Source organism: Schistocerca cancellata, chromosome 3, assembly GCF_023864275.1.
Source record: "Schistocerca cancellata isolate TAMUIC-IGC-003103 chromosome 3, iqSchCanc2.1, whole genome shotgun sequence".
Lineage (NCBI taxonomy): Eukaryota > Metazoa > Arthropoda > Insecta > Orthoptera > Acrididae > Schistocerca > Schistocerca cancellata.
Window position 1 is genome coordinate 707,874,798 of NC_064628.1, and position 137,742 is coordinate 708,012,539.

The following is a 137,742-nucleotide window of genomic DNA, read 5'->3' on the forward strand; positions in this document are numbered from 1 at the left end:
TCCGGTTTCAAATTCGTTAAGAGGTCCCTACAATATACCAGAGCTTATTTAATGTCTCCCATTCTCATTTGACAATATCAGAAATCTTCTGACAAACCTGTTGTATTGTTACTTGTCCTGCACTCTGACGAAATCTGGAAATTAGGAGTGCTCCCTTAGGTTTCTTTTAGTAGCTGAGATAATTGTCACTGACAGCCCACTGAAAACTTAAATCTTTCCTAACAATTCTTCACTTAGCACTACACATGGGACCATAGTCAGCTTACTGATACACCGCCAGCCGCGGTGGTCTCGCGGTTCTAGGCGCGCAGTCCGGAACCGCGCGACTGCTACGGTCGCAGGTTCGAATCCTGCCTTGGGCATGGATGTGTGTGATGTCCTTAGGTTAGTTAGGTTTAAGTAGTTCTAAGTTCTAGGGGACTGATGACCACAGCTGTTAAGTCCCATAGTGCTCAGAGCCATTTGAACCATTTTGAACTGATACACCACCTATGACAACATTATTCTTCAAAATAAGAAGGAAGATTGCAATATTATTATGATTTTGCTATGTTGCATGAAACTGATGATCGCTTTCCCCACTATTTAGGAATAAGTAATTAATAATGCAACTGCACAAAATTATAGGCCGTACTTCTGAACCTATGAATACCTTAATAAAGACAGGCAGGTCAAGCATGAGATCTCTTTTGAGCCTTTAACAGGATTTATGCAGTGATGGACATCTGTGACTGTCAATACTGTGAGCGGATCCACCACACAATTTCAGCTTGTCTTAAAAATTCAGCTCAACTGCTCTAACAATGTGCCTGCAGTTATCATGATTGATGGGTAGAAGATTTTACATTCAAAGTCTTTCTTCAATTGCAATTTCTGACAGTCATCTTCATAGGGAAGGATAGAAAGAGATTAAATTTCATATAAAATAGAGGGTAATTACAAAGTTGATGAAATTTGTCAAAATAAATGGCCAAGAACAACACAGCAAATGGGCATACATCTATTCAGTAGCCAAATTCTTCCCATACCCTACCTGGTGTATCAGGAGTGACATTAACACCAGCTGCCTTGGTGACTTCTTATAAGTCTTCATAGTTCTATGATAGAGGTGAAACACTACTCCTGATGTACCTCACAAGGAAAAAATCACAAGGTATCAAGTCCAGTGATCACTACCCAGTTTGCTGAAAGATGAAATCACTGCTACCAGTTTCAAATTGTGACACAAGTCACAGTTGCGGCATGTTGAGATAGGTTCTCTCAGGGAGGGAGGAGGAGCCAAGACTTTCTTGTTGGATACAGCACAGAATATGTTCTCTTTCTTAGAATGCCAAATGTGTGTCGTCAGTTGAACGTGGATTCTCTTCCCAAATATGTGTGTGTTGTGTCATTTGAAGTTTTCTGAAAGGTGAAAAGTGGCTTTGTCATTGAAGATTGATGTGCTTACAAAATTGTAATTTTCAAGATGGTCCTGCAGACTGATGCAGAAATGCAGATACCATAATTTAACATTGTTTTTTACAGCTTGCAGGAACTGCAATTTGTACAGCTTCATTTCAATTTTTACAGCTTCACTATTAATTACTTGTGAAGCATTTTCCGCACTGTTGGCTGAGGGATGTTAAATTCTGCAATAGCTGCATGTCCCTCACACGGTCCACTATGTGTTCTGACACACTCGGTCAGCCCGAACATTCTGCACCATACAAACACTCCTCAACTTGTGAGACTTGTTACGGAAAGCATTTTCCACACACACTACTGATTGGAAATGAGTAAATTACCGCACACATTTTGAGAAATACAGGTGGTGGCACCAGGGTCAGTGGTTTTCCAACCTAACCTACCGACAGCATGTTCCATAAACAAACTTTGAGAGTTTGTGTTTCACATGCCGTACCATTTGATACATTATGTTCAGCCATTAACCTAAAATGATTTTTCAAAATATTTCATCAGATTTACAGATGCCCCTGTACCTTTGTAAAGCCTGGTTTACACAAGTGCGAACGAGAATTCTCTCTCATGTAAGCAGTAGACATGTGTGAGAACTGCATTCGGTCGCATTTGGTTTACATATGCTAATGTTTTTCATTTTCTGCTGGTTGTCGGTCTTTCAGCAAACTATCAAAGGAAGTTTGCATCCTCTTCACTTCCATGCTAGCGATACAGAAAGCTTTCATCTGCTGTCTTCTCTACTTTTATTGCTGACATGAGTTGCATGAGCAATGAATAGAATGTAATGTTGCTGACAGAAGAAAATAGGTATCACAGATGTTACTGGAATCCAAGAGATCCACATCACAAATACTGAAGGAATACAAACACAATGGGTAGAAAATTGCTAAGGCACTGGAGTCATACTGTGGACACAAGAAAAATGATAAATTTATTAGATGCTTACAATTAGATACAGACAGAGTGAATAAGCACAAGCATAGTGTTTCTTTTCATTAAAAAGGAAAAGCACAATAAATTTCTTAGAAAGCAAACAAATGTAAATTGTGCCTATTATACTGTTTAAAATATACAAAATACATCATCATTCTCATTGCTTATGTTGATGGTGGCTGTAATTACATTGCTGAAGTGAGTAGCCTATGTGATAGGCCATATTGTAACTTACCGGCCTGGACTGTAAGTGCTGTTCATAACTCTTGTAGAATGTCTACTTTACTCTCCTTCCCATGTTTATTGATGGTGGTGAACTGTTATTAAATGATGTACATAGCACAGTATATTTGTTTTCATTTCTCTACACACTTATTACCATACAGTTAACTTTGATGATCAACTTTGAAAAACTACAGTAGGACATCACTATCTTTGCATGTCAGTAAGTTACACAAACTTCGAGAATATTCTAAATTCTGACAAGGGACAATAATCATTGAAACAAAGTTACAAGTTATAAATTTCACTGTGAACTTACTATTCACTCTGGATGTCCAAACACAAGCTCACTTACATTTATACTTTCTAACTGCAAGGTTCTGAATGACTTAGTGACTATACTATTTAACTAGCAGGTGAGAACTTGGTGAGACAGTGACTATACTGACTGAATACCAACTGCAGACTCACTGAGACAATACGTAAATGCCTATTACAAATCGGTAAAATACTAAGCTGTTCCATTTTTGATATGAATACAAAAGACAGAAAAATTAAAATGGAAAAGATATAATAGACACTGAATGATGTTTAACACTATCGCTGCGGCATCAGTGCAGGTGCGCAACTCTCCAGTGCGGCCCAGCAACGTGTGAGTGCAGGCCGGTAACACTCTGAAACGGCAGGTACCGCTCATAGCCGACGCCCCTAAGCCCACCTAAACTACAGCCTTGTAAGATCTGTAGGATCATGTTCCATACTGACTTAATGATGACACCTTAGGTACATTACTTCAAATAAGCTTCGACTGTATTGTGGTCATGTTTTAAAGTCTGTTTACTGTCCAACACCTATAGGGGTCACAGGCGTCATTCAAATGTTCGTGATTTGTTGATAAGGTAAATAATAATAAAAAAATACAATTCAAAAAAGGAACAAATCCACTGCATTCAGGAAAAATTTGGATTCCAAAACGCAAATTCTTAAGAAGGAAAAAAAGGAAAAAGTAAACTGGATTCGTTTGAAATTATATTTACTTAAATGCACATTTTTAAGATTGACTCTGATAGAGGTCATCAATTTAGTAGCATGTTTGCTCCTGGTATGAGAGAATTAGCCGTCTACATTTATTATAGACGCCCAGGGGACGCCCAGATGTGTAGAAATTAGTAAGCGAAACACACCCTACGTGGAGGCTTCTCTCGTGTCAATTGCGATGCTATTAAAACAAATTTAGCACAACAAATTCTTTCACAAAAAACTGAAGTGAACGTTTTACAACGCAATAAGAAATAAGTCGACTTAACACAAAAGAAAACCTCATTTTCAGAGTACTCGTGAAAAAAGTTCTAACGTTTCACGTCATAAAAAGAAACATTGCAATGTCAAAGGCAATAAAAGAAGTTGTCTTTGATAACTGGAATTTCCCCGATATTATTGCGTTTTTGCCACTTGTGGGAAATTATACAGCAGTTCAAGCAGTATCCAGGTTTGTCTGTGTAGGTTGTACACTCGTATGGTGTATCAGTGCACTTGCCTTGTTCCGCGCACTTCTTACACCGCTTCCTCATAACTTGCTTCTTCCCTGCAGTAGCTTCCCGCTTTTGCACAACGTGTTGTTCTTTGTAATGTTTCTTGCTCACATTCCGTGGAACCTCCATTGGTGGAAGGAAGTCCTTTGAATGTTCATTCCGTAATCGTACATCATCATTTCATTTACTGAGTACAGTATTTGTTGTACAGATATAGAGAATTGAAAACTAGCATGTCTATGACATGAAAGAATAGTTTTTCGGCCAGTGGATAGTCTTTCGTTCACATAAATAATACGATAACATCTGATCTTGTTTATCAGTCCCAGACATACACGCATTGCACCTAGTAATAAGCAAAGGTTTCGTGACTATTTGCTGGCGCGCATTCGTCACTTGCTCCGTAAAATTTACATGTTCTGTGGAAATGTAGGAAACCTCTCATCGACCCTTCCATTTTCCATTCATAACTCCATTAGAATACCGCTCAGTTGTCTCTCCTCTCCAAAGTTTTGCCGATACAACGTCTTCGGGGATATACTTCCAATTTAATCTCAGAGTACCTGTGGAAACTGTTTTTAGGTTCAACAGAGTTGTAGCTATATGAAAACTGTTATAATAATTGTCCAAGTAAATGTGATGACCAAGATGCAAGCCGCATCTTCTGCCATCAAATGCAAAACGACCTTTTCAGTGTGACCTTTTCCCCCATATCTACACTACTTCCCGTGTACACAGCACACTTATATATGAAACCGTCTGGATTGTTGAGCATGTATATCTTAATGCCATATTTATTAAGTTTGCTTTTTATGTATTGTCTAAATGACTATCTTCCCCTCCAAAGAATCATTGATTCATCTATTGATAAATCTCTTCCCGGGTAATACACTTGAGACATTCTCGTGTTAAAATAATCCAATATAGATCGTATCTTATATAAACGATCGTCTGGTTTCGGGTTTCCTGGAAGTGGATTTTTTTGCAAAATGATCAAATACCGGTCTCTGCTTATACCCATCGCTAGTCCTCTACTCTCAAACAGCGGTTCTTTCTTCCAGTAGGCTTGTAATTGCGGATATTTAACGTTACCCATATGTAATGAAACACCCAGGAAAACTAATAATTCACCTATGCTTAGAGATTTCCATTTACAGATCCTAGATCCCTCTTTTGTATTTTTGCTCAGCAATACTTTGACTGCGTTATCGTTCATTTCGTCAACTACAAGTTGCAACAATTAGTCTGTTACCAATAATCTGAAGAAATCCATAGGAGAAATGCCAGCAGGATGGATTTGCAAAACTTCTTCCTTCGTAAATGGGTGATACTGCATATTACGTGGTTCTTTATGCCAGGACTCACCTGGATTATCTCCGTGTGAAGATGTCGGGCTCTTTTTCGTCGTCGACTTCCACACAGTCGTCGTGATCTGTATAGTTAGATTCGGAACTCTCACAAAACAGATTCGAAAGCTGGGCTTCCATGCTATCATCACTCTGCAATTCTTCTGCAGCCTCTAAATGACAATCTCCATGGTATGTCTCGTCCTCACTATACAGAAAATAACTGTCATCTAGTACACTAAGTAACTGTTCCTCTGTCAATTTGACACTTTTCCTGCTTCTTTTCACATTGGAAGATCCAGGTGTCAGTTCATCAGCCACCATTACGAACAATATATGTTCGATAACTGACCACACAAAACAAAAGTTTACACGCTTTGATGCTAGCTGAGACGCTGCAACTAGACTGAGTAATCCAACAGTGAGCGTAGACACTTATAAGCGTCAGCCACACTGGCTCATGGCTTGTTCAGTCGCAGAGAAAGTGTTAACTACTAGCTGTATAATACCAAAATGACAACTGTCAGAACTGTTTTATGGAAGAGCAATGCTAATGTGAATGAGGATAAGCAAAGTTTCCCAAAAAAAAAAAAAGTTCTGAGAAAGTGAAATTTTCTGACTGGACTAATTAACAAACTAACAGGTTGTTTAAGTAAAGTATATACTTTTGGAAATAAAAAAAAAAAAAAAAAAAACTAAGGGCACAAGACTAAGACACTGGATTTTGGAAAGAATAACATTTTGAGATTGGAATATTCTGGAACACAAAAATTTTAAATAGAAGTAATTTTTGAAATTTTTCAGGAATATTAAAACGTTTGTTTGAAAGAGGAGAACAGGGGCTTTCAGATGTTCTAGGTCACTCTTAAAACAAATAACTTTCAGCATCAATGAAATTTGTATTCACATGATTTGCGGGTACAGTAAATCATGAATATTTCTTGAACATTTCCATAAGGCCAAAATATACTATTTTCATTAGCAATCATTAAATTATGCATGGAAATATTGCATGAATAAGGAATTAATAATTTTGTGTAACTACATTATACATACTTTTAATGAAACAAGATCATAAAAGAAAAAAATAAAACTGACATCACGAGTGGATTAACAAATAGAATAAGTTAAAAGCCCAACTTACTCTGTTACAATATGTATATTTCGCATTTCATTAATAGTATTTTATTGGCATTGTCTTCATTTTTATATGTCGTTTTAATCCTTCTGATCGATAGTTTCCATACACATGCCTAGCCTGCTGATGGTACACAAATTGCAGTGTTTCAGTCAAATAACTCCAGTGCGGAAATTATTCGTTCCATAGTAATGAATTTTTCAGGAATTGTTAATATTATATCTTTATTATGAATAAAACATGCGTTATCACCCAAAATGAAGTTTCAGTATTGTATATCTTGAAGCAATCCTCAAAACAAACACTTACACCATAGTCTCTGCACGAGAATGATGTTTCCCTTTGTTTTCATGTCATCCTCCAGCATCTGTGCCTCTCTTTTTGGGCTTGCTCTTCTTCTTTGCAGGTGGGATTTTCTCAATGAAATGCTTTGCTATTAGCTGTTCAGGTACAGGAGTTTCTGAAGACCATCAACATTGAGGCGGAACTACACTCTTTCTGTGAATTTTCAGCAGTTACAGTATAAGAAGAAGCCTGAAATTTGTGTGCATTTCCTCCCGTGTCCTCTCACTGGCTTTACAAAAAATACAAGCTTTGTGCACTGTAATATTCACTAGCCTTCTAAACATTTTTATGTACCATTTAACACTTTTTTTTTCCTTTCCATGAGAAAATGTTGCAGTTTCAGAACCTTCAAATCTACACCACCCATATACAATTTGCACTCTGTAGTGCACTGAGGTAATTTTTTTTTACCCCCTTTGGTTTCTGTAACAACTGCATCATTATTGAGTGCTGAAATGAATACCACTTGTTTTTTTATATATCCATTTTCACACTATAACGTCCTGTTAATGATATGCTATGAGTTCATCTTTCTTGAGTCTTGCTCTTTTCAACACATCTGGTACATTCTTCCTACACTACTGGTCATTAAAGTTGCTACACCACGAAGATGACGTGCTACAGACGCGAAATTTAACTGACAGGAAGAAGATGTCGTGATATGCAAATGATTAGCTTTTTAGAGCATTCACACAAGATTGGCGCCAGTGGTGACACCTACAACGTGCTGACATGATGAAAGTTTCCAACCGATTTCTCACACACAAACAGCAGTTGACCGGCGTTGCCTGGTGAAACGTCGTTGTGATGCCTCATGTAAGGAGGAGAAATGCATACCATCACATTTCCGACTTTGATAAAGGTCCGATTATAGCCTATTGCGATTGCGGTTTATCGTATCGCGACATTGCTGCTCGCGTTGGTCTAGATCCTATGACTGTTAGCAGAATATGGAATCGGTGGGCTCAGGAGGGTAGAACGGAACGCCATGCTGGATCCCAACGGCCTCGTATCACTAGCAGTCGGGATAACAGGTATCTTATCCACATGGCTGTGACAGATCGTACTGCCACGTCTCAATCCCTGAGTCAACAGATGGGAACGTTTGCAAGACAACAACCATCTGCACGAACAGTTCGATTATATTTGCAGCAGCAATGACTATCAGCTCGGAGACCGTGGCTGCGGTTACCCTTGACGCTGCATCACAGACAGGAGTGCCTGCGATGGTGTACTCAACGACGAACCTGGGTGCATGAACGGCAAAACATTATTTTTTCGGATGAATCCAGGTTCTGTTTACAGCATCATGATGGTTGCAGCCATGTTTGGCGACATCGCAATGAACACACATTGGAAACGTGTATTCGTCATCGCCGTACTGGCGTATCACACGTAGTGATTGTATGGGGTGCCATTGGTTACATGTCTCTGTCACCTCTTGTTCGCATTGACGGCACTTTGAACACTGGATGTTACATTTCAGATATGTTACGACCCGTGGCTCTACCCTTCATTCGATCCTTGCGAAATCCTACATTTCAGGAGGATAATGCACGACCGCATGTTGCAGGTCCTGTATGGGCCTTTCTGGATACAGAAAATGTTCGACTGTGCCCAGGCATATCAAGGCCGTTACTACGGCCAAAGGCGGTTGTTCTGGGTACTGATTTCTCAGAATCTATGCACCCAAACTGCGTGAAAATGTAATCAAACGTCAGTTCTAGTATAATATATTTGTCCAATGAATACCCGTTTATCATCTGCATTTCTTCTTGGTGTAGCAATTTTAATGGCCAGTAGTGTATTTGGTCTATGCGTTCCAGCTACATTCGTATCTCTTTCCTTCATGAACTGACACAAATGCACACTGCTGCAGCAATTGTCCACCAAGAACTTATGGACTAAGTTGAGAAGAGGCTCCACAAGGTTTAATACAATCTGTCTTATTTTCAGGGTATCTGCAGAAAGAAATTTCATTTCTGTTTCATTGGAGCTTCCTATGCATACAATGAACTGCCATACATGTCCTGTGGATCATTCAAATTTCATACGACTTTATTCCAAATTGTGCTGCATTTGGAGCAAGGTAGATTTTTATTGCCAGCCTGCCTTTCCATAACGTAAGTGATTTGTCCACAGAAATTTTTAAATGTATCATTCAAGAGTTGAATGACCGAGTCCAAAGTTGGATACACTTTTATTCCCATCACATGCATGATGTTCATCATTATTTAGTCTTAATTTAATAAAATTAATATTTATTACATTTGACAGAGATGTAATTATTATTTTAGTCATTTCCGGGGTTAGTTTATTAAAGTTTTAGTTTTGGGGACCGATGATGGATAGCTCTGCCACCCTTGAATTTTTTAAAAGTGAGACTAGACTTACTTCTGGTTTACTTGACCGGCATTTTTTTCTCCGTTTTTACTTCTTTATTGATTTATTTTGCTAGTGTTTATGTTTTGTATTTTAAATGTAAACATTTATTGATGGTTTTGTTGAGATTAGAGTGTATTGTTCTTTCTTTATTTATACTTATTGTTGTTCTTATTGAATTTGATGATTATTTTTTTTCCTGTTATTTTTTTCTGTTTGTGAGGGAGCTTTAGTCTTTCTACGTTGGTTTCGACGATTCGATCCCATGGTAATGATTTTTTTAAATTCTTTTTTTTTTTCTTTATGTCAAAATATTTATTCATTGTTTTTATAATATGCTGATCTTAATATAGTTAGATATTATTTTGGTGTTGATTGTTTCTCTTTAGTTTAATTTTATTAAGTTTTTTGATTTGTTCCTTAATAATTACTGCCAGAGGTTCAGTTTATTCATACCATTCTAATTTTTTTTTTATTTTTGTGGTTTTGATTTTAATAATTATACTTTATTGTTCATTTGCTAGATTAAGTCTTCTTTCTTTTTATATTTTTTTGAGGCTAGATTGGTCTCTACTTTACTTTTAATTTTGGGTTGGTGTTACCAACCCGAGTGTTTACTGGCTGCAGTTTACTTGATTATTTATACTTTGGTTGCTAGACTGCCTTTATTATTGGTTTTATTTAAGGTTTATGAATTTACTAATACTTTATACTTTCCTTTATTGTTTGATTTTGGTTCTTATTATTTTATGTTTTTATAATTTTGGCTTTGTTTGTTAAGATACCCATGTTTTTGGTTCTTTTATACTTCCTAAGGCTCATGTGGAGGCCCCTATTTCTGGCAGAATAATTCTTGCAGGTGTTTTGTTTAAGTTAGATGGTTACAGTACGAGGTGCATTCAAGTTCTAAGGCCTACGATTTTTTTTCTAATTAACTACTCACCCGAAATCGATGAAACTGGCGTTACTTCTCGACGTAATCGCCCTGCAGATGTACACATTTTTCACAACGCTGACGCCATGATTCCATGGCAGCGGCGAAGGCTTCTTTAGGAGTCTGTTTTGACCACTGGAAAATCGCTGAGGCAATAGCAGCACGGCTGGTGAATGTGCGGCCACGGAGAGTGTCTTTCATTGTTGGAAAAAGCCAAAAGTCACTAGGAGCCAGGTCAGGTGAGTAGGGAGCATGATGAATCACTTCACAGTTGTTATCATGAAGAAACTGTTGCGTAACGTTAGCTCGATGTGCGGGTGCGTTGTCTTGGGGAAACTGCACAGGCGCAGCCCTTCCCGGACGTTTTTGTTGCAGTGCAGGAAGGAATTTGTTCTTCAAGACATTTTCGTAGGATGTACCTGTTACCGTAGTGCCCTTTGGAACGCAATGGGTAAGGATTACGCCCTCGCTGTCCCAGAACAAGGACACCATCATTTTTTCAGCACTGGCGGTTACCCGAAATTTTTTTGGTGGCGGTGAATCTGTGTGCTTCCATTGAGCTGACTGGTGCTTTGTTTCTGGATTGAAAAATGGCATCCACGTCTCATCCATTGTCACAAACGACGAAAAGAAAGTCCCATTCATGCCGTCGTTGCGTGTCAACATTGCTTGGCAACATGCCATGTGGCCGTCCGTCAGCATTCGTGGCACTCACCTGGATGACACTTTTCGCATTTTCAGGTCGTCATGCAAGATTGTGTGCACAGAACCCACAGAAACGCCAACTCTGGAGGCGATCTGTTCAACAGTCATTCGGCGATCCCCCAAAACAATTCTCTCCACTTTCTCGATCATGTCGTCAGACCAGCTTGTGCGAGCCCAAGGTTGTTTCGGTTTGTTGTCACACTATGTTCTGCCTTCATCAATCTGTCGCACCCACGAACGCACTTTCGACACGTCCATAACTCTATCACCACGTCTCCTTCAACTGTCGATGAATTTCAATTGGTTTCACATCACGCAAATTCAGAAAACGAATGATTGCACACTGTTCAAGTAAGGAAAATGTAGCCATTTTAAGTATTTAAAACAGTTCTCATTCTCGCCGCTGGCGGTAAAATTCCATCTGCCATACGGTGCTGCAATCTCTGGGACGTATTGACAATGAACGCGGCCTCATTTTAAAACAATGCGCATGTTTCTATCTCTTTCCAGTCCGGAGAAAAAAAAAAAAATCGGAGGCCTTAGAACGTGAATGCACCTCGTATTTATCAGGTGATAAAGGTCATTTCTTATTTGGTTTTAAAGTTTGATTATTTCTGGAAACTTTAGATTTGTCTGGCGGTGTTACTGTTAGATTTATTTATTTTTGTCTGGTTGGTTTAAAGTCTTTAATTGCTTACTCTTCTGTTGCTCATAGGAGAATGGTTATTGGTTGTTTAATGATTATAAATTCATGAGGTTGTATAGGTTCACTTTCTTTAATGGTTGTCATGGATTATGTTCTTCTGGTTTATATTGTCTAATATTATTTATGAGACTTTAGGTAGAAGATCATTAATTAATAGTGGTATAATTAATTTAATATCTAGAATGGCTTTGTGGTGATTCCTTTTGAGATCATCAAATATGGCTGCTGCCCCTCCATTAAATTTAGTAGATGGGTTGATATTATTAAATAGGATTATATCTTGATCTGCTTTTAGATTTTTGGTTCTTGTTTTTTTTCTTTATCTTTTTTTTTAGAGCTGTTTATACTTTATATTCTTTGTTTAAATTTTAATTAATTTAAAATTTTAATAAATTCCAATTAAAAATATTTTTTGGGAGCAGTGATATGAAGTTTTTTGTTTTACTGTGTATTTATTTTCTATTTGTTGTTTGAGGTATTTTCTCTTTTTTTTTACTTTTTAATATAAATGGTTCTATGGTTGCGATGACTTTAATTTTGGATTGAATATCTCTTATTTTTGTGTATTTTGTTTTATATATATTTATATATTTCTTCTTCAGTAATTTATTATAGAGAGGATTATATATCAAGTGAGAAGAATATAAGACTTTTTATTATTATTGTTTTAATCTTTATTCTTTCAATAGGGTTTTTAATTATTTGCCCTAATTTGATCACAATTTTATTGGGTTGAGATAGTCTGGGGTTGGTTTCTTATTGTTTAGTTATTTATTATCAGAACGTAAAGTTTTACAGTGATGGTATATTAACTGCTTTATCTAATTGGATTGATGTTGCTATTTTAATTTCTATTGCTTGAATATTAAATTTTGTTGGTTAAAATTACATTTATTATTATGACTATTTCGAGTTCTTTGGAAATAAAGGTTATTACTATATTAATTGTTCTAGCTGCTATAACTGTGAGACCTCAGATTCCCTTTTCTTCTTGACTTCCTGCTGCTATGGCTGCTCCTACTCCTGTTTCTGCTTTGGTTCATTCTTCTACTCTTGTTACTGCTGGAGTTTATTTATTAATTTGGTTTAGTCCAATATTAGACTTATAATTGTGGTTGGTTTTTACTTTTGATTGGTTTGTTAACTATATTTATGGCTGGCTTGGGGGCTAATTTTGAGTTTGATTTAAAAAAGATTATTGCTCTTTCTACTTTAAGACAACTTAGTTTAATAGTGAGAATTTTGGTTATAGGCTACCCAAAGCTTTCTTTCTTTCATTTGTAAGCTCACGCTCTGTTTAAGGCTTTATTATTTATATGCGCGGGTTAAATGATTCATAATTTAAAGGATTCTCCGGATATTCATTTTATGGGCTCTATCGTTGATTTTATACATTTCACTTCTGTTTGTTTTAATGTTTCTAGTTTGTCTTTGTGCGGTATGCCTTTTTGGCTGGCTTTTATTCAAAGGATTTAATTCTTGAGATGGTTTGTTTAAGATGAATTAATTGTTTGATTTTTTCCTTATCTTTTTTTCTACACTTTTAACTCCTCCTTATTGTTTTCATTTATTTTATTATTCAATATTTGGGGATGATAATTTTTATTGATTTTATTTAGATGATAGGGGTCATTATGTTTCATTTGGTATAACTGGTTTATTATTTGTTGCTGCTTTTGGAGGCAGCCTTTTGTCTTGATTGATTTTTTCCTATTCCTCATATGATTGGTTTGCTTTATTGTTTGATTTTTCTCATAATTTATTTTCTTTAAATATATTGTCTTCTGTTAGATTTGCTGGTTCTATATGACTTATACCTTTCCTTTCAAGTAAGTTTGTTAGATATACACTTTGAAATTAGGTGGTCAAAGTTTATATAGCTTGCTTATTTATTCAATTAATTATATTCAAGGTTCGTATGATTCAAATTTTAAGATTTATCTTTTATTTTTTGAATATTTATTTTAGTAGAGTTGTTTTTCTTATACCTAAATAGCTTATAATTAGAGCATGACACTGAAGATGGAGATATATTTTTAGGTATTTATAAATATAATTATATTATTTTTACAGTGAAAATGTAATGTTTTATTTAAACTATATAAATGTTAATGGAGTTTAACTGCTAATATAAATGTTTGCAGCTTTTATGTTGGATTTACATTTCCTTAATTGGAACTGTATTATAATACAGTTATATTATTAAGAGTAATGCACCACTTTTTGGCTTCAATCAATGAAGAATAGGGTAATTATTTACCAACCTTTCAGGTCAAAACTGACTGCAATATTTCGCTTCTTATTATCTTTAAGGTTGATTGATTACATAATACTTTTTTAATGCAACCCAAATCCTGCTCATTGTAAAGCCCCTTGATTTCATTCATGGTATAGCCCTCCTAATAGGACTAGGATGAAGAATATGTTGATATTGTTCATAATATAATGTCTGATGTTTTTATAATAATTACAGGTGGTAGAATTAATGCAATTTCTACATCAAAGATTAAAAAAATTACTGCAATTAGAAAGAATCAAAGGGAGAACAGTATTCATGCTGATCTTTTCTGATCAAATCCACATTCAAATTGTGATCTTTTTCCTCGGTCATTAATTAATTTTTTTGTTAGTGTTCTGGAGAGGATTATAACAATTACTGGGATAATAGATCTAATAAAAACTCTTGCAGGGAATCACTAGGATTGTTTTTTTTATTTATATCAATCTTTCTGTTTGGAAGTCAAATATAATATTTACACTGGATAAATATTTACCTGCCTCATCAATAAATTGAGATATATAGAAACAATTGTACTACATCTACGAAGTGTCAATATCATGCTGCTGCTTCAAATCCAAAGTGGTGTCTTGGTGAGAATTGATTTATTGAATGCCAAAGTAAACATGTTGTTAAAAAGATGGTTCCAATAATTACACCAAGTCCATGAAAGCCTGTTGTAACAATGAAAGTTGATCTGTATACCACGTCAGCAAAAGTGAACGGTGCTTCTCAATATTCGTATGCTTGAAGCATTGTGAAATATAACTCTAATAATACTGTAAAGTATAGTCCTCATAGTGCTTGTGTGTGATTAGATTTTGTAAGTCTCTGGTGTGCTCATGTTACAGTTACTCCTGAAGCTAAAAGAATTGTATAAAATTGAAGGGTTGGATTCATATTCCTAATTCAATTGTTGGGGCCAGTCTTCTGCTGAAGAAGGCTCAGAAGAATGATACAAAGAATAAAACTTCAGATGCAGTAAATAAAATTGTTCTTCATTGAAATCTGGTAGATACAAATCCTGTATGTAATCCTTGATACGTTCCTTCAAAAACTATATATAATTAAATTATTGTTAACCCAGTAATTCGAATTCCAATTATGAATAGGTTAATATTAAATAGATGAAGCCATTTTGCTAACCGTGATACTAAAACTATTGCTCCAATTGCTCCTGTTAGTGGTCAAGGTCTAATCTACTAAGTGGAATAGGTGGTTTGGGTGAGTTGTTAACGTAACTTTATTATACTTCTCTAGAATACAAAGTTCTTAAAATTGAGAGAACATAACCTAGATTAGAGCTACGGCTGACTCTAGAATTAATAGAAGTATTTGTCCAATAATTAATAATGAGATTAAATTTATTGCTATATATGGTACTGTGTTCCCTAATAAGGTTAATAAGTGTCCAGCAATTATATTTGCTGCTAGTTGTACTGCTAGTGTACCTGGCCGAATAACATTTCTAATTTTTTCAATTAGTACTATAAACAATATTAGTTCAGGTGGTGTACCTTGAGGGACAAGGTGTGTAAATATATGATTACTGTGACTGATTCATCCAAATAATATAAATCTTAGTCATATAGGTAAGGTTATTGCAAATATTAGTCCTAGATGTCTTGTTCTAGTGAAGATATAAGGGAATAGTCCTATGAAATTATTAAATAATATTAAATGATTTTGGGCCTAATAATGCTTTAAATTCATTATGTAAGGTTAAATTTAATTTATTTCAGATAATGTTACTTTGTGATGCTGTTAAGTCAAAATAATAATGGGATTAAAATAGTCCTAAGAATGTTCTAGTTCAATTTAACAGCGCAATTCGGAGAATGCTCAGGAAGCAAAGGCAGTTGCACTCACAGTGCAAGAGAATGAGGGCAGGCAAAAGTTAGTAGAGACTCGTGCTGCTGTAAAAAGAGCGATGCGTGAAGCATTCAACCACTACCACCGTCATACCTTAGCAAAAGATCTTGCTGAAAACCCAAGGAAATTCTGGTCTTACGTAAAATCGGTAAGTGGGTCGAAGGCTTCCATCCAGTCACTCACTGATCAGTGTGGCCTGGCAACAGAAGACAGCAAAGCGAAAGCTGAAATTTTAAATTTAGCATTTGAGAAATCTTTCACGCAGGACGATCGTACAAACATAGCGCCGTTTGAGTCTCGTACAGATTCCCATATGGAGGACATAGTGATAGACATCCCTGGGGTTGTGAAGCAGCTGAATGGGTTGAAAATAAATAAATCGCCAGGTCCTGATGGGATCCCAATTCGGTTTTACAGAGAGTACTCTACTGCATTGGCTCCTTACTTAGCATGCATTTATCATGAATCTCTTGCCCAACGTAAAGTCTTGAGCGACTGCAAAAAGCGCAGGTGATGCCTGTATATAAGAAGGGTAGAAGGACGGATCCTCAAAATTACAGACCAATATCCTAAACATTGGTTTGTTGCAGGATTTTCAAACATATTCTCAGTTCCAATATAATGAAATTTCCTTGAGACAGAGAAGTTGCTGCCATGCATCAGCACGGCTTTAGAAAGCATCGCTCCTGCGAAACGCAACTCGCCCTTTTTTCACGATATCTTGCGAACCATGGATGAAGGGTATCAGATGGATGCCATATTCTTTGACTTCCGAAAAGCATTTGACTCGGTGCCCCACTGCAGACTCCTAAGGTATGATCATATGGGATTGGTTCCCAAGTATGTGAGTGGCTCGAAGACTTCTTAAGTAATAGAACCCAGTACATTGTTCTCTATGGTGAGTGTTCATCGGAGGTGAGGGTATCATCTGGAGTGCCCCAGGGAAGTGTGGTAGGTCCGCTGTTGTTTTCCATGTACATAAATGATCTTTTGGATAGGGTGGATAGCAATGTGCGACTGTTTGCTGATGATGCTGTGGTGTACGGGAAGGTGTCGTCGTTGAGTGACTGTAGGAGGATACAAGATGACTTGGACAGGATTTGTGACTGGTGTAAAGAATGGCAGCTAACTTTAAATATAGATAAATGTAAATTAATGCAAATGAATAGGAAAAAGAATCCTATAATGTTTGAACACTCCATTAGTAGTGTAGCACTTGACACAGTCAGGTAAAATATTTGGGAGTAACATTGGAGAGCGATATGAAGTGGGACAAGCATGTAATGGCAGTTGTGGGGAAGGCAGATAGTCGTCTTCGGTACATTGGCAGAATTGCTCAAGCGTTTGGGATCCCTATCAGGTCGGATTGAGGGAGGACATAGAAGCAAAATTCAGAGGCAGGCTGCTAGATTTGTTACTGGTAGGTTTGATCATCACGCGAGTGTTACAGAAATGCTTCAGGAACTCGGGTGGGAGTCTCTAGAGGAAAGAACGCGTTATTTTCGTGAATCGCTACTGAGGAAATTTAGAGAACCAGCACTTGAGGCTGACTGCAGTACAATTTTACTGCCGCCAACTTACATTTCATGGAAAGACCACAAAGATAAGGTAAGAGAGATTAGGGCTCATACAGAGGCATATAGGCAGCCATTTTTCCCTCGTTCTGTTTGGGAGTGGAACAGGGAGAGAATATGCTAGTTGTGGTACGAGGTACCCTCCGCCATGCACCATACGGTGGATTGCGGAGTATGTATGTAGATGTAGGTCAAATGTTGAGAATAGATTTGCTTTCATTTTCAGGTTAGATTTTTTATCTCAAGTGTTTTATTTTCTGATTTAAAAAAAAAAAAGATTAGGTTTAAAAGAGGAAAAGTTATTTGATTCAATAAAATTAAAGTGGCTGAAAATACAATGAATGGAGAGAATCACATGAGTGGTGATATTTGAGGGATATGAATTAGAAATTCCTCATCAGTAGTGGGTGTTAATTTTCTATTACGTGGTTTAAGAGACCATTACTTACTTTCAGTCCTCAGATACTTCATGGTGTACTAATTGTTTAGTTATTTTAGATTAACACTCTAATGTTATATATGTTAACTAACTCCTTAAATTATCTTAGATAATCACTTCATAAATAGATTTACTGAAGTTCTTTCAGTTACCATTGTTAAGAATCTGTGGTTTGCTCCACAAATTTCTGAGCATTGACCAAAGAATAGTCCAGGTCAATTTATTGTAAATGTTCCTTGATTTAGTCCACCAGGTATAGCATCAGTTTTAACTCTTAGAGCAGGTACTGCTCATGAGTGAAGAACATCTGAAGCTCTTGTTAATACTCGTACTTCTGTATTTATGGCTAGAATTGTGCGATTGTCTACATCTAATGATCGAAATGCTTCATTTTCTAGGTCTTCTTGTGGTGTTATGTATGTATCAAATTCTACGTCTAAGAAGTCTGAATATTCTTATCTTCAGTATTATTGTTAGCCAATTTTTTTAATTGTAATTATTGCATCTACTGAATCATCAAGTTAATATAATAGTTGTAATGAGGAAAATGCAATAAAGAGTATAGTAACTGCTGGTAATGCTTTTCAAATAAATTCAATTAGGTGTCCATGAAGTATATTTCAGTTTGCGTGGGCAATAAATAGTACATATCTTAGGGTATAACCTGTGATTAGCAATAATACAACTATAGTATGGCCATGGAAAAATGATAATTGCTCCATTCATTGTGAAGCTCCATCTTGAAGTGATAAATTTGATCATTTTGCCATTATGTATTTCTAATAAAAGGTCAAACCTTTATTTGTAAAGCTTAATTCTACAGCAGTACTCTGCCAGATTAGAATCTAGAAATTAATGATAATTCTGAATAACTATGTTCTGCAGGGAGGGGGGGGGGGGGTTTATTTTGTAACCATTCTGTTGATCTCCTTATATTAGCACTAAATATAATTGCTCAATTTGTAACCATTCTTTCTCATATAATTACAATAGATATGATGTTTCCTACCATGGAGATTGTTGGTCCAATTCTTGAGACTACATGTCGTGATGTATGAGTGTCTGGGTAGTCTGACTATCTTCGTGATATTCCTGCTAGACCTAGGAAGTGTTGAGGGGAAAAAGGTTAAATTTACTGCAATAACTATAATTGTAAATTGAATTTTTAATCATGTATTGTTCATGGTTAGTCCTGTAAATAATGGGTATCGTTGGATAACACCACCTATAATTGCAAATACTGCTCCTATGGGTAATACATAGTGGAAGTTTGCTACTACATATATATCATGGAGTACAATACCAAGGGATGAATTTGCTAATATCAAACCTGTTAATCCACCAATTTTGAATAAAAAATGAATCTTAGACCTCATAATAACAGTGGGTTGAACTTTAATTTAGTTCCATAAAATTTAGCTAATCATCTAAATACCTTAATACCAGTTAATACAGCAATAATTATTATGGCTGATGTGAAATATGCTCGTGTATCAACAGCCATTCCTACTGTGAATATATGATGTGTTCATACAATAAGTCCTATTAATCCAATTGATAATATGGCATAAATTATACCTAATGTTCCAAATGATTCAATTGTTACTCTTTCTTGACACACAATATGTGAGATAATTCCAAATCCTGGAAGAATTAAAATGTTTACCTTTGGGTGTACGAAGAATCATAAGCGTTCATATAGAAGTGGGTCTCCCCATCTTGCAGGGTCAAAGAACAATGTATTTAGGTTTTGGTCTGTTAACAGTACAGTAATAGCTCCTGTTAAAACAGGAAGTGGAAGAAGAAGAAGAAGAAGAAGAAGAAGAAGAAAGGCTGTAACTGCAACAGATCAAGCAAATAAGGGTGTTTGTTCTTGAGTTATACTTTCTGATCGTATATTGATTGCTGTTGTAATAAATTTTTCTGCACCAAGAATAGATGAAACACATGCTATGTGTAATGAGAAAAAAGTTAAGTCTACTGATGTGCCCCCGTGTGCAATAGCTCCTGCTAGGGGGAGGGGAGGGGGGTAAACAGTCCAACCTGTACCAGCAACATCATCTACACTACTGGCCATTAAAATTGCTACACCACGAAGATGATGTACTACAGATGCAAAATTTAACCGACATGAAGAAGATGCTGTGATGTGCAAATGATTAGGTTTTCAGAGCATTCATACAAGGTTGGTGCCGGTGGCGACACCTACAAAGTGCTGACATGAGGAAAGTTTCCAACCGATTTTTCACACACAAACAGCAGTTGACCGGCGTTGCCTGTTGAAACGATGTTGTGATGCCTCGTGTAAGGAGGAGAAATGCGTACCATCACATTACCGACTTTGATAAAGGTCGGATTCTAGCATACCGTGACTGCGATTTATCGTATTGCGACATTTCTGCTTGCGTTGGTTGAGATCCAATGACTGTTAGCAGAATATGGAATCGGTTGGTTCAAGAGGGTAATACGGAATGTCGTGCTGGATCCCAATGGCCTCGTATCACTAGCAGTCGAGATGACAAGCAGCTTATCCGCACGGCTGTAATGGATCGTGCAGCCACGCCTCGATCCCCGAGTCAACAGATGGAGACGTTTGCAAGACAACAACCATCTTCATCTTCATGAACAGTTCTACGATGTTTGCAGCAGCATGGACTATCAGCTCGGAGACCATGGCTGCGGTTACCCTTGATGCTGCATCACAGTCAGGAGTGCCTGCGATAGTGTACTCAACGACGAACCTGGGTGCACCAATGGCTAAATGTCATTTTTTCGGATGAATCCAGGTTCTGTTTACCGCATCATGATGGTTGCATCTGTGTTTGGCGACATCGCGGTGAACGCACTTTGGAAGTGGTATTTGTCATCGCCATACTGACATATCACCCGTAGTGATGGTATGGGGTGCCATTGGTTACACGTCTCAGTCACCTCTTGTTCTCACTGACGGCACTTTGAACAGTGGACATTACGTTTCAGATGTGTTACGACCCATGCCTCTACCCTTCATTCGATCCTTGCGAAATCCTACATTTCAGCAGGATAATGCACAACCACATGTTGCAGGTAATGTACGGGCCTATCTGGATACAGAAAATGTTCGACTGCTGTCCTGGCCAGCACATTCTCCAGACCTCTCATCAATTGAAAACGTCTCGTCAATGGTGGCCAAGCAACTGGCACGTCACAATATGCCAGTCACTACTCATGATGAACTGTGGTATCGTGTTGAAGCTGCATGGGCAGCTGTACCTGTACACGCCATCCAAGCTCTGTCTGACTCAATGCTCACGCGTATCAAGGCCGTTATTACGGCCAGAGGTGGTTGTTCTGGGTACTGATTTCTCATGACCTAGGCACCCAAACTGCGTAAAATGTAATCACATCTCAGTTCTAGTATAATATATTTGTCCAATGAATACCCATTTATCATCTGTATTTCTTCTTTGTGTAGCAATTTTAATGGCCAGTAGTGTACTATAGGAAATATCCAGCCACTCCATCGGTAATGCTGGAATTTAATATGGTGTTGGCTCATCCTTAGCCTTGATGACAGGTGCCACTCTCACAGGCATACATTCAATCAGGTGCTGGAAGGTTTCTTAGGGAATGGCAGTCCGTTCTTCATGGACTGCTGCACTGAGGAGAGGTATCAATGTCTGTTGATGTCGTCTGGCACGAAGTCGGCTTTATAAAACATCCCAAAGGTGTTCTACAGGATTCATGTCAGGTCTCTGTGCAGTCCAGTCCATAACAAGCATGTTATTGTGCAACCACTCCGACACAGGCCGTGCATTACAAACAGGTGCTCGATCGTGTTGAAACATTCAATCGCCATCCCCCAATTGCTCTTCAACAGTGGGAAGCAAAAAGGTGCTTAAAACATCAATGTATGCCTGTGCTGTGATAGTGCCAAAAAAACAACAAGGGGTGCAAGACTCCTCCATGAAAAACACAACGAAACCATAACACCACCGCCTCTGAATTTTACTGTTGGCACTACACGCACTGGCAGATGATGTCTCTGAGCATTTGCCATACCCATACCCTGCCATCGGATCGCCACATTGTGTACCATGATTTGTCACTCCGCACAACGTTTTTACACTATTCAATTGTCCAATGTTTACACTCCCTACACCAAGTGAGGTATTGTTTGGCATTTACTGGCGTGATATGTTGCTTACGAGCAGCCACTCGACCATGAAATCCAAGTTTTCTCACCTCCCGACTAACTGTCATAGTACTTGCAGTGGATCCTGATGAAGTTTGGAATTTCTGTGTGACGGTCTGGATAGATGTCTGCCTATTACACATTACGAACCTCTTCAACTGTTGGCATCTGTGTCAGTCAACAGATGAGATCGGCCTGTACACTTTTGTGCAGTATGTGTTCCTTCATGTTTCCACTTCACTATCACATCGGAAACAGTTGACCTAGGGATGTTGAGGAGTGTGGAAATCTCACGTACAGACGTATGACACAAATGACACCCAATCACCTGACAACATTCGATGTCCATGAGTTCCATGGAGCACCCCATTCTGCTCTCTCACGATGTCTAATGACTACTGAAGTCACTGATCTGGAGTCCCTGGCAGTAGGTGGCAGCACAATGCACCTAATATGAAAAACATGTGTTTTCGGGGTGTCCGGATACTTTTGATCACATAGTGTAGCTTAAATCTGTCTCACTGTGTAGTCTTGTAAAAAATGGGTGTGTTCAAAAGCAGGTGCTTGCTGAAATAAGGTTTTATGGATGGCTTCTGAAAAATTTCCAACAACTACAATGGGAAAAAAGCTCATTTGTATCAATATCTACCCAGTTGAGAAGCCTAGATTGTGGTTGTAGAACAGTCTGTTAGTGAATAAAGTCTGCAGCACAGCAGTTAGCTTCACAACCAATTGATTCTACAACTATTTCACCACAATGCAGCTGTCAATTTCTTCCCATTTCCAGCCTTCTCCACATTGTGCATGTTTCACTGATGAAACTCATCTTAGTTCATCCTTTCAACCAGCCATTTCTTCTTCACTTTCTTCAGGCATTTTTTAGAAACAGTCAGTATCATTGTCTTTATCACCACATAGATCACTTCCACTGTCATTTATACTAATTTATTTGTCCATTGGTCCACTGAGCCATACTTAAATGGTGTTATTACACTCAAAACACTTCTAGCAGTATAAAAACAAATCAATATTGTTGTGGCCACATGCACACAATTTTTAAAAGTCTTTCCAAGCATATACACTTCACTGAAGGCCAGTAACTTGTGAACTACTGACAGATACAAATCTTAACTGTCAAATACGGAACACTTTTATTCAGCTCAAGTGCTGGCAGGCAAATTCTCAAATTGATATAAAATGTAAAGATGGGAACGTAACAAGAAATATATAATTCCCAGTTCACATTTTGTGATCTGACACAGGAGACAGGTAAATAATGGAACAAGGATATTCTCTCTCTCTCTCTCTCTCTCTCTCTATCTCTCTCTCTCTCTCATGTGATTAAAACAGTATAAAATTTAAAATCATTTCACAACACAACACTATATTCATGGTTCAATACATGTTTTGAAATTAAATTTACTGTACTTCAACTGAGATGTATGTTGGCCTCATCTTTAACTATATACATTTGTTATTGCATGGTAATGTAATTACCGTAGCTCATCTTGATTATACACCTACTGTGTAGTGTTGTCTTTTGCACATTATTAGCACTTTAAGATCTGTTACTTCTTACATCTCTTCTACCTTGATATGTTTTGTTTTAAAAATACGGACAGTGTTATCTGCACCACCTGACACCACAAGATCAGGTCTTGACCAATCACAGCATAGCACCTTGTCTTCATGTCCACTCATATCATACAAAGGTGCCTTTGGACTGCAACAAAAAGTACATCTACAGCTTCTGCAAAAACTACAACATTATTAGAATTACATGCATTTTCATTAGTACATAAGGTCATAAAAATGGAAAGGAAACTACGACCAGTCAATGACTTTTCACACACAAAGAAATGGATAAAATGAGAAAATAACTGTACACTCACACGCTGTAGAAAAGTACTGTTTCCAAATATAAATGTCAGAGTCTACTGGACAGTGCATAGTGCAAAATACACATTATCACATTTGTTCACTCACTTCCATCTTTCATTCACACACACTGTATGCACAGGATCTCTCTCATTTGGTTGTTACCATAATTTTGTGAGATGCATTACGAAAGTCATGGAATTAAATGTTAAATATTGGTTCTCAAAATTTACTAAATAATATTTAATGGTATAACAGTATCCTTTGCCAACTGTACAGAAACAAATAACTTGAAGCATCACCCAAAAAATTTACGACTGACAAAACCAACTGATTCTTACTTTGTCAGCATGACTTCGAATTATTTCATGTTAACGTCTGGGCAGTATCTCAAAAACTGCAGTAGTAGACATGTTGCAAAAAATTCTGATTACTTGGAATATCTAACCTCGGCATCTACATGGATACTCTGCAAATCACATGTAAGTGTCTGGCAGAGGGTTCATTGAACCACCTTCACAATTCTCTATTTTTCCAAGCTCGTATAGTGTGCGGAAAGAACGAACACCTATATCTTTCTGTATACACTCTGATTTCCCTTATTTTATCGTGGTGATCGTTTCTCCCTATGTATGTCTACAAAATATTTTCACATTCAGAGGAAAAAGTTAGTGATTGGAATTTCGTGAGATGATTCCATCGCAACGAAAAATGCCTATCTTTTAATGATGTCCACCCCCAAATTCTGTACCATTTCTGTGATACTCTCTCCCATACTTCACAATGATACAAAACGTGCTGCCCTTCTTTGAACTTTTTCAATGTACTCCGTCTGTCCTACATGGTAAGGATCCCACACCGCGCAGCAGTATTCTAAACGAGGACGGACAAGCATAGTGTAGGCAGTCTCCTTAGTAGATCTGTTACATGTTCTAAGTGTCCTGCCAATAAAACACAGACTTGTTTTCCCAGGTTCATCTAGACAAACTCTGGTCCTCCATTTAACCTCTACATAACAGATTTTATGAATCTACTTCACTTGATAACACTTCATAAATATACTATTAGATATTTAACAAATGAGATTCTAAAAGTTTCTTGACCAAATAATAGTGAATCCTTTTTCTCCCAAACACCTATAAATAACATGATAGCATTGTTCAATGAACAAGGCAGTCATTAAAGTTGATATACTGCAGTATTCCATAACATGGTATTTTCTTTAATTTATTTGTTGATGCTGATGGGATTTTACACAGGCTCAAATTGAATTACAAATGTTTGCCCCCACTTACAAGGAAAAATGTACCTCTCTGCCACCCACAATTGTAAAAGGGTACCTACCAAATGCATTACATAATGATAGTTTATGTTTTATATTATTTTGCTACCATAACAGAACAGTGAAAGACCCAGGCTTACCTTCTTGTGTCCCAAAGCTTCACATCCTGATCATAGCTTCCAGATACAAAAAGGTGTTCATCAGTTTTAGACCAACGTACACTCTGCACCCATTGTGTGTGTGAGGTAAATGTGTTTTTGATTAAGGAACCCTCTGTAACATGGACAGGAAGCGTAAATCAATATGAATTCACTTTTTCAGCAACATTTCTGTATGCTCAAGAAAAATATATAATGAAGTAATTCCAGTTAAAGCGTCAACATGATTCCTGACAAAAATCAGCCTCAAATATTTTCAGTTTTTCTTTTTTTTCCGGAGGAATCTCAATTGTTAAAGTACACATGCCATTTGCGTAACAAACAAATTGGTATATGATTATCATAAAAATGTCAACTGACAGAATCATGAATGTTAATCTCAAAATCAGAGTATTATTGTCATTTTAACATCTTCCTTACATGAGGGCATTTCTATACAAACTCGTCAACACTAAAAATTATTAGCAATCATTCTTGATAGCCTCAACAAATTGCAACCATAATTTATGCAGACAATATATTATCTACATATGAGGAAAACCCCCATCAATAATTTTTACACATACAATAGGTTACGTTTATACCATACTGTTTTGAGGCATATGACAGACTAAGAAACCCAACTTTTCTCAGGTATTTATTTATTTATTTATTTATCTATAGCTGTGTTTGAGACTTCAAACTTGTGGATTTTATTTCTGACATATAAGGTTTCTTTGTACAAAACATTTGAAGTAGTGTGACTGGGGGACATGAATGAAGAGCTGGTTTGCTTCACTTACACAGGGGAGGGCCCTGTAGAGCTGGCTGTCCAAAAAGCAGCTGACACTAAGGTCCACACCTGCTACATGCAGCACCTGGCCTTGTTTTTGTTTATGGTCATGGGAAATTGTAAACATTTAAAATGAAATGGTAAATTGTTGAGAATAAGTTGCTTGGCTGACTGGGGTTTACGGGACCAAACAGCAAGGTTATCAGTCCCTTGTGTCGGACGGATTTACATCTCAAAAGAGTCATAACAATAAAAGGTAAACGGCTAAAAAAAGGTAAAAGTGCAGTTGTGTTGTCAATGGTAAAAACAAAAGGAGGGAAGTCAGCAAGTGGGCAACCCCAAGGCTATGCTAGAGGCAAGAAATATCCCACCTCTGATGCAGTACAGGCAAGACCACCTGCTATTCAAAAGCGTTCAACCTCTAGAATGTAAAAGTGCGTATTGTAAAAGGAGACTAACCGAATCTAAAAAGCAATAAAAACAGAGTAAAAGGGAGAGAAAAGAGGATCTTGGCCAGGGAGGGGAGTCAGGAATCTCCAAATACAGCTTACAGTGAGAGACACCCAACCTCCACCACCTTGCCCCTACTCCAGAGGGAGATTAAAAGCCTTAGAACTGGAAATAAAAACCACTTTCACAGAGGAAACAGAGAACCTGTTCAACCGTCTGGGAATCGTCTGCCACTATTAAGGGTAAAGTGCGGGGAAGCCCGTAATTAGTGTGCAGAAGCAAAAGAAGGGGGCATTCCACCAAAATGTGGGCTACTGACTGGAAGGCTCCACAACCACAAAGTGGGGGTGGCTCATTATGCAAAAGAAAACCATGGGTCAGCCTGATATGGCTGATGTGGAGACGACACAGGGTGGTAAAGTCCTTTCGAGAGGGGCAGAAGGAAGAACACCACGGGACATGGGTCACCTTAATCGCATGAAGTTTATTAGACAGGGAGGTAGCCTCCCATGAGTTGGCCCATGATTGTGCGAAGTGGGATTTGATATGAAGCTGTATATCCACCGCAGCAGGGATTACAGAAGAAGGTGGATAACTGACTGCTCCCCCAGCCAAACAATCAGCAAGCACATTACCTGGGATACCCACAAGGCCAGGGACCCAAAGGAAGTCAACGGAACAAGCAACATGGTGAAGATCAGCGAGACGGTCATGGATGGTGAAGACCAAGGGATGGTGGGAAAAACAACGGTCAATAGGCTGAAGGCTACTCATTGAGCCCATACATAACAAAAATGCGGTTGAGTTGGGACCAATTAATAAAGGTAAGGGCCAACAGAGCACGTGAAGGCATAATCCACACGATCAGCAGATTTAGAGCCATCAGTGTAAAAAACAATAGCATACCGAAACTCCCATAAAATTTGGCAGAAAAAACAACGCAACACCATCGGGGGAATGGATTCTTTCGGACCTTGGCAAAGATCCATCCAAATCCGCGGCCAAGGAACTAACCAGGAAGGGGGGGGGGTGGGGGGGGGGGCACATAAGAGACAGGAAGGAGAAGGAAGCTGAAAATCACAGTGAAAAGACACAAGGCGGAGCCCAACCGGTAAACCCGCCCGAGGGCAGGAATCAGGTGGGCAATGTTCTTTGTCTGAGAACAGGATAGAATAGCAACGATGAGTGGGAGAGGAACGGACAGCGATTGCATAATAAACCAGAAGCTGGGACCACCGAACAGAAAGGGGGGGAGGGGGGATTCCCAGCTTCAACAAGAGACTATCAACAGGGCTAGCAGGGAAGGCACTGGTGGCCAAACGGATACCACGATGGTGGACCGGATCCAGGAGGCGCAGTGTGGAAGGAGCAGCTGAACCATAAACTTGACAACCAGAGTCCAAGTGAGACAGCACTAAAGCCCGATAAAGGCGGAGGAGAGTGGAACGATCTGCACCGCAAGAGGTGTGGGCAAAGAAGTGAAGGACATTGAGTTTACAAAAACATCCTATCTTCAGAAGACTGATACGAGGCAGCCAAGTGAGTTTGTTGTTGAAAAGAAGACCCAGGAAACGAAACTGTGGGACCACAGGTAATCATGCATTGAGGTAGAGCTCTGGATCGGGGTGTACCATAGTACGGCAACAGAAGTGGACCACCCGCAATTTTAAAGGAGAGAACTGCAACCCGTGTGAGAGGGTCCATGAAGAGGCACACCGTATAGCACCCTGGAACTGCTGCACTGCAGAGGCCATGAAAGAGGAACTAACCCAAATGCAGAAATCATCCACATACAGAGCAGGGGTGACCAAAGGACGGACAGAGGCCACAAGTCCATCTATAGTAATGAGGAAAAGAAGTACACTCAATTTGGAACCTTATGGGATGCCATACTCCTGGGTCATTGGAGAACTAAAAACAGTACCAACCTGAACCGTGAACGACCGATGGAACAGGAACTGGCGGATAATAATCAGGAGTGGGCCCCAAAGACCCCACTCATGAAGTGTAAGATAGGATGGCTCCAAGCCGAGTCATAGGCTTTGTGAAGGTTGAAAAATACTGCAACAAAATGGCGGTGCTGGGAGAAAGCCTGTCAAACTGTGGATTCCAAGGGAAGTAAATGATCGATCAGAGACTGTCCCTCTCGGAAGCCACACTGGTAAGGGGACGAATAGAGCCCGAGATTCAAGGACCCAATTGAGCTGACGGGCTACCATCTGTTCAAGTAACTTGCAAACAACGTTTATCAGACTAATTGGCTGATAGCTTTCAACAAACAGTTGGCTCTTACCAGGCTTAAGGACGGGAACCACGATGCTATCCCTCCATTGAGAAAGGAAGTCACATTGGAGCCAAATATGGTTAAACACCCAGAGATGATGCTGTCATTGTGGAGCACTGAGATGTTGAAGCATTTGGTTATGAATGGAGTCTGGGCCAAGGGCCGTATCATGAGAAGAAGAAAGTGCGGAAAGAAGTTACCATTCAGTAGAAGGTTCGTTGTAATATTCTGACTGACAAGGGGTAAAACATAAGGTGGAAGCTTTGGCCCGCTGTTCCTGGTAAAGAAAAGCAGCCGGATAGAAGGTTGATGCTGATGCTGTTGCAAAATGGGTCGCAAGATGTTCCGCGAGAATCAACGGGTCCGTGCAAAGACCATTTGGGAGGGGAAGGGCCGGGGGGGTAGACGGCCGATGGCAACCTTGGAGAGAGCAAAGTGTAGCCCACACCTGCAACATAGGGACAGTAGAACCGAGGGAAGAAACAAACCGTTCCCAACACAACCATTTGCTCCATTTGATTAAGTAATCGTCTTTGGCGCGGAAGTGTTTAAAGGTAATAATATTGGCAGTTGATGGGTGCCTCTTAAGGTGTTGCAAAGCTCGATGGCGATCATAGATGGCAATGGCAATGGCCGTACTCCACCACGGGACTGGTCGGCAGCGAAATGGTCCAAATGAGCGTGGGATAGCAAGGCTAGCAGCTCAAACAATCGCATCAGACACGTCACGTAGGACGTCATCAATACAACCCAACAAAGAGGGAGAAAAAATGACCTGTGCAGTATAAAGAGGCCAATTGGCGCATTGGAAAGACCAACAAGGTAACCTGTCCATCGGGGAGTGGGAAGGGAGCGAGAGAATCAACAAGAAGTGGTCACTATCGCGAAGGTGGTCGTGCGGCGACCAGTATAATGAAGGGAGGAGGGAGGGGAAAAGAAAGAGAAAGATCAATGGCAGAAAAGGTACCATGACCAGCACTGAAATGGTAGGGGAGCCATAACTAAAAACGCATAAGTAGTGGTCTGCAAGAAACTGGTCTATGAGAAGACCCCGACTAACTAGATGGAAATGCACTGCCCCACAAGGAATGATGAGCATTAAAACCCCCGAGAAGGAGGAAGGGAGGAGGAAGTTGCTGAAGAATGGCAGTTAAGGCAGCAGGTGTAAGAGTCCTGTCAGGAGAGAGAGAGAGAGATTGCTAACTGTGACCCCCAGAGTCCAGGTGGACCCTAACAGCAACCGCTTCCAATGTAGTTTGAAGAGGAATCCATATGCTAGCAATGTATGTATGGACCAAAATACGAACGCCACCAGAGGCCCGCAGGGGGACGACTTGATTGCGACAAAGCACGGAACCCACAGAGGGCCGGTGAGTGATCATCAGTAAAATGAGATTCCTGTAGAACCACAAAAGCTGCAGAGTAAAACGAAATAAGGGATTTCAACTCTGGAAGATGATGGTATCCTTTACAATTCCATTGGAGAACCACAGAACGATGATTCAAATAGAGGGTGAACAGGGTAAAGCCAGTCATGCCGCCTGGTCACCATCTGTCACCGACAAGGAGGGGACGACATCCATGAACAGCAGGTCAGAGTCAGGTTGTGAAGGTGGGGACAGGACCTCTTGCGACACCAGAGGCTCCTTGTCCCAGGACTTATATTTGTTGTTCTTTTCTGTTAAGAGTTCGAGAAGGGCTGTGCTGCATAAGGGAGCCAGCTGCAGCAAGATGTGGAACAGAATGAGAGCGGGTTACCTGAGGGCCCACAGACTGTGGTTCTCGTGGTTGTCATGTGGCAGCAGATCTTTGCTCTGGAAGCTGCCGGGAAGAGGGGGGGGGGGGGGGTCCCAGGAGGGGTGCCCTTGACCAGCAGATGTTGAAGAAGTGGGACACTTCTCCAGCTGGGAAAGAGGAGCGGCACCAGGAGGGGAGGGTGTGGGGAACTGCAGGGGAGGGGGGAAGGCAAGGGGTTCGTGACTGGGGTAAGGAAGGGGGAGGAAGGGGTGAAAATGTAACTAAAGCCTAGCTAGACGTCACTGACACAGGATGAAGACCTGCGTACTTCTTACGATCCTCAGTGTAGGTTAAATGATCAAGGGACTTATACTCCTGTATCTTCTTTTCCTTCTTATAAGCCGGGCAATCTGGTGAACCTGGAGAATAATTGCCATGACAATTAACACACACAGGAGGGGAACACAGGAACTCCCCTCATGGAGTGGACATTTAAAGTCACCACAGAGAGGGGTCTGCGAACAGTGGAAAGACCTTCTCATGGAATGTATCCCCTTCAAAGGCTAGGATAAAGGGACCAATATCAATGTGATTGTCCTTCAGGCCCTTCTGAACACGCCAAACAAAGTGAACACCCCGCTGTCCTAGATTGTCCCTAAGTTCCTCATCAATTTGAAGGATGATGTCCCTGTGAAAAATTACACCTTGTACCATATTCAAAGACTGGTGGGTGGGGGGGGGTAATGGACACAGGAATTGTGCCAAGATGGTCACAGGTACGAAGGGCCACAGACCTGGCAGCTGAAGCAGTTTTGATCAACAACGAACCCAACCACATCTTGCTCAGAGAGTCCACTTCACCAAACTTGTCTTCAATGTGTTCCACAAAAAATAAAGATTTAGTATTGGTGAAACATCCCCATCCGTCCTGGTGCAAACCAGATAGCAGGGGAAAGGATTCGCACTAGCTGACCAGCCTGATCCTCCTCCCAGGGGGTAGCCATGGAAGGGATGGCTGAAGGGGCAGAAGAAGCAGCACTAAAAGAATCAGTTCCATTCAAAGAGACGGCAGTAGAAGAACGGCCCGAGTTCTGAACCCGTATACATTTAATTTGCATAGTGTCCGCCCTGATACCATCCACTCCGATCAGGGGCTCTCCACACTGGCGCCACCCAGCCACAGCAAAGGGCCGCACGGCACAGCGGCCATTGCTGGGAGTTCCGATGCTCCAGGATGACAAGCAACCATTCCTAGGCTTACATGAGAAGGTCATGGCTCAGGTATCAGAAGTGTGATCCCTGTGGTTTCAGGGGGCTCAACCAAAAGGGTACATAGAGACCACACCACATGGGCTGGCTACTGTGCTGGCTATGTACCCTAGTATCAGACAACGACATTAAGGAACTAGGAGGGCACACATTGGAGAAACTAGATAAGGTGCTCTTCCCCAAATGGCTCACACTACGGAATAGAAATTTAGTAATGGAAGTCAAACCCCAGAGGATGCCAAAAGGATGAGGTAGTCACGCAACAAAACCAAATCGTATAGCCAACATAACCAGGAGGCTAGCGGGGCCAACATAAACAAGGACACCAAGAGAGGGAGAGGAGAGGGCGGACGGGAAGGAGCAAGGACAGGAAAGGAGGGGAAGGGAAAGGAAATGCAGCCTGGGAAAGAAGGAAGGCTGCAATAGCTCAGGGCCCCGTGCTCGCCACGCACGTGCTCACGAAAGGACCGTGAACACCCTGGGGGGGTTTGGAATAAGTGTGACTAGGAACATAAAAACTCGTGTGCCTGAGCCACTTCCCATCAAAATTCCTTCTTTTATGATGTTACTTTGGAGGGAAGTAACTTCAAGGCTCTGTGAGTGAAGGGTTCTGAGGAGTGAGATAATGTATGGTCCTCTCAATCAAGCGTTTCCAAAGAGCGAGTTAAAGCCTGATGGTCTCGAGCTGCAACAAGTTTCACTCACAATCTTCATGGGACTCTCCAGACTGCATATCCCTCGATGTTTTAGCCATTCTGGTATATTCAATAAGACTACCATTTTATAGGTTTATTTTATTTGTGAACAGAACAAAATCAAAATGTAATGAGTAGGCACCCAAATCACAAAGCAAATTTACTTAATTTGTTTTTCCTACATAAGAAACAGTGGGTCTTTGGTGTATAACAACAGGATGATTAAAACATCTAAATTACTATGCTGAGCAGAAGGTTTTATATAAATCATGACATCTTCCCCCTCCCCCCACCAATCCAATTTTGATGAAATAAAGCCTGCATGTGCCCTGAGTTATGCTCAAATTATGTGTGAAAACTTCATGAATATCTGTCATGTTGTTTTGGAGAGCAGTTTGTTTAACAGACACAACAGTTAGTGTCCATGTCATAACCTTACAACACTATTAAGAAAAATAAGTTAAAAGCAACTACACATTAAGCCCTATCAGTGGGAAAAAGAGGGCTAAAAACAAGAACTTCCACTAGGATAAAGGTCTAGAAAATATGTCATAGAGACAGCAGAGGTCCCAGGCCAAAGATTAAATGTTCTTTGAAACACTGCTACAAAGGATAAAAAGTAAAACACAGTTGACAGCCCACACATTATTCGCTAAAATGGCCAATAACTCAGACACAAACATACACTAGAGCATAACTGGTTAAGGGGGGGGGGGGAGGGGGGGGGGGGAGCATTCAGTGGGGTATGGCAAACTGTGAAAGGTTGATGACAAATAGCACAAAGTGGTGGGGGATCACCACTTAACAAATGTGATGGCTAAAAAGACAGTATCCAATACACAACCTAGTTAAAATGATCTCCTTGCAACATGAGGGTCAAGAACAGGTCGGCCAAGCTGTTGGGAGAGGTTTGATTTCCTGGAGGTTGTTCCCGTGAGGGGATCATTGGTGATATCAAAGTGACCACCTGCTGACAGACGGCGATATGGAGACCATCCAGAAGGATGGAAGAGTTACCAGGCTGAGGTAGGAGGACTGCAGCCTTGGCAGCAGCGTCAGCAGCCTAATTTTCCATCAGACCTACGTGACCAGGAACCCACATGAACATCATAGGGGCCCTGTAACAGCGAGTAACTGGAAGTTTTCTTGGACCAGTTGCACCAAGGGATGGACTGTGTACAGCACACAGAGGCTCTGAAGGGAGCTGAAAGAATCTGATGGTATGACACAATTAAAAACACTATGTGTTTGTAGGTACTGGGTGGCCTGATAGCGGTGAAGAACTTCGTTGTGAATACTGAGCAGTGTTCTAGAAGTCAATACCCGACACCACAGTCAGTCTTAGAGCCATCAGTATACACAAAGGTGCTAACGCTAAGTTTCATGCAAAGTGAGAAACTTACAGTGATACATCGAATCCAGAGTAGTTTCCTCGGGAAGTAAATGAAGTCCAAGATGAACATGGGTCACTGCATGAAGCCAAGGCGGTGAAGGGTTCACACCCATCGGGAACATGGCAGGTAACGTGAAGTTAAGCTGCTGGAACAGCATCTGAAAGCAAACCCTGGGAGGTAACAGAGAAAAAGGGCATGGTCCATACTTGCAGTCAAGGGAGTCATCGAAAAAGAGGGCACAGGATGGGTGGATGAGCATGGTACACAAATTGCATGTGTTTCCACTGAGGAGGATATCATGCCAGTATCGGAATGGTAGTTTGATGGTTTCTGTGTAGAGACTCTCTACAGGGATAGTGTAAAAGGCACCAGTGGCCAAACATACTCCATGATGGTGGATTATACAAAGACGGCATAAGATGGTCGGATGTGCAGACAAATAAACGAAACACCATAGTCTAGCTTCGAATGGACAAGGGACTGGTACAAACAGAGGAGGGTAGTCTGATCCGCACCCCAGGAAGTACTGCTTACGACATGTAGGACACTGATGGACTGTGTGCAGCGTGCAGCCAGGTAAGACACGTGGCAGGACCAAGAAGTTCTTTAACAAGCATGAGCCCCAGGAACTTTGTACTTTCAGTGAACAAAAGAGCAATAGGCTCAACATGTAAAGACAGTGGAAGAAACCCACTGCTGATGCGCCACAAGTAAAGACAATCAAGACATTTCTGAAGAAGCCACTCAAGGAGACAAGTCTGTGGGGAACTCCAATAGACTGCAAAGTTCTCGGCGAAAAGGGAGCCAGAGACGCCTGGCAGGAGACAACCATAACAGGGTTATTGACTGTATCGAAGAGGATGACACCCTGTTCTGAATGACATCATCTGCTACAGCAGACCAGAAATTGGGGAACGCGCACCCAACTGTTTATAATGGATGCAGTTCACCATCATAGGATGATGATTAAAAAAGCGGAGAACATGTTTGCGCATGCGAATTGTGTTGCTGCACACGTCAGTCCACCAGGAGACCAGGACATGGCACAGTAAAGATGAAGGGTGAGGTATGAAACATTCTGCAGCAGTAAGGATAACATTCATAGGGTATTCCAGCTGGTCATCACAACTGGCAAAATATTGTTTGTCAAAGATTGTCAGAGTAAAGTAAAGCCTCCAGTTGGCCTCAGAAAACTGCCAATTGGGTTTACACAAGGGTAGGGTAGGAGTCAGCAAATGGATGTGCATGGGAAATGGTCACTTTATAGCATGTGACAGAAAACAAATGATTCAAGACAACTGGCAAGATGGTCAATGCAGAACGAGAGGTCCAAATGGGAATGTGTGAATGGAGTCTGAAAGGAATATGGGAGCTCCAGTGTTAAAGAAAGATGAGGTTGAGTTGACTGAGAAGGTCAGCCAAGAGGGCACCTCTCTGACAGCTTCTTACAGAGCCCCAATGGGGATGGTGCATGTTAAAGTCACCAAGCAGCAAAAAGAGGTGAGGTAGTTGACCAATAAACTGAACGAAGTCCAACCATGTGACACAGAATCATGGAGGGACGTAGACATTACAAAGTGAAAAGGTAAAGCGAGGAAAGAAAATGTGGACTGCAACAGCCTGCAGCTGAGTGTTCAGTAAGACTGTTTGGCTATGGACATCATCCTGAATCATCAGCATGACTCGCCCCTGAGATGGAATGCCATCCTAGGGGGGAAGGTCAAAGCGGTCACAAAGATATGATTCTTTTTCTTGGAGGCAGAACATAAGCTGACGCTGTGATTCCATGAGCAGCTGCAATTCCTCCTTGTTGGATCTAATGCTACTACCATTCCATTGGCGAAGAGTCAACTTGAGAAGAGCCATAATGGGAAATGGGGAGAAGGGAACAATATGATAGTCACCAAGGCTGCCAAGTGCCACCTTTAAAGATTCCTTGCTGCAGGGCGCAGAGGCTGGAGGGGATCCATGAGATCTACAGAGACATTGGCATTCTACCTTGGTCGGCCTATGGGTTTCAGGGCAGAAGAACAGTAGACAGTACACAACAGTGAAATGGAGGTCATCCAGATGAGGGTATGTCACAGCGAGCCTGTTGAAGACAATCTCCAAGTCGAGGAAGGAGACTGTTTGCCTTTATAAGATTTCTTAAAGCCTTTACGGTTGGCAGATGAAGACTCAGATGTTTGTTGGCTGAAGGGATGTAAAAAGTCTTCATGGTAGTATACCTTCTGTCCTTTCCGGTCTGTGGATTGCATAACAGGTGATTTTGCCACCAAGAGTGAAAATTTAGTGGCTTCTTGTGCAGCTGTAGGAGGGGAGACAGGGGTGTTACCGCAATACTGGGCAATTTTGCAACTGCAGTGCTGAATTGGAGACCACAAGCATGCATCGCCATGTCCTTCATGGAGCAACGCATAGCAAGAACGGTACTACAGGTGCCATATGGTAAAATGCAGGGCTTTCAACAAGCCAACAATTTCCGAGCAATAGGATGAGGTACTTTTTCCCTTCACCTGGATCTCCTGGATGACCTACTCTTCAAGATACAGGGGACATTCACTGGATGGGGCAGCAAGGTTGCCATTACAACTGATATAGCACGGAAAGGATGTGGGAATTCATCCTCATGAGCATCCCTACCACAAGTAACACATTTGGTCATGTTTTGACAGGACATGCGAGTGTGGTTGCAATGCATTGGGTCCAGCTGTGAGGACTTCATCTGCAATGGAAGTACTACTTGATCAAACAAGAGAGAAATAATGTGCATAGGACTACGGTGGCCTCAACCTTTTTCATTACCTGAGAACTGCAGGGAAACCCCCCCCCCCCTCTCTCTCTCTCTCTCTCTCTCTCTCTCTCTCTCTCTCTCTCTCTCTGTGTGTGTGTGTGTGTGTGTGTGTGTGTGTGTGTGTGTGTGTGTGTGTCAAAAAAATGTGGAATGAACTACAAGTGTTGTACACGCATGGAGCTGCAAGGAACTTACACGCCTGATGTACCATGAGGAGCTTGCACCGGATGGTGAGTGGCAGTTCCCCCACATCAGCACAGATGCTAGGTATGGGAATGGTCCGATAAGCACATGTGGCCAGCCGAATCCCCCCATGATGGACTGTGACAATGACCCGCAAGTAAGTGGGGCCTTGCTGACCTATACACCGTGCAACCGTAGTTCAGCTGCAAATGCACAAAAGACCGATAAAACTGACAGATGGCACGCTGTCCTCTCCACAAGACCTGTGGCTAAGTCACTTGATGATGATCAGTGCCTTCAGGGTTCTGGCTTTCAGGTTTCGCAGCTGTGGTAACCATGACAATTGGGAGTAAAACATGAGGCCCAGAAACCGCATTGTGTCTCGCACCTGTGCCCACATACTTATCTGCAGAAAACTGAAAACCCATCTTTGCAGTCCACTCCTCTAACCTCCGCACTGTAAGTTGCAATTGACGGCTCGCCGTTACAACACTGGAGGAGGAACACAAAACAGCAAAATCATCTACAAATAAGGAGCACTGTACAGGACTCCCTACTATAGATGCGATACTGTTGGTGGCTATGGCAAAGAGGGTAACACTTAAAACACTGCCCTGAGGAACACCATTCTCCTGCACAAATCGATCAGACAGCGTGTTGTGTCACCAACTCGGGTCTTAAAAAACTGCTGGGACAGGAAGGAAAGACCATATGAAGATGGGGAGGTGACCATGAAAGCCCCATTGATGCAGTTGTGTGAGAATACAGTGTCTCCAAGTAGTATCGTATGCCTTACTTATATCGAAGAACATGCCGATACAGTGATGCTTATGGAGGAAAGCCTCTATGAGGGTCAGATTGTCGACAGTGGAGCGAACTCTTCGGAATCCACACAGAGCGGCTAAGGAGTTGCCTGGTCTCTAACAACCAAACCAGAGGACTGTTAACCATTTCTTCCCGGGTCCTTCCTACACAGCTCGTTGAGGCGATACTCTGATAACTACTGGGATATGTGCAGTCCTGAATTGTCTCCCTCCACAAGTTGGTGAACTTCCTGTCTGCCATATCAGATTAAAACATTCGAGGAGGATTTCCTTTGATGTCACTAGCAAATGTCGAAGCATGCAGTACTGGTTTTTGATCATGACTGGGTGCAGTGTCATGAATCTCAGTCAGTGCCGATTCGAACTCCCACATGGAGAAAGGGGAGTTGTAGGTTTCAGAACTGTTGGACCTGAAGTCCAACTTTTCCCTCTCTACAGTTGCACTATAGTGACGAAATGCCGGATCCTGGCTTGCAATGGCAGTAGTTTGTGCAAAACGTTCAGCCAATGGCTGAGCAATGTGTCTGGGTGTGTTTGGAGGCACCCCCCCCCCCCCCCCCCCCCCCCCCCCCCGTTTCAGCACTGCTGCTATCAGTAAATGGCTGCATTTAACAGAAATCGTCTGGATGGCTTCCCATACTTTAATAGAAGAAGTGGAATGATTGATAGAATCCAGGAACGCTTACCATTGTCTTTTCTTACTCTCCCTAATGACGTGTCAAACCTTGGCCCTTGCAACTCTAAAGGCCCTAAGGCTGTATGCTGTCAGTCGGCACTTAAAATGATGAAGACCCGCATGCCTTTCCTGGATCGCGGAACGGCACTCATCTGTCCACCAAAGTACTGGTCACCTCCAAAGGTGATCTGAGGACTGTGGGATGGAGAAGTCAGTGGCATGATGGATCACTCATGTGATGTGGTCCACCCATCCTTGGACCCTGTCACGGTGTTCGAACACAGCAAGCTGGCTCGAACACCTACAGTTAGCCCTGCTGACCACCCATTTTGGGGGCTTAACTTCAGGTGGCGAGCCATTTAGTAGGTGAAGATGGATTGAGAAGTGGTCACTGGAATGAAGGTTGTAAATGACCTCCCACTGAACAGAGCCTGTGAGGGCAGGAGAACAGAAAGAGAGGTCGATGGCTGAGAATGACCCAGTAGCAGTAGAGAAATGTGTGTGAGTACCCATATTGAGGATGCACAGCTCGTGAGATGTCATGAGGCCCTCTAAAACCCGACCCCGAGGGCAAGTATTGGTCGAGCCCCCAGGACATGATGGGCATTGAAGTCTCGCAGGAGGAGGAATAGTTGTGGGAGTTGTGAGAGTCTCAGTCTAGTGCGTCTTGCAGAGAGAAATACAGCAAGCAAACAGTGATCCTTTGACACACATGAATTTGAACTGCAACTGCTTGAAGGTCAGTAACCATGGGGAGAGCAGAGGAGTAGTGACAAACACTGCGAAACCTCCCTTGGCCCTTTCCCCCTGATAGGTCATCCTTGTGGTATAGCATATATTCCTGCAGCACAGGGACATCAGTATCTTTATAATGCGTTTCTTGCACTACAAAAGCACAAGGGACATGTCTGTGCTAGGAGTTTCAGTTCCTCCACGTGAGTCCTAAACATTCATGTTCCATTGCAGTATGGAAGCCATGCCATCGGTGCAGTTTTAATTAACCCCTATCTTTGCATTGGGGAAGTGAAGCAGTGGAAGAGCGAGGGGGAGTGGAGGGGCTGCCTGGATACAATGCATCTAACTCCATGATATCTCCCTTATGAGTCAGATGGGAAAGAATGATGTCCAGCAGCACTTGGGACAGCTTTTGATCCCAATGCCGTGAGCCTTTCGCTGCACCCTGTCCCTTTGAGGATGAGGGGAAAGTGGACGCTAAGAGGCACTCTCCTTTTCTTGTACCTTCTGTATGCTCAGTGCGGAACTGTTGTTGGTATTTCATTGTGAAACTGGCTGGATTGCTCTGTCCTTACTCTTTTTCCCTTGATGTGTACACACGTATGTACAGGTGCTTGTGGTGGATACAGGAATACTAGGCATCGTCTATGTCTAAGTGTTTGCCTTAGGAATAGATTTCTGCACCATGGAAGAACATCAGGTGACAAAGACAGAGGGTTTTGTCACCTTATATTCTTTTATGGTTTTGGCATAGGGGATCTGCTTGGTCATGTATCTCCTGTATTTTGCATTCTTCAGCAAGAAGAGGGCAGTCTCGGCTCCAGACTGGGTGGTTCCCCAGAGCAGTTGATGCAGATCACTCGAGACAGGCAGTCAGTCCCAGCGTCATAAGCGGCTTTTCCACAGTTCGAGATATTGTTGAGGTGTCATCATTACACACTGTTCATCGTAGTATAGATTACAAAACTGCATATACTGACAGAGGTCCTACAAAGAGCACAGGGAGTAGCTATACCACAGGCAAAAACTGGGTGGGGACAGAAACAACTGTGGTCAACAGAACTGGCAAGACTAAGGAAGGATTCACAGGACAAAAGAAAGTACTAATAACAGGCAAAGACAGCTCCTGAAAGACAGATAAGACTTGATCTGTATCGTGATGCTAAACAAAACAACTGAAGACAACAAGGCAAGACTACTGGACCAATTTTGTAAAAACCCAGCTACAAAACGACATCTGGGGGGCAACCATTCAAGATAGAAACAGAACGAGTTACGACAACAACAGTTCTGTTAACACTAAAACAAGCTGATGGCACAATGACCAGACGATGGAGAAGCACAGCAGAATATCTTCTGAACAGGCTCCTCCCAGATGACGACCCCACACAAGACAAGCGACACCATGCTGACCTAAGAGAGAGCATGAGGCAACCATACATCAGTGACAGTGTAACCATGCCATTCATGCAAGAAGTTGCTACGGCAATCAGGAGGCTTAAAAACCGAAAAGCAAACGACCCAGACAAAATACTTTCAGAAACATTAAAACAAACAATAACACAAATCACACTTTTTCTTACTAACATGTTCTATGAGGCACTACTAACAGGCATAATTTCAAACCTCTGGAAAACTGCTAATGTAGTAATAATCAGGAAATCACAAGACAAAGAGCCAACAGAACCCAAGACGTACCAACCGATCTGTCTCTTGAACACTCTCGGCAAGGTACAGGAAAGGCTTCTGTGTGACCATTTACAATCACACAGACACCTCCTTGGCCTAACACCCCATCAATTCGGCTTCAGGGAAGGTAGATCAATAGAAGACGCCGTTGACCAAGCACTGGCAATTACAAATAGCATCAGTGACAAATACGCAGCCACCATTCTAATCAACATAGCTGAGGCTTTTGACAACTTGTGGTGACAGTCCCTTTACGCCAGGTTAAGGGAAATGAGGCTATCAGCTTCCCCTTACAATAGCCTCCTCGACTACTGCAGAGGCAGAGTGGCAGAGTGGAGGGCTGGTACACGGAAGGTTGTCAAGAGAATAACAAAGGGATGTCCACAGGACTCGATCTGCGGAACAATATTCTGGGATATCGCAATCGAGCCCTTGCTGAACACCCTGGACAGTGACGATAGGGTAAGAGGTGTGGTGGCTTACGCAGATGACCTGCTCGTAGTGGTGTCAGCCAACTCGAGAGCAGCACTTGAGACAAAAGGTATGCAACTGCTTCAGAAAATTAACAGTTGGTGCAAAGAAAATAAATTAAAAGCAGCTCCCAACAAAACTGTATATTTACTGCTCAGAGGGACACGACAGAGGAATCCAATTAGACAATACAAGCATACAGAGGAAGCAAGCCACGCGTTATCTCTGACTGCATCTAGATGAAAAACAGACTTTCAACCATCATATAAAATTGAAAACTGACAAAGCCTTCAAAATTATGCACAAACTAGCAAGACTAAACACAACTCAGTACAAATTACCTATTAAAATGATAAGGACCTACCACATAGAATATTTGAATCCATCGCATGCTTCGCCGCACGTGCTTGAGCTCACAGACTGAACATACAGACTAACAAGACAATTGCAAGATGAGGTCAACGTAGTGTACTCCTGAGAATGAGTGGAGCCTTCAACACCACGACATTAGAGGCACATTGCGTTGTGATGGGGACCTGCTCTATAGACATAACAACACATTATAGAGCTGCACTTTACTGGTTTAAGAGGGACAGACTGGGACTAACTAACGATGAAGTATGCGTATGCAGAGAAACTGGGACACCAAAACACGTCACACACAACGACAATGACATTGCCACAATAATACGTAATCCCGATGACTGGAAAACAGTAAATAGCTTAGACGGTATTGTATTCAACACTCTGCATGAAGATTGCCAGAATCTCCAATGGCATGTTTCGTTTCTTCCAACTTCCAACTCACAACTGGGACCTCCACTCTCAGACTGGAGTGGGGGCTCACCCATCTTAGGTGGTCGTTCACAACTCAGGTCATACCTCCAGAACTCCTGACCGAGGGACCAATCAGCAATTGGATAGGTGACTGCTCAGGCAATCAACCCTCCCTGGGCCTGGACTGTACCAGGGGGTTTGTATGAGGCGTACTGGTTCATCTTAGGCTGGGAATTGTGTGTTACCCAGTCACCTATTACATGTCAAACGCATGAACCAGCATTCACGAGCACAAAGGTAGGAAGAAGAAACTTCAAACGCTGAAGCAGAGGTACAGGAGGAGATGGAGATGAAGACAGATAGAAAAACATGAGGGATTGTTCTGATATTGGGCTACTGAAACTGCAACATCCACTTCCAAAAATATACATGTGTTTTGCTCATGAAGGCTATGACTGAAAGCTTTGTGTACGTGTCTTTCATTGTGCCTGTCTGCAATGTAACATATTTTTTATGTTAGCAGCACTCTACCTTTACCTACTTTGTTGATAAAATAAATATATAATGTGACTGGTATCTGTTTAATGTAAGTTTTTCTTTTTTGCCCCTCGCCCACAGATCACTTGATATCTACCTAAAAAACTTGTTAAGAGGCAAAAATCTTTTAAAGTATTAATATCACACTAAGTCGGTACAAACAAAAATAACTTAACATTTTGAGTTGTATCAGCATTCATGAAATAATAGTTTGAGATCGTTTAATGCTCACCTTTTGACCTCGGGTCATATAAACGCACATGCCTGTCAGCTGAGGCTGTTACAAGTGTTCTGTTCAATGGGGACCAATCAGCATCAAAAAATGGCTTGTTCCCAACAAGTTCAGTTTTAATGCCACCAAGTTCAGCATCCCATGTTCTTAATGTGTGATCCCAAGAGGAAGTGCATATTTCACTGGAGTCAATCCACAAGGCAGAAGAAATGCACTCTTTATGGCCTTTTAAAGTAAGTACAGGAGTCTGAAAGTGAATCAACAGTATAATGAAACATTTTTCAAAATAAACTGTCATAGAAAAATACATACTTTCTATATACATACAGTAAAAACTTCTAAGGGAAAGAATATGCGGGTCAGAACATCTTCATATGGTCTTACAATTAGCGGAGGTGGTTACTTCCTATGAAATGATGTACAACACATATCTGGGTAAGATGGATGAATGGTTACAAAATGAAGTTTTTATCTGAGTGGTTGCAGTTAGTATGGACTAAAAATGTGCAACAGTGAAATATAGTGCTAACACAAACCTACTTCAGTAAAAAAATACATAAAATGAACAAAATATTAAGGAACCTATCAATTTTTAGCTTCTGAGTAATTAATATGACACTTGGCTTTTATCTTTCAGTAAAGTTCATTTTAATGGCCTCTACAAATCTTTACTGGGGTGGGAGTGTTTTCAAACTACATTCATTACTAACAATAGTTGAAGTTTGACCAGTTTTAACTGTAGTGGCATGATTACAGAAAAATCATAACACAATAGGGCTGAATTTAGAGATTTGTTGGAACTCGGTTCTTAATTAAAACTGAAGCCTTACAAATGCCCAATAATTACTCTTTAAAATATTATCATTAATGCATGACATGATGCAGTGGATGTTACAGTTAGTGCAACAAACATATGAACAATAATGTTAATATACCCACGCCCCTACACATGTACTTTGTACTGTGTGCTATATAGCTATGACACTAAAAGTGAGGCATGTAACGAATATTAAATATCTCATGAAAATTTCTCCTCCAAATTGTTGGTAATTCCTGCACTGTAACAGAAATTACTCACTTTGAAGCATACGAATGAACTAATTGACAGTACAATGCAACTTTAAGTATATAATGGCTCCACGATACTAAATACAGTATTATTATAATTAATAGTTACTAAGGTTTTCCCAGTGGTTTCACTTGTGTACATGTTCAACATATATAATGCTCCTATTGGACCTAGGAGGATATAATTAGAAATTTCCCTACAATTTTGCCTGCATATATGTATATAACGGCTGAAAGAAAGGGGAAACTACGGCCGTAATTTTTCCCGAGGGCATGCAGGTTTACTGAATGATTAAATGATGATGGCGTCCTCTTGGTTAAATATTCCGGAGGTAAAATAGTCCCCCGTTCGGATATCCGGGCGGGGACTACTCAGGAGGACGTTGTTATCAGGAGAAAGAAAACTGGCGTTCCACGGATCGGAGCGTGGAATGTCAGATCCCTTAATCGGGCAGGTAGGTTAGAAAATTTAAAAAGGGAAATGGATAGGTTAAAGTTAGATATAGTGGAAATTAGTGAAGTTCGGTGGCAGGAGGAACAAGACTTCTGGTCAGGTGAATACAGGGTTATAAATACAAAATCAAATAGGGGTAATGCAGGAGTAGGTTTAATAATGAATAAAAAAATAGGTGTACGGGTAAGCTACTACAAACAGCATAGTGAACGCATTATTGTGGTCAAGATAGACACGAAGCCCACGCCTACTACAGTAGTACAAGTTTATATGCCAACTAGCTCTGCAGATGACGAAGAAGTTGATGAAATGTATGATGAGATAAAAGAAATTATTCAGGTAGTGAAGGGAGACGAAAATTTAATAGTCATGGGTGACTGGAATTCGTCAGTAGGAAAAGGGAGAGAAGGAAACATAGTAGGTGAATATGGATTGGGGATAAGAAATGAAACAGGAAGCCATCTGGTAGAATTTTGCGCAGAGCATAACTTAATCATAGCCAATACTTGGTTTAAGAATCATGAAAGAATGTTGTATACACGGAAGAACCCTGGAGATACTAAAAGGTATCAGATAGATTGTATAATGGTAAGACAGAGATTTAGGAACCAGGTTTTAAATTGTAAGACATTTCCAGGGGCAGATGTGGACTCTCACACAATCTATTGGTTATGAACTATAGATTAAAACTGAAGAAACTGCAAAAAGGTGGGAACTTAAGAAGATGGGACCTGGATAAACTGACTAAACCAGAGGATGTACAGAGTTTCAAAGTGAGCATAAGGGAACAATTGTCACGAATGGGGGAGAGAAATACAGTAGAAGAAGAATGGGTAGCTCTGAGGGATGAAGTAGTGAAGGCAGCAGAGGATCAAGTAGGTAAAAAGATGAGTGCTAGTAGAAACCCTTGGGTAACAGAAGAAATATTGAATTTAACTGATGAAAGGAGAAAATATAAAAATGCAGTAAATGAAGCAGGCACAAAGGAATACAAACGTCCCAAAAATGATATCGACAGGAAGTGCAAAATGGCTAAACAGGGATGGCTAGAGGACAAACGTAAGGATGTAGAGGCTTATCTCACTAGGTGTAAGATAGATACTGCCTACAGGAAAATTAAACAGACCTCTGGAGAAAGGAGAACCACTTGCATGAATATCAAGAGCTTTGATGGAAACTCAGTTCTAAGCAAAGAAGGGAAAGCAGAAAGGTGGAAGGAGTATATAGAGGATCTATACAAGGGTGATGTACTTAAGGACAATATTATGGAAATGGAAGAGGATGTAGATGGTGATGAAATGGGAGACACGATACTGCGTGAAGAGTTTGACAGAGCACTGAAAGACCTAAGTGAAACAAGGCCCCCGGAGTAGACGACATTCCATTAGAACTACTGACAGCCTTGGGAGAGCCAGTCCTGACAAAACTCTACCATCTGGTGAGCAAGATGTATGGGACAGGCGAAATACATTGAGACTTCAAGAAGAATATAATAATTCCAATCCAAAAGAAAGCAGGTGTTGACAGATGTGAAAATTACCGAACTATTAGTTTAATAAGTCACAGCTGCAAAATACTAACGCAAATTCTTTACAGACGAATGGAAAAACTGATAGAAGCCGACCTCGGGGAAGATCAGTTTGGATTCCGTAGAAATATTGGAATACGTGAGGCAATACCGACCCTACGACTTATCTTAGAAGAAAGTTTAAGGAAAGGCAAACCTACGTTTCTAGCATTTGTAGACTTAGACAAAGCTTTTGACAATGTTGATTGGAATACTCTCTTTCAAATTCTGAAGGTGGCAGGGGTAAAATACAGAGAGCGAAAGGCTATTTACAATTTGTACAGAAACCAGGTGGCAGTTACAAGAGTCGAGGGGTATGAAAGGGAAGCAGTGGTTGGGAAGGGAGTCAGACAGGGTTGTAGCCTCTCCCCGATGTTATTCAATCTGTAAATTGAGCAAGCAATAAAGGAAACAAAAGAAAAGTTCGGAGTACGTATTAAAATCCACGGAGAAGAAATAAAAACTTTGAGGTTCGCTGATGACATTTTAATTCTGTCAGAGACAGCAAAGGACTTGGAAGAGCAGTTGAACGGAATGGACAGTGTCTTGAAAGGAGGGTATAAGATGAACATCAACAAAAGCAAAACGAGGATAATGGAACGTAGTGGAATTAAGTCGGGTGATGCTGAGGGAATTAGATTAGGAAATGAGACACTTAAAGAAGTAAAGGAGTTTTGCTATTTGGGGAGCAAAATAACTGATGATGGTCGAAGTAGAGAGGATATAAAATGTAGACTGGCAATGGCAAGGAAAGTGTTTCTGAAGAAGAAAAATTTGTTAACATCGAGTATAGATTTAAGTGTCAGGAAGTCGTTTCTGAAAGTATTTGTATGGAGTGTAGCCATGTATGGAAGTGAAACGTGGACGATAAATAGCTTAGACAAGAAGAGAATAGAAGCTTTTGAAATGTGGTGCTACAGAAGAATGCTGAAGATTAGATGGGTAGATCACATAACTAATGAGGAGGCATTGAACAGGATTGGGGAGAAGAGGAGCTTGTGGCCCAACTTGACTAGAAGAAGGGATCGGTTGGTAGGACATGTTCTGAGACATCGAGGGATCACAAATTTAGCATTGGAGGGCAGTGTGGAGGGTAAAAATCGTAGAGGGAGACCAAGAGATGAATACACTAAGCAGATTCAGAAGGATGTAGGCTGCAGTAGGTACTCGGAGATGAAGAAGCTTGCACAGGATAGAGTAGAATGGAGAGCTGCATCAAACCAGTCTCGGGTCTGAAGACCACAACAACAATGTATATAACATATAATGTGCACATCTCTTCTTGCCCCTCCCCTCTCCCGCTCTGCGGTCATTGCCTCCCCATCTGTCAATCTCATTCTCCCATCTCTACCCATTCCTGCCCTCCCCTCTTTCTGTCCCTCTTGTCTTCCTCTTACTTCGTTCATCTAATCCTCAACCCCCCTCTCTTTCCATCTCCTCCTCCCCCTCCCTCTTCATTTTTACATATCATCCTGCCCTCTCCCTCACTACCCCTACCCTCCTGGTCCTCTCCCCCTAACCAAAGCCTCCTCCCCCCTCTCAACCTGCCCCCAAGGCATGCCCTCCCACAAGTGTAGCCCCAGCAAGAGAGGTTGATAAAGTAGGCTGGCATCACTCTCACAACACGCCTCTTGTTAAGTACAGCTTGCATGCCAAGGGCTTGGAAACACTATCCTACAGCGTGTAGGCTGTGATGCAAAGCAGGCCAATACTACTTCAATACAACACACTGGTCAGCATACCTGCCGTGAAATTGAAAACAGTTTCTTGCCCCTGATGTGTAGGTTGCTCTGCAAGAGCTATTTCATTGAAACAGTCTTTATGTTGATCGTCTCAGGGCATGGAGTTTGTGTGTCAAATTTGGCTTACTTTGGTCAAGCAGGCTGGGAAGAGTTCTTATCCATCCATCCGGAATTTTGGCCCATTAAGGAGTAAGGAATCCAGCAATCAAGTGATTTATAAAGAGTTAGTGTAGTGCATGCATTTTAAATTTGTTGTTTTTAGGAGGGGGGGGGAGGTGCTTGGTGTGTGTGTGTGTGTGTGTGTGTGTGTGTGTGTGTGTGTGTGTGTGTGAAACAAGTAGCACCGAGGACAGAAGTGGTGCAGAGGAAGTACATTTTGTAGCAAGTGTCTACCGTCACTATCAATAGTTTTCTTTTCTCAGAAGGAATTTTAGGTAGCATTCACAATCCACCAGGAACTGCTTTTCTAAAACACACACTCTACTATAACACAGCACATTGGAAAGAAATGTGGCATCCCAGATTTACAGACGTGAATATAGGTTATCGACTACGATAACGATGAAAACGAAAATAAGGAACTAAACGGACTTTAAACACAACTTATGATGTGCCTTGACTGACAACAAATCAAATATAAAAAAAAGGTTGTTAGAAATATAGAGTAAGCAATTGTGCCATTGAATAATTAGTTCTTGGTTTAATTAAACACCAACCCAATCAAACATCATTTACCTTCTGAAAGTTAAAAAAGTTTTAAAAACATTTCTTTTCATATTAAAGTTTAATTAGGAACTAATGTTGGTGATGGTAGAGTGGGGTGGTGGAGTGTTTATAAGCTGGTATCTGATTTCAGTCAGGGGTAAAAAAGGTGGGAATCACTGGTCTAAAGGATGCAAATTACTCATTGTTTTCTTATTTGACTTTCCTTTGCCCATGAATGAAAGAGTTGGCAAAGCAACTGATACATAAGGGTGCACATAACTTTGGTGTGAATTCGAATCAGCATTAATCTGGATCAAATACAGACTATTTTAAGTGTAAAAAATGGCTCTGAGCACTATGGGACTTAACATATGTGGTCATCAGTCCCCTAGAACTTAGAACTACTTAAACCTAACTAACCTAAGGACATCACACACATCCATGCCCGAGGCAGGATTCGAACCTGCGACCGTAGCGGTCACGCGGTTCCAGACTAAAGTGCCTAGAACCGCACGGCCACACCGGCCAGCCCATTCTAAGTGTAATCTTGCATAAGTTTCATAACATCAAGCAATTAAAGGACATGATACTTTTAATCCTTGAAACATTAGAAGCCGATATGAATGTAATACCAACTGTGTTTGCTGTTGTATTTAGAGGTGCAGCAAATTAAAGATTGAAATATGATCTCTGAGATACTTTACACCTGACTGATTGTAGTATGTTTCCAGATTTTTCACGTGATTTGACAAAAGTCAAATGGCGTTATTGATTAGGCTGGAAACTGAATAACACCGCAAGTTAAATTTTGATTAAAGTTTACAACAAAAAAAAAAAAAAAAAAAAAAAAAAAAAAAAAAAAAAAAAAAAAAAAAAAAACCAGAGGGACAACATTTTAAACACACATTTTTTCAGGAAATTATTGGAGTGAAACAAACTTTTGTTTTGGAAAATGAAACCTTTATTTAACAGAAAAGTATACATCTTCTCATCACACATGTTTGGTGTTATATTTGCCTGGTTGTTTGCTTTAATGATTAACTTTAATGATTAAAGGGACCAAATTACGAGGTCACCAGTCCCTCCTACCTGGAACAGGCAAGCAAATGAAACTACACACCAAAGGATGGCCTAGTGTGCTAAACCCAAGGAAAGAAAATCTCAAGCTCTAACGAAGGTCAACAAAACCTAGAGAAAGGAATAAGGAAATAGAAAAAGGGGAAAGGAAGAAAGGCAAGCGAGGTGCCCCGTCCAGACAGCACCTGGAGGCCCCCAAAGGCAGAAAGTGTGATGGCTGACATATCAACCCACCTCCCCTCCACAATTACAAGAAGCACCTAACCCAACAATAACCATAAAAGACTAGCAACAAGGACATGTGAGAGCAGCACACAGAAACAGAGGAAGAACACCAAGTCGTGTGTGTGTGTGTGTGTGTGTGTGTGTGTGTGTGTGGAGATGATGGGTGCCCAACAGCACGGTCATCAGTGCCCTTTTACTTATAAAAACAAACGAATGTGGAGATAAGTGTTGTACAGCAAGCACTTGAAATGACCACACAGTCACTATCACAAGCACTCTCACATGCACTAAAATCAATTAGAAGGGAAGAGAGCTAATCAAGAAATTAAAACACAGAGATAACAAAACACAGAAGAACTAAAAGAAAAGCACAGGGAAATGTGACTGGCTGACCACTTACAAAAAACTAGGGTGAGCTAGCCACCCTTTGACACATTTAGAACATCTCCTTAAAATCTTCTTAAAAATGCTGGACAATTCACAAAACTAAGACCCTAACCACATTCATTTGATCATTACATAAAATAGACGGCAGATCCACTGGCAAATCCACCACAGTCTGCTGGCTGGCAAATAAAATGCAGTCCAATAAAATGGGGCGCACCGTGATCTGCACACCACAAGCACCACACATTGAAGGGTCCTCTCATCAGAGTAAGAATCCATGTGTCATGGGGCTGTGGCCTATGAGAAGACGAGTAAAGAAGGATCTCGTACCACCGATGTGGCTGGAAGGAAGGACTCCATGGCTGAGTTATGGGCTTAATGGCATGGAGCTTGTTATCGGTCACTGCCAGCCACTCATCTTCCGATTGACACATGACTTTGTACCTCAACAATAAGGTGATAACATGCAGTGGGATAGCACACTGAAATACCCGAGGATCATGAAATGCCTCCTTGGCTGCTCGATCCACCCTTTCATTCCCTGCAATTCCAATGTGCCCAGGTACCCAGCAGAAAGACACCTACTACTTCAGTCGTAGTTGTAGTAGGACATTCTGGATTACTCTTATCTGCTGGCTACGAACATTGGAGAGAGTAAAGGGCACTCGGAGAATCGGAGCAGATGAGAAATCTAACACAGGGAAAATGTCTCCTCTTCTCCAGTGCTCGCAAGATTGCATATAATTCTGCATTGAAGACTGTTAATTCTGGAGGCAGTCTGACCTGGAGGACACGATCCGGCAAAATGACAGAGCAACCAATAGTGTTCCCCTGCCTAGACCCATCTGCTAAAACAGTTACATGGTCGTGGTACTCAGATAAAATATCAGAACATTGCATTACAAATGAAAGCAAGAGTGCTATCTCTCCTATATCACACCAAATCTAAAATCACTCTGGGCCTCTCCAGTAACCAGGGCAGCTGGCAGTTAAGCGACTCCAGCACACGCTGCACGCGGATCCCAAATGGCATCATGGCTCATGGATGGTTGGAAGAAAGGCATCCCAGAGGTGGATGAGCAGCTGAAGTTGGAGCTGCAAGGAACTTACATGCCTGACACGCCATGAGGAACTGGTGCCAGATGGTAAGTGGCGGTTCCCCCACCTCAGCACAGATGCTAGGTATGGGACTGGTCCGATAAGCACATGTGACTAGCCGAATCCTCCCATGATGGTCCGCAACAATGAGCCGCATGTAAGAGGGCCTTGCTGACCCATACACCATGCAACTGTAGTCCAGCCGCGAACACACGAAAGACCAATAAAACTGAAGAAGATGTGCCCTGTCCACTCCCCAAGACCTGTGGCTAAGGCACTTGATAATGTTCAGTGCCTTCAGGGTTAAAACTGACAACCCGTCTTTGCAGCCCACTCCTCTAACCCCCACCATGTAAGTCGCAACTAACGGCTCGCCGTTGCAACACTGAAGGAGGAACAGAAAACTGCAAAACCATCTACAAATAAGGAACACTGTACATGACTCCTTACCACAGCTGTGATACTGTTGATGGCTTTGGCAAAAAGTGTAACACTTAAAACACTGCCCTGAGGAACACCATTCTCCTGCTCAAACTGATCATACAGCGTGTCACCAACTCGTATCCTAAAAAACTACTTAGACAGGAAAGACTGTATGAAGATGGGGAGGTGGCCACGAAAGTCCCATTGATGCAGTTGTGCGAGACTACAGTGTCTCCAAGTAGTATCATTTGCCTCCACATGAGTCCTGAACCCATTCATGTTCCATTGTAGTATGGAAGCCATGTCATTGGTGCAGTTTTAATTTACCCCTACCTTTGAACCGGGGAGGTGAAGCACTTTAAGAGCAACGGGGAGTGGAGGGGCTGCCTGGATATGAGGTGTCTAACTCCACAATATCCTCCTCATAAGTCAGACTGGAAAGAATGACATCTGATGGCACTCAGGACAGCTCTTGACCCAAACGTCGTAAGCCTTTCTGTGCATCCTGATCCTTCAAGGGTGAGGGGAAAAGAGGGCATGTATTGGGTCCAGCATCTGCACCATTGAACATTATGCCCAGCTTTATGCGAGACTCCCGTAATCTAGATGGAATTACATAAATGTTGCGTACAGCCGTATCAGAGTAGAGCAGTCCGCACCACAGATGGCATTGTTGAGGCATCAAAGAGTATTGAGGTGCAACCAACATGTCCATTTTAGTTGACTGAGGTGGGGTAGCCACATCAACTGAGCTAGCATCAAAGACCCATTGCAAAAAACGACCAGAGTCCACAATGTTGAGGTACTGGCCATCAATGAATAGATTTGGATGGGAACAGACTGTACAGTGATGACAGATATGCATAATACAGGCATTGGCACCTAAACAATGGAAGCCATGAGTGAGAGCCCAAGACTGCACTCAGTGTATCGCTCTCTGCAGTGTGTCCAGCGATGCCCATCATGGACAAATAAAAATGAATGCTAAAATCATCAGCATACAAAGAGGCAGAAGCTGTAGGCCCCGCAGTCACCACAAGACAATTGATAGCCACTAAAAAGAAAGGGACACTCAAAACAGAACCCTACAGAACACTATTCTCCTGGAGAGAAAATGTGCTAGTGGGGGTGCAAAACCTGTACCTCAAAAGTGCAACCTGAAAGAAAGTTCTGGATAAAAATCGGGAGCAGGTCATCGAGGCCCCACTCATGTAAGAAGGCAAGGATGTTGTGATACTATGTGGTATATACTTTATGCAGATCAAATAAGACTGCAACGAGGTGTCGACTCAGGGCAAAAGTCATTCGGATAATACACTCCAGGTGGACTAAATTATCTACAATAAAGAGGCCTTGGTGAAAACCACCCTAGGTGAAAGTCAAAATGTCCAGAGCTTCGTGGATCCAATACAGCCTTTGACACACCATACATTCAAGTAACTTCCAGAGGACATCGGTTAAATTTATCAAATGATAATGTCAAGCTGAAGTGATGGTTTAGACAATTTCGTAACTGGAGTAATGACACTTTCGTTAAAAAGGAAAAGTATGTGACACTGGTTAGTCACCAGTGAGTGTTGAAGCATTTGGTTGTGCAGCTGGTCCTGTACAGGAGTCATGTTGGTGCAGAGAGCGAGGGCACTGGCAAATTCCCACTTACTAAATAGGCCATCATAAAGCTCCAGGTGGCGGGAAACAAAAGATAAATGGAGACATTTCAGACAGTGAGAAAATGGAATGCGGGCAGATAGTGGATTGACACTGAGGCATGTATGAAATGGCAACCAAATTGTTCAGCAACAGAGTCCAGGCTGGTGAGGGTAACACCATTCAGGAAAATTTTCGGGACCCATGTAAGAGGACAGCGGCCAAAAATGTGCCTCAGCTTTGCCCACAACTGCGAATAAAAAAATCCGTTTTTCAAATTTAATACAATAACAGCCCGGACATGAAGCTGTTTAAAGGCCAAGAAGTGGTCAAGAGATGGATGCCATTTGTAGAGTTGGAAGGCACAATGGGGGGGGGGGGGGGTCTTTAATAACCACAGCAATTGTGGGGTCCGCCAGGGACAGTCTTCGGTTGGGGAGAACCTGAGGAAGAAGCACTCACAGAAGCAGCTGCTGAAAGGGTCATGTCAGTCAAACTCCATACAGACTCATCAGTGCCATCATATGGTAGAGTGGTGAGAATGGCAACCAAGGAAAAGGCATCCAAATCTACATTAGTAAAGGCTCCTGATGTCAGGAGACGATTGGAAAATGAGTGCTGTCACACAAATTGCCATGAACCCCCCACTGAAGAGAGATGAGGAATCCAAGGCTACAGAGGGAAAGACAAATGGCCGAGAATGTGATGTGTGCCCCACTTAAATGTGTGGGGGCTTCAGCACTGAGGAGGCAGAGGTTGAGCCCTTCCAGCAAGTCTTCAACAATCCTGCCCCAGTCGGTTGCAGCAATATCACCCCATGAGGGTTATGGAAATTAAAACCCTGAAAGAGAAGGTGGGAGGGAGGCGCTGAGGAGAGAGGGGGCAAGAAGAGCAGCAAGCATAGGAGGCTGGTCTGGGGGGAGATAAAGATTGCATATTGTTACCGCAGAGTCTAAATGGTTCTAAACGGCCAGCACTTCCAGTGCAGTACGGAGAGGAACCCAGGAACTATCAGTGTCCATGTGGACCGATGAGCGGACACCACCGAATGCTCGCAAAGGGCTTACCCGAATCCACCAGAAGGTTTGGACACACACCACAAAGTGTCAACGAATGAGAACCAACAAAATGAGATACCTGCAATACAATACACGCTACAAAGTAGAGAGAAAGAAGAGGCTGCACTTCCAGAAGGTGAAAATCAGTACAATTCTACTGGAGGAGAGTAGTACAATAGACTGGATGAACATCGAACGGGCCTGAAGTGGTCATAGTGCTGAGTCAAGTATGTGGCCAGTAAGAATGGAGTGGCATCTATGAATATATGATTGGAACCAGATTGAGTGAGAGTGGGGACAGTTCTGGGATGATGGGGGGGGGGGGGGGGGAGGGGGAGGACACCTCTTCCTATTTTACATACCCTCCTCTTCTCTTTCGAAGGGCGAGAAGGAGATGTGGTCAGGAAGAGAAAAAGTCGCAGCTGTATCAGGCTACAAAAGAGAATGAGCGGCCTTGAGGCTCAAAGTGTGTGGGTCCCACATTCAACTCTAAGTAACAGGCTTCTTGTACTGGAGATGCCAGGGAGCGAAGTTCCTAGAGAGAATCTCAGCCTACCTCCGGTGGGTGTTAGAGAAGGTTTCTTCTTTGGCCAAGAAGAAGAAGCGGTTCCATGAGGGGGGAAGAATGGGAACCACCAGGGAGGAGGAAAGGGATGGAGGACAGGACAGAGGTAAGGAGGAAGGAGGAGGAGGAGGAAAGCACTCAACAGAAGCTACGGTAGATGTTAAAAGCTATCAGCTGGAGACTGTCGAATTTGTCAGGTAGGGTAGACAGTTGTGTTTTGAATTCTTTAATCTTCCTTTCCTTTTTATACATCAAACAAACAGTCCACACACTTGGGCGGTGAGCTGTAAGGAGACCCCACATGGAGAGGGTGGCTGTAGTCGTCACAAATAGGGTCTGCCTAGCATAATAAAGACATATGACCAAAACGGAGACACTGGAAACAGTGCAAGGAAAGTGGGATATAGGATTACTGTGACTTTTTCCAGTAGGGTATATCCTTGAAATGGCAGGATTGAAGCTCCAAAATCAATTGCTTTTAGGACCTCAGGACGATATGATCCCCATGCTATGCTAGATTAGTCCTGAGTTCCTCATCAGATTGAAGGAGTCCCTATGAAAGATAATCCCTGGGTCATAATTAAGGACTGGTAAAGAGTGATGCTCATCAGGATGCCTTCTAAATGCTTGCAAGCACAAACAGAAGCTGATTGACTGACAGAAGAGGTTTTGATCAGTAGGGAGCCAGTTCGCATGTTAGTGAGTAAGTCAACTTCACCAAACTTATCTTCAACATATTCTGCAAAGACGGGTGGTTTGGCAGCAGTGAAAGTCTCCCGGTCTGTTCTGGAACAAAATAAGGAATCCTTTGTCCTTGAGGGGAAAGGTTTCTGAGCCCCACAGCTGTGCGGCAGCAAAATCAGTCCATTTCCTGGACTACTCCTTCAGTATAACATTAGCTACTATGATGATATTATATATATGTCCACCATATAGTGTTAGATGAAAGCAGGACTCCTCTGTAAACAATACAGTGCACCAGGGACACAGCAAATCGAAGTCTATCTCTCATGTGCTGACCAGTTAATCAAGATATACGTTGAGGTGGTCTTAGTCTAAAACTGGCCTATTGGAGTCTGTTGTATATTGTTTGGTCACTGACACTGCAGCTACCTGCTGCACTTAGATAATTTTGTAGGTCACAGGCAACCACAGTGCACCAGTGGAAAGAAAAATTAACCACATATTGGTTATATCTTGTCAAAGTTTTCCGTTTCCTCTCTTACCCTTGCTTTCTTTAGTATGTATCAGTTTCACAAAATTGTTTCCAAACCCTCACAACAAGCACTGTAGGCACTGCACGAATAGTCTAAACCTTCCTCTAGTAATGCCATTGCCCAAACATGTTCTGCATCGGTAAGATGCCTCATGTTGACTGGTGAAATGTGCGCAAAGAGTTCGGAGACTCACTTGTTACTTACACTCACTAGATGGGAAGGTGAGACATTGCTCATCCATTTCACTCTTAGGCATAGCATGATATGTTTGAATAATGGCACTAAGCCAAGGCTTAGAGGATTGTTCTCATCATTAAAACAAATGGGAAAACTAAGAGCAAAAGAATATATCTTAATCACAGACTACATATGTGGTACACTCAATCAAATTCTTGTCCTTCAGTTGTTTTGAGCATTGTAGTTACACATTCAAGAGAGATTTACTTCTATTTGATTAGAGGTGGAGGGGATTATTGTTCATCATCACGTTGACAACAAGATCATTAGAGATGGACCACAAGCTCAGATTAGGGAAGGATGGAGAAGGAAAGCAGCTGTGCCCTTTTCAAGGAATCATTCTGGCATTTGCCTTAGGCAATTTATGGAAATCATGGAAAATCTAAATCGAGATTGCTGGACATGGGTTTGAACTGCCGTCCTCCTGAACCGAATGCAAGTTCAGTGTGCTAACCTCTGCAGTTTGATTTGATTAATATACCATTTCCCCAATTTGATTTTTTTAAAAATTAGATGGCTGTAAATCTCATTTAGTGACATTCTACGTTTGGTTGGGAAAATAAACTATGCATAGGGAGTAAAATTTTGAAAGTACGGAAGATGTACTGACAAAATTGAAGCTGTCTAATGGATCACGAGTCATACCTGGATAACTCAGTAAGCACTGTCCATCACAGGCAAGATTCTGGGTTTGACTCCTCATCTGACACACAGTTTTAATCTGCCAAGAGGTTTCAATGAAGCAGATAATCACTTATCATATAAAAATTACTTCACAGTTGTTTCTGGCATCTACATTCCACTCAGTATCACATGCACTGTCTTATCCTCCCTGTGTTGAAATGTCACACCAATGGCCAGAATAATGTGTGACACAATTCGAATGACATAAACATCAAATTACTTCATTTGCCATGGTGACAGGACAGCTCCTGCTCAGTCTCAAACACAATAGCTAACTCAACTGCTTGTGAACACATGGGAGAAGCGTCTTAACCATTGTTAGGGTAGTTCATAAAGGTATAAGGAAGGAAATGAAAAGAAGGAAAGCAGGAGGTCGAATTCCTCTCGAATAATCCATATTCTCACTTCATCTTATACAGAAATGATGATTTCTCTTTTCTGCAAACATATCAATAACTGACTTACACATAAGATAAAGGAAACACAACCACTGACCTACAGTGAACCAAAGCATGGAGCACAGAGACATGTAACAAGAATCAGTATTCACACTGGCTTTCAAGCTGTTGCTCTTTTCTTAGCACAAGTACATAAACTGACACAGCAGACACACCCCACAGCCAGCTGGATGCACACTCCTTGGCCTACAGTGAGACTGGTTATTGATACTCTATTATTGAAAGCAGTTGCACAAACTGATGGAGGTGGGGAGAGGATACGGAAGGATGCAAGGAGGGGATAGCAGGAAATAGGCAGATCTTTTTAAACGGGTGACTCCAAAGCCTCACAACAAGAGGAACGGAATACAGAGGATAGAGTGAATAGAGATACAGGAACAGGGAGGGGTGGGGAGAGAGGGGTAGGAAAAGTGGGAGGGAGGGGAGGAGAGAGGAGGTGTGTGTGTGTGTGTGTGTGTGTGTGTGTGTGTGTGTGTGTGTGTGTGAGAGAGAGAGAGAGAGAGAGAGAGAGAGAGAGATTGTCTTATTGCTTCACTATTATGAAAATTTTTATAGCAGAATACACATACCCTAATTTGTGATTTTCCATGTTCTCCTTTAAACCTCTTAGTGGATGAAATGCCATCTGTATGCATTTGCTCCTCCAGTGCTTCAAACAGAAATATTACAAACACGTTAAAACAAATATTGTTCTTAGTAATGATACTTAAAATCATTTAATGCTTACAAAATGAAAAATATTGATCACAGTAATGTTGGAGCACAATAAACCACATTTATTTATTCTACTTATTGCAATAGTGTTTCTAGTACGGACATTTTATTTTTCAGAGGGAATAAAAATATTGAAAGTATGCACCATAAAATGTGGAACTCAGCACTGCTGGATGACCCCCTCACCACCTACTTCCCGTTTGTACCAAAACCCTAATTTTATTATCAGAACACTATTTGAAATTCACATCTCACTAGTAATCCACAAGAAACAATAATTTAGTAGCTGCATCAGTATATGACAACTTAAATGGGCGTACTTTTTCATAATGAGCAATTAAACAACCCAGCTTGAAGGAAACGTCAGAAGATTACAGTAAAACAGCAAAAAATACTTCACGGAATGGTTTGTTAAAAAATAACTAGATCAAGCACTGCCTTCTGGATTATGTAAGCCTTTCTGAAATTCAGATTTTTATCACAACACGTTAATTTCCCAGTTAAACCTCTCACAAAAATAAGAAAGGAAATGTGGTTATGGTAAAACATACCTCAGCACAGCTCAATCTCTACTACTTTATGACATTGCAACAGGGCTGAAACTACACTGCTCCAGCACACTTTGACTTATCATTTAGCACACCTCACACCTATTTTTGCACAAATTTTCACCAAGAACACTGACGGATGCTGTGTTACCACACTATTATTTTCATTAGCTCCTGAATATAATGTAAATAAATACATCATTCCATGACAATAAAAAACTGCTTACTGCTTTGACTCAGTAGTTGAAAATAGATATTAGTATTAATAATAGAGAAAAATACTTGACCCTTTGCATATAATCACTTCCTTATATCCTTTAACTGTTCAAGAAATATTCAGAATGTCTATCATATGCGGTACACTCACTTTTCCTTACTGAAAGTGCTTGCTTCCCCTGTATTAGTTACTAAATTGCTAAATTTTACTAACTGGAGCTTTTCATTATCTCTCCATACCTAAATAGTTATTATACTTGCAATAAGCCAATAAGACTTTATTACCATGTCTCTACATCGAATGACAAGTTGTCACTATTCAAACTACTTTCTCTCAACCTAAATATCTTTTAATGTGTTCCTGAAAAGAGAGAAGAAGTGCGAGTCACTTTGAAGAAAACACGTATTTGCGTATCTTAGCAATGCCAAATTTTGTCAACTATTCTGGGCAGAAGTGCCAACTTGAATGTTACCAAAAAGTCTGCCTTTATCTTCCAAACTTACAGACTTGTATTTTGCCTCCTAACGCTCACTTTGCGCATTGTATTGTACTGTACTTCACTAATACACTTTTAGGTGACCACAGTACACATATAATTTAATATGATTTGGCATATAGGTTTCAGCAAGTAATCCTTGTTGTGTGCGTGTGACAAACAATGATAAAAACATTGCTCGTTAATGGCCATGGTGAAGTGAATGCAAAGGGAGGTGATGTATTCAACATTTTTCACTAAGTGAGCTTAGTGCAGATGTCCTCTACAGAATGGCAACATTCCACTTCGCAGTAAGAAACCAGTCTTAATTACCACAAATCTGAATTTGTGGGGGTTTACTGCAGTTATTAACCTCTGCTTGTAATAATGGTGCCATCTAAACTGTGTGACACACTCCAGCCCCAAACACATGCTCCAGTACTTCTATGGCAGCAAATATCAACAATTAAGAAACACAACAGTATAATATTTCACATTAAATATAATAAACATATAATATGAAACCAAAGCTAAGTCAGTTAACAGAAATTCATACATACAAGCTGACCAAATCTTCAGCATTGCATCCCAACCTCCAGTTGCTAAAAGAACAGCATTTGGGCTCACTCCAATGCATTCCACAGACCTTTCATGTCCGCGACAAATGTGAATACATTCAACAGAATTGTTTGAGACATTCCATTCCCATATCATAGCAGTCTGATCTTGAGATGCACTACAACAATGATCAAGTACCAGCATTTACAGAATGTAAAAAAATTTCACAAGATGTGTTGATGTCTTGTCATACTAACCTGACAAATGATGCTCGATTGTCATCAAGTGAAATCCATGAGAGAGCTTTTACTGGTCCTGTGTGCCCAGGTATTGTTAATTTGTGTTTTCCTTTGCTTGTCCATATGTGCAAAGTGTTGTCATAGCAACCTGAGAGAATCCTAACAGAAAGCAGACACATTTTATGATTGAGCAATCCAAACATTGAAACAGTGAAGTGGAGGTGCTTCAGTGGTGAAAAGAATAGCTGAAACAACTTTTATACGTAAATCAAACAAGCTTTTCTTATATATAAAACACTGAGCCCTAAATTAACTAACACCATAAACCTAATTTGGACTGGCAATAGCACTATAATACTGTTTATGTATGTGTGAGAGAGATTTTGTGCAACTGATCTAAGGCATTTTAATCTACCAACAGATAAAGGAAATCATTATGGAAGACAAATTACTTTTCAGTGAATTCTGTGACTCAGTAAATAATTAGTTTACTTATCTTTGGGCAAAAAAGATTGTAAAAAGTTACATCAAATAGTTCAAGTAATTGACACAAGGAAGGAAGGGCACACACAGCTGAACACTGTTGGCCACTAAGTCAACAGGGACTGAGCACAAGCTCAGATTGGGAAATATATTGGCAATATTTCCTAAGTTATTTAGGAAATTTAAATCTGAATAGGTGGACAGGGGTCTGAACAGCAATCCTAACAAATGTGAGTCACATGTCAACCACTGCGCCACACTGCATGGATAATTCACAAATCAGGTGATTTGCACAGTGAGAAAATGCTAAGGTAGTACTCTGCAAGGTTCGGTTACGGATCATCTTATCTTCCTCACTACAAGTTAATGACGAATCTGGCAGATGGAAAGTCCCAAGCCAAAACAAGGCATCTGGAATAGACAACATTCCCTCAAAATTATTGAGATCCTTTGAAGAGATACACAAGACAAAACTTATTCTAGCTGTTATGCAAGATATAGGTGAAATTATAATAATCCCAATTTGAAGGAAGGCAGTACTGAAAGCTTGAAAAGTGATACAAATACAAATTTTTATAGAAATATGGAAAGACTGGTAGAAGCCAACATCGTAAAAGGTCATTTGGTGTTCTGGAGAATTGTAGGAACCTGGGAGGCAATACTGACCCTATGAGCTATCTAACAGGAAAGACTGAAGAAAGAAGAAAGGCAAAACTACATTTATATCATTTTTAAATTTTGAATTAAAAAAAAAAAACTTCAAAAGATTGACAGGAAAAACTCTTTGAATTCTGAAGGAAGCAAGGACAAAATATGTGGAGCACAACATTAGCTGCAACTTTTACAGAAACCAGGCTGCAGTTGTAAGAGGCAAAGGACATGAAAGAGATGCAGTAGTTGAGAAGGGAGTGAGGTTTGGTTGTAGCACATCTTCCACATTATTCAATACTTAGATTGTACTAGCACTAAAGAAAAACCAAAGAGAAATTTGGAAGAGGGATTTAAGCTCATGGAGATGAAATTAAATCTTTAACGGTTGCCAATGACATTGTAGTTCTGTCCGAGGTCCCAAAGAACTTGGATGAGAATGCAAACAGAATGGTTGGTGCCTTGAGGAAAGGTTATACTATGAACATCAACAAAAATAAAACAAGGATAATGGAATGCAGTCAAATTAAATCAGGCAATGCTGAGGGAGACAGATCAGGAAATGACACCAAAAAATATAGAACAACTTTGTTATTTGGGCAACAAAATAACTGATGACAGACAAGGCAGAAAGTATGTAAAATGCACACTGGGAATATTAGTAATTAATGTGTTTCTAAAAAATTGAGATTTATTAACAACTAATATAAATTTAACTGTCAGGAAGTCTTGTGTGGAAGTATTTATCCCAACAAGCCTTACAACAAGGTGAAATGGACAATACACAATACAGACAAGAGAAGCTTTTGAAATCTGATGTTACAGAAGGTTAGATGAATAGATCAAATAAATGATGAAGTGGTACTACATCGAAATGGGGAAAAAAAAAGAGAGCATTACGGCACAACATGACTGAAAGAATAGAAGACATCCAGAGGTATAAAGAAACAGTAAATCTGGTTATGAAGTGACAAAAATTGACAACAGTAGATAGGTTTCAAGTGGGTGCAGGTTGCAATAGTTGTGCAGAGAAGAAGAGGCTTGCACAGGATTGGCTAGCTTGGAAAGCTGTAACAAATCATTCATCAGTTGGTAGGCTGAAAAAGGTGGCAGCGGGGGGGTTTAAGAGAGCAAACAGCAACATCATCAGCCCTGCGATCACATGGAGTTATTGATGTCTGCCAGAAATTTTATCAAAACATTAAAGAACTGAGGGATTAAAAGCAATACTGATGCTACAGCTGAGAAGTAATTAATGGAGGTAAAAGTATTTGAGTTGGTCTGGTATGCAGGTTAGAGAGCTGACAAGGGCTCCTCCAGGGCTTATCTGTGCCATTAGAAATCTCACGAGCATCTGATTCCCACTAGCCCAAATAAGGGCAAAGACATTTACTGAGTTAAAAATGCCTTCCAGCTGGAAAGGGAGCAGCAGTTCAACCAATGGTAATAAAATAATATGACCATGTTGAGGTTCTTAAAGTATGTCTTTCTATGTATGCAATCACAGATGCACAGGAATAAAAGGAATGAAATAGCACACACAAAAATTTGCAGAAGAAATGCATACATGCACGAGTGTTCTCGTGTCTACATGCTGCCTCGTTGCACAAGCTGTCTGCTACAGATTCTCTTTTTCGCTTGTGCTGTGTTTATTGCAATGAAAAGGTGACAGAAAAAGGAAACGCAAAAGCAATTGTAGGTAAAGAAGTATCTAAATAACAGAGGTATGAGAAATAGAGACAATGTTTTGCTTGCAAATTTTAGGAGGAGGTCACAGTGAGATTTTAGATTTTCTGCCAATGAAACTGCAGCAGCAAGACTGATAATAACATATCGTTAGCTACTGACTGTGATTTATATGCTAGTATCAGTTCTAACTATTTAATTCATATTTCAAAATGAAAGCATTTCAGTGATTAATCTTGAAACTACGAAATGCTTAAGGGGGATTCTTAGTCGTTACGTGAAGGCCAATTGACTTTCAATATATCACTTGTATTTTATTTTATAAACATAGTTGTTTATACAACTTTTAATCATGAAAGAGAATGGAGGTTGTTTTCCAATTTCATATCTTTTGCATCATCAGTGTCCTTCCTTCATACTTCTAGTGTTTTCTTTGAGGAGCTACACATCCCCATCATTTCTTCTGTGCAGATTTCAGGCTCCTCAGCTGTTGTGCTACTGAGTCGTCATAGCATGAATCTTCGCCCACAGTTTCCATATACAATTCTCATAAAATTCTAGCTTCATATTCTCTGTTCCCTGAAACTTACAGTAATATGATCAGAGATTTTTCATCTAACACTTGACGCACAGAGCATTACATATCAAACTTTTATTATAATATTTAGAAACGACACTCCATAAGAGTTTTCTTTGTCTGCAATCAGTTGTAAATGTATGTGGGCTTTCTGTCGGGTCAACGGACAATATGCACCTAAACTGTTTTCCAACCAAAGCTGGAAAGCAATGGGCTTTACGTATAGCCTCCATTTCCACGAAATTACACTTTTACAAATGCATATGCATAATTTTGCTGTTAAATATGTCTGCACATGCACAATGTTGAACAGAAAAAAGAAATTAGCTGGACGTACCTATAAGGGAGGTTATGGTAAAAGGTACACCACCAAGGTGTTTATAAGAGATTAATGCCTGGAACTGGATAGGATTTGCTGTCTTAATTAAGACAGACTTCACAATTTACTAAGGGAAGAGTGTTCACAAATACATTGCCAATATTCTCCACAAAGAACAGTGGCTTAGTAGAAAGAAAGGACTCTCCATCCGTTCAGGTGCAAACCAGGAATTGAGGGGAGAAAGTGTCTGCTAGTCACTTGGTCACATGGTTTTGTGTTCCTCACATAGTGTGGCAACAAAACCAAGTTCCTAGAGTCTATAATGAATTGTGGTCTGTCTGAAGAGATTGCCAGAACCTTGTAGCCACCAGCTGTTGTTGTTGGCTTCAGTTGAGACTGGTCTGATGCAGCTCTCCATGCTACTCTATCCTGTGCCAGCTTCTTCACTCCAAGTAACTACTGCAACCTACATCCTTCTGAATGTGCTTAGTGTATTCGTCTCTTGGTGTGCCAATTTTTACCCTCCACGATTCCCTCCAATACTAAATTGGTGATACCTTGGTGCCTCAGAAAGTGTCCTACCAACCGGTCCCTTCTTTTAGTCAGATTGTGCCACAATTTCCTCTTCTCCTCAGTTCTATTCAGTACCACCTCATTAGTTACATGATCCACCCATCTAATTTTCAGCATTCTTCAGTAGCACCACATTTTGAAAGCTTCTATTCTCTTCTTGTCTAAACTATTTATCATCCATGTTCACTTCCATACATGGCTACATACACTCCATACAAATACTTTCAGAAAAGACTTCCTGACACCTAAAACTACACTCGAGGTTAACAAATCTCTCTTCTTCAGAAACACTTCCCTTGCCAAAGCCAGTCTACATTTTATATCCTCTCTACTTCAACCATCATCAGTTATATTGCTCCCCAAATTGCAAAACTGATCTACTGCTATAAGTGTTTCATTTCCTAATCTAATTCCCTCGGCACCACCTGACTTCATTTCGACTGTGTTCCATTATCCTCGTTTTGCTTTTAGTGATGTTCATCACCATTTCAAGACACTGTCCATTCCGTTCACCTGCTCTTCCAAATCCTTTTCTGTCTGACAGAACTACAGTGTCATTGGCAAACCTCAAAGTTTGTATTTCTTCTCTATGGATTTTAATTCCTACTTCAAATTTTTCTTTTGTTTCCTTTACCACTTGCTCTGATTGAATAACAATGGGTACACCTAAAACTACACTCGAGGTTAACAAATCTCTCTTCTTCAGAAACACTTCCCTTGCCAAAGCCAGTCTACATTTTATATCCTCTCTACTTCAACCATCATCAGTTATATTGCTCCCCAAATTGCAAAACTGATCTACTGCTATAAGTGTTTCATTTCCTAATCTAATTCCCTCGGCACCACCTGACTTCATTTCGACTGTGTTCCATTATCCTCGTTTTGCTTTTAGTGATGTTCATCACCATTTCAAGACACTGTCCATTCCGTTCACCTGCTCTTCCAAATCCTTTTCTGTCTGACAGAACTACAGTGTCATTGGCAAACCTCAAAGTTTGTATTTCTTCTCTATGGATTTTAATTCCTACTTCAAATTTTTCTTTTGTTTCCTTTACCACTTGCTCTGATTGAATAACAATGGGTACAAGCTACAACCCTGACTCACTCCCTTCCCAACCACTGCTCCCATTTCATGCTCCTTGACTCATATAACTGCCATCTGGTTTTTGTACAAATTGAAAGTAGCCTTTTGCTCCCTGTATTTTACCCGTTACCTTCAGTGTTTTAAAGGGAGTATTCCAGTCAACATTGTCAAAAGCTTTCTCCAAGTCTAAAAATGCTAGAAACGTACGTTTACCTTTCCTTAATCTATCTTCTAAGATAAGTTGTTGGGTCAGTATTGCCAGTGTTCCAACATTTCTACGGAATCCAAACTGATCTTCCCCAAGTTAAGCTTCTACCAGTTTTTCCATTCTTCTGTACAGAATTCGTGTTAGTATTTTGCAGCCATGACCTTTTAAACCAATAGTTTGGTAATTTTCACACCTGTCGACATCTGCTTTCTTTGTGATTGGACATCTGGTAACTGATGCCTAATATCTACCATGAGGATACCTACGCTGAATGAGGGCTCTTCCCACAGATGCCACAAAGTTGGAGCAAAGGCGACCCGTTTAGTAAGTTCTCACATCCCAACTTGAGAGCAGCAGATTATTATACAATTGCTAGAATAACAAGGTCCTTTCAAATTACTAGAAATATCAAAATTTAATCCATATTATTCGAATTCTTTCAACAAACACAAGACGATCTCAGACTCTGTCAACAAAATTTTAAAGAGATTAGTCAGGGATATTTCCAGAATGTTTTGGTATAAGAACCTGTGGTCTCCTATGGCTTATTGTGGAGTTACTTGGTTTGCTATCACCAATTACATTTATTTCAGTGTAAATATGTTCACAGCAGTGAAAAAACCTGTAATATGCAATCAACAAAATTTGCAACACTAAACAATCCTCATTTGCGAAAGTACTATGATGTTCCAGCCATTGCATGAACAGCTCAGCACTGTGTCACTACACTGCTATTCCAACGCATTCTGTGAACCTAATCACAAGGTGCACATGTGTCAACTCTTCACTGTAAATCTATTCATACCATTAAGTAACACAGTTAACCAGAATAAAGTTTTCCTTCTGCAGTGAAATGTGTATTGCATGAAACTTCCTGGCTGATTAAAACTTTTTATGGAATCTGGACATGACCCTGGGACCTTTGCCTTTCGCGGGCTAACCAAGCACGCTCATGACCCTTCCTATAAGCTTTACCTCCAGTAGTACCTCTTCTCATACCTTCCAAATTTCATAATCCTCCTGCAAAACTTGTGAGATTAGTGCTCTTGGAAGGTGGGAGAAGAGGTGCTTAGTATAAGTAAAGCAGTGAGGACATGTAAAAGTTGTGGTTCGATAGTTCAGTCAGTACAGCACTTGCCCATGAAAGGCAAACATCCTAGATTTGAGCCCAAGTCCAGCATGCAGTTTTAAGATGACAGGAAGTTTAACACTCTAAGCGCCAAGCCCGTAAAATTTACGGGCCTGGGATCGCGCGAAAATCACCAAGCCCGTAAAATTTACGGGCCGCTACATTTAATTTCATTCAAAACACTGCAACGTTATTTCTACGGGTTTGGCCAGCGCTATACGTTTTTCAGATGTTTATTAACAAAATGCGTCCATAGATGTCACGGCAGCGCTGTAATTCATGTTAAAACTTATCTTTGCGTTCTCAGTCTGTATATCATTCAGTTGTTTGTCATCATGTTTCGGCGCGGTTTATCAGACGCAGAAACTGCGGATTTGATCAATCATAGCGACACTCTGGATAATGTAGAGAGTGATTCAGACGATTCTGAATGCAATGGTGTGTTTGAAGGTACGTATTTCCGAATTTTCCACGTAATTGTGCAGTACGCACATATCTGTTGAACATGTGTAAACGATGTATGTAGTTACACATAATGTGATATTCTTTTTAGAAGACGAGATTGATGACAGTTTGTCTTCAGATGAAGGCGAGAATGATGTTGAAGGTGTTGCTTCAAATCCAGCAGCTGTGCCGTATCCGAAAGACAGTGAGTGGACTGCAGTTGACACCTACCGACCTCTGCCTGTCAACACGACACCCAGGCAGATACTAGTGGATATTGATGAGTCGAGTTCTGTACTGGATTGCAGTAAAGTGTTCCTTACTGACAGTGACGTAAATGAACTCAAGAGACAGACAAATTTGTATGCATCACAGACAATACAGAAGACAAGAAGAGGAAATAATCTGAAGCCCCATTCAGTTTTGAGTTCGTGGAAGCCAGTGACTATAAGTGAGATGAGGCGTTTCTTGGGTATTATTTTCCACATGTGTGTTTCGAAAAAGCCCAAAATTGCGGACCATTGGAGCACTAATCCTGTTCTTAGTTGTAACTTTTGTCCCCATGTCATGAGCCGTTTGCGTTTCACTCAGATACTGTCATGCTTGCATCTTGTTGACAATTCAAATCAGAAAAAACCAGGCGAAGATGGATTTCATCCACTTTACAAAGTTTTGCCATATTATAATAATTTGAAGGAGCGATGTATCCAGGCATATCGTCCCTCAGAAAAAGTGACAATTGATGAAGGAATTTGCCCATTTCGAGGTCGTGTGAGTTTCCGTGTTTACATGCAAAATAAGCCTCATAAGTATGGACTGAAAGTATATGCTGTTGCTGAAGCCAGTAGTGGCTATGTTGTAAATTTTGAAGTTTATGCTGGTAAGCATATTGTTGACAATTCTTCGTCTGCGGTTATTTTGCGATTGTTGTCTGACAGCAGCTTGCTGAACAAAGGCCACACTGTGTATTTAGATCGATTTTATTCCAGTCCAGAGCTATTTCAGCAACTGGCAGAGAAAGGCACTGGAGCTGTTGGTACTGTGAACAAATCCAGGAAAGGATTGCCTAAAGATTTAGTATCTGCTAAGCTGAAAAAGGGCGAAATGTCTTTTCGGCGTAAAGATAATGTATTGGCAATGAAGTGGAAAGATAAGAGAGATGTGTATACATTGTCTACAAGGCATCAAGCAACATTTGGTACGCATACTAAGAGAAATGGGTCTGTAGTATTGAAACCACTTCAGGTACTTGATTACAACCTCAATAAAATTGGAGTGGATATTGGAGACCAACGCCTGCAGTACAATCCGTTCCAGCACAGAACTGTGAAATGGTGGCGAAAATTATATTTCCATTTGCTGCTTATGGGAGTATCAAATGCATTTTGGCTGTACAATGCAGTGCACAGGAAGAAAATTACAATAACAGACTTTATAACAGTGCTTGCAGTTCAGCTTGTTGAAGACGACACACTTGAATTCATTCCAAGAAATGAAGGAACTGTAGGTCGGCTAACAAAGAGACATTTTTTGCAGCACATACCTGCAACTACTAAGAAGTATGCTGCTCGTGTGTGTCACGTGTGCAGTTCCAGGAGCAAGAAACAGAGTGGCAAGGCTTCTCGCAAAGAGACACGATACGAATGTGAACAGTGTGGCGTTGCACTCTGCCTGGAACCTTGCTTTAAAATTTTCCACACTAAAAAACAATATGATTCTGTGTGAAATTTATATGTAATACTGTATACTATCAGAAACATGTAATGTAGTGCCACAATTTTGGTTAAAAATAAATCACAATTGTATTCCCTTATTCGTATGACTTTTTCTAAATTCTTAAAACATCTAAGTGATTTCTATAACTGTACCTTAAAGCTGTGCATTGTAAAGTAGTTTCTTTCACTCAGAATTAAAGTAGAAATGTGCAGCTTCAAGATGGTACCAAATTTGCCACAATCCAAACAGTAGATTTGATGCAGTAATTTTTTTAATATTGGTAAAATTGCCCGGTTTCTAGGGACGGGTGCATAAAATAGGCCTGGTACAGAGAGTGTTAAACACTGTTAATGCACAACTAACAATGACAAGAAAATAAACTTAAGATGGAACCAAAGAACTCAGAATACAAGTTGAGAGTAAAGTGGACATTACTGTTGTCAACAGCAAGTATCAAGCATGAACGGAACACTTTTTTTTTTCCTTCCGCACAAGACAGACAGTGCATAAAATGGACATATGCACTTTTGTGCAGATATTTCCAGTGCGACTCAGGATAACATGAGTAACAAGTTACTCTATGAAAAACCACCAGGGGATCCTTTTGCCAAAATGTTCAGAAAATATCCCTCAACAACTTTCGAAATCTTGTCAGTGGAGTTTTGGTTCTTCCTATATGATGTACTAGGCATTACAAATTATTTATAATGAAAGAAATTAACATTAAAATTTATTATCTGAATAACGAGATTTCTGGCTTATGCATAACAAAGTTAGACGTACATGTTTACGACATACCATTTATTTTTAATTTGTACAGCGGAAACCCAGTCGTCGTGTAGAAGACAGTCCTTCGGTTCTGGCGCTGGGAAGCGTTCCACATACTCTATGTCAACTGTGCCTTCACTAGATATAACTCTTTCTTCAAGATGTTCCAGAAGCGAAACACGAAGGAATTCCCCGGATAGCAAGAAATCGAACTCTACATCATGCCACTCTGACGTCCTGTTTTCTAATTCGCGAAAGATACAGAAAAATTAATTACTGTTTCAAGCCATTACTAGGATATCCAAAGCATATTTTACAAACCTCTTAGTAGCTCGTTGACCAATGCGTTTAGTTCGACGCATGTTACATTGGAAGCAACAGAGAACGGCGTGTCTGGAACTGCATACCTGCACAATGTGTCATTGCGTCAGTAGCATTTACAATGGTAAATATTAGTTGATATTAACATCACAAATGTTTTTTTCCTGTAAACCACCTCTACTTACTGACTTTGTTTCGTAAACAACCGTACTTGCAGCTCCGCCACAGCCATCATTTAAACCACTAACAAACCAATGCAAAGACTTTCGTTTCACAACGCAAGTTACTTCAATAATCTACGAACTTCAAAACACTTGCTAAGAAACATACCCCAGCCAAATTGTTAGCTAATGTTGCCATCAATGATCTCTGATTGCAACGTACTGATTGCAAGCGTGCAACCATAGAGGATAAAAATTTATGGAGTGAGCATTTAGATGTCCAAAACGAGAATTCTGTCCGCAATATCTGCTGCAGATCAAGTCACGTGATTTCGGGACGGCTCATTTTAGCCCTACAGCGCTTAGTATATTCTGAGTGTTATTACTTCACTGCTATAGAGAGATAAGCTTCGGAAGTACAGGGAACTTAACAATTGATGCCGGGAAGTGATGTTGGCTTACAGGTGTGAAGAGCAATGGTACTGTGCTATTTTGCCACAGTATATAATGCTGGTTTCGCTATATTTTCGTTTTTTCGGTAACGGGATAAGAAGCGACAGTAAACAATATTTTTGTTACGTTTTCTGTTGCATTTATTCATATCGTTCAATCTCTGTTGTAATTAATTACATTACAATGACACTGTAGACGGCGCTGAAATGCCACGAAAAAAACAAAGCATCTGGAACAAAGAAATTGTTACGGTAACATGGAAAACGATTTGCACCACGTGACTGTCGGTTATTATATTATTTTATAGACAAGGTAAAATATGTATGAAATTTTTTCATCATCACATCAGAAATGTAAAACCATATACTATGTAAAAAAATAAAAATACAAGATCAGTGCTGACATTTTGGAGTAATAAAAGAAGTGACAGCCAACAATATTTTTTTTTTTTATTTTTGCTATTGCGCTGATTCCTACTGTACAGTCTGTGCTAATCAGGTATATTACAATGACACTGTACAGGAAACTTTCTCACGCTGAAATACTTATAGACACACAAGAATTTGAGAACCTACATAAATTGGAGGAAATTAGAATGTCATGTGTAAATTTTACATGCATATGAACATTGCACTGATACGTATACACTGACTGGTAGTTTACTCAAACACACTTCCAACTTTCTCTACCACTAGTCTCGTAAACACAAGGCCACAAAATAGTACAAATTATCTCTGCAATAGCCCACCCGGTTAGCCGTGCAGTCTAATGCACTGCTTTCTGGGCAGAAAGGCGTGCCAGTCCCTGGTATGAATTCGTCTGGCGGATTAGCGTCGAAATCTGGAGTGCCGGCCAGTCTGTGTATGGTTTTTAAGGCAGTTTTCCATCTGCCTCGGCGAATGCAACTGGTTCTCCTTATTCCGCCCTCAGTTACACTATGTCGGCGATTGCTGCACAAACACTTTCTCCACGTATGCATACACCATAATTATTCTACCACACAAACATTGGGGTTGCATTCATCTGGTGTGAGACATACCTGGGGGGGGGGGGGGGGGGGAGGGCAGGGAGAGCGAACCGCACAATAACCCTGGGTTCGGTGTGGGGCGATGGTGGGGTGAGTAGACTGCTGTAGCCTGTTGTGGGGTTGTGAACCACTGAGGGCTACAGCAGGGATGAAGCCTCTCCATCGTTTCTAGGCCCCCAGTTACATACAATACAGTACAATCTCTACAGTACAAGACCTTATAATACCATATCTCGATATTTTTCGAAAAAAGTGCCTCATATCAATATGACATTCACAAATATATATCTGTTATACATACCTACGAAAAGTGCCTGGTCCTTCTTTCACATACTTTTCATCAATATCGACGACAGTACTGTACTATTGGTGTTACTAAAACTCAAACATGCAGAAACACACATAAAATAAGAATAATACATTTAACATTCAAGATTTGCCATTACTGCAAACTGTAGACAAGCTGTGTCATTTCAGAATCACGTGACTAGCCTTGTTTGATGTTGAAAGCAAGCACAGTAGGCTAAGCTAAAGCCACAGATTACTACATGGCTGAAACATGGTCTCAACATCAAACCATGCTAGTCACGTAATTTTGGGACATGCCTGTTTGTCTACATTTTGTGGTAGTAACTAAACTTTAATATTACATGTATTCGCCTTGTTTTATATCTGTTACTGCACTTTTGAGTATTAGTAACAGATGTGATGCAATATTGTTGTTGCAGTGGATGTAAAGACAAGTATGTGAAAAGAAGACTAGTTACTTTTCATAGCTATGTACAACGAACGTATAACTGTAAATGTTACACTGATGTGATGCACTTTGTATGTTGCAAAAATGTCAAGACATGTTACTATAAAGTCTTGTACTGTAGAGCTAATTTCTGCACTTATGAGACAAGTGCTAGACAAATTTTTCAAATGTGTTTGAGTAAACTGCCAATAAGTGTATACATAATTGTGCTTTGTTCATATGTAGATAAAATTTATTTATTTTATTATATTTATATTTATTATTCTATAAATGATGGTCTTATTAATTTCTTCCAAATTATACAGGCATGTGTATATAAGTGGTTCTGCATGAGATAGTTTACTTGAGTTCTAGTTTTCTGAAGCATGAATAAAGAGTCAAATATTTGAAAATAATGAAACTTCCTGGCAGATTAAAACTGTGTGCCCGACCGAGACTCGAACTCGGGACCTTTGCCTTTCGCGGGCAAGTGCTCTACCAACTGAGCTACCGAAGCACGACTCACGCCCGGTACTCACAGCTTTACTTCTGCCAGTACCTCGTCTCCTACCTTCCAAACTTTACAGAAGCTCTCCTGCGAACCTTGCAGAACTAGCACTCCTGAAAGAAAGGATATTGCGGAGACATGGCTTAGCCACAGCCTGGGGGATGTTTCCAGAATGAGATTTTCACTCTGCAGCAGAGTGTGCGCTGATATGAAACTTCCTGGCAGATTAAAACTGTGTGCCCGACCGAGACTCGAACTCGGGACCTTTGCCTTTCGCGGGCAAGTGCTGAAAATAATAGTGGATAAACAGGTAGTGTGATAATCTTATTTTTGGTAACAATTTCATAGTTACAAATGCATTCTTTTTATGTGACATTTCGATGTCTGGAACAGTGTCATTGTAAGGTAATTCAGTAAAATAGATTTGACAGTACAAATAAGTCCAACAACAACATAAAAGAATGTTGTTGGATATTACATCTTCCCGTAACCGAAAAAAACACAGATAAAGAGAAATCCGAGCTAAGACATTGTGGCGATAAAACACAACACTCTTGCTCATCACATTTTTAAGCTGACTTCAGTCTCACATATCAGACTGTTAAGATGTTTATGAAACAAGTCTACAAAGTTCTGCAGAACTTCTTAAGGTGATCTATCTCTACTAGTGAAGTAATAATACTCAATATATGGCAAGCACTATATGGACTGAAATGCACCACACCAAAATCACTTGACTTGAACTGCAGGTGATGTTTGGAACAAAATTCTCCTTCTGTACATCTGAATGCTCACTCCATACATATTTACACTGAACCACCAAAGAAACTGGTATAGGCATGCATATTCAAATAGACAGATATGTAAACAGGCACAATATGGCGCTGCAGTCGACAACGCCTATATAAGACAACAAGCGTCTGGCACAGTTGTTAGATCAGTTACTGCTACTACAACGGCTGTTTATGAAGATTTAAGTGAGTTTGAAAGTGGTGTTATACTTGTCACACGAGCGATGGGACAGAGAATCTTCAAGGTAGCAATGAAGTGGGCATTTTACCATATGACCATTTCACAAGTGTACTGTGAACATCAGGAATCCTGTAAAACATCAAATCTGCAACATCGCTGTGGCCAGAATAAGATCCTGCTAGAACGGCACCAAACAATGACTGAAGAGAATCGTTCAATGGGTCAGAAGTGCAACCCTGCAAATTGCTGTAGATTTCAATGCTGGGCCATCAACAAGTGTCAGCACGCAAACCACTCAACGAAACATTGTCAATATGGTTTTCAGAGCCGAAGGCCTACTTATGTACCCTTCATGATTGCACAATACAAAGCAACACTGACATTGGACTGTTGATGACTGGAATCATGTTGTTTGGTAGGATGGATCTCCTTTCAAATTGTATAAAGTTGTTTTCTGACCCATATGTAAGCACCCTGTCTGATCCCCTGCATCCATTGATGTCCATTGTGAATTCCGACAGACTTGGGCAATTCCAGCAGGACAATGTCACAGCCTACACATCCAAAATTGCTACAGAGTGACTCAAAGAACACTCTTCTCAGTTTAAACACTTCTGCTGGCCACCACACTCACCAGACATGAACATTACTGAGCATATTTGGAATGCCTTGCAACATGCTATTCAGAAGAGATCCCTCCACCCCTTCGTATTCTTACGGATTTATGTATGGCCCTGCAGGATTCATGGTGGCAATTCCCTCCAGCACTACTTCAGACATTAGTCTAGTCCATGCCATGTCGTTGTGGCACTTCTGTGTGCTTATAGGGGTCCTACACGGTATTATGCAGGTGTACCAGTTTCTTTGGGTCTTCAGTGTATATTCCATATTTTACTCCAGGGAACATTATTATTTGCAGGTACAAATCAGTGGTGGTTCACATAAGCGATTACCCTGTGCATTGATTGCAAATGTGCATTTGGTTGTGTTCATTCAGTGTAAAGCCTTTATTGTAGTCATAGTGCATTACTGCTGCTGTGTGTTCTTAGTGTCTGTTGTAATGGATAGTCATTGCGCAGATATAGCCTATTAGGGCCAGCTCAGCCTGGAACAAGAATAACCAATATCATTACAGGGTAGTTAGAGCCAATAGGATAGCTGTCCCTGTTGATGTGTATCAACACCTGTTGGCAGCGTATGGTCTTGATTTAATTGTCATTTCATTCTGGAGCGCTGCATGGTCACCAATGGTATTTGTTCTTTTGGACATGTCCGAAATAACAGATACCATCTTCATATATAGTTCAGGCTAATCGATCATTGACCTTCTTCTTCCATGCAGATACACATGTATTGCCCGAACTCTTACAGGACTTGGTAAGATTGTCTGCCATGAGTAATGAGAGTAATGGACAGGAGCTACGAATGAAGTGTGTGGACATTAAATTTGGAATGTGGGTCTCACGCGGTGCATGCCAGGGTTAAGTCCCTGCAATCATCCTGTCCTCTGTGCCCTTGGTGGCTTAGATGGATGGAGCATCTGCCATGTAAGCAGGAGATCCCGGGTTCGGGTACTGGTCAGGGTACACATTTTCAACTGTCCCCATTGATGTATATCAACGCCTATCAGCAGCATAGAGTCTTGATTTAATTATCATTTGACACAGTGGTCTATTGTGATACACACATTTTTATGTACCTATATTTTAAATATTTTAAACACATATATTTATGTAAATTTAATAATGAAGAAATGTTGTTACAAAAAATCTCAAAAGTTATGTATATGTACAGTACACATAATATATTTAAGAAATAGATCCTAAAAACACACCTGTTTTAGAATGCAACAGTGGTCAAAATTGCTAAGCAATTAGTCTAGAACTTTCGCAAATTAACGATTTTAAACAAACAAACATAAAATTTTTATTTATATAGTTTGTTCATCTCAATTTTTTTTCTATCCAAGAATGTGATAATAGAAGGAATGTTTGTTTTATCTGCTGCTAGAATATCAAGCACAGTTCAGGAACCATGGAACATTTTGACTGAGTTCAGTTATATTGCTTGTATATCATTCGAAACAACAGTAGCAGAACATGTCAACAGTTCACCAAAAAATTAGCTAAAACAGCAGTTGCAAAGAGACAGGTTATAAAACTATTGATAAACACTTCATTTTCATAGGAGAAGTTCATGTCTTTAAATTAATAAAAACCAGTTCTGCAGAAATAACTTTAAGGAAATCAAACCACTGACAGTGATGAAAAACTATGTTCTTTTTAAAAAACTCTACAGTTTTGCGAGGTGCCGGGGCTAGCAGAGTATTTAACACTAAATTCTTCTAGAATCTACGTCTGTAAACGATGCTCTAAGCCCCCCCTATTCTAACTCCAACTTTTGCTGTTGCACATGGATTAAAAAGAAACGCGAGCAGACTGTAATCGACCCTGCAAGTGGAGTAGAAAATAGTTTGGCACCTGCAATAATTTCATTTGATAAATAAATTAAATAAAGGAAAGTTTCATTAACGTAGTGAGAAATGATAGGGTTGCTCTACCGATTAACAGAATGAAAGTTCTGTCCAAAATAACAATATGATTTATTATAACTCAAAAAAATAAATAAAAACACATGAAACATTTACAATACATCAAACTGGCTCAAATTGGATACTCAAATAAATGCTGTGAAGGTGAAGTTGTCCCTAAACTAGATTGTGATATTTCTACATCTACATCTACATTTATACTCCGCAAGCCACCCAACGGTGTGTGGCGGAGGGCACTCTACGTGCCACTGTCATTACCTCCCTTTCCTGTTCCAGTCGCGTATGGTTCGCGGGAAGAACGACTGTCTGAAAGCCTCCGTATGCGCTCTAATCTCTCTAATTTTACATTCGTGATCTCCTCAGGAGGTATAAGTAGGGGGAAGCAATATATTCGAAACCTCATCCAGAAACGCACCCTCTCGAAACCTGGCGAGCAAGCTACACCGCAATGCAGAGCGCCTCTCTTGCAGAGTCTGCCACTTGAGTTTGTTAAACATCTCCGTAACGCTATCACGGTTACCAAATAACCCTGTGACGAAACGCGCCGCTCTTCTTTGGATCTTCTCTATCTCCTCCGTCAACTCGATCTGGTACGCATCCCACACTGATGCGCAATACTCAAGTATAGGTCGAACGAGTGTTTTGGAAGCCACCTCCTTTGTTTATGGGCTACATTTTCTAAGGACTCTCCCAATGAATCTCAACCTGGTACCCGCCTTACCAACAATTAATTTTATATGATCATTCCACTTCAAATCGTTCCGCATGCATACTCCCAGATATTTTACAGAAGTAACTGCTACCAGTGTTTGTTCTGCTATCATATAATCATACAATAAAGGATCCTTCTTCCTATGTATTCGCAATACATCACATTTGTCTATGTTAAGGGTCAGTTGCCACTCCCTGCACCAAGTGCCTATCCGCTGCAGATCTTCCTGCATTTCGCTACAATTTTCTAATGCTGCAACTTCTCTGTATATTACAGAATCATCCATGAAAAGCCACATGGAACTTCCGACACTATCTACCAGGTCATTTATATATATTGTGAAAAGCAATGGTCCCATAACACTCCCCTGTGGCACGCCAGAGGTTACTTTAACGTCTGTAGACGTCTCTCCATTGATAACAACATGCTGTGTTCTGTTTGCTAAAAAGTCTTCAATCCAGCCACACAGCTGGTCTGATATTCCGTAGGCTCTTACTTTGTTTATGACGAAGTGGTATGTGGAGCCAATTCCTTGCAACTCAAATCTTAAGAGAAACACACAGCCAACCCAATATTAATTGCTGCTACAGTAGTGAGAACTCAGACAATGAACATCCAAGACAGAACAAAGTTAGAAAAGACGAACAGGAGCGCTCTGCTGAGCTCTGATTATCACCTAGCAAAAATGCCTGCTTTGCCGGTGCTGCGGACGTACTTCACCAAGCTGTCTTCTTAGCTGCAAGAACACGATCTGGTGTACTGGAAGCGATGGCTGGTTGCTTCGACGTCCCATCGTGGTGATGATAATGTCGCGAGTGTAGCCCGAAAGCGAGTATAGTCCTGGTCTGGTTGTTCCAGACTAAAGACTTCCTATCAATACAAATGCGCCTCTGAGGGAGACGGAGAAGGCTCGCCACACAATCACTGACGGTACAGTGATTGATTTTCACAAGCGAAGTCACACAGTAACTCCAATACAGTCAACTTTAACCAAAACTGCCCAAGACAGGCAACGTAGGTCGCTTGTACGCAGAACGCTGAATTGCCAACTGTTCTCGGAAAGTTACGTTGAAGTCGAAACTTCAGCAACATCGTTAAACAGTTACAATCAAATAAAAGTATATTAGACAGCCAACGGAAGGCAGGCTGTCCAGAGCAGCGAGAGCTCAGTCTTATAATGTACTCCGACCGAAAGGCGAGAGTCATTCCCACGCCTCGCTGGTAGCCCTCCAGAAAGTGTTTTCGCTAAGTTTCTGCCAAGTAACGGAACCTCTAGCCCAGCCGCTACTTCAGGCACCTGCGAGCGTGTCTACCGTTATTCTACAATGTCGGCGTCTGGAAAGCATTCACTCGACTCCCTCACACCCGTCAGCTTACCCTTTCAAGATCAGCAGTGCCCGCCTGTCACCGGACCACGCGGGTGACGAGAGACGCTGCGTGGGAATTCCGCGTGTGAAGGAATAGCAACTTTTCACCGCATGCAATTAGAGAGGAAAATCGTAAGATAGAAATATGAGAGGGGGCTCGTGCCACCTCTCATAGCCCCTACGCCATTTTAGATTGTAATTGGTGAGCAGTTGGGTCACTTAGGAGCAAGGTAGTGAGTCAATCGCCCAAGAACAATCTTGCAAACTGACTCCACATGCCGCACTCTATAAAGAAAATCACTGCAACTGAAAAATGCAGCTCATAGAGGCAGGATTATTTATGATGTAGCCAACTTCACCTTCTTAATATGGAACTCTAACACTCACATTACACATCCATACCCAGGGAGCCCCTTCCAAACACCGATTCACACAGACATTCATGCTCTAAATATGGCCCGGGCATGTGAGCCAAATATGGAGCAGTTTATTCTTTACAATCAGAGTTGGAGTGCTCCGCAATTAAATGCCCAAGATGTTACAACAATTTGAATCATTAAATTAACCTGAACTCACTCACACATGATACTATTTAAGTTAACAATCTCTTGTGAGCTTTCAGAATCTAATTACAACCTCCGATTCACTCTGTCTCCCTGCAGCAAGAATAACCTTTACAAAATGTTCCCTGAACTGATGGTCCATTCACAACGACAGTGGTGGTATCTGCTTCAGTTTAAGGGGACTTCAGGCACACTGTTTGCATACACACAACAAAAATTCAGAATAAAAAAAAGCATGGTGTAGAGAACAATACAGCAATTTGTGCGCCCTACTCTATCACTTACATAAGAATTACAGTGCAAATTCACAAATACATACAAGGTATAACATACATTACAAAAACAACACTAGAGGAAGAAATTTAAGAAAAAAAACGAGGTTCATGGGTGTCAAGTTGTGCTTGCACATTGCACAATGTTCACGACTGTGCTGAGAATGAGACACTAAATCACATTGTTAGAAATATTCGAAGCACTTCACAAATTCGTTAGTTTCTCTGAGGGGGTTGGTATGTTGAGTCATATGCATTGACGCATGTGGTTCCATGTCTTGAGCATCAGAGGGGGGCTTTTGGGATGGGGCCACAGTACTGACATCACATAGGGCTAAACGTTGGGTGTTGTTGCTACGTTGTTGCAACAGCAATAGGGAGTGCTGGAGCATCTGCAGTACGCTGTTGAGATTGCAGTCAGACCCACACATATGATAACGGCAGTACGGTAGGAAGACATAGTGATAGGCTCTCCTCATGTCGATTAAATGTCTCTGAGGCCTACTAGTTGGGATGCATCACTAGTCCAGATCTCTTCTCTCCCTGGACAGTACTTTACGTTTCCCAATATTGAAGTTCGATGGGGGATGATGGCACGTGGAGTGACTCCACAAGTGTGTGAGGTCATCCAGACAGGATCGAACTAGGAGCGACGATTGCTACAACTGCTCTCTAACAGAGAGGAGAAGTTAGAAATGAGACAATTCATTTGTTAGAGTTTGTGGCACGATACTGCTTTGTGTATGCAGATCGGCCAATGCTAGTGAGTTGTAAAACCCCAAGCAGGAGAGTATATAGTGTCCCTTTCTGTCCTGAGGCACATGAGGCGCACATTCTGACACCATATGTGATCTTCTTCGTGTACTCACCACAGCGTGGTCTGCCGCAGGGAATACCTCCAAACGGCTGCCGCGTCCGGAGAGCTAGCTGGCTGTCGCGTGTGGGTCACGTGTCAGTGTCAACAGCCAGCCTCACTTTCGCTTGTGGCCTGGCGAGGATCCCGCCTAATCCCTCAGGTATACGGCCCGGTGACTGTCAGCTTGCAGGACCGGACGCTCCCGCGCCCTTCTTGTTAGGTGGCGCCCTGACGCTCCCCTTCTTACAGGTAGCCGAAGACCTCTTGTTTTTGCTCCAGCTGGCCTCTGCATTGCCACGATACCCGTCATCTGCAGAATTCTGACAAAAATCTTATGCCTAACTTTTTCCCATGACCTTCTATGTTATAATAAATTTACATAACGACACATTGATGGCCTGTCATTTCAGACACTCTTATTTTACTTTTATAGTTATTAATCTATGGCTATCATTATAACAAAATCTTGGTGTTTCTAATCTAGACATGGAAATAATTTATCTTGATATTTGTGTAGAGACCGATCTCACTATTGTATATGGTGTGTGACAACTGATGCTATGTATTGGATGAACAACTAAATGTGCGGGCCCGCACTAATATTACTATTAATTATATAGATCGACAGTAGACATGCTCAAGAATTAACTAACATTTGCCAACGATCTACATTCTATGTCTTTTAATTAAATTATGTTGTTATGCAGGTCTAAGTTTTACTGTACTATAAATAACATGCAACTACTCTACTTTCGCTCACCCGTCGTCCCTCCATCTCGGGTCTGTGGTTTGGTGACCTGAAAAATAGTATCCCACCATGTGTGCGCCAAACATTTGTGGTAGAAAACCACCACAATATTAAGGATCTAGTTATTGTTAAATCCTAAAGTTTAACTTATCCTAGTATATGGTACTCTCTCTCTCTCTTTTCTCTCTCTCTCTCTCTTTATTTTATTTTATTTTATTTTATTTATTTATTTTTTTTTTTTACCTTATACAACACTCTTACATAATTCCTGTTACGCTGAGATGTCTCGCTGCTCGCCGCTATTGACGACAGTGATGTGCACACCGTACGACATGGCCTCTGAGTTTTCACTATGCCTCCCTGAGACTCCAGAGACTGGGTTAGCCATGGCTACACAACACAATAAATTTATAGTTGCAACTTCTTTTTCTATGTTATGCGGTATTCACGATCAAAGCACACCTTTCCAGAGGCAATGTAATATGACCAAGCCAGGACTGGTTCCTGTTGAGGATTCCGTCGCCCACCACACACCAGCTACACAGTATGTCACCAATCTCCAAGTATAATTCCTTGGTTATTCATCTGTGACAGTCACAAGCAGCACGCTAAATCCCCAACCAGCACATTGGCATGGTAGGCTTTATGCCCACATTTCTACCGTCTAGGGCACCATTGGAGTCAAACGCTCACAGGTTCACACCGACTTACAAGACAACGACGCTGGCGCATCACTGTAAAAACTATACTGCCCATATTCATCCTCGAAATCACGCAATATACCACAATCTTGCAGTGCACTGACGCGTGCCTGCAAGCATTGGTATGAACGTCTCACGAACTGATTGAGGCCGTTATGGAGCTTATCACGACTTCTCAGAGCGCTTCTAAGAGCACGTTCTTGTATGCGCCCGTTTGTGCGACATCTCCTCACTCATCATTATCCCTCAACATGGACACCAGACGGGAAAGGACAAAAACATTGCTGATGAAATGGTAGTGTCTCCTACTCCATCGACATTGGAAGTCGCGAACATAAACAAAACAAAAAGTTTGCAGCAGTAAATTCTTATGCGAGAAAACGCAGCGTGTTAATACTTTAACAATCTTAATCTATTAATGCAACGATTATTGTTCCCAGAAGAAAGGTTCATATATTTGCCTATTCTATTATGTACACCACTTAAACTACTATTATTCCACGAACTTCTTTGTGTGAGGGATGTGGTGGAGTCCTATGGACTAGCGCCAATCCCTTGTCAGACTCCCCCTCCTCTGACGTGCATTAGGATTTGCAGGTCTAATTTCAATCTCCTGGTTCTCCTGTTGTCCTTGGTTTCGCTCTCTCCAACTACGGTCGCTTTGCCGTTCGTTATTCCTCCTGTCCCAGATTCCTTGTCTAGGTTGACCCTGTTCCCTGACGTTCTGGTTTCCATGTCTCTGGTTTCCATAACCTTGAATAGCGTAACCTTGATTTCCGTAACCCTGGTTTCCTAACTGACCAGTGCGATTATGCGATCTGTTGTCATATTCCCTTGCTGGCCCATGGTATTTGTTATTTTGTGCCTTCTTCCTGTCCTTTGCGTCTTGTTTATCAAAGACTACTTCGAGTTCGCGCAATAGACTCTTGAATGCTTCTATGTCAGATCCACACTTCCCGACAAGTGTCTGTTGATGCCTAACTGGCAATTTGGAAAAGCAAAATTTAATGATTTCTCCGTTGCTATATGGACTATCTAAAAACTGATTCTTCTTGAGTAAATCATCAAAAAATTTGGTTGCGCTCCTATGCCCGGATACTTCCAGTTCAGGACAAAATATTATTTCCTCTTTAATCCTGTCTTGCGTTTCCTTTGACCAGTAGGTCCGCAGGAATGCACCAACAAATTCCTGATAAGTCCGACATATCGCTGCCACACCCCGCATCTTTTCCACGGCTTGGCCTTCGATGTGTCCACACATGAATTCTAATTTTGCCAGGGTTGACCCTGACGACGGTAATGAATTTGTAAACTGCATCACCCAGCTCTTCGGATGCATCGATCTTCCATTATCTTTGAACTTCTGGAATTTTAGTATGGACAGGAAGTGGTTCTGATTAAAATCCTGTCCGATCCTCGCACTGGTGTTGTCACTCGTTTCCGATACTTGCACGTCTGCTGAGTGTCCTGATCTATCTTGCTGATAACTGTGATGTGCTACCTCTGTATCACAGTGGAAGTGGCACTCGGAATTCACTCTGCTAAGTGGGCTACAATTATTGGATCTATTACTCGCTCTTTCTGCGTGTGCATTGTTAGTTCCGCACTCTGTCACTGGGCTAGAGCACGGCGGGCTTTTCCTCGGAGAAGCAATTCTGTGTACTCCATCATTGGTATCCAAACGCATGGTGCTCGTGTGCCCGTTTCGCTCTAGTTTTGCTATCCGATTCTCTACTTCTTTTATTCGTTTCGTGATGTTCATAACCGCAACTTTACCTTGAGTTTTTAAGACTGCTAGGGATTTTGAGTGGGCTTGTGTCGCACGTCGCAAGCGCCCTGCGAGTTGAGAATTTGCTTTTGCGATTTACATTGCTCCTGTTGCTGCCGTTTTGGCTAGGCCTGGTACTTTTTGTGCTACTATTGACATTTGTTTTGCTTCTCCACATTCTTTCTTTATTGTTAGTAATTCCCCACGAATTTCCTCTATATGCGAAATTATTGCTTGAGTGTCCTTCTTGCGCTGTTCATCAGCTTCTTCTTTCATTGACCATAGGAAACACAGTATTGGGTTAATGTAATCTTTTTGATACTCGTCACACATGGGCGATGTAACTCTGGACACCTGGGCGCTATAGCTCTGACGTGACCGAGCTGGCATCTGTCTGCTCTCGTTTGTTTGACTATAAACTTCTGCTACCGTCTCGACCTGTGTGCCTGTCTCTGTTTCATCCTCTACCTCACTATCATAATCACGGCCGCGACGTTGCCCTAAGATCACGTCCAAATCACCGTCCTCATCAATGACCCTGTCGTCCTGTCCTGCTAAAAATGTACCCCTCTCATCTCCGAACCTATCCCCGTCAGTAAATTGCCCCTTATCCATTATGCTATCCTCTTTTGTTTTAGCTTTGCTGGATAATAGTCGTGCATTACTTCTCGTGATCATTCATGAAAAACTAATTTATCTACGATGTATAATAAAAATAATCTACTCCATATATTTTTCCACATAGACATAAAATTTCAACAACGCCGTTCCAACGCTGTAATTACATGCACAATTTGTTGTGGTACAGAAACTGCACACAAACCCGACAAAATGTGATGTGGTGCAGACACCACATCAAAGAAACACATTAAACAATGAACAAACAAACAAATATATACGCTGAAAACAAAAACAGTAATCATGCGCTGCTACTTAAAACTGATCACGGAACTAGAAGAAAAAGAACTAGGGTATTAATAAAAAAAAGTAGAGAGAAAAAAATTTGAATGTTTCTACTAAGAATACTGTTTGTTAATCAGTGATTCACAGGAAAGATCCGAGGGTCGCCATTTTATGCGAGGTGCCGGGGCTAGCAGTGTATTTAACACTAAATTCTTCTAGAATCTACATCTGTAAATGATGCTCTAAGCCCCCCCCCATTTTCTAACTCCGACTTTTGCTGTTGCACATGGATTAAAAAGAAATGTGAACTGACTGTAATCAACCCTGCAAGTGGAGTAGAAAAGAGTTTGGCACCTGCAATAATTCCATTTGATAAATAAGTTAAATAAAGAAAAGTTTCATTAACGTAGTGAGAAATGATAGGGTTGCTCTACCGATTAACAGAATGAAAGTTCAGTCCAAAATAACAATATGATTTATTATAACTCAAAAAAATAAACAAAAACACATGAAACATTTACAATACATCAAACTGGCTCAAATTGGATACTCAAATAAATGCTGTGAAGGTGAAGTTGTCCCTAAACTAGATTGTGACATTTATGATGAAGTGGTATGTGGAGCCAATTCCTTGCAACTCAAATCTTAAGAGAAACACACAGCCAACCCAACATTAATTGCTGCTACAGTAGTGAGAACTCAGACAATGAACATCCAAGACAGAACAAAGTTAGAAAAGACAAACAGGCGCGCTCTGCTGAGCTCTGATTATCGCCTAGCAAAAATGCCTGCTTTGCCGGTGCTGCGGACGTACTTCACCAAGCTGTCTTCTTAGCTGCAAGGACACGATCTGGTGTACTGGAAGCGATGGCTGTTTGCTTCGACGTCCTGTCGTGGTGATGATAATGTTGCGAGTGTAGCCCGAAAGCGAGTGTAGTCCTGGTCTGGTTGTTCCAGACTAAAGACTTTCTATCAATACAAATGCGCCTCTGAGGGAGACGGAGAAGGCTCGCCACACAATCACTGACGGTACAGTGATTGATTTTGACAAGCGAAGTCACACAGTAACTCCAATACAATCAACTTTAGCCAAAACTGCCCAAGACAGGCAATGTAGGCCGCTTGTACGCAGAACGCTCAATTGCCAACTGTACTCGGAAAGTTACGTTGAAGTCGAAACTTCAGCAACATCGTTAAACAGTTACAATCAAATAAAAGTATATTAGACAGCCAACGGAAGGCAGGCTGTCCAGACCCGCGAGAGCTCAGTCTTGTAACATACTCCGACCGAAAGGCGAGAGCCGACTACCCACAAGAGCACCCGTACAAACCGAACACAGAACATTCCCGCCCCCACGACAGTGGCCGTGGTTAACCGTTCCAATCAGCAACTCGAAAACCGGCGGAAAATTCCACTCTATTGCCGGAGCACTACCATTCCACCAATGGAGATTCTTGGCGCCAATTTATGCGCCGATTTTGCTACGTCACGGAGCTATGCCCTGAGCAAGCCAATCACAGTTACGATTTTGCAGAAAGCGCGGGAATTTGCCCGCCACAACTGCCTGGGTACACAAGTCATTCCCACGCCTCGCTGGTAGCCCACCAGAAAGTGTTTTCGCTAAGTTTCTGCGACGTAACGGAACCTCTAGCCCAGCCGCTACTTCAGGCACCTGCGAGCGTGTCTGCCGCTATTCTACAATGTAGGCGTCTGGAAAGCATTCACTCGACTCCCTCACACCCGTCGGCTTACCCTTTCAAGATCAGCAGAGCCCGCCTGTCACCGGACCACCCGGGTGACGAGAGATGCTGCGTGGGAAGTCCGCGTGTGAAGGAATAGCAATTTTTCACCGCATGCAATGAGAGAGGAAAATCGTAAGATAGAAATATGAGAGGGGGCTCATGCCACCTCTCAGTTTTGCAGAAAAAATATACCACATTACTGAGGATAACCAAAAAAACTTAAGTGACAAAGATCCTGAAATGGCAAGATGCATATTTTATAACAAACTCCCATGCATCATCAAGAACTTAAAAACACTGTCTATGTTCAAACAAAAACTAAAAAGTCACCTGGTCTCTGGCAGTTGTGACAGTGTAAGGGATTTCTTAGAACCAAGTATACAACATCATTGCATAAAAGATTCCTCTACTAACAAGGAAACATTCACAGGTGTTAGTAAACGATCTTGATGAAACTAGGCAGATATGTAGAGTGCTGAAAGCAATGTAATACACATTGTTTCTGGATGAAAGACATGACAAAAAGGTATTTGGAATAATAGGTTTAGGGGGAATATCTTTGAAACGACTTGTATATTCTAGCTCACTTTTCCATAAATGAGCAAAATTGTCAAATTTCAAGCAAACGCGAGAAAAAAATCAAACAAAGATACCTCAAAAACATTTTTACCAAAATAAGAAACATGTTTTACATCTGTGCCCAAAGCAAAAATAAGCAAAACAGCCTTTTTTCAAGCATTTTTTACTGTTTTACCTCACTTTTAGAAAAATAAAAATTTTAATAAATAAAAAACCAACTTGAAGCAAAGAAGAAAAAAGAAGAATTTATGTCAAGAATTCAGTATCATGAATTTTCTCTATGTTGCTTCTTCCTTTAGTATCTCAGTTTAATGCTTCCATCTTCAAAAAATTGAAAATCAAGCCCACTCAGTAGTTGCAAACATCTGTCTAGCAAAATAATATTAAACTCTACACACAAATTTTTTCTCCATATCTAGTGTTCAAGTAATCTCAGCCAGTAATGTTACATAAAACATTTAGTTCTAGTTCACTAATTTTTCAAAAACTGTTTAGTATTGCTTGTGTTGTTGAGCTTCTTCAGCAAAGCCTCCACTTGCATACAAAAATTAACTAAGATAAAAAATAGCAAAACTTCAGTCCTGTTGGAGAAACCCAGAGGCTTTTCCTGATGTTGTTGGTTTATTTTTGTTTCACATTCCTTGGGGAACGATACGCTGATGTTTGTCGCACAGAACATCAGTCACTGTAACCCCTAGAGCAAATGTGCTTTCTGATGACTGTAATTCATTAAGCTCTAAGTTACAGACAGATACGGATCACACAAGACTTGGGAAGCCGGCCGGAGTGGCCGAGCGGTTCTAGGCGCTACAGTCTGGAACCGCGCGACCGCCACGGTCGCAGATTCGAATCCTGCCTCGGTCATGGATGTGTGTGATGTCATTAGGTTAGTTAGGTTTAAGTAGTTTTAAGTTCTAGGGAACTGATGACCTCAGAAGTTATGTCCCATAATGCTCAGAACCATTTTTTTTTCACATTCCGGGTTTCCTACTGCTGCTATGTTGTGACTGGTTGCAATCTTCATTCTTCATCTTCTTGCTGTTTCTTGGCATCTACACCCAGTTGTAAACGGAAGAGCTGCTGTTATCAGATATCAAGGTAATCAGGGTGGTGTGCTGCAGTCTTGGATGTTGATAGCAGATACTGTAGAATTGGCTGGCCAAACCAGTATCTATAGCATTCAGCCATGTCCATCATGACAAATCTAGTAATTTTATAATGAGTACTTATGTCACAGAATGCCCAAAAACATTGAAAAAGGAGGAAAACAGCGTATTTTCAAAGTTTAAATCACTGAAATCGTTAATAAACACGTCAACATAATTAAATGTTTTGTGTATCGTTGGAGGTCATGCATGTTAAACAGTCAATCCCAACTGTCTTATCATAAAATATAATCCTCCATGTCTTTTTATATGTTAGATGTCACCTCCAAGCAAACATTATGCTCCACCTAAGTCACTTTATAGAACCACCAAAGCAAACTGTTGACACCCAAAGATACCTTAACGTGCACTCACTACAATATGTGGTGCTGTAATGTTGCTTTGCTGTAACAAGATGACGAATGGAGCAGTTGATAACACAAACTCCATCGTAAATATTATAGTGATGTGTTACAATGTTTGATTGCGAAAATTGTTTCACATGTGTCGCCGTCTTACCCTTTCCCAAAGACTGAAGAGTAGTTCTTCAGATTTCGGAACACAGATCAAAGAAAAAACCGCATAATATACAGGAAGTGAAATCTCCAGATGGTTGTGTTTTTAAGTTATCACATTGTGGCATTACTGATGAATTTTACAGTTTTTTTCCTCTGAATTTTATTAATGTAAATGTGTGGAAACTGACACTGTAAATTGTGCAAACGAAAAGCTATAACCATAAATGCAATCTTTAAACAGACAAAGATAATTGACAGAAGTGACCATATTAATCATTATCCTAGGGTCATCAGTCTCACTTTTTACTTAATTTGCTTGTTCACTTTGTTTGATCTATTGTTAATTTAACTGGATGTTCAGCTTTAACTCTTATCTGGAGAATAAATATTTAATCTTATTCTGGGAGTAATTAAATGTATTATATAAAAGTATATGTTCATGGATATTTTTTAGTTTTTCTGTCATAACTATAGATTAGTCAGTTTGATGGCCAAATGTAATGTCAATTACTTCGAAAATACATTCTTAAATTCAGTTTTTATTTCATTTGAATTACAAATATATTCCTTACAAGATTAGTAATTTGGAATAAGTAAATATGGAAGTTTTTATTTTTATTTACTTATTTATTTTTCGTTCTATGTAATTTTGAAGTGTCATCTCATGTGAAGCTATCTTTTGTCTTTAAATTCCGGTAGAATCTTGAATCATTTTTACATTATGTAATCTGATGATATACTCCACATTCTTAAAAAAAACATTAAATTTCACAGTCAGTTTACAGAATACCAAAACAACTTTCTTTCAAACTAACTGCGAGCCATAGCTATTGTAAAGTTGCTTCTGAGCTTGTTTAATAATTTACATAACAGCGTTAAAATAGAATCGAACAAATTATGTTTCATGAAAAGAGGCCCCAGTTTTCTTTAACGTTGCTGTCAGTGCTAGTTATTTCAGTTCAGAATTAATAGAAAGTTAATATTTTCATTTCTTAGTTATTTTACATAATTAAAATTCATTTAAAGAGATGCAGTGACATTAAATTGGCGACCTTGGTCTAAAACAGCCAATTAAAAGCAGGAATAAAATTTTGTGTTGCATATTTAGTTTGTAAAATTTCATATTTTGAATTGTATTATGTATCGTCTGTTTCGTGTATAAAAACCTGTTTCAGACAATAGGAGAAGGTAGGGAGAAAAAACATCATATAGAATCCAAGAAACAAGGTGATAGTAGATCCCAGGAAACCTAATCTATGACTGAAAAATGTTTGTGCTCTGAAAATAGGATGGCCAAACCGTATGGTCATGTACTCGTTATCTTTTTAACTATTTCATCAGAAAAGCGTGCGATGTTTTATTTAGTAGAAATCTTAATTGAAAGATATGACACAAGATGGCGAAGTTTTGCTAAAGTGATGACATAATGTCAAAGTGCGACTGGATTGTTTTTCTTTTTTTAGAGAATTAGTGAATCAGAAAATTATATTTTGTGTAATGAGTTTGTTGTATGAAACGTGAATATTTTGATTTTAATAACTTATTTGAGAACGCAATGTAGATCGGTAAAGTCGGCAAAATTCGTGTAATTGCAGAAGAGGATGATATGCAGGTTTGGGAAGATTGGCAGATTCCTGATCAAGAAGTCGAAGGAACAACTTTAGCTGTGGATAATGTACGTTTACCAGTGGAATCTGAAGAAGACATTGTATTGTCATGTCCCCCACAGCAGATCCATTTGTTGTGATATGCTAGCCACAATGATACAAAAAAACTCTGTCCATCCTGCTAGGGAAGAAATGGTACACATCAGTACGTGTATTCAAAAACAGTTGAATGAAAATTTTAAACAGTTACTGCTGAATAGATGGTACAAATAAGAACAGCAGTTCAACAGCAAATGAACGATAACTTCGAACATTTGAGCAAACTGTGCTGATTAATAAATGTATGTAGCAGAAAATGAGTGAATATTGTAAGCATTTAGTAGAAGAGCAATATGCTTAAGTTACTAGACTGAAAGCTAATCTAGAAACAGTCACGAATGAGTAAGCAAATTACAAAATTGCATGTAAAAGTTTACCAGAATGAGAAATGCCAATGAAATCTGATGTTAAAGAATTGAAAGATACCCAGCCTGCGTTACAGAGTACTGTATAACAGATATCTTCCCACTGTAACCAGATGAAAGATGAATTTGTTACCTCGTTATATAACAAATATGAACAAGTTACCGAATGTTTAACTAAACAATGTGATAGAATTAATATCTAATTTGTCAGCTGGTTGCTTCATAAAGATGGCCAAGTTAGTGATACGTTAAAAAGCAAATTTCGTACAGTAAGAAAAAACCTCATGTGCACATCTTCTGACCAATCATAAAGAAGATAACGATGAAGCCAAAACAGAATTATTTCAGTTGAAATCTATGTTAACACATGACCTTCCGAAATGGAAACAAGGTGTGAAAGCTCACTTAAATAAGTGAGCTATCTACTACAAGCAGTTATGTGTGAGATTCCAGCAGCGGTAGCCACCAACAGCAATCAATACTTCGCTTCACCGCAACTTGAAATGTTGTATGGGGAAGTAAACCATGATCCTAATCTGTATACAAATTACTTGTAGTGCGAGACGAGGGCTGCGAATTCTTTATCCAGAATATTGATGCATGAAAGTCTTCTAAAGCATTGTCAGTTTCAAGTGAATACACCCAATAAGAAATTAGGACCTCATCCATTAACTTTCATAAAGAGTTTTTGAGTGGTGCTGCCCAGAACATGAATAGACACTGAGAAGATAAAACTTGTGGCTTCACATATTCAATATGGTGGTGCCCTCTGGCATTGGAAATTACAGGTTAGTGTGAAATGTATGAGCAGTTTGAAAGAGCTTATCTTGACAAATATTGGTCTCATCGCGTTAAAGAGGAGTTACTTACAGAAGTTTATTCCTGAGAAGTTCACTACAGCAAGTAGGAAAAATTACGTAAACATTTTGAAAAGTGCTTAAACAAAACTGAGTATTGGGATGACACAATATCAATAGAAGACATAATGCGAATTTTCAAGGCGAACCTGCCTTGGAACCTGAAATGAAAATTGTTGCATACATTTGAAACACATAGAACAATCCTGCACACCGAAATAATAACAGTATCCATAATAATAACATTATGAGGTGAGACTGTAGCATAGCAAGTTATTATGGGATAATATTCAGTGCAGTAAAGCATGCAGCCGTGTAGCTCAGTGGCTGCAGGATTGTGTCTTTGCTATGACTCACAGTGCAGCTGATGCTACTAGACTTGAGAACAGTCTCAAGTAACATCTAGTCAGAATGCAAATTCATACCCCCTACAAATCTAAATAAACTATGGTAATTATCAATCGATTTTGATCAAACTTGGTATACCATCTTTTGTTATTAAGAAATGAACCCTGTCAAAATTTCAGATTTTTATCTCATATCGTTCCACAGACTGAGAAAATTACTCAAACGTCCAAAAACCGACACATGTTTCAAAACTCAGTTAGGAACATTAGCAGTTTGCATTTTATTATCATCTAAAGTCATAACCCGAATTGTCAGTGTATAAAATCACTTAATTGGAATTTTTCTTTTCAAAACTTTAATTACACTGCAATTTCGTAGTGTAAAAAAGTCATTCAAAATTATTATTGGCTTATTATTTTGTTGTGTGTATACAGGGGAATGAATGAGCGAGTGTCTGTGGGACATACGTAAAAACTGAATACTATTTTATGTAAAGACGCATGAAATTGAATTGTGGAAAGATTGTGGTGCAACCATGAAGCAGATGACATATGGCAATGGGTGCTTGCTTTTGTAAGAAAGCAGCCAGAATAGAAGTCGTGGTGCAACCATGAAGCTGATGACATATGGCGATGTGTGCTTGCTTTTGTAAGAAATCAGCCAGAATAGAAGTTCGAGTGGAATAAATTTATAAATTAATTTAAAGCTTATTTTACATTTTGGTCTATTTTATTAAATATTATATTAGAAATTTGCATTGGAATGATGTAAATGATTTTCTGATTAGAGATTGGCTCAGGCAAGTTTTGCCACTAGAATGATCTAGAAGGATCATTTTGATGGATCATTCAAACCATTAGCCAATCGAAATTAAGCTGTTCCCATGTGCAGAAAGTTAGATATGCATAGAGTGGGGTGGCATCGAGGGAGTCGCTCGCCAACCTTCATATGTGTAACATCATGCTAAATGTCACAGAGAAAATCACTTGTAAAATCAAGAACTGTTGAGTTCATTGCTGTTAGGAAGTGTCGTGACTCAGGCAGTTTAAGTTACGAACATTTTGATGACAATTTGATTAAGTGACTGATGTGTTATGAGTGTGTGATATTTCGGTGTTAGTGAAATTCCGCATGGCATATTCCATATACTTTATGGAATTCTCGGGCGAGCACTTCTAACTGTGAAGATCACTGATACGACCAAAGTTTCAACTTGCTATAGTAGTGGGTCAGTGACTGTCAGATCTAACATTAATCGGATCAGACTGGTAGATATTCTGGCTGCTTTTTTCGTGTGAGAACATTTTGGACAGACTGTGAAATGGGAGTGATAGAGCAATGAATATAGTAAATTCGGACTTGATGGCAAATTTATGTGTTTTCTTAAGAATAAAAGACGAGTTTACTAAAATTTCCAAAGGCTTACTACAGGTAAACTGCATTTCCCCATCACCCGAAATTTGTTAAGATGAACTTACAAGAACTGATTCGCAACTTGAGTTACAAGGCCTCTGTGTGGTAGATATTAGCTCATGGTTTCATCAACACTGCTTTACACGGCCTAGTGAGTATCTACTACTGCAGAGTGGAGGGACGTCGTAAGGAAGCTGCACTGAGGTAGGTGGACAATGAATGAGAGACTATATGAACGAGCAACAACGACAAACCCCACCCCTGCACAAGATGCTTGGAAAGGTTATGTCCAAAGTAACAGAATAGTGTGCCACAGAACAGTGGTCCACGGACTTCAAATCACAATGAGAACCAAAATAATAACAATCATCCGAACTGGAGAACACAAAACCAACCACTGAGACTTTTTGAAGTTATCAAAAGTAATCATCCATGTAACAGTAACTAAGCAAAATAATTTGCCATCAAGATAAAGGCTTTGTGTGTGCAAGAGAGAAGGTGGAAGGGCAATAAGGCAAAGATCTTAGCTGAAGGCTATAAGCTACTTTATAGTAGTGCAAGCCCGGAATCAAGAAATGGAGTTGGAGTTATTTTGCACAGAGAGCTTCAAGAAGAGGTATGTGAAGTCAGCAGAGTAAATGATAGGATCATGTATGTTAAGATGATATTTGGCGGAGAAATGGTAACAGTGCTGACAGACTATGCACCACAAGCGGGATGTTCGGAGGATGAGAAGGAAACATTTTGGAGAGATTTGGATGGAGTAATGGTTGGAATACCAGAGAATGAAAGAGTGATAGTCGGAGGAGATCTAAATGGTCATGTTGGCGGAAGGAAAGGTGGGGAAGAGAGGTGGCATGGAGGATGGGGGTATGGCGAGAGAAATGAGGAAGGAAAAAAGATAGTGGAGTTTGCAGTGGCCTTTGATCTAGTGATTACGAATACCTACTTTCAAAGAAAAAGAGAAAAACTAATAACATACAGGAGTGGCGAAAATAAAAGCCAAATTGATTACATATTATGTAGAAGAAAAATAGTGGGGAGGTGCGAAAAACTAAGGTCATATACGGTGAAGGAATAGTGAAAGGTCTCTGTTGGATTCCTTTCATGTTTAATTTCTTAAATCTATTGTCATTTACGGCATAAATTCCTCTTCTAAATTTACTGTGGCGTTTCTGACTATCTGGGAGGAGACTGAGTAGTGGAACATGTTACTTTTACACATAAACAAGAACGATCTGTCACCCTACTACACTTTAAAACACAGTTTATATGTAATTCATGTCACACAGTCTCATACGGAACCTATATCCGCTTTCTTTTATATACTGTATATTATAAGATACTGTCATCCCCCTTCCCTTCTGTGTGAGAGGATGAATGAGCAAATGTATTTCTAGTTGCATGCTTGAGGGTAGCAGACAAGGCTGTCTGCTAGAGAACAGTAGGACCAACGTCGGAACAGGTAGCTACGCTTTCTAAAAGCAAAGAGGTTTCTATCCTTAGCATGGTTCTGTCCGTCCGTTGTCATGTTGGTATAGGAAGCTGCCCCTCTGGCCACTTCCGTTTTGTATTTGGGAAGCACGCTCGGTAGGAGCGCAAGTCAGTCGGTCCGTGGCGAGCGTCTGAGGTGGTAAGATCTCCGGCTAAGCGCGTGTCTGCTAAGTCCGTAGGACAATGGATTTCTTAAGTTCAGCCTAACTGAAAATTTAATCACCTTATTTCAGGTTTAGCTCTAAAATATCTAATGTTATCTTAAATTGCAGCGCAGTGTAATTCTCGTGTGAAGTTCAGATTATTTTCCGGTAGTTGCTTTGTCACTACTTTGTGAGTAAAGTGGAACCACGCGTTGATCAGTAACTCTAACTAAGATCAATCTTAAAAGCGAATGTTTGTGTGATTATAACGTCTCGTCTTGACAATATTTTTCAATATAGCAACTTTTCTTTATGTTCAACCCACGTGGGGTGTACTTTGCGAGACCAGTACCACGTGCTTATATAACTGTTTGACCCGTCAGGTTAACAGTAAGACGTTAGTAACCAGTTCGAGGTTTTTATTTTGTAAATTACTTTTCGATCTTATTTATTTTAATTATCAAAATTATTGTGGAGTTACACTCTTTGTGTAAACCAAGTTGACCACGTGAAGCAAGTGGTGTAATCATCAAAGTAGCCCTCAGCTATTCTTTTCGCGAAGATTTCACAGAGTTAATATGAATTTAGTGTACCAGTGTGTGGTAATTACATGACAGACAGGATTGTGCTACGAACGTATCTTCTTTGGGTGAAAATTTGAATCTGTTGGTAGTGGTTAACTTTCTCTTGCATACGTTTCAACGTTCTTTGTGTGTTGTTTTATGAATGCAGTGTTGTATGCAGTCTCCCGATCTTGCCTCCATATTTGATGTGTTCCGTAAGATTGCAAACTCACATTTTCACAGTCCTAAATAAGGCACCAGCTCAGTTATAACTTACGTTTAATATGTTGAAATTTCAATGATCAATGTTAAAATAAATTTCCAAATATAAACTGATTTATTTCTTTTTATTTAAATTCACTTTTTTATATATATATCACTGGTTGTCGTAGGACTATTAAAAGATTATAATTAATGTTAGTCTCGTTGGGAATTTGGTAAGCTAGACTGGATACCTGGTGAAACAGTTGCGCAGTAATGCAAGGTTAACTTCCCCAGACAGCTCACAGCTTTTAAACCGCTTTCATTGTCCATCAGTACCGCTTTCATCATGGTAAATTAAAGTAACAAACTTACACATGGTGACCCTGTTCTGTGATTCCGCTAGACTCTGGAATCTCTGAAACGTTAGATTGTGAGCGTGTTATAATCTTAATTTTTTTTCCCTACAGCGCTCAAACATCTTTTGCGTTGCTTCCGAGCAGACTTTCAAAAGATTCACGGCGTTGTTGATCGGCGTTGTGTTGTTTGTCTTGTTTTGTTTTCTATATTTGTGTGTTTTATATGTGTGTGTGTTTTTTTTCTCGCTTGTAAATTCCACTGTTTCCATCAAAGATAAAAATTTGTTTTGCGTGTGAAAAAGTGCGTACTAGGTTGGGTATCTTTTGTGTGACTGTTATAATTTTTGGGGGACACATTTATTTTGATTAGTGTGTCGTGTACCGGGTATAAATTGCACTAATGCAGACACGTAACCAAGCTAAAAGTAAGCGGTCCGACAACTTAAGCAACATGGACCAAGGGGATAATTTGATTTCGAATGTTAATGCGTCGGACAGTTCCGAAAATACAATGGGAAATACTTCAGACGAAATGCAAAACAGGACGAACGGGCTCACAGCAGAGCCAGAAATAAATTTGCCTCCTACTAACCAAATTGATTTGGCAGAACTCATGAAAGCCTTATTGCAACAAAATAAAGAAAACGCACAGAGATCTGAAAAATCGATCCGTGAGCTAGGCGAACAAATGACGCAGAAATTTGAAAAATCGATCCGTGAGCTAGGCAAACAAATGACGCATAAATATGAAAAATCGATCCGCGAGCTAGGCGAACAAATGACGCATAAATCAGAAAAATCGATCCGAGAGCTAGGCGAACAAATGACGCATAAATCAGAAAAATCGATCCGAGAGCTAGGCGAACAAATGACGCAGAAATCAGAAAAATCGATCCGAGAGCTAGGCGAACAAATAGACAAAAAGCTAATCCAGCAGACAAATAAAGTCGACAAGTCGATGCAGAGAGTGTCCGATGATATCTCACAAAGAATAAACAATCTGGCAAGTGAAATAAAAAGTGATATTATGAAAGAATTAGGCCGTACATTTGAACAAATCGATGACCGTCTGCAAGCCTTAGAACAGGGCAAGCGGAGTGGCGATGCCGAATCTAAAGAGAGCGAAGAACAGCTACTTAGGAATTTCCAAGCGCTGAGAGAAGAATGCCAAAGGGAACACCAGCAGGTACTCTCGAGGGTCCAAGAGGCGGAAACGCATTGTCCCACATCCGTTAGCAACACAATAGCGAGGAACAGTCTAGCGATTCACGCGCTGGAACAGCAAGTAGAACAATTGAAGCAGACTGGGGCGGAGGACAAGAGACAAATACCTGATAAGATTGCGGCATTAGCGGATATTGTAGGCACGATGAAGCTGACGGAAAGCGAGAACAATACTACACCGGTAGTGGCCGCAGAGACCGAAGAAGTGCGTTCGCTTCTTAGATTTCAGAAGGGACAGTTCGAAGTGAACAGGCAGCACAAAGCTGTAACAGGCGAATTACAAGAACGCGTGGCGCATCTGGAAAACCGCATGGCGTGTGATTCCGAACTCGCCAATAGCACTAAAAATAGCCGTACGAACTGTGCAGAGAGGGACTCCGGCCACGTGGGAGATTTTGACGACAGGGAAGAATGTATTTTGAGGGGCAGACATGAGATGAACAGAAACATACAAGGGCCTCGCCAGGAGGAAATGCGGGGATTTGATTTCAAACATTTCCTTACGGTGAGAAAGTTTGAGATATTCCGAAATTCGCAAAAAGGAATACATCCACGTGCATGGCTCGAGCAATTTGAGTTTTGTCTTCCCCCGACTGGGCAAGTTCACATAAGATAGAATATATGTGTGGCTATTTGGAAGGCGAACCGGCGATTCGCATGAGGTCGGCAGCGCGTCACTGCAACTCCACTCGGGAGTTTCGACAAGCCTTTCTGTCCGCCTATTGGTCGGAAGCGGCACAAGACAGGGTCAAACATGGCATAATTATGCTGCCAAATTTGAACCAGTCTGGTTTCGGCAGCCCTGCACGCCTATTCGACCACATGCTGCAGGCAAATCAATTTTTATACGACCCATACGGGCCTGCGGAACTAATTAGGATATGCATCACCAAATTGCCGATGCACTTGCGGCACGTCATTCTTGTGGGACGATGCAAAGAGGACGTGGAAACGTTTAAAACACTTCTCCAAGAGTTGGAATATAATACAGCAGAATGCCCGCCTAATCAGGCACGAAGTTATTACGGGGCACAGCAGCGCGATCGCAGTCGTGGCCGTAGTACTAATCAACGGCGTGACTGGTCGTCGCGACGCGAACGGAACAATAATCGGGACAGGCCGTATAGAAACTGGGGTAACAGTCGCGAACACAGGTGGAACAACGGAGATGATCGAGGACGTGGACAGAATCGTGAACGGAACAGTTACAGCAACCAGAATCGATACTACGGTGAACACGGTGGGAATAGGACTATAGGCGGAGCACCTCATGATGTTGAAATTCGGCCAGCTAACCCTAGACATAATCCAGCAAATGGAAATGAACAAAACCGGCAATGACAAACGATCAGCGCAGAAGGCGCCCAATCGGAACAAATGAACGACATGGCAAAGGAGTGCATACGGTATATAGAGAGGGAAGATATTAGAGAGGATTTGTTGCAAGAAACTACGAGTGCTAAAATTTCGGGAATAAATCCAGTCGTGACAGTTGCAGTAAACGAAATATGTTTTAAGTGTGTCATTGACACTGGAAGCCCTTTCTCGATAGTGAACGAGGCAGCATTTCAAAAATGCGAAGGGACTGGGACTTGGCCCGTTTTTCAAGTGCGAGGAATAAAGGTGAAGGGCGCAATCTACGGTAAGAGCATAGAAATCCGAAGGCAGACTCGGCTTAATTTTACCTGCCAGGGAAGAGAGTTTGAGTACAATTTCTTTGTGCTCCCAATGCTGAATGTGGCAATGATTTTAGGAAATGACTTCATGAATACCCACCATGCAGTAATTGACATGGGTGGAGGAGTAATGACAGTTCAAGTTGGGGATCAGCCAGTTAATTTAGTATTTGATGAATGCATATTACGTACCGAATCAGAAATTAGTTGCCTAAAATTTCAAGCTCAAACCGAGTCGCAACCCAGACTGGAGCTACTCGTGAACTATGTAAGTGAGTCGTGCTCTACGTCTGGTGAGCAGGAGAAAGATGTTGCTTTTGCTGATGCACTGAGAAAGAGCATCGCGGGTGTCAGAACCACGGACAGGGAAAAGGAGAAATTGTATTGCCTATTTAGGAATCATGAACGGGTATTTTCTGAGACTCCGGGGGCGATTAAGGGTTTTACTTACCAACTCAGAGTACGTGACCATCAGAAGTTTTCTGTTAGACCATACCCTATTCCCGTGGCGTATAAAGCCCAGGTGGAGAAGGAAATAAACAAGATGTTAGAACAAGGAATAATTGAGCGGGCAGTAAGCTCGTACAACTCACCCTTGCTTGTCGTGCCAAAACGCGACAACTCAGTTCGTTTGGTACTAGACTCGAGACGGATAAACACAATTATTATGTCGGAAACGGACAGGCCTGAGAGCCTTGAGGAACTCTTACAACGTTTCCACGGGGTAAAGGTACTATCATCTGTCGACCTCCGTTCGAGTTTTTGGCAAATCGTGCTACACCCATCTTGCAGATTATATACAGCGTTCCTGTGTTACGGAAATTGTTTCCAATTCCGGCGTCTCCCGTTCGGACTAAACGTCTCATCAGCTGCTTTTATAAGGGGATTAAATAGCATTTTACCTGATTATTTGAAACAGCGAGTGACAATTTACGTGGATGACATATTAATTGCGGAAAAGTCGTGGGAGGACCATAATGACGTTCTGAACAGACTACTGGATGTTTTTGAGAAGGCAGATGTAACAGTCAACTTAGATAAGTCACAGTTCGGACGAGAGAACATAAAATTCTTAGGCCATATTGTCTCAGCAAATGGAATACAACCTGACCCGGAGAAAATTGCGGCGATAGCGGAGTGTGCAATGCCGACAAATAAAAAACAGTTGCGAGCATTCTTAGGCCTGTGTAATTTTTATAAGCGATTTATAAATTTTAGTGTACTTGGTACACCCCGTCTATGTGGACTAACAGGGAAGAACGCTTTGTGGGTCTGGGATCAAGAGGCACAGGATGAATTTTATAAATTGAAAAAGGCATTGGTAGAGGCTCCCATCCTCGTGCATCCCGACCTGACACAAGAATTCTGTTTAATGACGGACAGTTCCTTGTCAGGATTAGGTGCGGTACTGTTTCAAACGGAAGGAAATGATGATATTACAACTTGTAAAACAATCTCGTTTGGGAGCAGGGTGCTCTCTCGATGTGAAAAAAATTATTCTGTGACGGAACTCGAAGCACTCGCGATAGTTTGGGCATTCTCAAAATTTAGGTATTTTTTATTTGGGAGGACCACCAAGGTGTACACTGACCATCGTGCACTCCAATTTCTTATGAGCACAAAAATCACGCATGGGAGACTAGGACGCTGGGCACTATACCTACAGGAATATAACTTCACTGTAGAATACATTCCTGGACAGAAAAATGTAATTGCTGACGCTTTATCGCGCATTCCTATAGGTTTGGTTCACACAGAAGAAAGGGAACTGGGTGAAAATAATTTTAGCATCCTATACTTACAGAATGTAGCGTTCGAGAATTTTGTTACCACCTCTTTAAGGAGTATAGCAGGCGAACAGGATAAGGACGCAGTATTGAAAGATATAAAGAAGAAGTGGGAGGATAAGGAGAATGCAGGAATACGCCAGTACTACTTAGTGCGCAATAGAATATTATTCAAGAAACGAGCCCCGGACGACTCCAGATGGGTGTTGGTGATTCCGGAGGAACTCGTAAACAAAATTATATGGTACATACACTTGAGTTATGGTCACTTCGGAGCACAGAAATGTTGTGAAAAACTGAAAGAGACATGCTATTTTAATAACATGCTACGGCGTATTCGTGGTGTACTTCGAGTGTGCGGACCTTGTCAGCGAGCAAAGGCGGCCACAGTGACTTATGCTGCATCATTGCACCAGATAATACCAAGCAAACTTTGTGACCTCGCAGCCGTGGATCTATTTGGGCCACTAATACGATCTAAAGCAGGGTTTGCATATGATTTCGTAGCGGTGGAGCTAACCTCCAAGTTTGTGTGTCTGACTCCGTTGAAGCGAGCCACAGGAAGGGCAGTGGCAACTGCATTTGCAAAGCAGTTTCTGCATGAAGTTGGGAGCGTGAAAAGGGTTATCTCGGATAATGGATCACAATTTAGATCGCAATACTGGCAGCGGATGCTTCGAAGAAGAAGAATTAAACCTATATATATATATATATATATATATATATATATATATATATATATATATATATATATATATATCTTTCACCCCAGCTCGAACCCCAGTGAGCGTATTAAGCGTGAATTAGGAAAATTATGTAGGTTATACTGCAGTCGTGATCACCGATCGTGGGACACACACCTAAAAGGATTTCAGAACATAATTAATGAGTTGCCTAATACGTCAACAAAGCTTCCGCCAATCACTGTGCTAAAAAACAAGGAGCCCCCAAGCAAAATCAAAGAGGTGGTGCCTTGGCCACTAGAGCCGAGACTACGCCGGAACGCAATTGTTGACTTAGCTTTATGCAACATCAAGCGTGCAGCAGAAGCCAGAGTCAAGGCGTATAAGAAAAACGTGAGTAAAACAGTGTTTCATGTAGGACAAAAAGTTCTTATCAGATCACACAAGCTGTCTAACAAACGGTCAGGTGTCTGCAAGAAATTTTTTAATCTCTTTAACGGCCCGTATCGGATAAGGAAGATTCCCCATGAAAACGCCATAGAAGTGGAAACTCTTCGATCAAAGAAATCAAAAGGACTACACCATGTGTCAAACGTAAAACCATACATTGAGTAGAAAGGGCAGTGAGGAGTAGAGAGGACGGTGAAGAGAAACAATTGATTAGTTTACATTTGTGATAAATACATTTTGAATAATATGTTGGTTAAAATAATGATAAAGATGTTTCTATGTGATTGATTGAAGTGACGTTTTAATTTTTTTTCTTTCCTTGTGCAATTAGGATTTAGTTTGATTCAAACGTGAAGATAAAAGGTTTCTTTGTGAACGAGTAAAATGCTGTTTATGTTTTTTTGTGTCAATTGGAAAGAGTCGCTCCTGAGGGAAGCAAGATCTGTGTTGAATTAATGCAAAACTCAGGGGAATATCCAATCTGTGGGTATTATGGGTCTGGCAAACCCAGGTCCCCAGCTGTTAGTAGCCTTGTTTCTGATTTTCTGCTTTCAGTGCTACTATCTATCTATTACTATTCTATATCTGTCAGTATAAATGAGGATCTCTTACTATAGTATGCGTGCTGTATGAATATTTTAAAATAGGAGAACTCTGAGAAAGGAATGAGTAAGTTCAGAATCTTGAAAACAGGATGCGATAATACGATTGTTTAACCATTGGCTTCCCAATATGCGATGATATGTTAATATTGATGATATATGTATTTTTTGTTCTTTATAGATGAGTGTGTAAAGTGCTGTCTGTGGATTTCGTTAGTATATTGATTCCCTTCAAGGTGAAAGAAGAATTGTAGTTTGTGTAATTTACGTGGCCCTGAAATATTATTGTGGTAGTCAAATACGAGTAGTTTTTTTTCAGCAAATGGAGAATGGAACAGAAATATGGATCCTTTCGGTAGTCTTGATTGATGTTGAGCCAAAGCCTGAAAAATTATTCTGCGTTAATACTTGTCCCAGAAAAGCGACGTTTATGTGTTTTGCTGATGCTGTGAGCATTACAGCTTACTGTTTTCGCTGGTGCGGGATGCACTGCAGCCTATGATGTGTACTGAGGAAATTTTCCCTCTTGAAGGTAGAGGAAGATTAAATAATTTTGATTATGGGACCGAAGGAAAGCTTGGTTTAAGAATAGAGGAGACCACAATTTTGCCATTCATGAGATATGAATCCAGAATAACCACCACAGGCAAAAAAACTGATTTGGAAGCGAAAGGTAACTTAAAGAAGGAACGAAATCACAGCAAAATGGGTAAGAAAATGTAGTATAACCTGTATAATTAAAATATTTTTACCCTTCTCAGAGTCATCTGCGTGATTAATTCTTGTGATAACGTAATTTTAGATGAAATTGTCTTACTGTTTTATGTATAAACATATGAGTATGATAGATGTATAATTGCGAGTCTCTTATCAGGTGTGTCAACTGGTATAAAAGTTTTTGCGTGTAAATAACCATTGTTCTTTTTACTGTGTATGTTTAAGGAAAGTTCTCCATATTTATCATGTGACAAGACATATGCCGCGAGCGTCAAGAAGAGGACGAATTAGAACAATGTTGTAGTGGTGTAAACACTTTGTTGAAGTAGCATTGAAGTAGCTTGTTGGATTAACTAGTAGTGGATTGAAGTAAAATTTTGAGTAATGCATGTTTATGGGTAGTTAGTTTGTAGAATAGACAACAGGTGTGCTTGTGTGCGTGTAAATAACATGTGAACCCTATGCTCTCCTGACCTATACTTGCGCAAGGCATAACCCTATTCATTTTAGTGAATTAATAAGTGGCATTTGATTTATTAAAACACAAGTGAACCACATTAGTGATGTGGATTTAAATATTATATTGTCAGTTCATTTAATTCTTATTTTTTTTCATTGTCAAGTCATTTAACTTTTATTTTATATTGTCGATTCATCTAATTTTTTAATTTAAAAAAAAAATTAAGTCTCACTTTTGTTCTTAAAAATTGTAAAAGACAATACGAAGTGGTATTATGTATGACATTTTGTAATCACATAAGGATGATGAAAAATTTCTGTGAATGCAGTTGAGAACGTGAAAGCGAACCGGCAAAACTCTTACGAGACAGCGGGAGCAGCCGGACTAGTTGTAAACTGGCGGGTTTCCCAGCAGGACACGCTGTCAACCGGGCCACTTCGGGAGCGCAGCCGACAACAAAAGAAGGGTACGCGGCAAACACTTTCCCTTGCACCTGGAGCTAATGGGCGGCCGCCCCATGCGACCCTTCCTGGAAGCGATGACCTGAGATGGGCGAGCGATCCACCGCGTGGAAATCCATCTGCTGGCAACGCACCACACGCACGCGACCGTGACGAGATGGCCGCGGTGAAACAACACAAGGGGCGTGGAGCCTTTTGACAGGTACTGTCCAGAGAAACTTGCAGACGTCAACGACGCCTATCGACATTTCCTGACGGATGCCTACTGTCAAGCGACAGTAAATCATGGTTCGATGTTCTCTGGTCGCTAAGGGTGGCACAAAAGAAGAGCCATTAAGTGTCATCCTTGCCCAGGAATATCAACCTGGCGTGTCAAACGAGGATACCGCACAAATTTGACAACACAAACATAGAACCAAATCGAGATGTACGTGACACGGGCCACCAAGAGAAACTTCATGAGAGGACAGAGACGGCGGGATTGCACGCAACAGATGGACAAAAATCCCTACTGACAGCTGCGGCGACGAACCCCCCCCCCCTTCCCCTTATATTGTGCCTCGGAACAGTGGAACTACTGAGTGTGTCAGTGAACAGTGATTATACGGTTCTTAGTTCAATGCATATACGTGTGTTGCTGTCACAGAAACTTTGACTCGTGTGTTTTGCAGGGGTTCGATTTATTGGTGTTTATTAGACTGACTCTTGTATTTTGCAGGTGTTCTATTTATTGTTTTTTTTTTAGACTTTGACTCTTGTATTTTGCAGGTGTTTTACTTATTGGTTTCTTTTTTTTTAGATGTTGACTATTGTACTGTTTTATTGATCAATGTTTGTTCTTGTGTGATGTATTAGATTTGTGTTATTTTGTTTTGTAAATTCATTCAAGTGGCATTGCTTCGTTTATCAGTCAGATTGCTATTCATTCTCATTGGACTGTGATCGATTAGCCTTTGCATGGGGCATATTTATTGTGAGGAACCCCTTAAGGGTAACAGTCACATAATTAATTGTGGTCTCAGTATAACGACACAGTGATCATTGTTTGCTAACTAATTGAAATATAGTAGAGTGATTAAATTAGTGCCACATAGTTATTTTAATTCTACAAATTATTAGTTTTATAAGATACAGAAGTTTTTTGCGATAACCACTTTGTAAAACATGTTTTTTTCTTATCAATTTTTTTGCTTTTGTGGATTGTGCATTATAATGTTCTGCTTTATAATACTGATATTATTTCATGGTCTTTTTTAATTGCTGTGGCACCTTTGCTATTTTCATAAATTTTGCTTGTTAATAAACAGTCATAAATTTTCCTGTGATCAGCTGGCTCTTGCAATGAGCAAATACTGGTGAACTCCATAAGGGTAACAACCAGAAATTGTTTTCATATTAATGACACAGGAACCATTGTTTTTACTTGCTGACCGAATTAGGTCTACACTATCTTTTAAATAGGTGTCACAGATTGTGTTCTTTTTTTTTGTTTGAAATTAGTAGATTTTAAAGATTTGTTGAAATTATTGTGTTTTAGCAAGTAGCTGGTGACCTTTTGCCTTTTCTTTACAATTTTGGTTTAAGTAGGGTGTGAGAAGCCTGCTTGGGAATGTCCTAGCATGGCCAGAAAATTCCCTGCACAGTCTTTTCCCGGAGCGTTGGGGTTATGAAAGGTCTCTGTTGGATTCCTTTCATGTTTAATTTCTTAAATCTATTGTCATTTACGGCATAAATTCCTCTTCTAAATTTACTGTGGCGTTTCTGACTATCTGGGAGGAGACTGAGTAGTGGAACGTGTTACTTTTACACATAAACAAGAACGATCTGTCACACTACTACACTTTAAAACACAGTTTATATGTAATTCATGTCACACAGTCTCATACGGAACCTACATCCGCTTTCTTTTATATACTGTATATTATAAGATACTGTCATCCCCCTTCCCTTCTGTGTGAGAGGATGAATGAGCAAATGTATTTCTAGTTGCATGCTTGAGGGTAGCAGACAAGGCTGTCTGCTAGAGAACAGTAGGACCAACGTCGGAACAGGTAGCTATGCTTTCTAAAAGCAAAGAGGTTTCTATCCTTAGTATGGTTCTGTCCATCCGTTGTCATGTTAGTATAGGAAGCTGCCCCTCTGGCCACTTCCGTTTTGTATTTGGGAAGCACGCTCGGTAGGAGCGCAAGTCAGTCGGTCCGTGGCGAGCGTCTGAAGTGGTAAGATCTCCGGCTAAGCGCGTGTCTGCTAAGTCCGTAGGACAATGGATTTCTTAAGTTCAGCCTAACTGAAAATTTAATCACCTTATTTCAGGTTTAGCTCTAAAATATCTAATGTTATCTTAAATTGCAGCGCAGTGTAATTCTCGTGTGAAGTTCAGATTATTTTCCGGTAGTTGCTTTGTCACTACTTTGTGAGTAAAGTGGAACCATGCGTTGATCAGTAACTCTAACTAAGATCAATCTTAAAAGCGAATGTTTGTGTGATTATAACGTCTCGTCTTGACAATATTTTTCAATATAGCAACTTTTCTTTATGTTTAACCCACGTGGGGTGTACTTTGCGAGACCAGTACCACATGCTTATATAACTGTTTGACCCGTCAGGTTAACAGTAAGACGTTAGTAACCAGTTCGAGGTTTTTATTTTGTAAATTACTTTTCGATCTTATTTATTTTAATTATCAAAATTATTGTGGAGTTACACTCTTTGTGTAAACCAAGTTGACCACGTGAAGCAAGTGGTGTAATCATCAAAGTAGCCCTCAGCTATTCTTTTCGCGAAGATTTCACAGAGTTAATATGAATTTAGTATACCAGTGTGTGGTAATTACATGACGGACAGGATTGTGCTATGAACGTATCTTCTTTGGGTGAAAATTTGAATCTGTTGGTAGTGGTTAACTTTCTCTTGCATACGTTTCAACGTTCTTTGTGTGTTGTTTTATGAATGCAGTGTTGTATGCAGTCTCCCAATCTTGCCTCCATATTTGATGTGTTCCGTAAGATTGCAAACTCACATTTTCACAGTCCTAAATAAGGCACCAGCTCAGTTATAACTCACGTTTAATATGCTGAAATTTCAATGATCAATGTTAAAATAAATTTCCAAATATAAACTGATTTATTTCTTTTTATTTAAATTCACTTTTATATATATATATATCACCAGTTGTCGTAGGACTATTAAAAGATTATAATTAATGTTAGTCTCGTTGGGAATTTGGTAAGCTAGACTGGATACCTGGTGAAGCAGTTGCGCAGTAATGCAAGGTTAACTTCCCCAGACAGCTCACAGCTTTTAAACCGCTTTCATTGTCCATCAGTACCGCTTTCATCATAGCAAATTAAAGTAACAAACTTACAATAGCAACACACCATAAGGTGATTGCAGCGGATTGTGAGATGAAAGTATGTAAAACTCAGAGGCACATGAATCAATGTGAAAGGAAAATTAAGTGGTGGAGATTAAAGGATAAAAATTTGAGAGAGAAGTTTAGTGAAAAAGTACTGGAAAAGGTAAAGGCAGAGGGTGTGGAGGAGTGGTGGAAAACATATAGTGCTGTTATAAGGAAGACCAGGGAGGAAGTGTTTGGGTTAACATCTGGGAGAGGGATGCCAAAAGATAAGGAAGCATGGTGATGGAATGTAGAGGTGCAGAAGGTTGTGAAGGAAAAGAAAGCGCTAAGAGGAAGTGGGATATGTCCGGAAGTACTGAGGATGGGCAAGCATAAAAAGTGCAAAGAAGGAGGCAAAACGAGCCGTGGCTAAAGCTAAAGCTGAATCAGTAAGGGAGGCACATGAACAACTACAGAAAAATCAGGATATGAGACAACTGATACAGGTAGGCAAATCAAGAGATAAAGCTTCTAAGGATCTAACAGCAATAAAACAAATGAAAGATGAAACAAGAAGAATTCTGCATGACCATGGAAAAATAATCCAAAGGTGGTTGAATTATTTTGAGAAATTACTGAATGAAGAAAATGTAAGAGTGAAAACTGAGAAAGGATGGGCAAACGAAGGATTAACGATGAATATAAGTAGAGATGAAGTCGAACGGGCAGTTGAAAAGATGAAAAATGGGAAGGCAGTTGGCCCAGACCAGATCCCCGCTGAGGTATGGAAGTGTCTCGGTAAAAAAGGAATTGAGCTCCTTTGGGATTTAATGAAGAAGATTTGGTGACAGGAGGAGATGCCAGACGAGTGGAGAACTAGTGTACTGATTCCCATATTTTTAAGGGGAAAGGTGATGCGCAGGACTGCAGTAACTATAGAGGTATTAAACTGATGACACACAGAATGAAAATACGGGAAAGAGTTATAGAGGCAAGATTGCGCAAGGAGAGTGTGCTGTGTGAAGAACAGTTTGGGTTCATGCCTGGAAGAGGAACGACTGATGCAATACTTGCTTTAAGGCGAATAGTGGAGAGATACGGGGAGCTACAAACCGATCTACATATGGCTTCCATTGATTTGGAGAAAGCATATGACAGGGTCCCAAGGGACGAAATATGGAGAAGCATGAGAGAGCAGTGCGTGCCAGAGAAGTATGAAAGGTTAGTGAAGAAAATGTACAGAGGAACAGTGACACAGGTGAGAAGTAGTAAGGGCATGACAAAGGAGTTTCAAGTAAAAGTAGAGTTACATCAAGGGTCTGCGCTTAGTGCCTACCTCTATGACCTGATTATGGATGTGCTGGTGAAAGATGTGAAGAAGGAACCGCCATGGAATATGATGTTTGCGGATGATGTGGTTCTTTGTGAGCAGAGCATCGACAGACTTGAAGAAAAGCTGGAGGATTGGAGGAAGGCACTAGAAGAAAGAGGAATGAAAATTAGCAAGACAAAGTCAGAATATTTAGCACTGAAGGATGTGCAGATGAGGTCTTGCAAGATCCAGGATGATGAGCTGAAATCGGTCTGCAGATTTAAATACCTGGGGCCGTACATACAGAGGGACGGAGGACTGGAAAGCAAGATACAACACTGAATAAATTGCGGTTGGAACAACTGGAGGAAAATGAGTGGAGTGTTGTGTGACAAAAAGGTGAGCATTTTGTTGAAAGGGAAAGTGTACAATTTGGTGGTAAGGCCTGCTATGAAATACGGGGAAGAGACATGGCCAATGACAGTAGCCCAGGAAAGAAAGATGGAAGTGGCGGAAATGAGGATGCTGAGGTGGATGTGTGGGGTAACGAGGAAGGACAGGATTAGAAATGAATTTGTTAGAAGAGCTGTGAAAGTGGGACCCATTGGGAAGAAGATACAAGAGAGCAGACTAAGGTGGTACGGACACTTACAGAGAAAGGGGGAAGAGTATATCGGAAACAGAGTTGAAGATATAAAGATTGAAGGAGCGAGAGGGAGAGGAAGACCGAAGATGAGGTGGAAGGATAAGATATCCGGGGACCTAAGGGAGAAAGGATGGAAGAAGGAAGAGGCAATGGATAGAGTACTATGGAGGAGAAGGATCCAGAAGAGCAACGCCGACCCTACGTGACGTGGGACAAGGCGACGATAAAGAAGAAGAAGAAGAAAGAAGTGATCAGGAATAGCGCAGGAGGGAATACTACAGAACAGATAAATTTGATCAGATGTAATGATAAGTGTTACATGTTAGTTTCTGCTGAGAACTGCTGTAAGGAAGAAAATAATACTGTAATTCAAGGTGAATTTGCAGTTGTAGTAGGTGATGTACATACCATAGTAATTACAGACACAGATGCATCATCAAATGTACTTTACCTCAAATGATGTAAGTAAATTGTGAGAGGGATACATGCATCTCCCGCATTACCAGTTCAGAACTGCAGAATAGTGGGTGACAATAAATGTGCTGGATTGTAGAATGTTAGCTGACAGTCAAAGATGGCAATTTTTACAGAAAATGGAGCATTTAAGAGCTTGTTGCTCATAGTGAAGACACTGTCAGGCAGCTGTATATCAGGAATAGAATTTGTACAAGAGTGGGAGGGGGGGGGTGTTTGCAAAAATCGACCTCTCTCTAGGTAAATGCTGTGTTAAACTGGACAGTAAAGAATTGCTTCTGGACTTGATTAAAACGAAAGGTTAAGTTAGTGGGTACTGAAACAACGTTAATAGGTAATCTTTCAATTACTCAAGCTGATGACACTAAGGGCACCAATAACATTAGTGACATGCAAGATGTCACTGTAGTAGTACAGGGCAAGATCCTAGAGTCTGGACATTTAGCTGAACTACAAAGGAATGAACTCAGTATTCTCTTGTACAAATACAGATATTCACTGAAAAACTGAATATAACCAAAGTTTACATATATGATATGCAAGCAAAACAACATGAAACATACTGCTGGGCCAACTACTCAATTCCCTGGACCAATAGAGAGGCAGTAAATAAGGACATTAGGAAAATGTTAGATTGGGCAATTGTAGGAACACCACTTTCTCCCTACAGTAGTCCCTTACTATCAGTAGCAAACTCAGACAGTACACTTGGTGTTGAATGCAAGAGCTATAAACAAAATCATAATACACTGCCTGAAAATATCCATGAACAAATACTAAAGTTTTATAGTGTACGTTATTAATCTTTGATCCATCTGAGAAGTTTGTATTGACAGGTCCTGCTATAGGACAAATCCAGAAATTACACGTCATCCATTTCAACGGTAGAAGCTATCAATTTCGTGTCTTACCATTTTGTCTAAATGTGAGTGTGGGTGTATTTATTACCGCCTTATACGCAGTACTAGGACAGAGCCACTTCATAAAGTTGCAGTGTACGTAGATGACCTACTAATAGCTATATCAACATGGAAAAAACACCTTGAATTTCTAGGAAGGGTATTTTAGAAGTTTCAGAATTCTGGTGTCACTTTGAACTAAATTTTTCAAAGACAGGATCAAGGTTTTAGATCACATTATCATGACTCACAGTATCAAACCAGACCCAAGTAAAGTAGATGCATTAAAGAACACATAACCTTCTTATGGCAAAAAACCAATGAAAGCTTTCTTGGGACTCGTTTTACACCCTATCAGTTGCTTTTATAGTGGACCTCTGTTAAACTTGCTAAGAGAGAGTACACATTGGTGTTGGACAAACGATTTTCAAACTGCATATGGTAAGATTAAGCATGTCCTAGTAAATGCACAAATCTTGCATCACCCTAATATGAGCAAAGACTTCTGTTTGTCTATTGATACATCATTTTCTGGCTTAGGGTCTTGTCTATTTCAAATGCAAAACAATGGTAGAGTGGGACAAATAAAAGTGGCCTGGGCAAGTGGATAAAATTGGATGCAAAGATATGCATATAGCCACACCGTATGACGCGCACGTCACATGTACGCCCATCACGTGATCCACACTGGTTCAGAACGTAGTGTGGCATGTGTCAGCGTGAGTCGAGCAGTGCAAAGGGCACGTGATACTCACAGTGGAGCTGCAGTGTTCGTTCTGGAAAGTTACATGAGAACAAAGTGTGGAACCGGTATGGTGAGTTGTTTGCTGAGAAGTTTAATTATGTCAAAGTGCCAGAAAATAGTGCCATGCATCTCTTAGTCCGAAAATGACGTCATACAGGACCTGTTTTGAACAAGTCAAAAAAATTCAGAAACGTACCTGCACAACAGAAAATGTGCCTGCAGTTTACCATAAAATGCTTCAGAGTATTGGAAAATCAACCTGACAACTGTCACAAGAGACTAGCATATCATGTCGATCATGTGGACGAATACTCCACCTGGACCTGCACGTGCACCCCTACTGTGCCTGTTGTTCATGAATTAAAACCAGCAGATGCTCCTTGTCATCTCCAGTTTTGTGAGTGGCTGTTCACTGAGATAACAATGAATGGCTTGAACTTGGATCTGTTCTTTAGTTCTGATGAAGCCCAGTTTTACCTGAGCGATTATGTCAACTCACAGAACCATAGATTCTGGGCAGAAGAGAATCAGCATAACTTCCACAAAACAGCATTGCACGATCAGAGGGTTGGGGTTTGCTGTGCAGTATTTGCACGACACATTATTGGTCCCAGCTCCTTTCATCAGATGCTGACTTCGGCGCATTACATTTCCAACATTTTGAAACCATTTGTGGCAACATTAATGGAGGAGGAAAAGACTTACAGTTACCTCCAACAGGTCGGAACAATTGTCCATACAGCTGGTCGAACCTTGGAGCACATATATATATAATCTTCATGCCTGACACAGTTTTAAGCAGAGGCCAATCTGGTCGCAGCCTTAGCTGGCCAGCCAGTTCACCTGATCTGTCAGTGTGCGAATCCTCTGTGTGTGGAATGCTCATGTCTAAGGTGTACTGCAATAGCCCTCTAGTCTTCAAGCTGCAGCAGAAGATTTCGGATGAGACTGCAGCTATTCCAGCAGTCCAGCTTCAATCTGCCTCCAGCAACTTGCTGACTAGTGCCCAAAAGTGCCAAGGGTTGAATGGTAGTCACTTTAAACATCTGCTACAGTCAAGTTAATACTGTATTTCCTTTCATCTTCTGTGTTTCTTTGTACCATGGAACTATGGACCACTTTTATTTGCCTCACCCTATAGTAACATAGAAGTTATAGTAATAGAATTTGCTAAAAGAACACCCTCTGGATGCAGAAGATCTTACTCTGCCACAGAAGTTGAAGCCTCAGACGTATTTGGTCATTACAGAAATTTAATTATTGCATTCACAACAAAGTGAAGTTTTTCTGCAATATTCAAGTTTTAAGTTTCCTAACGAGTTGCAAATTGTTACATCAGTGCTTAGCACACTGGTGACTAATATTACAAGATGATCACTTGGAAATAATGCTTACCAGCGCTAAGGGAAACATTGCAGCTGATGCATTATCTCGCCTTCTACAAGCTTTACATGATTACTTAGAAGTAGTCTAGCTGACTACTGAATTTAAAGTATGGCTAATCAAAGAGCCTACCTATAGGTAATCATACTTGAACATGTGTCGTAATATACAAGATCTACAGTAAACAGACCCTAGGTGGGCACCAATCAGAGAATCACTAGAACACTATTCTGAAAACGAAACTTACCAACATTGCACTCTGTATAACGACGGTATATTTTAAAATTGAAACATACAGAGAGATAAGTTGTATGTGTGCATTCCCTTAGACTACTAAGAACCATTAGTCTGGTATACTCATTACGTCTGGGGACACTATGGAATAAACAAGTGCACTCAAAAATTAAAACTCTGCTGCCATTTTCCTAACATGAAGCGGTACATACACTCCTGGAAATGGGAAAAAACACATTGACACCGGTGTGTCAGACCCACCATACTTGCTCCGGACACTGCGAGAGGGCTGTACAACCAATGATCACACGCACGGCACAGCGGACACACCAGGAACCGCGGTGTTGGCCGTCGAATGGCGCTAGCTGCGCAGTTTGTGCACCGCCGCCGTCAGTGTCAGCCAGTTTGCCGTGGCATACGGAGCTCCATCGCAGTCTTTAACACTGGTAGCATGCCGCGACAGCGTGGACGTGAACCGTATGTGCAGTTGACGGACTTTGAGCGGGGGCGTATAGTGGGCATGCGGGAGGCCGGGTGGACGTACCGCCGAATTGCTCAACACGTGGGGCGTGAGGTCTCCACAGTACATCGATGTTGTCGCCAGTGGTCAGCGGAAGGTGCACGTGCCCGTCGACCTGGGACCGGACCGCAGCGACGCACGGATGCACGCCAAGACCGTAGGATCCTACGCAGTGCCGTAGGGGACCGCACTGCCACTTCCCAGCAAATTAGGGACACTGTTGCTCCTGGGGTATCGGCGAGGACCATTCGCAACCATCTCCATGAAGCTGGGCTACGGTCCCGCACACCGTTAGGCCGTCTTCCGCTCACACCCCAACATCGTGCAGCCCGCCTCCAGTGGTGTCGCGACAGGCGTGAATGGAGGGACGAATGGAGACGTGTCGTCTTCAGCAATGAGAGTCGCTTCTGCCTTGGTGCCAATGATGGTCGTATGCGTGTTTGGCGCCGTGCAGGTGAGCGCCACAATCAGGACTGCATACGACCGAGGCACACAGGGCCAACACCCGGCATCATGGTGTGGGGAGCGATCTCCTACACTGGCCGTACACCACTGGTGATCGTCGAGGGGACACTGAATAGTGCACGGTACATCCAAACCGTCATCGAACCCATCGTTCTACCATTCCTAGACCGGCAAGGGAACTTGCTGTTCCAACAGGACAATGCACGTCCGCATGTATCCTGTGCCACCCAACGTGCTCTAGAAGGTGTAAGCCAACTACCCTGGCCAGCAAGATCTCCGGATCTGTCCCCCATTGAGCATGTTTGGGACTGGATGAAGCGTCGTCTCATGCGGTCTGCACGTCCAGCACGAACGCTGGTCCAACTGAGGCGCCAGGTGGAAATGGCATGGCAAGCCGTTCCACAGGACTACATCCAGCATCTCTACGATCGTCTCCATGGGAGAATAGCAGCCTGCATTGCTGCGAAAGGTGGATATACGCTGTACTAGTGCCGACATTGTGCATGCTCTGTTGCCTGTGTCTATGTGCCTGTGGTTCTGTCAGTGTGATCATGTGATGTATCTGACCCCAGGAATGTGTCAATAAAGTTTCCCCTTCCTGGGACAATGAATTCACGGTGTTCTTATTTCAATTTCCAGGAGTGTATATCAGCTGTTGAGATCATTTTCAACTTTTCAGAAAGCAAAAACCCATAAATGTGTGCTGAACCCATAAATGTGTGCTGCCAGACTCAATTACATTCGATACTACCGCGTAAACCACATGAAGCAATGGCAGTCACTGGGCCTTTTTCCAGGTCACGTGGTGGCGTAACATATAGGGGAGCCTTACTGGATGTACATACAAAACACATGAAACTATATGCAACCAAGGTGACCACTTCGGTTCCTATTATAAAACAAATTGTGAATGATTACGTACCGAAAGCAGGTAAACTATAGAGCTATGCTTTCTGACATCACTGCAAATTTTACGAGTCATAAATGGAAATCCTTTTTACAAGAACAAAACTTTAAACAGATATTGACATCCCGTTTCTACCCAGAGGGAAATCCTATTGAGTGGGAATTTAACAGGTTTTTAAGAACACACATACCAAATAACAAGGTAAAATGTGAAGAATACATGGAACCTTCCGAGAAAATTGCAAATAACTTGCCTCAAACTTCTACCACTTTTCCACCTGTGTAGTTAATGTTCAGAAAGCAAGAAAACAGTGAGTGGATTAAACCTATTCCATGTCTGCTAAGGAGAGGTATTGTGGAAAGAGAAAATAGAAACAACTTTCGCCTCATTAGCATACCAGGCACATTTGGCAATGAACAAATATGACCAAAATCTAGGAAAAGTACAAAAATACCAGATTGGTGATTAAGTGTTGTCGGAATCTCATCCAGAACCCTGTCTGTCACAGAAGAAAGACTAAAGTGGCGACTAAAATGCACTTGTCTTCATAAAGATCTAAAGAAAAATGTGCAGTGACCATGAAACTTTAATGACCTATGTTGTCTACAGTGGTAGTACAAACATTGTGCTTATCTTGTATATACATTGATAGTAGTACTATTAAACCTTTAGTACACTAGAGAAAGTATTTACAGTTTAATGGTGTTGCCCATGAAAGATAAAGACAAAATAATAGGTTAAAGCTAAAGACAAAATTAGTCACCCTAGATACAGAACTTCTTTAATGCAAAATGCCTGTGAAACAGAAGAAAATCTTCTTCAGAGACCATCTAAATAGAGTTACAGAACACAGCACTTGATAATGTTAGAAGCAGTATAAGTTTCAAAGTTTTGTAGACATTCTGACTTGGTATTATTTATATTTGTATTTTTTATATATATGCCTTTTAGTGTGTATGTGTGTGCTGTATATGAAAGTACATTACTAAACCAGAATATGAACTAAACAATTTAAATACTTAACGAACTGAAGTTAGAAGTGTCAGTGTAGATAATTATTGCTGAATGATGATGATGATTTTAGGTGAGGGGCTATTGACATCATGGTCATCAGCGCTCTAATCTCATGGGTGGGGATGAAGGCTGTCCCCACACATGGAGCAGTTTATAATGTATTAAAATCTGCCTCCCTTTCTCACCAATTTATGAATGAGGCCTGACGGTTCACAAAATTTCTCCATCCTTGTAACACTGGAATTAGTATCTGCGAGGATGGTGGGCAGATCTCAACTAAACTGAGGGCTGCTCTAATATCAGTATATAGGACACAGGTTGCACAATATGCTCAACTGAAAGTGGCATGCCATGAACTTCACAGAGTGGTGGATCCTCCCGCCAAAGGAGGAAGCCATGTGTTAAAGGGCTGTGTCTGATGTTCAGTCTGCTAAGCAGAACCTCCTTCCAGCAGTGAGGTTGACACGAAATTCGCCATGTCTGTGTGGTCCATTTCAGCGACCACAGTTTGTTTTCTGTCACCTGCAACCTTTCAGTCTCCCACTGATGCGTGATGCATCTGTCAGAAAATGAGATGATGGCACGCAATGTGATGGGACATTGATAGACAGCACCATCCCAACATGCTTCCTTGGTGGCTTTGTTGGCCATGCCACTGCCCTGTATCGCGATGTGGCCAGGTACCCAGCAAAAGATCACCCCCTTGACATGCTGTTAGAGCCACTGAATCAGCTGTTCTACTGGATACATTTAGTGAGGCGCTTACAGTGCATTAAGCAAGATGGAACAGATAATCAGCATCCAACATCTTCAGGTAGGAAGGACGGGCTGATCTGTAGACCATGCTGCCATAATCTAAACATAATCGGTCAAATGCCCTATAAAACTGCAGGATGCTGGACCTGTCATCTCCCCATATTTTTCCACTAAGGCATTTCAAAATATTCAGTGACTGGAAGGCCTTTGTTAGTAGGTCTTTCAGGTGTGGGAGCCAAGTTAATTTCGATTCATATAATAAACCCAAAAAGCGCAGATTTTCTTGAAAACGTAAAATATGGTCCGCCACTGTGAGCATTGATGGGTTAAAACTTCGACGATCACAGTTAAAATTGACGGTTGTAGTTTTCTAGGGGTGAGAACCGATAAACCAGTTGTTGTGGTCCGGGTTTCCAGCATACTAATGGTCAGCTGTAGCTGCCTCGCCGTTGTTATAAGACTGGAGGAAGAGTAGAAGATTGCAAAGTCATCCACAAGCAATGAGCGATTGTCAGGGCACCTGACTGTGTAGGAAGGGCTATTGATAGCGATGGCAGACAATGTGGTACTGAGGACACTGCCTTGGGGGACCCCAATCTCTTCAAAATAGCAGATGGATAAGGCATCGCCAACGCGATATCGAAAACGCCAGTCCCCAAGGAAGGATTAGATAAGAAGTGACAGGCGTCCACATAGTCTCCATTCATGAAATTGGCCAAGGATGTTGTATCTCCAGATAGTTTCATATGCTTTTTCGAGGCCAAAAAACACAGAAACCAAGGGGTTCCAGCATAAGAAGGACTCCTGTATCGCCGTCTCCAGTAGAATTTAGTTGTCAAGGGTGAAACGGTTGCGCCAGAAACCGCACTGGGAGTGGCTCAGGTGACCTTGGGATTCGAGCATCCAGACAAGGTGGCAGTTGACCATGCATTCAAGAGTCTTACCCATATGACTGGTAAGGTCTATACTCCACCAACAGCTAGGGGCACTACAGTCCTTGCCTGGTTTTCAGAACAGAATTAATATTGCCTCCTTCAAAGTAATGAGATACTGTCCATCAAACAAGATCTGTTTGAAACAGAGGAGCTGTCCTTTCGATTCAGGGCACAAGTGACGAAGCATGGCAGAATGGATCTCATCAGGTCCTGGAGCAGTGTATCTGACTACAGACAAAGCTGATTCCAGTTCCAACATGGAAAACAGAAGGTTATAGACTTCCTCATTATGCGAGAAGAAATTGAACTTCCTCATCTCTGCAGTCCTATTAAACAGGAGCTTGTCTGGATGATGTAGTAACAGTAAAGAAGTGTTCAGCTAAAACCTAAGCCATGTCTTCTGGCCAGTCCACCAAGACGCAGCGAGGAGGACTAAACGTTAGAATAAATATTGGCAGTTTTTCCAACGTGCGATTGACTCTCCTCAAATAGTTCTGCACTTCCGTGAAACCCATATTTTCCCATTCTTCACTTAACTCTGTGGGGTCCATCTCCATTATGTGGGAGCAGGTACTCACACCCTTACTAAAGTTAAGAGTGTTACGCAACTCAGACTAAACTGGTTAGTCACCTAAGGCCTTACATCCCAGGAGCTTAGATATTTCGGTTGAGTTAGTAGTTTCAGCTAGTAGTGTCCCATTAAGAAGTCGTTTCACACTTTTTAGAGACCTAGCAATACCTTCCAATGCCTTGTGAATGTAGAAAGGGGATGCCATCTCAAAGGTTCCACCTGTTCACGTTATTACAATGAAAGTATTATGGCACACTAATGCCCTGTTACTCTGATTCTGAGATTTCTTTTCAGACAGACTGGCCAACCGGGCTCTCTTTGATAAGTGGGTGTAGGTACTACTTGATGGTACATCCATCCCACCAGGAGTACTAGTCTGATGAGACCATTCCATAGGGAACGAGACACTAGGGAAACAACTGTCGATCCAGGCAGAGCCCTGCATGCCTGAGCAAGCCTTGTACAACTGGGGGCAGCAGGTGCCCCCAAGGTTGCTCACTAGAGACCGTTTTACGTCAACAACCAATCACCTCATCAGCACATAGCATTCCTTGAGGTTGAGGTTTTTTTTTATAGAGGTGCATACCTTCCTCGCAGTTCATGTGGTGAAGACAATACCCCCTTTCTCCAAAACACACGATATTCCACCGCTGCGCCACGAAGTAGTCGCTGAAGCATGTCCAGAGCTTACAGTCACAGGGGGCTGGCGGCGCTTACCAGTCCCCAGCTCAGGAACCCCTGGGTTGCCATGTCCTACCCAGCAAACGAATGCTGAACCTCTGAGGGGCTTTTTGCTGCAATTACCAGAATATTTACTTAAGTATACAGGAAGTATACAGCAGTTATTTTCAGTAACATTAAATGACGGATGTGATTCTGTAGAGTTTCCCGGCGTGTTACATGTTTATGCTCTTCACAGATATGCTGTCAGATATGATCATCTTCACTACACGATATTTCTGGGAACCATCTGGTCGTCATCTTCAGATGCGATCGGTGAGTACAGAATCACGCCGGAAATGAATGAACATCAGAAACGGCTGCTCCTTTATACCCTGGACCACTATCTTCATTCTACGAGTTGTCATCCACCACGTCAGCACATGGGAGTTATACGTATATTGGCCTAGAGCGCTTATGCCATTTCTATTCAGAAAATGTGAACCACGAACTGGATCATCTTAAGGCTATCTTCAAGCTCGACAGACATATCGATCATCAAATTAATCGTGCTTTTCAGTTCGGACCATCAAGCGAGCGAGCGCCAGACACTAGTAAATCAGTTGCTTTTCTACTCTTTGCTGGAAGTATTTCTTCAAAAATTTCTAAAATTCTCAGGAAATATGATATTGAAAGTGTTGTTTTGCCTTTGGACAAGACTAGAGCCCTATTTGGATCTGTTAGATGATTTGGGATTGAGAAAGCGTGTAATTTATAAAATTCCCTGTCACTGTGGAAAGGCCTATTTTGGACAGACTATTCGCACTGTTCATCACCGTCGTGTGAAACATCAGCGACACATACGTTTGCCTCAGCCCGAAAAATCTGCCGTCGCCGAACATTGTCTCAACGAAGGGCATAACATACCGTTTAGAGAGACGCAAATTATTGTTCCGGCTTCTCGTTACTGGGATTATGCGTTCAAGGAATCAATTGTAATACGACTATCTGATGACATTGTTAATACAGATAAAGGTTTTCCTTTAGCAAGATACAAACGCCATTTTATTTGATATAAAACAACAATGGTCTAGTTTTCGAGCTGCTACATCTTAATTTGTGATTTATCACTTCCGCCAGTTTCTACTGCCGGCGGCGCTGCAATTAATCGCTTCACAGGGCTCAGCTCTCTCGCTTCTAGCGCAGGCGCAGTGGCCTGTCCCCGGGGTATGCAGGGGCCGCCGTTTCTAATGTTCATCCAGATCTGGTGTGATTGTGTACTCAGCAATCGCACCCGAATGTAACGGCCAGATGGATCGCCGAAATATTGTGTAGTGAAGACACAAAAATAAGGAAAAAGTAATTTTATAATGAAACAAACGATTAAGCTATTTTCCTATATTCAGAATGTTGTTATTCTGATTGATTATAACATTTAAATAGCATTTGCGGTCAGTATTCTCACAAAAATCTGTTACTTTTATGTAATTAGAGCTTAAAACTCATTAATTCTCATTATCTACGACAGATTCCCGTATTTATATAAAAACACGCACTGCGCGCCACGTTCAGTATATGTTCCAGAGCGCACATTATGTCAGTGTCTCTTTGACACCAAAAATAAGTCACGTTGCACACATACTGCCGTTGCCCACCACGATCGGGTCAAGACTACAGTCGGCCTTCGGACATTTCGTAAAGTGCTGACCTCCTCTTCAAAATCCGCTAGATACCTTGACACCGCTACCGAGAGGAGGAGGCATCGGTCTCGTAAACGTGAAGAACAGGGCGCGTGCTTTATTTCTTACAAGGGAACCTCCCCATCGCACCCCCCTCAGATTTAGTTATAAGTTGGCACAGTGGATAGGCCTTGAAAAACTGAACACAGATCAATCGAGAAAACAGGAAGAAGTTGTGTGGAACTATGAAAAAAAAGCAAAATATACAAACTGAGTAGTCCATGTGCAACATAAGCAACATCAAGGAGCGCCGTGGTCCCGTGGTTAGTGTGAGCACATGCGGAACGAGAGGTCCTTGGTTCAACTCTTCCCTCGAGTGAAAATTTTAATTCTTTATTTTCGTAAAGTTATGATCTGTCCGTTCGCTCATTGACGTCTCTGTTCACTGTAATACGTTTAGTGTCTGGGTTTTCGCGACCGCACCGCAAAACCGTGCGATTAATACACGAAAGGACGTGCCTCTCCAGTGGGAACCGAAAACATTTGATCGCAAGCTCATAGGTCAACCGATTCCTCCACAGGAAAACACGTCTGATATATTCTATACGACACTGGTGACGGCATGTGCTTCACATGACAGGAATATGTTGTCGACCCACGTAACTTGTACACTTGGCGAATGGGTAAAAAGATTCTTCTACCTTGCCCGATTTAGGTTTTCTTGTGGATGTGATAATCACTCCCAAAAAGTGATGAAAACATAAGAGTTTGTCACATAAACTGCAACAAATGAATGCAACAGTTTCACAGTCGCAGTTTTCCCTGTGCTCTGTCAAAACTTATGTTTTTAACGTTTTCAAATTTTTCCGTGTGTAGGCCGTCAAATCCTGCATATGTGCAAGCAAATCTGAACATGTCCTGGAATTTTGGAGAGCGAAGTTGATTATGTGTGAATGCCTGAACTTTGATAATTATCTGAAAACAAAAAATTAAACTTTTCACTCGAGGGTTGACTTGAACCAAGTACCTCTCGTTCCGGAGGTGCTCACGCTAACCACGGGACCACGGCGCTCCTAAGCTCACATTATGCTTGATGTTACCTATCTTGCGCATGGACTACTCAGTTTGTATATTTTGCTTTTTTTTTCACAGTTCCACACAACTTCTTCCTGTTTTCTCGATTGATCTGTGTTCAGTTTTTCGAGTCCTATCCACTGAGCCAACTTATAACTAAATCTGAGGGGGGTGCAATGGGGAGGTTCCCTTGTTAGTGCGATGCAGCGCTATTGGGAGGACCGAGCATGTCACCTTAATGGGGTCTGTGATCTACGAAGTGGCTCCCCATTCACTCTGACCACCAGTCAATGTTGGCCACATCACGGCACCGCTCGCACATCTTCATCGATTACAGTTACGTTCGGGATAGTTTGCCGGAGGCCCGGCTGCCCACAACGAAAGACGTATACTGAAGCTTCCTTCAGCAACAATCTCGCAATGAGGTATAACAGAAATACCCGGCGATACACTTTCCTTGAGATACGTGCGTTGTGATATGTAGTGGTGAAGAGAAAATTTCTGAATCGTCAACGACTGCACTCAGCTCATACGGTCGGCAGGTCGATATGCCCCCACTCCGCAGTCGTCGACTCCGACGAGCACCGTTTGGTTTTGGCAAGGCAATCGATTGTTGGCTTCTAACGAGGAAAATGCTGGCCCTTTTACTGTGTACAACGCACACGACGATCAAAACTGACGACCTACTTTTACCGGACAAAGTGTACTGTCCCGCCGCCAGGACAAACGCCTTGAACTGGATAAAGAGGATAGCGACATGTTATCTGTATTGCACCGATGAAAAGAACGGCGTGGACTTCTGGTACATACTGTAAGAGCAACATGTGATTTTGCGTCGAAACGTGAAATTTAAAACATGTTTCTCCAATTACTTGTGTTCGTTATTTACAGACCCTTCGCCTAGCTGGGGTGGTGTTCCGGGTATGGTTCAAATGGCTCTGAGCACTATGGAACTTAACATCTGAGGTCATCAGTCTCCTAGAACTTAGAACTACTTAAACCTAACGAACCTAAGGACATCACACACATCCATGCCCGAGGCAGAATTCGAACCTGCGACCGTAGCGGTAGCGCGGTTCCAAACTGAAGCGCCTAGAACCGCTCGGCCACACCGGCCGGCGTTCCTGGTATGAGAAGTGAAATAAGATAGCTCAACGTCCAGGAACTTTCGTTCATGCCTGATTTACTCAGGGGACTATATATCGTTTTGAAGTTAGCGAGAAGCCGACCTGGATACGCGCCAACAGGGCCGTTGCAGGGCCCCGTTTTCTTTTTTTTTTTTTTTTTCTTTCTTTCTTTTGTTAGTGAACTCTTCAAGCCTACATGGCTTTGGGAGCCGTTTTTACGTATGGATGCGTTGAATGGCGCCTTTAATTTCTGTATGTTGTGTTTCGCACCTACAAAACGCAAAAAAATCTATGTAAAAAAAAACTCAGATAAATATTAAAAAATTAGGATAATATACACTCCTGGAAATTGAAATAAGAACACCGTGAATTCATTGTCCCAGGAAGGGGAAACTTTATTGAGACATTCCTGGGGTCAGATACATCACATGATCACACTGACAGAACCACAGGCACATAGACACAGGCAACAGAGCATGCACAATGTCGGCACTAGTACAGTGTATATCCACCTTTCGCAGCAATGCAGGCTGCTATCCTCCCATGGAGACGATCGTAGAGATGCTGGATGTAGTCCTGTGGAACGGCTTGCCATGCCATTTCCACCTGGCGCCTCAGTTGGACCAGCGTTCGTGCTGGACGTGCAGACCGCGTGAGACGACGCTTCATCCAGTCCCAAACATGCTCAATGGGGGACAGATCCGGAGATCTTGCTGGCCAGGGTAGTTGACTTACACCTTCTAGAGCACGTTGGGTGGCACGGGATACATGCGGACGTCCATTGTCCTGTTGGAACAGCAAGTTCCCTTGCCGGTCTAGGAATGGTAAAACGATGGGTTCGATGACGGTTTGGATGTACCGTGCACTATTCAGTGTCCCCTCGACGATCACCAGTGGTGTACGGCCAGTGTAGGAGATCGCTCCCCACACCATGATGCTGGGTGTTGGCCCTGTGTGCCTCGGTCGTATGCAGTCCCGATTGTGGCGCTCACCTGCACGGCGCCAAACACGCATACGACCATCATTGGCACCAAGGCAGAAGCGACTCTCATCGCTGAAGACGACACGTCTCCATTCGTCCCTCCATTCACGCCTGTCGCGACACCACTGGAGGTTGGCTGCACGATGTTGGGGCGTGGGCGGAAGACGGCCTAACGGTGTGCGGGACCGTAGCCCAGCTTCATGGAGACGGTTGCGAATGGTCCTCGCCGATACCCCAGGAGCAACAGTGTCCCTAATTTGCTGGGAAGTGGCGGTGCGGTCCCCTACGGCACTGCGTAGGATCCTACGGTCTTGGCGTGCATCCGTGCGTCGCTGCGGTCCGGTCTCAGGTCGACGGGCACGTGCACCTTCCGCCGACCACTGGCGACAACATCGATGTACTGTGGAGACCCCACGCCCCACGTGTTGAGCAGCCTCCCGCATGCCCACTATACGCCCTCGCTCAAAGTCCGTCAACTGCACATACGGTTCACGTCCACGCTGTCGCGGCATGCTACCAGTGTTAAAGACTACGATGGAGCTCCATATGCCACGGCAAACTGGCTGACACTGACGGCGGCGGTGCACAAATGTTGCGCAGCTAGCGCCATTCGACGGCCAACGCCGCGGTTCCTGGTGTGTCCGCTGTGCCGCCGTGCGTGTGATCATTGCTTGTACAGCCCTCTCGCAGTGTCCGGAGCAAGTATGGTGGGTCTGACACACCGGTGTCAATGTGTTCTTTTTTCCATTTCCAGGAGTGTATTTTAAAAGTTTTGCAGACTTACGGAAACAGCGTTAACAGGAACTGATTGTACCAGTAGTTTCGATTGTGGGGTGTATTACACATAGCTTCACACTAGTTTTAGTCTGAAAAACTGACAACAAGGGATAAATGCATTTAGGTACTTAGCGAACAAACAATTCACTTTTTTGGAAAGCATTGCTAGTAGTGGAGATATAACCATATGTCCACAGCACAACGAGGTGTAGGACGATGAGGTTATTTGGAGAGATATAAAGCGTGTACAACATTCAGGTGACACAAAGGTAAGGACTGTGATGTTTATTAGTGTAAACTAACGTTAGCATCTGAAGCAGACTTACTTCATCTTTATGTAAGATGATGAAACTGCAAAAGTTTAAACAAGCTAGACAGAAGGAAAATGAAAAAAAGAAAAAAAAACATAGTTTCCAATAAAGTTAAAAGTGTGTGGTCACATTAACTGAAATATATCTTTTTGAACGTGACGTGTGTGAACAGCGATTGCAAATGGAAGTGCATGTAAACAGTAAGGAAAACACAATACTATCCTGTTTTTGATGGTTGTGGTGCAGTTTTGTAATTTTGATTTGGTCTTCATAAGAGAGAACTGTCGACTCGCATTATAAATAATTTAAAATGTTCTTCTGAGTTAGATTAGAACTGGCAATCTATGGACATCGTCTTATAAAATTCGAAGGTTTACCGCCCCAATAACTGAGCTACCATTAGGTAAAACGACAATTTTCACCAGAAGTTTAATTTCGTCGAATGACGCTGTCCTTCGGTGTAACATCGGGGGAGCACGTCTCAGAGATAAGTTAACGTCACAGTAGAAGACATTTTTAATTGAGTTGGCGACATGGTGGCGATTTTCCAGTACATTGCAACCACATTTTACGCATTTTTTCATTCTCTGGAACACTCAAAAACAACTTTTCAGGTGTTTTTGTACAGTATGGTACTACGTACCATTTCCATCCCTTTCCCAGAAACGTTAATTCTAAAGCAAGACATTGCTGTGAATTAGCTGTATGACACTAGGAGTAGCGAGCTAGCCAGTGACGTCATAGGCATCACATGACTCGAGTGAAGCGTGTTAGCGGGCGTTCAGATTATTTGAATTTCACTTCCATTTTTATAAAAAAACACTGAAATCCAAGAGGAAATAATGCATGTTAGGAGCATAAAATGACATAATTGATCTTTTAAGACAATTTCCATAAGTGCACTGCTATACAGCTTATCTGTTCGCTGTCGGAGAGGGGTGCGGCATGCTGAGATGACGGCGGTGGTTTGCGATGTTGCAAATGAAGTTATTACAGCAACTCCGTTTGTCGTATTTCCACGACGAAGTATGCTGATAAAGTCTGTTCTTGGTTAGGCTGCAAAAGCATCCACAACCACGTTCAACAGGCCACTGACTGAATGGACGTAATTTTTGGGGCTAATCCACAGGTTCAGCATGTGCACGTCGTTGTACACACCTAGTTCTCGTTTCAGTACTTCATACACTATTCGTGATAATTTCCGACCGCGATATAACTATTCGTCACTTTTGCATATGACTACAACGATCGCAGACTCATAGTCAGTAAAATCGTTCTTACCTCTGATCCACAATTGTAATTACATTCACCGTGACATTTACAGCTTCAAACACTCGGCTGTGCATTAAGAAGTCAAATATATTATATAGTTTTATGGCGCTTTTACTCTCACGGAACAGTTAACAGTAAAAGCAGTTTCACTCATACGGCACCAATAATTATAATGTCCACTCGTGAAAGCATTATAAGTACCAGTTGAAACACACACACACACACTGACCCTCCCTCACTGTGTATCACTGTTGACTGTTATTCTCGGTACCGTACCCATGAAAGCTCATGTCTATAGTTTACATAGCAGTTCTCCACGTCACAGTTAATAATATAAATGTAGATAAAATAAACAAAAGAATTTAAAGTCCTTCCATATTCAAGTAACGTCAATGGCCTTGCCGCAATGGTAACACCGGTTCCTGTCAGATTACTGAAGCCAAGCGCTGTCTGGCTTGGCTAGCAATTGGATGGATGGGCGTTGTGGGCTTTAAAAACCATTAAAATGAAATGGTGTGATGGTGGCCCTCAACTACGTACTCTCTGACTCAAAGTTGAAATATTAAGTTTTGTCTGGTTTCGTTGTCTAAGGACTGGGATATGTAGTTGCCGCATTACAAGCCAAATACTGCTGAGTCTGCAGTACATAATATGAGTATACACGTGAATTGAATGGTCGAAGATTCCTATCACTCGGCAATTGAGAATTTTGAACGTAATATAGACGTTTATAAATGAAAGATTGCAATTAAATAGAATCTGCAGGTACTATCTTAGCGACTTTAAATGATGAGTACGGTAGTAGAAGTACTTTTGAGAATGCGGTATATTTCTGCAAAACACTTATTGATGTCGATGGTCATAGTCTCAAGGAACGTGGAATACATACAGCAGAGAGCTGTCAGCCGTGTATGGACCCATTAGACATTTAAGGCAATATGTAGAGGCATAGAAATAGGTTTATGAGTAGTGATTATCGTAAACCAACTATTATTTTGCATTCAGCAAGCCACATGATACCTTTTCACCAATACAGTTCCGCCACTTGAAACCCATCAGTCAAAATACGACCGACGTTTGCCATGTGAATGTGGCCAATAATGTAGTGGCTGACTATTTTTCTCGAGGTAGTGCTGTCTCATTAAATATTGATTACAAGCCAATGGCGAAGGTGGGGGGGCACTAATGTGGAATTATAGCAACTTGTCAGAAGGCAAAACACTGCACTACGACTAAAGAGGCTTGCAGTGGATGGATATGAAGACTTACTGTGGTGTGATTTCCAAATCAGGTTTCGCCCTTTTGTTCTGCTGATTATTAGAAAACAGAATTTTTGATTCTGTATATGGCCTCGCTCATTCTGATGGTGATAGTAGATATGGTGACTTATAGATAAGTTTAGCTATTCGTCAAACATGACATGAGTAAGAACTGAACTTGCTTAGCAATACAAAGGGCGGAGATAGGACGCTATGTCCACAATCCTTTAAGTTATTTTGATGAACCTACACAGTATTTCGCACACATCCAGACTGACTTTGTGGAACCCTTCACATCAGTGAAGAGTTTGAGATACATTTTTTCTGCTACTGACGGATTTATTCGCTCTACAGAAGCACTGCTGATTGTAAATATATCAGCAAAAAAGTGGCACAGACATTTCTGACCACAGGATTTCATATTTGGAAAGTTCCAACAGCCACTACTGTTAGAGGGCGACAGTTTGAATCAAGTTTGTTACACTAACTGACAAATCTACACAGTACATCACAACAATACATCCAGCTGTACCCTGCCAGTAATGGGATGATGTTAGAATAGCATCATATTTTAAAATCTTTCCTAGTGTGTCCTGGCACTTTGTGGTTGTCTGTCGTCCCACTTGTACTACTGTGACTACATCTAACCATGAAACGTGACACTGATGTTTCTGCAGCAGAATTTGTGTATGAGGAACCCCTCAGACTTCCTTTAGAATTATTGGAATGACAATATGGCCACCCTCCATTCTAGCCTTCGTTCCTACTACAGCAAGACAAAGAGTGTGTCTCTAGGTGTCGCCTGTCACCAGTTTTTGACAAACTGGCACTGATGTCTGTGTACACTAAGATCTACCATCGTGATCTCATGTCATTTTACATACAGACTCAGTCAAGGCACCATTACAAACACAGTACATGGGCCATAATCGTGTACTAGCATCGAGTGAACGCACTTTGAAGGTATTAGTGAGTGGCAAACCCACCTTGGTGTCCCTAGAACATGTTAAACCTATCTGATTCGAGAGGACAATGTTTTGGGCCAGGTCTTCAATCATCAGCTGGTGCCTATGACTTATGACATGAATGAGAACGAGAGTGTGCCATCAGCTGACTAGCATCCATATCTAACACTCAACTAACATCTCGTGTGCAAACTCCTATCTCTACAAGAAATGGCTCTGAGCACTATGGGACTCAACTTCTGAGGTCATTAGTCCCCTAGAACTTAGAACTAGTTAAACCTAACTAACCTAAGGACATCACAAACATCCATGCCTGAAGCAGGATTCGAACCTGTGACCGTAGCGGTCTCACAGTTCCAGACTGCAGCGCCACTTCGGCCGGGTATCTCTACAAGAGATGGTAGGGTTGTATACCACAGATACTCCTTTATTCAAGGAGCTCCACACTTTTGGGGGAGGGTGGGGACTGGCGAGGAAGGTTGTGTGGCCACACAATTAATAAAACGTTAATACAATCACTGAAGTGTGGAATATCTTTCTGTCTACTATATCTGCCTTCCTCCTTTCTGCGCCTGGCATGCTGTCTATCTTCATATAGGCCTACAGAGTGTGACAACATAACTTCCTGAACTCAAAAAGCAATAAGACCCACTTTGTGAATCAGAATTTCTTAATTTTTTAAATAATGTAGGTACATATGGCTCTAACATTTTAGTTTACAGGATTTTTAAAAACATAGCAGTTAGACGACACCCTGAAAAGCATAGCAGTTACATGATGCCCCTGCCCCCTCCCCATTGTACATACAATGAATACGACGATTTCTGGTGTTTCCCGTGACCCTTACCAGTGTAGCAGCGGCTATGTTGACAATTTCTGCCTGAATGCAGGTCTAATGAGAGGGGAGTAGGAGGGGGTTGGGGGCAAAATTCCTGGGGCCAAAGCCTCTCATGATTCATATCACCCAGGACGCTAAGTTAGCGAATATCTGACTGCTATTGTAAAATAAATCTTGTGTCATACAGTAAATAAAAGAACATTAGCCCAGCACCAGCGTAACCAAACTAGATCTTCCTTTCCACTTTAGTTCTTCAGTTTCATGAGTCATACAGGATAATTTCTATTTCGTGATTAACCTTGAATGTACATTGTTTTCTTTTGACAACATGCACTAAAACCACCTTGTGATGGAGTAGAAAACGCGATATCTTTAAATGGTGACAGAAATCTTACCAAAACATTTCACCAACAAATGTACATAGCAACAGCTGTGAACAACATTATAATTCAGTCGGTTTGCAAACAACATTCAAAGACAAGGCACTTCTGATTCCATCATAAGGTGATTTTACATGAAAAAGAGTATACAGAAAATATTTTGCATTCAAGAATAAACAAAGAAATCTATTTTTATTTGTATATAGTTGTCCTGGAAGAAAAGTAAAAGTGAAGAAATGAAATGACATGCAAGACATACATTGGCCTTGCTGATGCTCGGAAGTAAAGACGTGATGTTCTTATCTGTTCATCTGTAGAATAGCCAACTTACGCAGGAACTCTCTCATTTCTTGATGTGACATTATTTCTTGGTCAAAGAGCCTTAGCCTTCAGAGGTTCAGCTCAGAAAACTGGAAATCCAAATAATGGAAATTTCCTCAGAATATTAGAGTTCTTGAGACACTACAACCCACTTCTCTCAAAACAAGCAAGGAACTGGAAAGCATTACAAGTGTGCTGTGCGCTATCTGTCAAGTGCTTTGAAGAATGAATTTATTTCTAATTGTCAGTGGCGTCAGGGGTGCCATCTTGGAACTGAGAAGTATTATTCATTTATTGTTGATAAGCTCCTAATTCAACTCATATTGAACAAACAACATTTATCCTGGTTATATTTACTTCAAGAAGGAAATCGATGATATAAGTGAATAGTTTTTGGAATTTGTAAATTGTAAACAGAAAATGAGACTTGCTATTGCACATTTAATTCGATCAACACTTATGAAACTCTCAATTAATGTCATTGAATGCTGTGGATGAGGTTATGATAAGGGTATTGTAAAGGAGCTCAGACACATTTTCTTCATGAAACACTCTTGCAAAATTTTCTCTGAGTGGTTGTCATAGCCTTACATTGAGTACATGCAGCTGAGACTTATCATAAAGGAGATAATTTTTTTGGAGTGATTCAGCTTCTTCACAACCTGTCCAGTAGCATTGCACAACAATGGGAAATTCTGAAACAGTGGTCTGGAGGTTCTTTGTATTCCATGTCCGATGCCCACTGGAACGCTTGGGTTCATGCTGCAATACCCATTTCAATTCACTTTCATAAGATTGCCATTGCTGTTGAAACTTCTGTAAGTTAAATTTGTCCGCTGCAACACGTTCTGTGGTATGGGATGTTTTGGTTGTGTGACATCATTGAAGTGTTTAATCATGGCATCAGTACAGCTAAAGTTGTTGGTTCCGTACCAATTGAGAAACTGTGAAGATTTTACATGAAATTTCGAGTTTTATGAAAATACTCAACGATGACTGACGATCATGTCACTGAGGCACTCAAGTTATTTATCAATTGAATACTGCTATTATGTCACAATATATTTAGAAGAAGGAATTAAATACTTGAAAACAATTCATACTTAAAACTTTGAATACATTGCTTTGGAACCATTAGATCTCTACAATAAGATGTGCAAACTTAAAATTTCAAGCTTATTTCGGAATGTATGTGTAGCTTTGCGCATCTTTTGACATCTTTCCTGTGATTGCAGCTGAAGCAGAAAGGGTATTCAGCACTCTGGCTCGCGTTAAAATCTGTCTCAGGTCAACAACGCATCAACAATGTCTCACAGTTTTGGGGACCTGGGAAACTTAATATAATCTGGCAAGACACCTTGACTTTGATGCTGTGATTCAAACGTTTGCTGAATGCATGGATGCGAAGCACCATTGACAGTGTTATAGGTAAGGTCATTGGAGGACTCAGTACCGATTTCATGCGTGCGTGTTGATGTATGCTTACTGAAATGTGTGGGTACGTCAGAGAATGAACAGGGATGGAACACTCCATATTGCAGCGTTACTGGCACCAGGCATTTTGTCAACGTACAAATTCGTATAATACTTAGCCTTTTGCTTTAAGGCGAAGTGAAAGTAAATCAAACCAATTTAAAAAATAAAATTAAATGGAATGTACTTACATTTTACAATAATTCATTATTGAGTGGTATCTGAAGATGAACTTCTAAGGTTGCCAGTTGGATCGTTTTCTCCCTTGCCGTGAAGGTCATGGTTGAGCTACCATCCAGTTCCCTAGGTGTGGTGGTCTTGGGCTCCTGATAACTGTCTTTGTCACTAATTTTCAAACCAATTTATTACTTTTCTTTCAGTCTCCTACTCCATGAAAGCATTGTAGCACTGGTAATCTTTCTTGGTATATGTAACCTGTGCACATCATTCATGATTCATTCGATTTGTATGTTAGTTCTTTCAAATGCGCAGTGGAAAACAGGAGAAATGTATTATGAATGTTTTTTTTATTCTACCACATTTTAAATAATGTTGATTATAATATAAAGTTATATAAGGTGTACCATAATAGCTATTACTAGTTTTTCGAGGTAACAGAGGGGTGAAATTAAACATTTTTCTTAATGAAGCAATGCCAGGTAACGCATCATTTTGAACTTACACTGGTATCAAGGAAGCTGTATATCGTAATAAAAGTGCTGCCAGAACTGCATTGCACAACGAGTTTGAAATCTGGAGCGTGATCTTAGCAAATGCACATCATGAAGGAGTGCTACTGTTCTTCGTCTGTGAAATTATAATTAAATACAATGAAAATTGCAGATATATTTAAAAATGCTATTTAAATGCGAAGCTACTGCTGTCTATTCTGATTGAAAATATGTGGGGAAATCAGAAATAAAAATGCAGCAAGTATGCTCAGAAAAAAATTACATATCGGTACTGGAGGAAGCGAATTTAAGCCTGCCTTTACCCACTTCCATAGAAAAACAACGTAATTTTATACACGAAACTAAGTAAATAATAGTAACAAACTATTCGGCTGGTGCATAAGTTCGTAGTGTTTTCCCTAAGTTTGATAAACACAACAGATACACATAAGAGAAACTTTAGCTGTCTATAACATTCTCCTTCGCAATTTACAACGGTCTGCCAACGCTGGGCTAACTTTTCGATTCCGCGACTACAGAACGCACGTCGTTTTGAGACGACGAACTCGTCGAGCCATGTTCGAAGCCTGTTTTCATCCGGAAAGGAAGTTCCTTGAAGGTTGTTCGCTAGAGAGCGGAAAAGGTGTAAATCTAAGGCCGCAAGATCAAGTCAATAAGGTACATGCAGAAAGACTTCTCAACCCAATTCCTGTATAGTGTTTTGTATCAGTCTAGCAGAAAACTGGCAGGTGTTATCGTGGAGTAGCATCGCTTCACGCAGTCTTCCTGGTCGTTGTTCTTGGACTGCGTCTCTAAGACGTCTCGGTTATTGACAATAAATTTCAGCAGTGATTGTTACACCTCAGGGAAACAATTCGTAATACATACACTGTCGCTGTTCCACCAGCTGCATAACATTACCTTTGTTTGACTCAGCCATTCTTTTCTTTTCCTTTCGTTATCAACCGAAGACACCATTTCTCCCCACTAGTAATGATACGGGATAGGTAGGGCATATTTATATAGGCATGAGGTGCCAATTATACAGAGGCAGTGCGCCATAAAGTATTACTGGTGCAAAAACGCTGACTAAAAATATAGTTTGGTGACCTCAGAACCCTTGCGGTGACCCTAGAACCTTGCCATGTGTCACAACGTCAGTTAAAATTACATTTACACCTCAAACTGGATATTGAGCGTATATTTTACTACTTCAGTACCACAACTTTGAATCCTGGATCTTCGTAACAGATAACGATATCGAAAAAAGTTTCGAAGTTCCACGAGAATATCATCTTAAGAACGTACCGTAGAGACTGACGATCTGCCATCAGTAGAAATTATCGAAGTAACCATACGCACAATTGGTACTTTTCGTGCCCAAAAAATCGTGTTTTTACTCAGGAATCGCCCATGAACAAATGTTCCTTTCATAAGTCGCGTAAGTCCACCCCAGAGCCACACATAATGCAGAAGAACCAACCGATTTTGGACCTTTACTGTAGGACAGCTACAGTATGTCAGATCCGATAGGTAGGCCTATACAAATGGTCACAAGGCAAAGACCATCCAAACAGCTGACCCCTAATCTCTGTGATCAATAGAACCAGAAATATGCCCCCTGAAAACCCGCATTTTCGCGCGCGGATTTTTGGAAAGATCACAGTTTGTAGTAATTGGCGGTAAGTCACCGAGTAAAACAGAAGTAATATCTGGTGTTCAAGAAGCAAGTGTTATAGGCCCTCTACTGTTCCTGATCTACATAAACGACCTAGGAGACAATTTGAGTAGCAGTCTTAGATTTTTTGCAGACGATGCTCTCGTTTACCGTCTTATAAAGTCATCAGTTGATCGAAACAAATTGAAAAACGTTTTAGGCAAGAAATCTATATAGTGCGAAAAGTGGCAGTTGTCCCTAAATAACGAGAAGTGTAAGGTCATTCACATAAGTACCAGAAGGAATCCAATAAATTTTGTTTACATGATAAATCACACAAATCTAAAGGCTGTAAATTCAATAAAAAACTTTGAGATTACAATTCCGAATAATATGAGTGGGAACTATCACATAGATACCGTTATGGGTAAAGTAAACCAAAGCCTACGATTTATTGGCAGAATAAAGAGAAAATGCAACAGACCTGATATAGACGCTGCATATATTACAGTTGTAAGTCCTCTTATGGGGTATTGCTGTTGCAGTGTGGTATCTGTATCAGATAGGATCGACGGAGAACATCGAAAAAGTTCAAAGGAAGGCAGCGCTTTTTGTACTATCGCGAAATAGGGGAGAGAGAGAGAGAGAGAGCCATGGATATGATACGTGAATTGTCGTGACAGCCATTAAAGCGAAGACGTTTTTCATTTTAGCGAGATCTCATAAAATTTCAATCATCAACCTTCTCCTCAGAGCTTGCAGACATTTTGTTGGCGTCCACCTACATAGGAAGGAACGATTATCATAATAAAATAAGAGAAATCAGAGATCGCAAACAGAGATTTAACTGTTCGTTTTTCCTGTGCACTGTTCCAGAGTGGAACGGTAGAGCATTAGCTTGGTGTTTTGACGAACTCTCTGCCAGGCATTTAATTATGAATTGCACAGCAATCATGTAGGTACAGATGTATATATAGATTGGAACATATTGGTACTGTGCATGGACTGATTGCATTTGTGAAGATATGTTTAGTCTTTAATAAAATTATATTTATTTTCTATTTCATCCCAATGTTTATTTTTTGTGTATGTACAACATTCCCCATGTTACCATACATTTAAGCCATATCAAATCTTCTTTAAAATATAAATAGAACTGGTTTGCTATTTTTAGAGAAGGGGCTCAGTTGCACATCTTGCCCCGGGCCCAGTTCTGGCTCTCAGCGATCCCGCCCGGATGTTGGCTTTCAGGTCTTGTGTGGTCCTGGGACAATGGATGGAAATGCAGGATTTAAGGAAAAAAAATTGCAAAGGACCAGATCAGGAGAATAGGGTGGCCACTCAAAATCCCCCTTATTGAGATGAGGTGCTCTGGTAAGTGTTCCCTCAAAACAGCCATTGATACCCTTGAACTATGGACGATTGCACCATCATTTTGGAACCAGAATCCTCCAATATGTCCATCCGAATTCACTGTCACCGTGACCCCAATTTCTTCAAAAAAACAGAGATCAGCGGTCCCAGTTAAAGAAACTGCACATCACACTGTGACCGTAGATGACAGCAGAGGCCACTGGTGCAGTTCTTGAGGGTTGATATTGGGCCCATAGCACATGTTCTGTTTCTTGATGCATGCAGTCGAGTGTGAATGGGCTTCATCACTGGGGAGGGGGGAACCTGCTTCCTTAGGAACATTTTCCAGAAGAGCGTCAATGTGCATTCCTCCAAGAAATGAAGTTGCATTCGGAGTGGCCAGCATACTCCCTCAATCTGGCCCCTTGTTATTTTTTAAGGTTTTTTTTTAAATCCTGTGTTTATATCAACAGTCCAAGGACTACAAGACCTGAAGGCCAACACCCGAGCAGAAACAGTCAACATACATGCTGCTATGCTGGTAAGAGTCATGAGAAATGCCAGAAATCATCTTATTCAGTGCAGGGGTAATGCGGGGTGTCCCCCACCTCCTATGATTTTCGATATTATGTTACACATAACTTCAGATGTGTATATTATTAAATAAATCTCATTGATAAAATGGGAAGTTATGTTGCTGCACCCTGTATTAGAGAAAATGTTCTGAGTGATACACCGATTCATCATTGCAGCCCAAACCGCTAAGAACAGAAAATTGAAATTGACTGCCGTAAGCATCTTCTAAGAAGAGATTTTTCGAAATTCCACCAAGTGAAATACGTAGGGGATGAAATATATTTGGTGACATATCACTATTAAGGCAATTTTGAAGCTGGAAGTATGAAAATTGGTACTTGCTTAGGGGATGAAAATTTTTATAAAAATATTTCATCACATTTAAACATTTTTAAAGCTAAATCTATAAAAATCAGTATTTTACATCTCAGTTAGAAATAAATATGTGTTAGTGGTTTCTACAAAAATATCACCGCAGGAAGGCAAGATTAACAAAAACCACTCATTTCAGCTACCAGAATTGCCTTTCGGTTCGAAGTACATCCAGCAAAGATTATGTTTCTACAGCTTAATTAGCGAGAGAAGTTTGGAAGGTAGTGTAATTCGTGAACTAAATTAAAGAAAGTTATGTAACTGTCACCATGAAAAATTGGCTTTGTCAGAGACATGTAGAAAAAGAAATTTATCTTTCATACATGCTTTTTTGAGTAGGCCTAAAGATCAGATACACATATATAATTAGGGCGATGACAGCCAATGATCCCTTCAATGCAGATGCACACAAAGATTAAAAAGTTATGGGAACTGGTGAGATGCTATGAGTAATGAGACTAATGAGCAGGGGCTCCACATCAGTAGTGTGTGGTACCAGTTGAGAATTTGGGTATGATGGGAGTGCGCTAGGGTAGTCCGTGCTGTTGTAGTTACCACTGTGTCCAGATGGTGTAGCAGTCAGTGCAACTGCCTAGTAAGCATGAGACCAGGCTTCGAATCCCAGTGTGGCACAAATTTTCAACCTGTCCCACTGACATAAATCAATGCCCCCTGGCAGCTATTGTCTAATTCCCTTATATCTTGATTCATAGTGACTGCTCGATAAGCATGGTGTTTGTTCTTTCAGATGTGTCCAGAAGAACAGATACCACATGTATAATTATAGTGATGATGACCAATGATCTCTTCCGTACAAATGCACCCCATGAAATGCACCCAATGCTTGAACTCTTACGGGAATCGGGAAGACTCCTTAAACTTACATCTAGCTCCTGGCATGAACATTTGCATGCTTGCATTCAACATTCTGGTGGTTACATTGATTATTAATGTACCAGCATTTCACATTCAGAGTGGCTTATCTCACATTTATATTAACCTGAGAACTATCAATGTTACTCACTTAAATATGTTACCTAGGGAAAAGTATTCCCGAAATTTCATTACTCTGCATTAATTATTTTTTGGTGCTGCAGTTTTTTCTGTCGGTGTATATGTGCTGTAAATTTAGTAAAATGTGATACAAGGGAAGTTATTGGAGAGAAATATTGTGGAATTGTGTATTTGTATTAAGTGAGTTTATTTGTTTGCAACACTGAATTGGAATTAATTTGAAAGTATCGAATAAAGGGACTTAGGTACTGATTTTAGGAACAGCACTATAATTCTTTATTATATTAATGAGTTGTTGTCATTTGTGACTTCATAACTACAAACTATCATAAAATGCCAGAAAAGTAGTTTTGGAGTAATCTTTACGTGCACTGAAAAATGAAAATGAATGCACTGAAAAAGTGAAAAATAATTTTAAATTACATAAGAAAATTTTCTGCATCTGACTTTTGTGTCGAAGCCAGCTCAAAACAAATTCAAAAATGGCTTTACTCATTCTAATGTCACTTCATTCCCTGATAACAACTCTTTTATTAGCTTGTTTGACACATGCAAATATTTTCTATGATGAATTTATTTTCTTATATAGTGTTTGGGGGAGCCATTTTCTGTTCATTAATGTTTCTATAGCTCTTGAGCTGCCCAAAAAAACGATGGACCTCACAGGATTGAGATCGCTGCTTGCATGCCTGACATTACCATAGATGCAACCACAATGGAGGAATATATATGGAGAACCAGACTAACCAATAATTTCTGAAGAGGAAAAGCAGCATTTTCAGTAGCTGTAGGGGCAA

The 137,742-nt window shown here is 40.9% G+C and overlaps 1 protein-coding gene and 1 non-coding gene across 2 annotated transcripts; one reads left to right on the top strand and one right to left on the bottom strand.

Annotated features, from left to right (window-relative positions):
- Positions 1-23,395: 23,395 nt before the first annotated feature.
- LOC126175703 (ribosome biogenesis protein WDR12 homolog) lies at positions 23,396-70,525 on the bottom strand. Its single transcript, XM_049922638.1, has 9 exons — positions 70,380-70,525; positions 70,195-70,280; positions 69,904-70,117; positions 60,257-60,397; positions 60,002-60,177; positions 58,057-58,136; positions 42,876-43,122; positions 25,339-25,471; positions 23,396-23,761 (listed from the first exon to the last, which is right to left on the bottom strand). Exons 1-9 carry the CDS (start codon positions 70,427-70,429, stop codon positions 23,614-23,616), a joined length of 1,275 nt encoding a protein of 424 aa, XP_049778595.1. The 5' UTR covers positions 70,430-70,525; the 3' UTR covers positions 23,396-23,613.
- Positions 70,526-87,455: 16,930 nt separating this feature from the next.
- LOC126178699 (small Cajal body-specific RNA 8) lies at positions 87,456-87,582 on the top strand. The gene has a single exon (XR_007536573.1). It is a non-coding gene; the product is annotated as a small Cajal body-specific RNA 8 (non-coding RNA).
- The last annotated feature ends 50,160 nt before the right edge of the window (positions 87,583-137,742 follow it).

What these genes read in the sequence shown, in the direction of transcription:
- LOC126175703 (XM_049922638.1), bottom strand. Translation starts at nt 70,429, where the DNA reads ATGATGGCTGTGGCGGAGCTGCAAGTACGGTTGTTTACGAAACAAAGT. An exon ending in GTACAAATTAAAAATAAATG is followed by an intron (nt 60,398 to 69,903) that starts GTATGTCGTAAA and finishes GCTTTCTGTTAG; the next exon opens with GATTCTCTCAGGTTGCTATG. An exon ending in AAGCTTTGGGACACAAGAAG is followed by an intron (nt 23,762 to 25,338) that starts GTAAGCCTGGGT and finishes TTTTTGTTGCAG; the next exon opens with TCCAAAGGCACCTTTGTATG.